This window comes from Ixodes scapularis, unplaced genomic scaffold (genome assembly GCF_016920785.2).
Source record: "Ixodes scapularis isolate PalLabHiFi unplaced genomic scaffold, ASM1692078v2 PGA_scaffold1__304_contigs__length_218370807, whole genome shotgun sequence".
NCBI lineage: Eukaryota > Metazoa > Arthropoda > Arachnida > Ixodida > Ixodidae > Ixodes > Ixodes scapularis.
This window is the reverse complement of record NW_024609846.1, coordinates 128,194,255-128,338,433: the sequence shown is the minus strand read 5'-3', so window position 1 is coordinate 128,338,433 and position 144,179 is coordinate 128,194,255. Positions and strand designations below refer to the sequence as shown.

The 144,179-nt window shown below is 44.2% G+C and overlaps 4 protein-coding genes and 1 long non-coding RNA gene across 5 annotated transcripts; 4 read left to right on the top strand and 1 right to left on the bottom strand.

The window, feature by feature from the left end:
• The first annotated feature begins 66,115 nt into the window (after nucleotides 1–66,115).
• Nucleotides 66,116–70,822, top strand: LOC120836206 (pupal cuticle protein G1A-like). The gene is made up of 3 exons (XM_040208192.1): nucleotides 66,116–66,157; nucleotides 67,455–68,406; nucleotides 70,720–70,822. Coding segments are annotated over exons 1-3 (963 nt in total). The 5' UTR covers nucleotides 66,116–66,148; the 3' UTR covers nucleotides 70,722–70,822.
• A 3,749-nt stretch (nucleotides 70,823–74,571) lies between these two features.
• On the bottom strand, nucleotides 74,572–79,076 carry LOC120838334. The gene is made up of 4 exons (XM_040208194.1): nucleotides 78,928–79,076; nucleotides 78,784–78,842; nucleotides 78,162–78,234; nucleotides 74,572–74,731 (listed from the first exon to the last, which is right to left on the bottom strand). Exons 1-4 carry the CDS (start codon nucleotides 78,993–78,995, stop codon nucleotides 74,572–74,574), a joined length of 360 nt encoding a protein of 119 aa, XP_040064128.1. The 5' UTR covers nucleotides 78,996–79,076.
• Nucleotides 79,077–112,830: 33,754 nt separating this feature from the next.
• Nucleotides 112,831–115,864, top strand: LOC120849589. The gene is made up of 2 exons (XR_005717960.3): nucleotides 112,831–113,174; nucleotides 115,761–115,864. It is a non-coding gene; the product is annotated as an uncharacterized LOC120849589 (long non-coding RNA).
• Nucleotides 115,865–116,156: 292 nt separating this feature from the next.
• On the top strand, nucleotides 116,157–129,515 carry LOC120849591. The gene is made up of 11 exons (XM_040221828.3): nucleotides 116,157–116,186; nucleotides 116,229–116,463; nucleotides 119,231–119,302; nucleotides 119,373–119,435; nucleotides 119,508–119,549; nucleotides 119,622–119,684; nucleotides 120,819–120,866; nucleotides 123,719–123,792; nucleotides 125,033–125,255; nucleotides 128,476–128,598; nucleotides 128,981–129,515. Exons 1-10 carry the CDS (start codon nucleotides 116,157–116,159, stop codon nucleotides 128,592–128,594), a joined length of 969 nt encoding a protein of 322 aa, XP_040077762.2. The 3' UTR covers nucleotides 128,595–128,598; nucleotides 128,981–129,515.
• Nucleotides 129,516–131,036: 1,521 nt separating this feature from the next.
• LOC115315805 lies at nucleotides 131,037–133,802 on the top strand. The gene is made up of 2 exons (XM_040221823.3): nucleotides 131,037–131,332; nucleotides 132,524–133,802. The coding sequence occupies exons 1-2, from the start codon at nucleotides 131,324–131,326 to the stop codon at nucleotides 133,763–133,765; spliced, it is 1,251 nt and encodes a 416-aa protein (XP_040077757.1). The 5' UTR covers nucleotides 131,037–131,323; the 3' UTR covers nucleotides 133,766–133,802.
• Nucleotides 133,803–144,179: the final 10,377 nt, after the last annotated feature.

Here is a 144,179-nt window from a genome sequence, read left to right as displayed (position 1 = left end):
CAGGTTATCCCGTATCAGCACAGAATTTCCCACAACCTGAAAAAGGTGGCGGGGAGGTTTGATGTCCCTGTCGTGTTTTCGGCGCCTCGTAAGCTGGCACACCTTTGTTCTAAAGTAGCCGAGAGGAGGGGGGGTGGGAACCAATGCACTGTAAACCACAGAAAGAAGTACGTGGATTGTGCGATCGGAGTGGTGTACAGGATCCCGTTAAGCTGTGGAAGAGTTTACATCGGGCAAACGGGCCGTTGCATAAATGAAAGGGCACGCGAACATGACTGGTCGCTTAGTTCAACAGCAGGAGGGCATTTGCCCCTGCACTGCGGAACATGCAAATGTCATCCTGATTTCAATATTTTCAAATGTCATCCTGATTTCAATAAGATCACAATCATGGGGAGGGGAGCAGATAAAACAGGCAGGGAAATTTTAGAAGCGTATGGAATAAAGAAGGAGGGGGAACAGAACTGCGTGAGTCAAACTTCTGTGTACTTACATAAGAAGGAGATTACTTTCATGGACACGTGTTGATGCGAGTGTGTTTTTTGTGGGTGTTTTCTTCGTTGGGTCCTTTTCAATAAATATTCAGTTGTCAGTTCAGCGCTCGTCCTGTGTACTCCTTTTCCTCCCGTCCTTGTCGTTTGCGCGCTGTTTCCATTATTTCTAAGCATGAACCAACTCGCCCACATCGCTACTCTGATTCAGTTCATCTCTTCTACGGTGGGCCCTTTTACTTGTTTCAACGGAGACTACAGCCACATCAGCATTTGTGTCAACCTCATCGCTACGTCGACGTGCCGAGCCCGCTACCTCTCGTTCTGCATCAAGAATGGAATGCTGCCAGCTGAGGTGGAGGGCATTTTCGGGTGTCTTCAACCTTCCAGCGGTCATGCCAAACGCGTCCTCAGGGTTCTGAGGTCCGAGAACTGGAGGCAGGTACGGCTTCTGCACGACTACTTGAAGGTTTTGTGTTTGCGCGATGGTGCTTCACCATCGGGACTCCGTAAACATCGAGAGCATCTGCAGCTGGTTAACCAGGTGACAGAATTTGTGTGGCAAAGAGATAGATATGGCATGCCAAAGAAGACCCGAGCGCCAGTCCCACGCCAGGGCGGCTTGACGGTTTTGGGAGATGTTCAGCTTCCCGAGGATGTGTCCAGAATTCTCGAAAAGGGACCGAAGTACAGTGTGGAACCGCGTTTGAAACCGCATGAACAGTTAGCTGTCGTGCGTAGAATATCAGAAAAGGCTGATATTGAAGAAAGGGAAAGATGTGTTTTGGAGGGTGTTGACTGTTTGTTACGTTGTGCCAGAAACACGTCGCCAGTGCCAGGTGGGAGGACTTTGAAAAATGTTGTTTCGTTTTTCCAAGAAAACAAGCTTGGTTTGCTTCAGGCGGACAAGGAGGGGGGTTTGTTGTGCTCCCACAGGACATGTTAACGTCCAAGTCGAGCGCTGCAATTCAAAAACACTTTAAACTGACCTCCCTTGATCCCAAGAAAGTCAAGAGTGCTGCGCTGAAGTTGTGTAATAGTCTCGAGTTGTCTACTTTAGAGAAAGGCATTGGGAAAAGCAAGGCAGGGCACCTGGAAGTTTTCTTTTCTGTGAAAACTCACAAGTTGGGGCTGCCCTTCAGAACCATTGTTACGGAGAGGGGTGCTTGGCAGAAACTGGTAAGCCAGTACCTTCAGAAACACTTAGGTGCCCTGGAACTGTTTGACGCATTTTTAGTGCGCAATTCACAGGCGGTTGTGGAGTATCTTAGCAATGGCGTACGCGCAGATGCAGCGGCGTTTTCCATTGATGTCGAGGATTTGTTTTATTCCGTACCCCATGAGCGCCTCTTTGCTTCGGTGCGTGAGTGTATCGATAGAAACGGGGTGATTCCATTTCAGAACGCAAGTGGGGTGGGGGTTGATGGCTTTCTGGAACTGTTGGAGTTTTATTTACAATCGACGTTTGTCCTGTTTGACGGTGGTTACTATTTGCAGAACGAAGGAATATGTATAGGCTCAAGTGTAGCGCCCATTCTCTGCGACATTTATTTGGCCATGTGCGATCGAGCTATTGTAGAAAATTTGGACGGAAACAGCGTTGGGAAAGTGTTCAGATATGTGGACGATTACCTCGTGCTCACTAAATCGTCGGGGGGGGGGGGGGGGGGGGTCCTCGAGGATCAGGTTGTCAAAAAGGTGATGGAAGTTTTTGCAAAAAACTCTGGGGGACTGAGGCTTACTCATGAACTCCAAGATGGGTTCTGCCTCCAGTATTTAGATTTAAAACTACAGTTCACAGGAAGTCACGTATGTTGGGCCTACCATCCTCGTACGAAAAAGGGACTTCTGCCCTTCGACTCCGCCCACTCAAAGCTCGTCAAACGAAGCATAGCGTCTTCGTGTATGCAGGCTGCCCTTGATAAGTCCTGTCCCCATTCTATGGCAGAGAGCTTTGAACAGCAGACAGTGCGGCTTGCAGCAGGGGGATACCCTTCTTGTGTTTTGCTGGCGGTAGCGGAAACGCTGTTAAAGAAGATTAAGGGGGGACCTCATCAGCGGCTGGATAGACCTAGCAAGAGGCCTCAGGTTATCCCGTATCAGCACAGAATTTCCCACAACCTGAAAAAGGTGGCGGGGAGGTTTGATGTCCCTGTCGTGTTTTCGGCGCCTCGTAAGCTGGCACACCTTTGTTCTAAAGTAGCCCAGAGGAGGGGGGGTGGGAACCAATGCACTGTAAACCACAGAAAGAAGTACGTGGATTGTGCGATCGGAGTGGTGTACAGGATCCCGTTAAGCTGTGGAAGAGTTTACATCGGGCAAACGGGCCGTTGCATAAATGAAAGGGCACGCGAACATGACTGGTCGCTTAGTTCAACAGCAGGAGGGCATTTGCCCCTGCACTGCGGAACAAGCAAATGTCATCCTGATTTCAATAAGATCACAATCATGGGGAGGGGAGCAGATAAAACAGGCAGGGAAATTTTAGAAGCGTATGGAATAAAGAAGGAGGGGGAACAGAACTGCGTGAGTCAAACTTCTGTGTATTTACATAAGAAGGAGATTACTTTCATGGACACGTGTTGATGCGAGTGTGTTTTTTGTGGGTGTTTTCTTCGTTGGGTCCTTTTCAATAAATATTCAGTTGTCAGTTCAGTGCTCGTCCTGTGTACTCCTTTTCCTCCCGTCCTTGTCGTTTGCGCGCTGTTTCCATTATTTCTAGGCTATATACGGAATTTTGTTTACTGGCAGTTTTGAAAGTAGGCTGTAAGATAACACTGTTTTTAGTAACTAAATAGGTCCCTCTAAATGCCCAAATAGTTACTTGCATGTAATTTCAACCTTTTCTTGTAATTCCGGGGCACTAAAAATAGCCTAAAATGCCGATATTCACATTTTTTTTCCTCGTAAAAGGGCAAAAGTATCAGGCATAAATTTCACTTGTATTCATAGCACTTAGATTGAAGTTCATTATAAAAATATTTTTCGTATAATATTTGTTGCGGTGTTTCGACCAAAAAATCGCCAATCTTGAAAATAGCGCAAAAAGAGCAACTTTCACTTAAGAATAACGGTGTGAGGTGGTCGGTCTAAAAATATATTGTCAACGGCAATGCGTCATTTAGAACCCAGACATCAAATAAGCAATGTTAGAAAAAAGTGTTATCTCTTAAACGCGAAAAAATAATTTTTCAATGTCGGTCGCCGCACCGGTCGCGTGCCTGTCCATAGACGTCGAACAGCGGCGTACTGCAGCGGCGACGCCGCCGGGCAACAGAGCAGACGGGTTCGCTACGCGAGCGCGCAAAGCAGACGGGTTCGCTACTCAAGCGCGCAAAGCAGACGGGTTCGCTACGCAAGCGCGCAAAGCAGACGGGTTCGCTACGCGAGCGCGCAGAGCAGACGGGTTCGCTAAATAGGCGCGCAAAGCAGACAGCAGAGTTTAAAAAGTGGTTTTGACATCGTCTGCTAATCGCCCAGCGGCGTGCGTTCACATGTAATGGGTGTAAATTGAACAAACCTTTTCCATGGAGCCTAATAACGCCGGTAATCTGGCTTCCACGGATCATGCCAGGGAATCTGAAGGTGGGTTTTTGGGCAATATTTTTAGTAGTTATTGCTTTTAAGCGTTCTAAAAGCGAGGTTTTATCCTCGTACTTGTTACAGTAATTAAAAAAAAAAAAAAAACAGGTGAAATTCAGCTATTTGGGTGCACTGAGCAAACAATGCATCTTTTTTCAGAAGACCATCTTGTGCCGTGTTCATTGGGGCCAAAAGGGTGCCATAAAACGACGCAAGTCAACAGGAAGTTTCTCGTTAGAATTTCAACTGTGACAAAAAGAGAACAACGCCTTTTGGCTCTGCGTGCAAACAAAGACGAAGACGCGCTCAACACAATATGCGCTCATCATTATCATACTTACGTAAAGAAGTATTCCACACTTCTGGCTTCCAAGTTCTGTATGGACCCGTTCCTTGAACACACCAGGAGCCGGCGTGGGACATCAGTTATATCACTAGAGCTTGCGATAGCTCTACCGTCATTGAAGCTTGTTCCTGGAGAAAGGTTGTGTCCCGGGTGCAAAGTTCGCTGCTTCCAAATGGGCGTGAGGTTCAAGCAGACTACTGACACGCTTACTGAAGAGATGACCTCCTCTGAAATTAGCGACCAGGAAGAAGCAATTCCCTCATCGTTGAGTCTCAATTTTTCACCAGTTGGGGAAATTCCCCTGTCCACGGGGCAGAAGTGCGGACAAACAAATACGGATATGCAAACGACGCTGGACAGTCGAAGCCGGAATGTCTGTAACCTGACCAACACTGCGGACGTTAACGTCTCGTCGACATCTAGACCAAGACCTAGTTATGACTTCCGGACAGACGACTACAGACGGCTCATGGAAGACGTCAAGAAGCGCTTTGGCGAAGAAAAAGACCGATCAAATAAGATTTCGCTTTTGACCCTGGCCCCGAGCTCGTGGTCGCGAAAACGGATCGCGCAGTATTTTGGTGCCTCTGAAAGACAGGTTCGCCTTGCCATGTCAATGAAAAAAGAGAAGGGCATCTTGAGTTGCTCAACCAAAAGGGTGAACAGACCACTAGACGAATCCACTAAAAGCTCTGTCAGAAACTTTTATGAAGACGAACTTGTTTCCATCTGCCTTCCAGGCAAAAAAGACGTCGTACGTGGGAACCAAAAAAGATTGCTTTTAATGAACCTGAAGGAAGCATATGAGGAATGGAAGAAGTGCAACAACGGAGTGAAATGCGGATTCTCAAAGTTCGCTGCTCTACGGCCCAAGCACTGTCTGCTTGCTGGAGCTTCAGGAACGCACTCAGTCTGCGTTTGCCTTTATCACCAGAACCTGAAGTTACTTCTTCACACATCTGGTCTGGAACACACAGTTGATTCTTTGGTAGGAATGACAGTGCGTGACTTAAACAATGAAGACTGCATCCTTGGCAGGTGTAAGCAATGCCCAGGCACTACGCACGTCGCAGCTTTGCTTATGAACTCCGCAGCCCTTGACCCCGACTTAGTGAGCAACGTTACTGTGTGTCAATGGGTCGGTGGAGCACGGTGCAAACTCGAAACGATAGTTATCACACCAGAAGAATTGTCTGAGCGGTTGCTAGAGATGCTGAAAGAACTAAAGACGCATCACTTCGTGAGCAAGGTTCAGGCGCGTCATCTACACGACTTAAAAATGCGTCTTACGCCAACAGAAGCAATTGTGCTGCTAGATTTTTGCTGAAAACTACAGCTTTCTTGTTCAGGACGCTCCACAATCATATCATTGGGACAATACCCAAGCTACAGTTCATCCTGTCGTCGTATATTTTCGTCCACCAGATCGTCAAGACGAGCTCCACGTCATATCATACGCAATGATATCGGACTGTTTGGACCATACCACTGCAACGGTGTCGACTTTCCGGAAAATGTTCCTGGATGACTTGAAAGCCCAACTGCCTCACGTAGAACACATTCATTACTTCTCGGACGGTGCGGCGTCTCAATACAAAAGCAAAAAGAACTTTGTAAACCTCTGTCATCACGTGGAAGACTACAACCTCAGTGCAACATGGAACTTTTTTGCTACATCGCATGGAAAAAGTGCCTGCGATGGAGTGGGCGGAACTGTGAAAAGACTGGCTGCGAAGTCAAGCCTACAAAGACCATTCAGCGGACAAATTTTAACACTACTAAATCTCTTCAACTGGGCACGCGACAACCTGACACAAATTCGAGCGATCTGGGTGCCGGACAGTGATGTTCAGGTGCGGCGAGAGATGTTACTATCCCGGTTCAATGCCGCCCTACCTATCCGCTGGACTAGAGGACTCCATTACTTCGAGCCAACCTCATTGACCGAAATGAACGTCGGCTTCACTTCTCTTTCAAGAACAGTGAACGTCACGACGGCGTCGCGTCCTCAAATTGACTTCGTCCGAGAAGGTTAGATAGAGCAAGTATTCCGAAGACTCCCTACCCATCATCAGCTTGAGCGCCCGCCTTGGGGCCGACGAGCTGAGTTGGCCCGGATTTCAAAAATTATTTTTTTCGCGTTTAAGAAATAACACTTTTTTCTAACATTGCTTATTTGATGTCTGGGTTCTAAATGATGTATTGCCGTTCTCAATATATTTTTAGACCGACCACCTCACACCATTATTCTTAAGTGGAAGTTGCTCTTTTTGCGCTATTTTCAAGATTGGCGATTTTTTGGTCGAAACACCGCAACGAATATTATACGAAAAATATTTTCATAATGAACTTCAATCTAAGTGCTATGAATACGAGTGAAATTTATGCCTGATACTTTTGCCCTTTTACGAGGAAAAAAATGTGAATATCGACATTTTAGGCTATTGTTACTGCCACGAAATTGCCAGAAAAGGTTGAAATTACATGCGAGTAACTATTTGGGCATTCAGAGGGACCTATTTAGTTACTAAAAACAGTGTTATTTTACAGCCTACTTTCAAAACTGCCAGGAAAAAAAATGCCGTATATAGCCCTTGAAGCCAGTTTTTGGGGGTAATGAAGGGGTCGCCAAAGGAGCAAAAAATATTTTACTGCAAAAATATATTGGGAGGATTACTTTTACGTCGATTTAAGTGCCTACAATTTTTTAAAACCAAATCCGTGATGGTCGATTTAGGGGCTGGATCGTTTGGCGTGGAATGACCCCATAATCTGTGGAGGCCAGCAATAACTTAGTAGTTAGAGTGTTCGAATACTCTTTCGCGTCACTCACATCCATAGTGTGTTTAGTGGTTTCGAAACAGTCCATCACCTCACTCCAATCAACGCTCCCATGCATTACACACGGATGACTCATACTTTTTAAATGTCTAAAAACATGATCAGCTGTACCGTAGCTAACGACGTTTCGATAGGTTCTTAAAAAAGTGCCACCAGGTAGTTGCTGACTCCCTAACTTTGTACATAAAGGCGGAAAGCAGGCGTTGTCCATCGCGCTATCTTCGCATTCGTCGTCGATGATCCCAATGGCTGTGGACTCACTGGCGATGATCTCTTTGGTTTCTGCAGCACTTAAGGTGGAGCTGTTGCATCCACCAAGCACCCCATCATGGACATTGTTGACAGGGTTATTTCTAACGGGCGTCCTCTCACACGCGACGCTGTCGTCGGATTTATCCCTGTCGGCCTGCGTGTCTGGCATCAGGGTTTCAGCGAAGGTCGTCATCAGTCTGCCGAATTCTTGGACCACCTATTCTTGTAGTCCTTGATCGCAGGAACAAATGTCGTACGTTATCTCTCGCGCTAGCGCAGTCTCCTCTGAGATGATGGCATCCCGACCTGAGTGTAAATAAATATTTATAATTTAGACACGTGCGAACAAATAATACTACAAAGCAGTAAGATAAATGGATACGTAGCCCCCATCATGGCTTGTTCTCGAGTCACATTGGCGAAGAGCTCAGCAAAAAGTTTGGACTCGTTGAAGCTGGAAACGTCATCTGCCATCACATCAGAGGAGACTGTCATATTCAAGATTTCACTTCCATTTATATTAAAAGGAAGCGCGAGAGAAAGAAAGGGTCTCAATATCTTGTAATTATAAATTATAGGCCAATATCTGTTTTACCCATATTTTCCAAAGGGCTAGAAAAAATTATTTTGCGTCGTTTAGATAACTTTTTTGATAAACATTCAGTGCTGACTGACTTCCAGTTTGGCTTCCGTAAGGGAAAGTCTACGGAATGCGCCTTGTTAACGCAGAAGGAACTAATATTAAAAAAATATAGAGCAACGACAGATGACACTGGGACTTTTTATTGACTTTAGCAAAGCTTTCGACTCTCTTAAACATGCAACGCTTCTTGATAAACTTTCCTGTTATGGCACTCATTCAGTCATATCTACAACATCGCAAACAGTGTGTCTCAATAATTCGTTATACCTCATCTTTGCAACTATTGAAGTCTCGTGTTCCGCAGGGCAGCATACTTGGCCCACTTCTGTTCAATGAGTACATAAATGACATCGTCAACATTTGTCAACACTCACGTTTTATAATGTATGCAGATGATTCTAGTATTTTTATTTCTGCGACGAATATCGATGAACTGATTATTAAAGGTAATGTTAGAAAAGTTTCTCTTATGGTCAGAAAAAAATGGCCTCGAAATAAATACTACCAAAACAAAAGCGATTGTTTTTAGACCTGTAAATAAACATATTGATGCTAGTTATGCTCTTAAGATTGGAAACAAGGAAATTTAAATAGTAAGTCATCATAAAACGCTAGGCATAATTTTTTCAGAGTTTATGCAATGGGATCATCATATAGAATTTCTAACTCACAAACTGGCAAAGGTAGCTGGCATCATCGGTCACTGTCGCTCTCTTTTGCCTACAAAAGTTAAGATTCAAATTTATCATGCTCTTTTTCGGCTCACAAATCAACTACTGCCATTTAGTTTGGGGCACAACGACCAAAAGTAACGTCAACAAACTAATAACTCTTCAGAAAAAAATTATTCGTTTCATTGCTAATGTTCCGTACGACACACATGCTGAACCATTATACTTGAGCTACAATATCATGAAAGTTTCTTGTATTTATGACTATCGTTTGCTATTTTCTTACGCCTTTTCAACTTTGGAGTTTATTGCTTATTTGTCACAGCTAGCAAACCTGACTGAGCGTGAATCAGTCTTCGATGTTCGACGTAGAGAATTCTGGAAGGTTCCCCATTTCCGTACAAATTATGCACTGCAGTCTCTTGCTCATAATCTACCTACATTGCTTAACAATATTGTAATGAACCGCATCGATATTCATTGTATAACTAAGAAAACATTGCGTACTTTTTTGTGTTGTTAAATTAAGAAAAAAAATGTTCTCTAATGTCGGTGATTTTAAAATTTTTATTGGAACATTTTATATTGTTTGATTTGAATATTGTAAGAAATATTTAGGATTGTTTAAATATGATTGTGTTCCCTGTACATGCAAGGGCACCGGACCCAGTCAAGCTAGCTTCTGTTAGCTTTTTGTCCGGTGTCCTCGGCATAATGTTGCTGAAATAAAGTTCAAAGTTCAAAGTTCAAAGTTAAGATTTAAGCATCCTTGCTGTTGTAATAGCATCCTGTTAAAGAAGGAAGTTCAATTAACTGTCTGGTGCTGCACTGATACTACTTCTTCCGCCGGAATCGGATGCAAGTAATCATCAGACTGACACACATCCTTCGGCCGACATTGTGAGCGGGGGAGGGGGGGTTTCGGCACTCAAATGGAGGCTGTGGCACATCCATGAACTTAAGTGTCTATGGTGAAATTCATATCCAAAATCGGAAGCTGCTACAGTTAATCTTTGAATGCATACATCCTTCGACGGATATCCTACATTTTAGAATAACATCCTGCCTTTTTATAAAAATATATATATATGAATACGTTTTCCGGTAATAAATTTTGAAACTGCAACAACGCCCACTCCAAAAAAATATTGAAATTGAATATTCAGTTCTAAACAGAAACATTACTTTTAGAAGAACATCTTGTGATCGAAGGGAGGGTGTGTCACAGTAGTGAAGTTAGAGCAACGCTGCTACTTTCACATCTTCCTTAGAAATGGGATGCAAATAATCTTATAAGATAATAATCACTTTACGGATATCCTGCCTTTTTTTTAGAATAAACATCACTGATCTCTATATCTATTTGCTGGATCGCGTTTCGACCAACTCCGCATATGGACGGGAAAGTGGCCAGGGTCAGCCATATGTTTAGTAGAGTTATATCTATCCATTATATATAATATTGTTATATATATTTTTTTTATGACAGCCGGCTGTCATAAAAAATAGGCGTAGATCTATCGCGATATTTCGTGCTGCACTACGTTGGACACTATCCAGACAAAACAGTTAATATTTTCGATCCACTAATGGTAAAGAAACGATAGAGGCTTGGGCATATTGAACGTGTTAGAACGGCGTCTGATAATAGGGGTAACTATGAGCTTGTATTTTTTTATTTTTGTCATTCGGCAAAAATACTGTTCATCATCATCATCATCATCGTCTATTTTCTTTGAGGGCCCGTGGGGCATTATACAAGGGGTGGCACTAGAACGAAAACAAATAAACACTAGAAAAAACAAATGTTGGCCTGGTTGCAGCGGCGAAGGTATGACGCCTACTTAGATCGTCCTTTTTTGCGTTCAGCTCCTGCCTCTGACGCGCATGTCGGGGATGGCTGTGCCAGATATCAACGCACCCCCGGAACTACGATCCGAGGTCTGGCTCCCTTCACTGAATCCAGCTGCGAATCGCCTTTCTCATCAGCAATCGACGGGCGATGCGGGGACCAATGAAAGGTGCCATCGGCTGTGATGTCACCGGATCCCAGCGGTATAAAACGGATCTATCCCAACGATCACTTCAGCTGGCCTGGCTGCCGCGGCGAAGATATGACGCCTAATCAGATCGTACTTTTGTGTTACTTTAAATGTGTTATGAGTCTTCTGTAGTTCTGAAAGAGTGTCCGCTATTAAGTGGTGATGTGGAATCGAATCCCGGCCCTGATATTGAGGTACTGCTTGAACAGGCTTCTAAAGATATCGGTGAAATAAAACATCCAATCTAGAAACCCAGCAGAAGATTACGCAAATTGAGGGAAGACTAACTACAATGGAATCTAAATTGAGTAGGCTCCAGACTCTGGAAGATGGACCAACAACACTGAAACGCAAGTTGTTGAACTACAAAAAAAAACCGTAGTAGAGTTAACCGTTACCATTGACAACACTGAGAACAGGAGCCGATCTAACAATCTTATTATTCATAGATTAGACGAGGCAGATTCGGAGAGAGAAGATATCCTAGCTAGGCGTGTTACGGAGGAAATCTTCCTGAAACAACTAGGTGTAGAGATCAAGAGCATCAAAGGTTGCACAAGAAAAAACAAGACCCATTATTATTAAAGTCATCGACTACAGAGAAAACATCGCAATATTAAGGAACTGCTCAAAGTTAAGGGGAACGGCTTTACTAATTTCTGAGGATTATTCTAAACTTGTCAGGACGGCACGGAAATGTCTTTGGGAAAGTTCTCAGCAGGTAAGGGATAACGGCGTTCAAATTAAGTTGAGATTTGATAAAATGATTGTGGGGAGTGAAACTTACGGTTGGAATCACGTTAGCGGTGCGAGATATAAATGTAATAGCCAGAGTAATAAATGACACACCCTACAAAGGATCCAAGAAAAGTTACAGACGTTGAAAGTTATAAATCTAATTGGAGGAAATATTATAAACAAAGTGTCGGAGCCGGAACACGTTTTGTTGACGTACGATCAAAATATAATCTTAATAACTAAAACCTGTCTTAACGGAAATATAGCGAACAACGAAATCGTGCCTCCAGGGTATGAAATAGTTTGAAAAGATGGGCAAACTTTGGGCGGAGGTGTTGCTTTAAATCAGGAATTTCTTTTCTTGAAATAGAAGAACAAAAACAGGCCGAAGCACTTTGGTGTAAGGTAAAAATACATGACTCCTCTCTATTACTGGGAGCGCTATACAGGCCTCCTAACGCACCTCTTTCGGTCTTAGAAGAGCCGAAGTCATATCTTTTAAAGCAATGTAGAAGTGACAGTAAAGTTCTGCTAGCAGGTGACTTCAATCTGCCATCGATAAGTTGGGACTCCTTATCGGCCGGTTCTAAAGAAAGTGACAGCACGCAATGCCTTTTAGGTATCGCGTTCACGTTTGACCTGGTCCAGATTGTGCAATCTTATGCTAGAATTCAGGGAAATGCAATGTCTATACTTGATTATATTCTGCTTAGTAGCGAATACAAAGAGTTTAGCGTTGAAGTACTAGACGAAATCTCTGATCATAAACTGGCGTTGCTAGAGCTGCCCCTACGTTTCCACAGGCCTCAAGCGATGAAGAGTAAGGTGCTCGATTTCAATATTGCAGATGACGTCAGTATTATAGATACATTGAATTGGTCCCTTGAGAAGTTCACTGATGATTTAGAGCATTGTAACGCGAATATAGATGAGCTTTGGCACAATTTTAAAACTATTGTGGAGGAGTGTCTAACTAAATTTGTCCCATACAAAATGAAGATTATTAAGCGCGAGCGGCCGTGGATTAATCGGGAAATAATACATTTGAAACGTAGGATTGCCCGTGCTCGTAAAAGGGTCAGGGTCACTGGACGCAGATAAGAAATCAAGCACTAACAACTCTGCCCCGGGAACTAAAACGTATGTTATCTGAGGCAAGGTTTCGCTATCATAATACAAATCGAGAAAGATTCCTTAAATCGTCTCTAGCGAAGTTTTGGAAATATCTATCAGCCAAACAAGAGACCGGCACTGCATTTAAAATAAACGATGATATAATTCAAGAGCCCAAAATGATAGCCGCCAGTTTTAAGTAACCTTTTAAATCTGTTTTTACTAGCGATGATGGACGGCTGCCAAATTACACTGCTGATCAGGCCCTGCCAGAGTTGTATGACCTTACGTTAACTGATGAAGGCATCCTTAATTTGCTTCTTAACGTCGATCCTAAAAAGTCAAAGGGGCCAGATTTAATTCCCAATGCTTTTCTGGTACGTTACTCTGAGTGGATGGCAAAGTACGTGTTGATAATATTCCGGAAATCATTAGAATGAAGTACTGTTCCTAACGAATGAAAAATAGCTAAAATTATACCTGTTTTTAAATCGGGCGACAAAAAAAATGTTGCAAACTAAAGGCCCATTTTCATAACGAGTCAGTGTTGTAAACTGTTAGAACATGTAATTTCTAGGCACATTTTCGATTACGTTGAAAAGGTAAATATCATAGCGGCGAGTCAGTGTGGATTTAGAAGAGGCTTGTCTATACAGTAACCCAGTTGATAGAAATAACGCATGATCTTGGTAAGGTAATGAATAGCAGATGTTGTATTTCTGGATTTTAATAAAGCTTTCGATAAAGTTCCTCACAGGAAGCTTCATCCAAAACTGAATACCATTTAACTCAAATAAATCAGTGAAATTGTTAACCTCCTACCTAGAAGGAAGAGAATAGTACGTTTGTTTTAAAGGTTATGAATCTGATTCCCTTCCCGTTGACTCCGCGTACCCCAGGGCTGTCTTGGGGTTCTTACTTCTACTATTATATATCAACGATATCACTAAGACATAGATGTCAACGTAAGATTATTCGCCGACGACTGCGTTTTATATAAAAAGTTAAGTCCTATCAAGACCAAATAGCTTTAAATAATTGCTTAGAGAGGATACAGTTTTGGTGTCGAGAATGGCAAATGACGTTAAACACCTCAAAAACTGTTTCAATGTCCATTACGCAAAAATGTGTTCTGGAATCTTCCTATTGCATTGATGGTCAACCTATTCAACGTGTCGAAGAATATAAGTACTTAGGTGTATATTTTAGTAACAAACTATTATGGGACAAACACATTGATTACATTAAAACAAAAGCGACCCAGCGGCTTTGGGCATTGAAACGTCTCTTGAAGCACTCTTCCCCCAGCAGAAAACTTACAGTCTATAAAACGATATTAAAGGGGCACTGACACATCAAAATCATATTTTTTTTATTATCCGAAACGATTGAAAACGATGCCGGGACATTACCCTCAAAATTTGAAATTTGGGAATTCAGTATTTGTGAAGTCAAAAAACAATTTCCAAATGCCGAATTCGAAGTTCCCGCGCGATCGGCGCCGGTGCCTTGACGTCAAAAATTGTGGAGACCTGAAAGTCCACTTTCTTTCACCACTCCCTGCTGTTGCCATGGCGACCCAAAGCGAGGAGGAAAGGAGCGAGCGCCGGCGTTGCGGCGGACCGGTTTTGAGCGGTGTCGCCTGTTTGCCGTTGAAGGATACAAATCCAGGAGACGGCACCACAAGGAACTCCCGATTTTTGGTATTTCAAAAAGAAGGGCCGTAGTGCGTTCGGAATTGCGTTAAAAAACATGTTTTAGGATTGCCGTAATTAAATGTTATAGAGATGTCGCCTACAAAGCTTCTAAATTTCATGATTCTTGACGTCACCGATAAAAAGAAGCGAGGAGGCGAGAGGCGGGAAAATCAAACGCCAAAAATAAAAAGGCGCGCGCGGGAAAATTTTTTTTCGCGATGCGGTTTTTTTTTGCCTGTTTATGACTGCAAATTGCATCGTTTTAGACAATAAAAATAAATACGACCTTTGGGGTGTCAGTGCCCCTTTAAGGCCAATCTTAGAATATTCAAATGTTGTCGACGACTCGTTCACTAAAATTAATATTAATAACCTAGAAGGTGTACAAAGGAAAGCAATATGGTTTGTTTACAACAAATATGAAACGCGAAACTCCCCTTCAGAAATGTTGCAACAAGCTAACCTGTAACATTAAGCGAAGAGCGCGGATAGATAGATTAAAGAAGCTATATTTAATGATTCAGGGTAAATAAATATTGACACTTCCAGATATATTACATTTTCAGGCAGGTTAAACACCAGATCATCTCATGGACGTTCAATACTGGACTATCAAGTGCGATTGGACACCTTCAAATACTCCTTTTTCCCTAGGACCATTGTTGAATGGAACAATCTGCCCGCTGATGTTGCCAATTCAGACTCTGTTGACTATTTTATCGATAAAGCAACTGTCTTCTTTTCAAAATAGATTGAAATTAATTTTTCTCATGTTTAGATGAATTGTTAATAATTACTGTTTTGTATGTTAAGTGCTATATATATTGCATAATGTGTTAGGCCTCATATCTGAACGCTGATGTGGCCCCTTCAGATTCTTTCTTATTACTATTTATTCTTTTGTATGCTTGGTGCTATCTATATTTATATTGTATAACGTTTTGGGCCACAGTATCCCTGGTGTTCAATTGTAGTCTTCTTATTATTTGTATTTTTGTGCCTCTTCTACCACGGCCCTTTTGGCCAGGTAGTGTTGATAAATAAAAATAGAATAGTAAACACAATTATGACACTACAAGCTAGCTAGGCAGGTCAGATAAAGACAGGGTAAGGGCTTCAACAAATTTAGCAGTATCACTAATAAAAAAAATGTAATGAGGTAGTGAATTCCGATCCTCGATGGCCAACGCTAGTGTGGAAGTCTGATGAGAAACAGCTGATGATCGATTGGACGTAATTTACATCGGTGATCTAGACGCGGGAAAATACGATGGGGAGGTGATAGCAGTGATTCTTTGAGGTGGCTATTGTGATAAAAAAAATTCGATGGAGGAGAGAAAGGCGTGATACTCGGTAGCGAAGTAAACGCGAACGAAGATTAAGCGATTGGCGTAATCCTGATATGCTGGTATATGGTGAGTAGTTGTTATAAATAAAACAAAGGGGTCTGGTTTGGACAGGTTCTAGATTATTTTCAAGGTACAGCTGCCATGGGAACCATATAGATGAGGCGTATTCTAACTTCAATCTTATAAGAGTAGTATTCGCTAGTCGTTTTATAGAGGGTGTAGCAAGTTCGAGGTTGCGGCACAAATATCCGAGAGAACGGTTAGTATCAGAAATAACAGAAGTTATGTGAGTAGTTCATGATACGTCAGAGGTGAGATGAACACCTAGGTTTTTAAAAGATGAGCATGCTATTCCTTGAGTGTTAGTGAGGTAATACGAAAATAGTATCGGCCCGCGAACTGCGGGAAAATGATAGGGATCTACATTTATTGAAGTTTAGCGTCTTCTGCCATTTTCACACGAATGGATTACAGACTCAAGATCTTCCTGGAGAGTATGGTGATCATGCCATGAAGGAATGAGTCGGTAAATGACAAAATCGTTGGCGAACAGGTGCAGAGAAGCTGTATTAAGGTGGAGATCATTAATGTAGATTAGGAACAGAAGGGGGCCAATTACGATTCCCTAGGGGACACCTGACGTTACGGTAGAAGTGGGAGATTTTACGTTGTTAACGGAGGAATATTGCTTACGGCTATTTAGGAATTCATAAATCCACTTAACAACAGAAGGGTGAATATTAATATTGTTAAGCTTTGATAAAAGACGTCGGTGTGGTACTTCGTCGATTGCTTTGGAGACGTCAATAAAACTGGTGTCGGCCTGAATATTCGAATCGAAGCTTGAGTAAATATCAGTAAGGAAGGTGGTTAGCTGGGTTTCACAAGAGTAAGACTTACGAAATCCGTGCTGATGTTCAAAAAGAAGGTTATGAGAGTCAAGAAAGTTTATATTTGAGTAAAGTGCATGCTCCATGAGCTTAGATGGAACACTGGTGAGAGAGATGGGACGGTAATTACTTATTAGCTGACGATCACCAGTCCTGTGAACAGGTATTACGTTAGCTATTTTCCATACTTAACGTAGATATTTAATTTTTTCTAACGAAAAAAATGTTTTTTTTTTAACTTAAATACAACATGTAGTGCCTATGGACACAGTTATTACTAAATAAGGTGATATTCTGTAAGATAATTGTATCGGTGTCGCTTTTGTTTGTTTACTTGTAATTTTAGTGTCTGCTTCCAGAAGGTGGCGTGGCAACGAGGATGGGTAGTAGCCGGCGCAGTCACGAATCACGCTACCAGAATTTTGATTTTGAGACTTCATCAGCGCACGCCTGCGAGTGTGTTTACATTGTTAAAATAAAGGCAATCACTGCGTTCTCACTTTCTCTGGGAGTCGCCGTTTCGTGCGCAAAACGATTGCTGATACTTCACCAGAAAAGAGAACAATATTGTAAATATGCAGGTTTTTCGATTTGAGTCACTTGACGTCAGCTTTGCATGAAAGTGTGCGTTCCATACTCGCAACGTGCCGTTTTTAACCTTTAAATTTCGGGTTTCTGGTGTTAGGACCCACACGGACGTTTAGGAAGTTGGGGAGAGTTATGAATGTCGGATATGCAACGTCGAGGCATCATAGATAGTTATGTGTTTAGTTTAATGCAGATGCATGAAAATTGCGAAATAACGCGATCTAAAACGCAATAATATTCTGTTTTGGCACAAAAGGATTGCTATATAAATAATAATAATAATAATTTTATTTGCACAAACTGGAAGGGGCCCATGTGATGGTGTGCCACCCGGGCTAGGCAGATCGGTTAAGAAAGCCCTTACGGGGAGCGCCTGCCAGCCGGCCATCAGATGTGAAAAAACAAAACCGAAATATAAATGTACAGAATACACACACTACAGAAAGTGCGTAAGAAGGAAAGCAAAGAAGGGGAAAAACATGTATCACATTCATACATGGGTAAATTACTTTCAATATGTAATTTAATTACAATTACCATCACTTTGCTTCAAAAGTAGTTTAATTACAATTACTACTGCGCGATAGTAATTCATTAATCTCACAAATTACTTTCAATAAGTAATGCAATTACTTTAGAATTACTTATTTCTGCGAGCTACCCACCTTGGGCCATATAACTTTAAACGAGTTATATGGCCGCTGTATAAATGTCACGTATTTTACTTTTATGAAAGGGTTAGGGGTTAGAGAAAACAGTAAAACATGAAAATTTATGCAAAAAGGTAGGCGAGGTTTGGGAGAGGGAAGAGCACTGTAGCAATTGGGTAGCAACAACGATTGGAAGTAAGGCAGAGTGAGTCGTGTTAAAGAGACCTGCTGCCTCTTCGCCTCGATGTTAGGGTAGCACAATTACTGTTAGTGGTACCAACAGACGAGCTAGAGAAGAGGGACGTGAAGAACCATAAAGATGAGAGAATAACTTAATGGACAATAAAAGTCTCCAACGTTGACTGAAATATGTAAGCGAATATGCTAGCGACGAAGACACGTAAGGAGAACCTCGAAGCTCCTCGCCTCGATCGGACGATGTGATCGGAGCCCAACCGGCCCAACCAGCTCGACTTCGAACCCCGATGCCCCCTGATGGGAGTGAGAAATAAGAGAGACCTCTAGGAACACGAGCAACAGGAAGCGAACGAGACGAAGAGACAAATTTCAACTACGACAGGAACGAAAACGGACGTGAATATAGCACTCATTTATGAAATTATTTCTCACATTTTTCATTAAATCGTTTTACAGTATACAAAAACGTTCATTCCGCTCCTTTCCCTCCTTTTGAGCAGGCTGGGATGCACTCTTTCCCCTGTCGCTTTGGCTGTACTGTCGTCCCCGTGGTCAGACGGGGAAAAGCGCCGCCGCCGCAAAATCTTGCAAAAGGAATTGTAATTTCACCTGAAATATTGTGATTACTGACGCCAGAAAGTAATTAAATTACAATTCCCTTTGGCCGAAATTAATTCATTATAATTACAAATTACAAGTAAAAGTGAATAAATTGTAGTAATTCAATTATTTTATTCTATTTACTACCCAAGTATGATCACATTATGACGGGGATGCCAGCTGCATCTTCGTCATAATGAAAAAATGCAGCCCATTCTTGCCCGTTTTTTGTTTATGGTGCCATAGAGCCCCATGTGTTTGAATACTCCGTCGGCCGCCATTTTCCCATGGAAATTTTCAGAAAATTACTTATAACTTTTGATTAAGTTATCGGATCGGGCTGAAACTTTGGCCTCTGGTTGTGACCTCTAGTGACCTCCGCTACCTTTGGGCAAAGAATTAGCGTTCGGCGATGCCTAGTTTATTTCTGCGGTAAAAAAGACCGTGTAAATTTTCTTTTGTGACACCCTGTACTAAACTGTACGATGGTGGCCGCGTGACTGTGCGGCGTCCATTTGTGATCCATGGCCCCGTGGCGTTCGTACGCGTGCGCAGACATTTGCCGATTTTTTGCCGAATCTTTACCGAACTTTCCTTCTGAATTTCGGCATTGCTGAGTCGACAACATTTTTTTTCAGTATTAATTGTAAAAAAGAAATTTTGTAAAAATCGCCAAATGTCTCGAGAAAACAAAATGTTCGAGGAAAAAAAAAAAAGAAGCACACACCGTAGATTAAATTCGGGTCTGCTACGTATGAGGCACACATCTTACAACTTACAAGTTACGCTACCGCTTTGGAAACTCGCATTGTAACCACTGCCTATGTTGACGGCGGCAGCGCCTGTCTCCACAAACCAGCCAATCCGGCGTGAGCGCCGTTGCAAGGGTTTGTATCACCTGCGCGTTAAAAATATGCCCCCGCGGGTCAGGAAGCGAGGCCCTTGGTATTTCTTGGGCGCCGCCGGCCAGTGTTTGCCCTGCCCAGTGGCGGCTGTATCAGGGGGTCAAAATACACGCCTTCCACCCTTCCCCCCGAAACTCGGGGAACTGGGGGGGGGGGGGGGGGGGGGGGGGGACAAGCGCCCCCCTTGCCCCCCCCCCCCCCCCCCCCCCCCCCCCCGGCTGGTACGCCCATGTCAACCGCCGTACCGTGTTTCCTTAAAAGGGAGGGAAGTGATGCATCCAGGAACAGGTACGAGAATTGCTCAATGACGACGTCATCCATACTTTAAACAGTCCATAAGCTGCCCCTCTGTTACAAGTCAAGAAACAAGGACAGGACCAAAAAGGGTTCGAGTCTTGTTTCTTCACGTGGCAACCGCGTGCGCTTTCAACTCCGCCACAGACATGGCAGTATCATGTCGATTACCAGAACATTTCGTGGAAGTATGAACTTCCAAAGAAAAACATATGCTCAACACTGTAGTTTAATCCCCTCATGCCAAATTTGTGCAGCACCTTGAACACATCATATGCAAGAAACTGCAGCTATATGGTGCATTAAAAACAATGATATTAACCTTTTGGTCAGCCTCGGGCAACAAGCCGAATCGGTGACTAAGCGCGTTGAAGCACTGTGGTCCCTCCAGTGAAGGGTCGCACTGCATAGACAAAGAGCCCAGTCTTGTTGTTTTTATATAGATGAGTGTTACACAAGTATGCGTTTGTGTAATGCACGTGAAATATATGAGGTGAGTCGTTGAGTTGCACTGGCCAAGATGCTTCCCTAAAACAGTAAAAGAATGTCATTTCAATGAATACTGATTTCCGGCTGTCTAGAAACTTGTCACACGACTCTGCAGTTTTTCGACTCGTCTACGCAGTAAATGCACCTTTGATATTTGCAGCCTCTTGTGACACATCCTCGCTCATTCCACCTTCTGCGTGACCGAACTGAATTCTGATCTGCCTTGAGGATTTTCTGGCTTTTGGAAATAGCACTCTACGACTAAATGCCTGACACGGGTCGAACATGAATTACTTGAGATATAATATTCAATTGGAAAACTCTGTGCTAAAACCTAACCGTAATAATTTGGTTAGTACTAGATCGATGTCAAATTATAAACCTTTAAAACGTAAGCACCGGCCGCCGCTGATTTAGCGCAATCGACAGCAATCTGAGAATCTACAACAAAGGAAAGCCAGCGACCACACATTGATCACCGTCCTCAGCAAAGGAGTGCAGATGGGAACCAGAGGGAACCACGACACGTGCTTCTGCACTCGACCAAGCATGTCAGTGAGAATGCAATTACAGTCGATTTTATGTCGCTTGTCTTCCAAGGGCAATCATAATTTGCCGACATCAATTATATCTCTGTCCACTCCACGATTAACACTGTGCACACGATTCCCAACTTTGGAGGTGAATGCCGCTGGGTGGCTTGAAATGATATAATGATTGCTTGTTCTCAAAATCTTGAAAATAAGCATCACCCAATTTCAACTTTGACACTTAATTTACACATTTGCAGTGGTCAGAGCATGCAGAAGAAATCGCCAATGCGGTCTGGAAGTGCCATTGCGGCTTGAACTGCAAGAAAACATACTGTCACCAACAATCAAGCCAACGGTATACAGCAAAAGGCATATCCACAAAACTCATATGCCCCAACTTGCTACATTGGCGCAGAAACCTATCTGCAAAATTTGCAGATTACAATTTGAAGGGATTTGAGGGGAGCTAATTTTTCTAACTTTGGCATTCTAGTTCGCCCTGCAGCTTCAGCGCATTGCATTTTAGTGGCGGCACATGACGTATGTTCTCAAGTCCTCTGGTGCGTGCCATCAAGACCACGGCGTCGGTCAAAGTCGCCCCTCGACCAAATTGATCGCCGATGTGAACGGAGCTGGAGCCTTATCTGGCAACAAAGAGCACAGGCGCGATAACTGAACACCTGACGAGAGACTGTCGCCGAAAGTACTTGTTATGGGACAAACCAGACTGTCGGTGTATGCAGATTTGTTGCATGGCAGCTGCACTCCTTTTCCTTACTCTGAACATCTGGCGTATACTAAAATAAACTCGGGTGATGCGATATGTTATTTATTTATCTATTTCCTCCAATGCCCTTGAAGGCATTAAATATAGGATATTTAAAACTATGCATACAGATGTCTAACATCATAGCACATTGAAATTAATGAGCAAAAAACAGGCCGAGCTACTGAAAACAAATATTAGACAAATAAGAAATTATTCTTCCTGTAACATTTCCATTACAAATAAGAGCACACTTCTGAGCACCTATTTTGAACTCTTTAATAGTACGTGATGCTGGGTGTTAGCATTACCATATAGCAGGTCGATCATTTTATATACATATATCTCTGCGGAGAGCAAGTCGTCTGCTTCTTGCGCAGGAGTTGCGGTGAATCAGAACGACGCCGAGCTCTGGTTGGCTTCGATTTAAAGGATAGGGGGTAGTCCTCAAAGCAAGCTGCCTTGAGGGCTACCCACTATCCTTCATCGGGAACCAATCAGAGCTCGACGTTCTGACGTCACCACAACCACCTACTAAAGAAGCAGAGGAACTTGTGCTCCGCATATACCCTCTGCAAAACCCCATCAAGCATCAGTGGCGGTCACCCTATTTTTTCAGTGTAAAGCACATGACTAAACTCCAGTACACATCGAACGCTAATGCAGCACCCGAGTCCAACACTGTGCTAAGGCAGTGCCGAGTTCAGTAGGCAGTGATTGCTGACCTAACACCTTTGTCGAATACATTCCCAGAGTGCCTGCCTAACGCATCAAGGCATCGCGTAATTTGCGCAGGAGCCACTATATATACTCCGTTTCACCACAATTTGGCGAACGGCGATGGCTATAGTCCCAATGAGCCAATATGCTGGTTGGAGAGAGGAACGTGACAACATATCATTAGAGTGCTCTACTTTTGTGGAGTGTTCTCACATACCTTCAATCCGTCTCTCCGGTGTCCGAGGGGGATTAGCGTTTGCCCTTCTATGTTAAGGTGAAACGAATTACGGGCGGCACACACTTTTGAAACAAGTCTTAAAAGATTAAAGAGAGGAAAACCTCGTGACAATGTCCGCATTGAAAAAGCACGGGAATGGCTTGCATCTGAGGTCTGCAAAGCTAGAGACTTTTATCTTTCGAAAACGCTATCCAGTTTTATAAGAAGTGAACCCCAAAAGATTTTTCAATACCTTTCCAATACTTAAAGATCGGTTCAGAAACTTAAGATAGATGACGCTTTAATCGTGAACGATACCGACGTTACGCAATCTTTTAATCAGTATTTCCAGTTAGTGTTTTGCCGGTTTGATAAAATATCGGTTTCTACTGATTTTCGTGGTTTTCTAGACGAAGATTTTATGTCCATTCAGGGTGTTTTTAACGTGGTACTGAATCTGACAGCAAAATCATCCAGTGGTCTTGATAAAATACCAAATGCCTTCCTTGTCCGCTCTGCTGAGTCATTATCACGGTTTTTGATTTTAATATTTTGAAAATCGTTTTCTCACTGTTGCCTTCAAACAAACTGGCCTTCAGCGCGTGTGGTCCCAATCTTTAAGAAGGGGGATCGGTTGTGTGTTTCAACTGATTCTCCTATATATTGCTCACATCCGTCTCATGTAAAGTAATGGAGCATGTCGTTGCAAGTTATATTAACCAATTTTTGAAAGATCATCACGTTATCACAGAATTTTAGCATGGTTTTAGAAGAAGGTTATCAACCGTAACTCAGTTGGTAACCACTATTCACACTGTTAGTTCAATTATTGACAGGGCACGGCAGGTTGACGTTGTATTTCTGGATATCAGTAAGGCGTTCGATAGGGTACCTTGTCATAAATTGATTTTCAAACTAGAACAAATCGGCCTTCCTTCAAAACTGGTTCAATGGATTAGAGCTTACTTATCCAACCGGACGCAGTACGTTGATGTAAATGGTACACACTCAGAGGCCCTGCCTGTTGACTCCGGGGTACCGCAGGGAAGCGTTCTCGGTCCACTTTTGTTTTAATATATGTAAATGACGTCACAGCTGTAGTAAAGGAGCCCGTCAATATACGGTTATTTGCGGATGATTGTGCTCTTTTTCAGGAAATTTCGTCGCAGAAAGATCAGGAGGCTCTGAACGCATGTCTGGCCGGAATTTTAAACTGGTGCAGTATTTGGGACATGAAGCTAAACTCAAACAAGACGGTGTTTCTCCGAGTAACAAATAAAAAGAAGCCTTTCCAGTGTACTCATACCATTGACACTACAACTATCCTAAAACTAGACGAGTTCAAATACTTCAGAGAAACAATTACAAAAAATTTAAAATGGATAATTCACACACAAAACTTTTGTTCAAAGGCATAACAAAAGTTTGACTTCCTTCGCCGCAAACTTAGGAGTGCCCCCCTGATTTCAGATTATTGGTATACAATTCACTAGTCAGACCTAAGCTAGAATAGGAGAGCATAATCTGAGACCCGCGCACAGCCACTGACGTTAACATCTTAGAAAATTTACAAAGAAAGTGTATGTGTTTTATTTTTAAGAAGTATGACAGATTTGACTCGCCCATGTCATTTATGAGGGCGAACAATATCCAACTATTAGCGGATCGCAGAAAGGTTGAAGTTTTTATTTCTTGTTTTGCACAAAGAGCTGGGTCTGTCTCTTTTCCCTTTCCTAAAATACTCTGATTGCAGACCTACTCGACATCGTCACAAGTTTTCTTTAACTCCCATTTTTGCCTGGACTAACACCTTCGAATTTTTTTTTTCTTTTTTTTTTGCGTTCTGTATCATACTTGAACAATCTTTCGAGTGATGTCTTGTTGAAAGCAACTTTCCAGCCGCGCTAGATAGTTATCCTTGATAACTGATGTGAGTGTGTGACGTACAGTGTTCATGCAAAATGTAAATGTGTCTGTTTATCGTGCCAAGTGCGCTCATACGCGTAATGTGTCTAAATCATATGTCGTGATCACTTATAGCAGCTTTTGTGTTTATAATAAGTGTGTTTTCACCTGTGTGTTACCCTTCCTGCTTGGGCCATTTCTGGCCTGCAGTATGTATATGTCACAGAAGTAGTGGCATCCTGTAATTGATTTTTATTACGTAATTTAAACATAACGCGTTTGTGTTTCTGTAAACATATTTTATCCTTGTAGCCTGCATGTTTGTCTGTCGCTGGTTCGGTTGCTGCAAAAGCACGTGTACTTGCGCGTTGTTTTGTTCTGTTAGTTTCTTCCTAGTTAGCTCAACCTCTCGCGGTTCGCGGGTGGGGGTGTACGTGATTCATGTTTTGTGTCCATCTTACTTTTTCCAACCTCAAGGTCACCCGCACTGCGCCCAAAGTCTTCAGCTTGATTTGTGTATTGGTAAACTTTTCTCGCCTGCAAGGTCACTCTTAGCAGGACAGAAGTTGTTAACGTAGGGGCACTCCTGTTTTAGCTATGTCTTACTTTTTTTTAACTTCAAAATGGCGGCCATGCAGTGTCAAAGGTGCCGTGTCTACGTGGTCCTCCCTTTTTGTGTGAACTACTTTGTGTGCTTTTGGTTTGTGCTGCTTCGACTCCGACCCCGTGCGTGAACAAGCGTCCGCGAGTGCCTCGGCCGTGAGCGCCCGACGCCGCTAAAAAGAAGCCGACTGGGCCCCAGCACCAGTCCGCTCTTCGGGGGGAAAGCCGCCGCCGCGCACTCCCGGGAACCCGAGCCTCCGCATCGCATCTCCCGAGACCGACCACCCGCTGCCCCGGAAGGACCGCCGCTTCGAGGGCCGCTTTACGTGCGTCGTCTCTGTGAATGGACTGCGGCCGTGCTCCCCGGTCAACTCTATGTTGCTTAAATTTTGAACTTTCCTTTCGACCGTCGCTAATTGGACTCTTACTTTCGTCTTGCAATGTGTACACGCGTACTTAACTGGATGTGCAACGTATTTCTCTGTGCTAAACTCGACACGTTTGTCGCTCGTAGCATCACTGTCTTGTAAAATGTACGTTCTGCTCCTTTAAATTCCATTTATATGTTCATTTCGAGCCTATAAACACTGTTTTTTTGTTGTTAACTTATAACACGCCTCCGTCTCATTCTCTGCGTTTGCTTACCGGCTACGCCGTGCATCGAACGACCACCCCCTTATTGTCAGGTCTCGGTGATGACCTTCGGTCGTCGCCTGGCTCGTGACAATTAACTGGCGTCCGCGACAGGACGTTCGATGCGAAGAAAACGTGGTGACCGGAGAGCGAGACGAGTTCTGAAAACGTGCCGCGTTATTTGAGGCGTATGGTGCATGAACGGGATTTCCTTTTGTGAGCGCCTGTTTGGGTTGTTGAAAGTGTTTCGAAAATAGAAGCATGGAAATGGAAAAGTTGTTAGCGATGGGTAGTCAGCTTGGCCTGGCGGGCGCTGAGCTCAGAAAATTGGTAGAAGATAAGTAGCCAGAGGATCGAGCGTTTGCACGGCAGACAGCAGAGGATGAGCGCACAGCGGCGAAGGCGGCTGCCGAGCGTCAGATTCAGCTTATGCGCTGAAAATAGAGTGTCAGCAGCTGAAGAAGGAGACCAGAGAAAAGGAAGGGAGCCGGGGAACTGACGCGGAGCCAAGCTTGAAACTGAACACAAGCAAGCTCCTATCCCGTTCGATGACAGGAAGGATGGCCTAGACGCGTATATCAGACAGAAGTGGCCAGAGAGCCAGTGGTCTACAGCTCTAGCAACATGTCTGAGCGGGGAAGCACTCAGTGTTTACGGGCGGTTGCCGCCGGGTGATGCAGCGGATTACTCCAAGGTAAAGACAGCCCTTTTGAAGCGGTTTCGTTTCACGGCGGACGGCTTTCGGGACAAATTCGATTCAGGCAAACCGGTAGATGGTGAGACCGCAGATCAGTTCTCGGCGCGTCTCAGTCACTATTTTGATCGCTGGATCGAGCTGTTCGGTACGAAACACGAGTTTAAGGACCTCCGAGATTTCCTGATTAAGTAAAGGTTTTTACATGGGTGTCATTCCAACATGGCGCTCTATCTGAAGGAAAGGAAGGCGAAATCGTTGGGAGAGATGCTGGATCTAGCTGACCAGTTTTTAGAAGCGCAGGGAAGCCTTAACCTCGCCAAAGTAAAGAAGGATAACCGAGATGATATCGGGAGGCCCAAAACTGACGAGAAAAGAAGCAGTCAACGAACAGCGCCTCGTTGTTATCTTTGCAACCACGTTGGGCATCAGGCTTCACACTGCCGGGCCCACACAACTAACAACCACAGCCTTACCTGCTTCAAGTGCGGGCGACAGGGGCCACAAGGCGGACGGATGCTTGTCAGGAATAAACGATAGGTCTCAGGCATCGTGCGTTTACTCCCCCGTCAGGGTGACGAATCGGGAGGGCATTCGCGACGGCTACCTAGAGCTGAAGAATGGGGAAAGAATCCCCGTCGTGAATGCAGTCATGATAACACAGCCAAAGTTCTAGTCCAAGGACTGTCTGTGGTCGCCGGAACGTATGAGGGCAAATCGATTTCGGTATTGCGAGACACCGGGTGCAATACGGCGATTATAAGAAGAGAGCTCATCCACGACGATCAGCTCACAGGTGAGACCCGGCCCGCTTATGTAGTCGATGGAACAGCCAGGATGCTGCCCGAAGCGCGGGTCGAGATCGACACCCCGTACTATTCAGGGGCCATCACGGCGCTTTGCATGGCGGAGCCGCTCTATGACCTAATCCTTGGAAATATAGAAGGCGCGAGGGCACCCGATGACCCGAAGGAGGCACTTGAACAACTCATCAGCAAAGAGCCCGCTGAGGAGGAAGCTGTAGCAGCAGTTGTAACGCGCTCGCAGGTGAGGAACCAACCTCGAAAGTTCCAAACCCTCAAAGCCCCCGACGTCGCAGTACAGCCGCTAAACAGGGATTACGCGGCTGACCAGGAAGAGGACGAGTCGCTCAAGCCGTGCTTCTCTCAGATTGGCAAGAAACTGATGTGCTGGGATTCCGAAAGAAAGATTGAATTCCACCGCGAGGGTGGGCTACTGTACCGAAGCTACACCGAGAAAACCGGACACGTGGTACGTCAGCTGGTCGTCCCGAGGTGCCATCGAGAAGTGGTATTGAAAACTGGACATGTCGGAATAATGGCTAGTCGTTTGGGCGTGCAAAAGACGAAGGACCGAATTTTGGAGGAATTTTTCTGGCCGGGCATCACCGCAGACGTGAAGAGATTTGTCGCATCATGTGACATCTGCCAGAGAACAATCCCAAAGGGCAGAGTAACCCGCGTGCCGCTGGGGAATTCGCCGCTCATTGAAACTCTATTCAAAAGAGTGGCCATAGACATCGTGGGCCCAATCCAGCCCCCTTCCAAGCATGGAAATCGGTATATCCTGACCCTAATGGATTACGCGACCCGATACCCGGAGGCCGTGGCGCTGCCGAGTGTGGAGACGGAGAGGGTCGCTGAAGCCCTGGTAGAAATATTTTCTCGATTTGGAGTCCCGAACGAAGTCTTAAGTGACCGCGGCACCAATTTTATTTCCGACTTGATGAAGGAGCTTGCCCGACTTCTCTCCATACGCCAGCTGCATACAACGCCGTACCACCCTATGGCAAATGGGTTGGTCGAGAAATTCAATGGCACCCTGAAACTGATGTTAATGAGAATGTGCGCCGAAAAACCGAGAGACTGGGAAGGCTACCTGGCGCCGTTGCTCTTCGCGTACAGCGAGATCCCCCAGGCAAGTTTGGCTTTCTCGCCCTTTGAGCTCTTGTATGGGCGGCATGTGAGGGGATCCCTGGCCATTTTGAAGGAGCTGTGGACGAACCACCACCTCGAAGAGGAGGAGAAGACAACCTATCACCACGTTTTCGACCTCCGAAATCGGCTGGAAGAGACATGCAAGCTAGCGCACGACGAGCTCGCAAAGGCCGGAGTACGCTACGCAAAGATGTACAACCGGAAATCTAAAGAAAGGTTCTTCCAACCAGGACACAAAGTGCTGATTCTGCTGCTTACTGATAACAAGCTACTGCTTCAGTGGAAAGGGCCTTTTGAGGTCAAGGAGAAGGGAGAGGCCGACTACATCATCGAGACAGCAGGGGGGAGAAAGATTTTTCATGCTAATATGCTGAAAAAATACGAAGAGCGGGAAAGCCAACCGGTGGAAAGGGTGTGCCAGGCGATCTGCGGCGTCACAGACTCGGACAGCGATGGAGCCATTGCTCTTCCAGTGTTTCGGCAATCCGAGGACGATCGAGATGTAAGGCTTTCTGGTTGTTTGGGGGCTGGATCAGCAGAAACAGCTCCGAGATGTGATTTCAGAACACTCGTGCATTTTCTCCGACGTCCCGGGCAAGACGGACTGGGCCGAGTGCCGGTTAGAGCTCACTACACTCTAAGCCCGGTCCCACTTAGTAAGAGGGACATTTCTTCGATTTTTTCCCACTTAACTTTAAGGGGGGCGACAGACCTCTTAATATTACATGGAGATGCTCCCTCTTAATTAAGTGAGACACCACCCCTCTTAAAGTAAGCGAGGCGGCGTCTCCCTTAAATTTGAGGTCAGAGTCCCTTAATTAAGAGGGACAGTTTTTAGATATTTTCTTCCTTAAATTCGGAGGGACGGTGGCCCGCTTAAAATGCAGGGGCATAGTCCCCCTTAAGTCGGGGTCACGCTGCTTATACTTCATACAAAATACATTCTGCAGACATGTTCCGAAACGAGTCGCCTCGACATCCGCGCTTCGTACGCCACGAGGTAACCAATCAAGAGGTTACTTTGTCACGTGGCATACAAAGCACGGATGTCGCGGTGACTCGTATTGGAACATGTCTGCAGAATGTATTTTGTATGATGTATAAGCAGCGTGACCCCGGCTTTAAGTTACCTCTGTTATTGTATCGTACAATTTCTGCTCCTTCGTGTTTTGAGTGTAAGCTGACATGCTGCACTGCACTTCTCGCACTTTTGCGGATATGGTTTATCTAAAGTTATTTTGTGCTGCGTAGCAGAATTGAAATTTGATCTGTATATCTTGTTTGATAAACGGAATCAATGTGTTAAAGAAAACAGTAACAATCTTTAAGAGTAAACACTGTTTTATTTGCCATGACACAAGAAAATATTTTGATATGTCTTCATCAAAATAATAATTCTATAACGATGTTCTGGTAGCTTTTACGAATAAAAAAAGACTTAGAACGACGCCAGAAATCGGCGTTTCTTGGAAGCTATGACACAAAAAATTTCGTGCTGCAGAGTGACTCATTTTGCCTATCATAAACAACAACAATACAATCGTGCTGGAAAAAAAAAACTTTTTTTAGCGGATAACACAAAAAGAAAAGTACATTCTAAAAAAAAGCCCGTGCGTCTACTTTCCCGCACAACACTTGGAAAGACAATCACCATAACTCTCGGAGGCAGCTCAGCGAATGTAGATGCCAAAACATATGATTATACCAAAAAAATGAGTTGCGACATTAAGCACAACAAGCGTGATGTTTTGCATTGGTTAATGTCACAACTCGGACTGGCTTTTTTGGTCTAATCTTATGTTTCGGCATCGTGATTCGCTGAGCTGCTTCCGTGAGTTACGGTGATTGACTTTCCAAGTGCTGGCTCGGGAAAGTAGATTCCTGTGCTTTTTTTTTAGAGCGTAGTTACCTACTTCATAGCATTAAAAACTAATTATTCGGCGTTTCTTGCCATCAGCAGAAGCTCAGAATTTCTGTTGTTTTTGAACGGCCATAAGCGATTTTATGAGCTTCTCCGACATAAACTGAATCGAAACACTTTATTTTCAACGAGCAGACCCTAGAGGAGTCCAAGGGTTTGTCCACATGCCACGGGGTAGGAAAGTCCCGTTATGTAATACACCCATAAGCACATGACTAGTGCCCCCTCCATAGTCGTGCTAGCGGTGAGTTTCACTGACCAGTTCCCAGAAACGATCCCTTTCTCCGAACCGAAAAAAGTCTTGGGTCTTGGAACTTTTTCGTCAGGGGTAAAATCGTCCTGCAAGCAGCAATTCTTAAAAAAAAAAAAAAAAAAAATTGCGTCAGCGTCAAACTTAGATTTCTATTTTTGCATTCGCTTTTTCACATACCATAGGTGATGAAAGAACTTCTGGCCAATCGAGACCGGAGGATGGTCTTAATGTTGAAGAATGTTGTTGGATTGTCTCCGCAGAAGGCCCCTTTTACCTCCTCCAGGTTTCCCAGCATGGTGACGATCGTGTTATGGAACCGAAGTTGTGCATCCACCTTTAGCTGAATGAAAGACCATATTGTTTTCTTTAGATACAGAGGGTGGGAATTAGAATAAAGGTAATGAAGCGCTTTCACCTGTTATCAAGCAGGCGATAGGAAACAAATGCGAAAATAAAGTGCAAACAGTTCAAAGATTCGGAACCCAATCTGTATGCGATGAAATAGCGAGTGACATTAGCTTATGACGCAACTTCTGCTACTATTAATTTTTGGTACGAGAATAGACTGCAGTTTTAATTAATTTACGAGAATCAATTGTTTCTGTATTACCAAGACAAAACGAAAACGCATTTAGTAGTAGATGAACTTTAGAAGCCCCATGTGCTTTGGAAAGCATGGATTGCATTTGCGGCTCGAAGCTGCAGAAGTGATCTAGCGCATGTTTTAGAAAGCAACATAATCAAATAAAAAATTACATTTCTGTAAATATTTCGCCGCAAGCCATTAATTTTTTTTTTTTTTTCAGAAGCAGTGCATATGCCAACAGAACGTAAATAGAGCTTACCTACATACCGGAATACAAAAAGTTAATAATTACCGAGTTCGTTGTGAACCGTGTGCGGGTGGCCGCAGTATAGGCTCACCACTCAGGGTGGTGCGTTCCACCGTGCAGAGGGTCCCGGTAGAGCTCTTTACACGAGCATTCCGAGCGGAACCCCCGCCTGATTCCCTTCATGTCAACGTTCGTTGCCATTGCCTCACTCTGAAAACAAGATTGTTAATAACGGTCAGTCATTTAACGCCCACAGTCAACGCACTAGCCCTAAAGCGCATAAGAAAGAAAAGAAAAAAAAAAGCAAACTTCTGTTTATATATTTTTCGCGGATGCACGACACAGAAAAAAAAAATATTCAGCCAACTACAGAAAACAAAGAGCATAATAAACATCATAAATAAAATCTCCAAAAACAAAAACGTGGTCGGCGCCAAAAAAAAAAAAAAAAAAAAAAAGCCGGTAGTTGTGCCGGCACGACCGTCAAAATATAACGAACAAAACAGTACGCCAAAGAAATACAAAAAAAAAAAAAAAATGTACTCCCTGGCCGCCGCTACACCCTCCCCCCAGACGCCGCGACGCCGACGCAACGCGAACACGCGAAGAAAAAAAAAACCTTTATTTCTTCTTTTTGTTTTGTGCTCGTCCAATCCCCCTGCCCTTTTCACAAACATACACACACATTATGGGTTTTTACTCGCCGCCCACTTGAGAAAAATATGTTCATAATCACTGCAACGCTAACGATGTCTACAACATAACGTTGCAGTGTAAATTGCTGTAATGAATTGTGAAGGCAAACAAACGCAAAATCGCCAACATTGTTTCTGTCAATCAACGCTCTCGGGCGGTCAACCTCAAGCATTTAGAGTGCACACCGAGAAAGAAATCGGCGAGCCAAGCTTACAAACACTGACTGCCCCAGCTAGGGTGCCTTTATGTTGGCTTTGCCTTAGGGAGGGTGATGCCATCCTTTGTAGTACTCGATGCCGACAGTGTACGCTCACGGATAAAATACCAGGAAATTGCCGGTAATAAAATGCCGGCGTAGCACTGCCAAAGTTAGCAGCTCGAGCTGGGAGAAGAACGATCGCGCGGTCGAAATTGAAAAGTAGACAAAAGCGTCGGACAGAAAATGGTCTGATATCACCAGCTTAAGACAGACGCGTACACATTGGGACACCCTAACCCGCTAAAAGTGTTTTGTGCGAAAGACAGCCTTGCGGCTCACGGCAGGGCAAACGATTAGCGACGCTTTGTCCTAGCTGAACGAGCAGATCCAGGAAGCGACCGCGTCCGCGGACTACAGCTGAACACTTTCACACTACATGCAAAGCTCGTGCATCTCACAGCCAGCGTGAAAATATTGATGGCTCGTTATTCCCACCCGCAATGCACCCAAAACAAAAGCGCCAATATGACGGGATTACTCACCCGAAGGAAGTCGAACGAGCAGCATGACGCTTGCAACTCTCCGGCAACGACCGTTTCCAGCTCTCCGTGAATTGGCGCGAAGCCTTAGCACCGTCCGAACTCTTTGCCGTGGACTAGTGCGCCTGCCCCCCTCCTCCTGACCGAACTACATTGGTCCAGTTAAGAGGGACCGGTCCCCTCTTAATATGAAGGGACACGCGTGAATCTTTTTGTCTGTCTTTCCTGTTCAGAGGGACTAACGAAACGGTTTCCTTGGTCTCTCTTAATATGTTGGTGTCCCTCTAGATGTTGCTATTTTATTTTTCAATTTCCCTCTTAAAAAGGGCTGTCCCCCTGAAAGCATTGTTGTCCCCTCTAAAATCAGAGGGACAGCGTTTTTTATGAGGGACCGGTTTTAGAGTGTACCGACACTCCGGTCCACGTAAAGCAGTATCCTCTTCCATTTGCGACGAGAGAGGGCGTTGAAAGAGAAGTGCAGGAGATGGAGCGACTCAGAATAATTGAGAAATCTCAGTCGCCCTACAACGCTTCAGTCCTTTTGGTCAAGAAACCGGACGGCACGAACCGCCTGTGCATTGATTTCCGGCGCCTGAACGACGTGTTGGTTGCCGATTCGGAGCCCATGCCCCGAGCTGACGCGGTCTTCGCTGCGGCTGGAGAGAAGAAATACTTCTCGAAAGTGGACTTCGTCAAAGGCTAATGGCAAATTCCATTGAGCGAAGAGTCCAAGCCCAAGACCGCATTTTCAACCACGTCGGGACTCTTCCAATTCCGCTTCATGCCGTTCGGCATAAAGACAGCCCCCGCCGTATTTTCGAAAGTGATGAACCGAGTTGTGGAGGGAATTCCGGGAGTGCAGCACTACTACGATGATGTCCTAGTTGCCAGTGCTACGTGGGAGGAGCCTCTCACTTCTATGAGGCAACTGTTTGCAAGAATCGAGACAGCCGGACTAACAGTGCGACCAGGCAAATGTGAATTTGTAAGGGAAAACATCGAGTTCTTGGGGCATCGCATTGGCGGCGGTGAACTGGCACCACTCGGGAAAACACTCGACAGGATCCAAAAGGCGCCAGCCCCTCGAACAAAGCGACAGGTACGAGCATTTCTCGGCTTGACTGGGTATCACCGCGCCTTCATTCCCGACTACGCCAGAATCAGCGAGCCACTCACCCAGCTCGCGAGAAAGGGTGGCAGCAACGTGGTTAGGTGGACGTCGGCCCATCAAGAAGCCTTCGGAGAGCTCAAACGCCGCGTCTCAAGCCCTCCAATGCTGCGACTCCCAGACTTCTCCAATCAGTTCGTGCTGCGCATGGATGCCTCAGATACCCGCCTTGGCGCGGTACTAATGCAGCGGCCTGACGGCACGCTCCAAGACCCAGTGGCATACGCTAGCAGAAAGTTGCTCCCCAGGGAAGCAGCATACAGCACAATCGAGAGAGAGAGTGCTTAGCACTAGTTTGGGGGGTACAAAAGTTGTGCCTTTCTTAGTGCAGACGGACCACTAACCGCTGAACTACATCCAAAAAGCGAGGCAGCTAAACAGCCGAGTCCTGCGTTGGAGCTTGCTGCTCCAAGAGTATCAGTTTAGCGTCGAGCGTATCAAGGGCAAGGAAAACATGGGAGCTGATTATCTCAGCAGGTTGTAGACTGGTCGCGTTTTATTTGCCTGCGCTGTTTTGACATCTAGATATTTTATTACATGTGTACTTTGAGTTGACTTGTGTGCTCGTCTAGGCAAGGGTTATGTGGTGCATTCTTATCAGTACACAGGCCTGCGCGCCGACTTCTGTGGGTCTAGAATATTATGTGATAATATTCCGGAAGTGGGGGGTCGTGTCACAGAAGTAGTGGCATCCTGTAATTGGTTTTTATTACGTTATTTAAACATAACGCGTTTGTGTTTCCGTAAACAAATTTTATCCTTGTAGCCTGCATGTTTCTCTGTCGCTGGTTCGGTTGCTGCAAAAGCACATGTACGTGCGCGTTGTTTTGTTCTGTTAGTTTCTTCCCAGTTAGCTCAACCTCTCGCGGTTCACGAGCGGGGGTGTACGTGATTCATGTTTTGTGTCCATCTTACTTTTTCCAACCTCAAGGTCACCCGCACTGCGCCCAAAGTCTTAAGCTCCATTTGTGTATTGGTAAACTTTTCTCGCCTGCAAGGTCACCTTTAGCAGGACAGAAGTTGTTGACGTAGGGGCACTCCTGTTTTAGCTATGTCTTACTTTTTCTAACTTTAACATGGTGGCCATGTAGTGTCAAAGGTGCCGTGTCTACGTGGTCCTCCCTTTTTGTGTGGACTACTTTGTGTGGTTTTGGTTCGTGCTGCTTCGACTCCGACCCCGTGCGTGAACAAGCGTCCGCGAGTGCCTCGGCCGTGAGCGCCCGACGCCGTTAAAAAGAAGCCGACTGGACCCCAGCACCAGTCCGCTCTTCGGGGGGAAAGCCGCCACCGCGTACTCCCGGGAACCCGAGCCTCCGCACCGCATCTCCGAGACCGACCAGGGAGGCACTCACTTGATCGAATGACGCTTTAGCGAACGCCCACGTTTCACCGAATGACACTTTAGCGAATAGTCGGCGTTTTCGGGTGGGCCAAATGGGTTCACATTTTTGTAATGAGCCGCCGCAGACTCTCGCCGCGAAGCGGCGTAAGCGCAGCACGGCGGATGGGTTACCGCGCCCCCGTTATTCGCTAAAACGTCGATTCGCTCAAATTTCGCTGTTCGCTAAAATGTCATTCGCTCATGTGATATGGACCCGCCGCCGTGCTCCCCGGTCAACTGTATGTTGCTTCAATTTTGAACTTTCCTTTCGACCTTCGCTAACTGGACTCTTACCTTCGTCTTGCTCTTTGTACACGCGTACTTAACTGGATGTGGAACGTATTTCTCTGCGCTAAACTCGACACGTTTGTCGCTCGTAGCATCACTGTCTTGTAAAATGTACGTTCTGCTCGTTTAAATTCCCTTTATATGTTCATTTCGAGCCTATAAACACTGTTTTGTTGTTGTTAACTTATAACACGCCTCCGTCTCATTCTCTGCGTTTGCTTACCGGCTACGCCGGGCATCGAACAACCACCCCCTTATTGTCGGGTCTCGCTGATGACCTTCCGTCGTCGCCGGGCTCGTGACAGCATAAATAAATAAAAAAATTGATAAGTCTATTGAAGAGATTGAAATGAATGGTGTGAACATTTTTTTACAAGACTGCTCTTTCGGGCAAAGGACGAACAGAAATGCAAGTTCTTTTGTCCGGGTAATTAGGACACGTACCTAATCGACCGACGGATTCAATGGATTATTCATGAAAAATATTTTGGCTGCAATAAATCCTATGAAAGTGAAAAATCTGCAGGTCATTTTTGTTTATATGTGTGGCGCTATTTCTGGACCTCTAAACATCATGGCTGCATTTTTATATCCTCTAGAATATGCTAGAATGATGGACGAAACATTCATGTAGGAGGAGTCTCTCTGGAGGTTAGTGCGGACTGTTGATACCGATCGCCAAGGTCATAGGCCTGCTAATACGAATATCTAAGGGACTTCGGATGCAGTAATTTGTGCCCTGACCAATAAACATTTTGAATGCTTGGTAACTGTCTTGTGAGTTTCAAGGGGATAAATGAACTGTTTTAGGAACGTTAGTAATTACTTGTTTTCATATTGATTAGTTGGAAATTCGAACCCTTTGACTATGTTCGCGTGTCACCTAAGAAAGCACCAAATCTTCACTCATAAAAACAAAACAAAAACAACAACACTGAGATCGAATGCTATTGCAGTGAAAGGATGTTTCTATAAAAATCTTGAGAACTGCCAATACGTCAAATTCTTGACCTCCTCGCTAAACGTTGCTGTGATTATACGGTGACCTAGGGATGAGACAACTTCTTCTAGGTCTCACACGTGACGCATCGCTTCTACTTCGACTCTCAGACATTCCAACTTCCTAACAAAGCTGGGGAATTGCAGAAATGTCATGCTAAATGTTCTATCAATCGGAAATTTGAGCACACTACGGCGATACTACTACTGCTTTCTCACCGGTGCTAACATCCAGAGCGATCTTGCGCAAAAGGCGTATAAGGTTTAATTTCTTCAGAACCACACGTTATACCTGCGTCAGAGAGCCCGAATAACTAAAAAATCGTCTCCACGCTGCGGCACATCACCTCTATTGAGCACTTAACCAACTCGCATCAACCAGCTCTAGGCGCTGCAATTTTACCGGTGACGTCAAGGCTTTCGTGAGCTCACTTGACGAGTGGTCCCTTTTGCGTATAACATGGCGGCCACCCGGGCGGAGGGGGAGGGGGACTTTCGAACTTCCGGTCTATCATTCTGGGCACCTCTACCTTTGTGTGCGTTCCAGTCGGTGTTTGAAGACAAATGCGCCATCTATGTCCGAAATCAAACGAGGAGATATGCCGTAACCCACTGGGACACATTTGATGTGCATTAACGAACTTCGCATGGAACCTCTCAAAAACCAATTTAAAACTTTTATATTACTATATACTTTGTAATTACTCTTCAAACTACGTGGTATGCCTAAGTTACAGTGTTTTTACCGCAAAAAAATAAAACATGTCAGCTTTATTTTTTACAAACAATACGCGATTTCGCTTTATAATTCTACGTATTATCCAATAAACCAGCGATATAATGAATTTTAAGGTTGGGACACTGTAGATTGAGAAAATAAATGCTCCCACCTAAACACTGAGGACGTCTACTAATATTTGTACATTTAGTAATTGTAAATCAGCGAAGGCACCCTAGTTTGATATCTGCTTTACAACTAAGTTACAAGGCTGAGATCGTAACATATGAATAGACTGCTACATAACAAAGGCAAAGCGGCATTATTATATTGTCCTGACACAATGGTGTGATCAACATTTTGACCTTGTTCTTTTTTTTAATTTGTAATGGCCATAATAAGACACTGGGGATAAGTGGGACAGAAAGGAGCAGAGTGATTTTCAATAAACAAAAATCAAAGCTTGAGGAGCCTTCAAGCAGCGACGCTGCCGGTTTACCCAGGGTTTGGGCAATAAACACTCAATACCGTCTCACTCTCTCCGGGCTCCACAGCGCCACAAACCACAAACGGTAACTTTCTTCAGGCAAATGGTTTGTAAGGTAAGTTGGGACTAAAAACCAAGTCCTCCCGAGAAAGAAATGTTTTTTTTTCTTTTTTTTTTTCAGAAAAAAATGTTTATTGTGTCTGCTGGTTGGCGCGATAACCCAGCATCCAGGCGACTTCTCGGGCTTAACTTCAAATAAGGATTTCTGAAGAAAAAAAAAAAATACGCGGTTTACAGCGCAATTGTAAAAAGGGAGGAGCTAATAACATTTTGGATATACCGGGATTTAAAGGGGCAGTAAAACGATCTTAAAACCTTTTTCGTTCTTACCTTTTGTCCTCCACCTACAAATCGCGTACCGTACCAAACATTTCAAAAAGAGGGAAAGGAGGAACCCCCCGCTTGCTCGGACCCTCGTTTATGTACCCGGACGCCACCATTCTCCACCCAGGAGATTAGCCCGTCGCTCAAAATTCAGACAAAGGTTGCTTTCCCACCCCGTTGACCCTTAAGGTGACAGTGCTGTGAAAGCTGCGTCCTAGTTGGGCAAGCCACACTTTTGCCACGTTGTCACGCTCCCCCGCGCATACCCACGCGCAGAGAATGGGGTCAGGTGATGAAAAGGGGGCGGCTGATCGGTCCTCCAAGCACGTAGCTCCCACCGCGCTCTCAGCTATAGGGTGAAGAGAATACGTGAGGTCGGGTGCCGTGTGGCGCCGTTGGGGCCACGAATGTAAACATTGAAAAGCAAAGAGCTTTCGAAGGGAAGGAGGTACGAAATAGTCCGGTACGTTTTAAAATCTTTGTACCGAAAATCAGCCTTTTGACTGTCTACTTTTTTTTCTTTTGGCGTAGTAAACGATGTGCTATTATTAAGATCTAAATCTAACTTTATTTATCCAAGCCCAAACTTCGTTCTGTGGCCCCTTGATGCTGTTTGCCTTGACAGAATTTGAAAACAATAACCCGACGAGCATGTACTTACACTTCTTGCAGAGGAGGGTGCTGTAGTCGCCATATATATGCTGAGGACGCGGCTGCCATGGCAGCCACGTCATGTCGCTGGTAGCACGGAGCGGTGAACGGTCCGGCGTTCACCTTCATATCGCGATAAGATAGCGAATCGTCACGGCAGCCGCGTCCTCGCGCTGATAGCACGAAGCGATCGACGGTCCGGCGTTCACCTTCATATTGCGATAAGAAAGAGAGGCGTCACGGCAGGCGCGTCATCGCGCTGATAGCACGGAGCGGTCGACGGTCCGCCGTTCACCTTCATATTGCGATAAGAAAGCGAGGTGTCACGGCAGGCGCGTCATCGCGCTGATAGCACAGAGCGGTCGACGGTCCGCCGTTCACCTTCATATTGCGATAAGAAAGCGAGGCGTCACGGCAGGCGCGTCATCGCGCTGATAGCACGGAGCGGTGAACGGTCCGGCGTTCACCTTAATATCGCGATAAGAAAGCAAGACGTCACGGCAGGCGCGTTATCGCGCTGATAGCACGGAGCGGTCAACGGTCCGGCGTTCACCTTCATATTGCGATAAGAAAGCGACGCGTCACAGCAGGTGCGTCATCGCGCTGATAGCACGGAGCGGTCGACGGTCCGCCGTTCACCTTCATATTGCGATAAGAAAGCGAGGCGTCACGGCAGGCGCGTCATCGCGCTGATAACACGGAGCGGTGAACGATCCGGCGTTCACCTTCATATCGCGATAAGAAAGCGAGGCGTCACGGCAGGCGCGTCATCGCGCTGACAGCACGGGGCGGTCGACGGTCCGCCGTTCACCTTCATATTGCGATAAGAAAGCGAGGTGTCACGGCAGGCGCGTCATCGCGCTGATAGCACGGAGCGGTCGACGGTCCGCCGTTCACCTTCATATTACGATAAGAAAGCGAGGCGTCACGGCAGCCGCGTCATGGCGCTTAAAGCACGGGGCGGTGAACTGTCCGGCGTTCACCTTCATATCGCGATAAGAAAGCAAGGCGTCACGACAGGCGCGTTATCGCGTTGATAGCACGGAGCCGTCAGAGGTCCGGCGTTCACCTTCATATTGCGATAAGAAAGCGAGGCGTCACGGTAGCCGCGCCATCGCGCTGGTAGCACGGAGCGGTTAACGGTCCGGCGTTCACATTGCCGGCGGGCGTACGTTCCGGCGTCTGCAGCAGTAACTGTTCTAAAGCAAAAGCCTAAAAAAGCCTAAAACAAATTGCATCTTGCACGCACGTTCCTCAACGCTTTATTTTGGTTAGTTACTTCAAATCTTTTTACGCGTGCGCCGTGTGCGGTGGTGCGAGCGTAGAGTCTTGAATCACTGCACACGAAAAATCCAGGGAACCCTAGCCATAAACAGCTTCGCTGTAATATAAACACGAGTATAACTAAACTGAAAAAGAAGTACTGCATGGAAGACGTCATTTATAATTTCCTGTTTCCCTTTCTTCCGGAGGGACGCATTTAAGAGGTGTTCGGCGTTTTGAGCATGAAATCAATCAACGTAGCTTTGTGACTTCAATAAATAAGGCAGGTTAATTACCATACCTAAGACATTGTGAAAAGCTGATGGCTATCTGTCACAAACAAATTTGTAGTCATAATCCCAAAAGAAAGAAAAATTAATAATATTAATCTTCCCACATTCGGTTCCTTTGTCCATAAGGTGCCCCTATTAATATTAAAGCATGAAAAGCTTTTTAACGCCTACCCAGCAATAGCAAAACTGGTCCGTCCGTCCGTAGGTTCGTGCATTTGCCGTTAAATTTAGCTGGGGAATTGATATCACGAGACCTATACACGAATTCAGTTTCTCAGCTAAATTTATCGACAAGATTGACGTCACGTAACCCATACGCCAATTTAGTTTCCCCGCAGTATTTGGCGGGGAAATCGGGTAACGTGACGTCACGTATACATCTTGGGAAAATTGGCGGTACCTGACCGTGAATTCTCCACTACATTTAGCGGAAAAGTTCACGTCTTGTGGCCAGTACGTCAGTTCAGTTTCCCTGCTAAATTTAGGAGAAATTGGCGACACGTGCCCTATACACCAATTCAGTTACTCACTAAATTTAGCGGGAAATTTGAAGTGTTGTGACCTAGACACCAAACGAGTTTTCCCGCGAAATTTAACGGGGGAAATATACCACGTGACCCGACGTCACGTGACCTATACAGCTATTTAGTTTCTCCGCTAAACTTGGAGGGCAAAGTGTAAGTCACGTGACACACCAATTTCCTCTAACGCATTTTATGCACTATAGTCCTTTAAAAGTAAAGGTCGCAGCCAATTTTGTTTTATTCAGTTCGACATGATATGAATTTTAGCGATAGGAGACGTTAGATATACTTTATTCTGAAGGAGTGTTTCTGATCTTATATATAAATTATTAAACGAATGTGCCATGTTTTAATTCTTCTACAGGTATTAAATTTTAAGGACAGAAGGGAACCTGTCGTTCGACAAATGCTTATCAAGACACTTCCGATAATTATTTTAGTTTCCAACTTCAATTGTTCCGACAGAAATAACTACTCCTATTAATATTAACTTTGTTAATCTAGAACTTGAAAGGAATTTGTGTGTACTGATATGTAATACATAATCTTTAAATAAAAGAAGTTTTCTAATAAGTTATATCATAGGTAAAGATATCTGAAGTTATGATTAATTCTGAAGGGCACGGAATATCTATTTGTAATTAAAATAAAGCGCAGCTTCAAATAGGGGCAATCAAACATTTTTTCGACCGTAAGTTTCCATTCTATTCCCAATCTTAAATCTTAGGACTCATTTCACCAATTTCACAAGGATACTTGAGTCGTAGTAACTTAACGTTGCAGTTAGCCAGAGCACTCAATTATGGTGTGCACCAAACGTTGTAGACAAGATAAACACCCAAAATAATTACCTGATTTTTAATTAAAATTGTTATTGCATCTTGATTTATACCCCCCCTCCCCTCCTTGGAAGGGTGAAATTTTCTAATGCAAACGTTTAACGAAACGTGGTCTGACTAAGGATTAGCCTTTACTCTAGAGCAGGGGTGGCCAGAGTGACATGGAGTTAGAGACGCAGACAAATCTACAAAAGTCCAGAGAGCCATAGGAAGAAAGACAAAGAGGGGGGGAGGGTACTTATAACAAGAAACAATACGAAGGGAACACTTTTTTAAATAGGCGACACGTATAATTGGCGACTAAAACCGATAACACCAGACAGCAGAACGTTTCTTCAACTGCTAAGCACAAATGAATGCATGATTCGCTAGCCAAAAACTGTCCCTGACACCGGTTATGCGTTCAAATTTCAAAATATTTCTAGAACAATAAAGAAAACAGGGTCACTTGAAAGAGGTATGTCTCAAAAAACAGCCCAGATGTATGTACGTAGCGTAGCACAAAGCTGCAAGACTGCGAACCTTTTTTAAAATTCTAGAACTCTTTTTATCTTAGGGATGCAGGAGGGGAAAGAATGCACGCGTACCAGAGAGCATCGAGCCACACTTGGACCAGCGAAAAGCCGCATGCGGCGCACGAGTCGCAGTTTGGCCACCCCTAATCTACAGCGTTCTTGAAAGGTGTAGTTTCCTGGCAGTCTGATTTTGTTTGAAAAAAATTATTATATATAGCTGTAAGGAAATAATTAATATGCTGCGGTGTGTCCAAAAGTGCCAGCGCCAGCGCCGCGTTGCTCTGCGTGTGCCAGGAAAGCACCTTGGCGGCTTTAGGCAGACCTGTGGCCGTCATCGGGCGCCCACAGTACATACCTATTTCGGGATTATGGAACCATCTTTTGATAAAAAACCGAACTATTTCAAGTTACTGCTCTCTATTGTTTTCTGTGCAGGGTCTTCGCGGGGTCTTTGTGTAGGGAATTTGCAGGGTCGTTGCGGCTTCATGAAATTTGCATGGGAGTGATTTCGGGCGATGTTTTCATATCTCTGCGCGCATAGCCCAGCAAGCAACGCTTTGTCACGGACTTTTAGAAGATTCATGGTTATTCCTGCTCGGGACGTGTCTTAAGACTTCCAGTTTGAAACGGGACTTTCGCCACTTCTGCTCCTGTAATTTGTGACATTTCTAGTGGAGGTGCGGGGTACAGCAGCCCATGAGCTGTAGCTTGTGATATTGTTGAAGAAACATCCATTTCAAGCTGATACAGCCAACATTTCCTTTGTGAGATGGTACCGATGTTTCAAAGATATCAAATAACTTTAACTGCTGCTTTGAATCTTGCATATGAATGACATATTCTGCAATTTTATGTTACTTATTTATTGAAACAACTGGGGTACAGATTTGTACCATTGATCTTTCATAGGGTTCATGAAGTTGGTGCATATGCAAGTAAGTGGTACACTACATAATGCAAGTTCAGTGGTGTCATAAATAAGAAGAGTTATGTTGAATGCACAGAAACGAAAGCTTGACTGTCATCGTAGAGCAGCACTATAAATCGCCCTGCCAAGCAGAAAAATGAGCGCTAGGAGTAAGAAAAACCAACAAAAACGAGCACCAGCGATAAATCTGTCATCTGTCAAAACCGTATACAAATATTCTGAATGCTCGCCACAACATTCACGAGATGGCACCACACTTCAAAGTGGTACAACCTTCTACCATTGCCGCGATATGGTCGTTTAAAAACAGGTTTGCAAGTAGTAGATATATGTGCTGCTTTCCCAGAAGGGTAAAAAAACTGAAACTTTGTAAAACTGAGCTTCATTTGTCTAGCGATACTGCATAGCGGTATGCTAATCTGACTTGGATCACTTCTTGGTTCCGGGGCGTACAGACTAAAGAAAAGGGCTACACATTTTATAGATTACAATTATACGGATATCATTAATGCATTCAATACATTTCAATGTACCTAAATAACTCTTTCAGTATATGAACGTGTGAACATCTGGACGTTAGCATTATTATAAGATCGCCCTAAAGCAGTAATCTAGTCGACGTGTTTTCTAAACATCCATTTCATGGTCCCAATACACGTGTTATAGTTTATAGCACATTCATTTCTACTGTTCTAGCAATGCATTTCCAAGACGACTAACATCACCTCTTTATATCTTTCTTTTAGTACGTGCAAGGTTTAGATAACTAGCAAGTAATTACCATACTCGACTGGTACACCTCTAACGACAAAACTTGCCCTGGCGCAACTGCCCTTGACTATGCGAACCTTACAACTCGTGATATGAATTTTCGCTTGGAACCTGCCACACGTTTAAAAAAGTAAAAGTTCATGACGCGACGTACCTAGCTGAAAATAAAATTGAAACTAAGCTTCGCGAATCATCGACATCCTGCTGCTCCAGTTCATTCCCGTGACCGTGACTGGTTTTACTATGGGTCTCCTGTTTTACGCACGTTCACCGACATATCTTGAATAAAGCTGCGAAAACTTCATTTTTACACCCGATACGAGACCTCTTTCCCCTTTATGTTTTTTAAGCTTTGCTCCCCTCTTCGTATTCATAATGGGACAAGCGCCGTCTACGAGTCGGTATATAAGCGGCATCAAGACGGATCCTACTCAGGAGTCGCACCTTCGTAGGCTCGCATCCTTCACCATGACCGCAGTAAGTTAAAGTTTAGCGCTATCAGGAAGCAAGGTTTGCGGCCTTTAGTTTTGGAATAAAATTTACTTAAAAAAAATTAGCTTGACTTCAAGCGGAACATCCAACTTCCTTGAAATTGCAGCGTTATGATGAAGGCTTTGCAGACATTAACATAGATGTGGTTAGAACTTTTTGTATTTCTACTAAACGATCGCAAGCAACAAAAAGGGAAGACACGTGCATTTATTCGCTTGCAAAGAGCTTATACTAAACTACTCACTCATATCTTCGATCAATGTGTCCTTGTTCGTACTAACCGATATTTAGTACATTTCTGACAGGGCGCTGGAAAAAAAGTTGCAGGCCTGCAGCTTGACGAGTCCCAGAGCCCCGCTGGGACTCGTCAAGCTTTCTCTGCTGAATAGTACATATATGCGCGTGTGCTGTGCATGTGCTGGACGGTTCTCGCCCTTTCTTTATTTTATATTGCTCATTTTATATTCCGTGTTTGTATGGAGTATTTTAGTAGTGGTAAAGACACGCAATCACCAGGATCAACTACATAACCACCTTCTCTAGCTTTGGACATTACCTTTACATCATTTTTCTCTTTTCCCGTCACTACTGAACAAGTTATTTAGGAGTGATTAGTTTTTACAGATAATTTAAATCCCTTATTTAATTTAAACAACCATTCGGATTAACTTTTTTTATTACCCATTTATAATCTACACATTATTTTAGAGGATCTAAAAGTGCTTAAGCGACTCTCACGGGGCTCACGAAAAAAATATCGCGGTTGCTTAGCTCGGCTATGCCAGGATATACGTAGAGTGAGCTTATGCGCCCAAAATGAGAGGCGCTATCAAGCGGCTCCGGTGCAGAGTCAGACTTGGCTACTGCGTCCCGGAGGCGCACAGCTGAGCACGCGGCGGCGCCAGTGCGTCTGCCGCGGCTATGATGTGACTCCTCTGGAGTGCGCAGACCGGCGAGGCGGGCGCGGCGGCGGCGAAGCGCACGGCGGCGGCGAAGCGTGGCTCTCATAATGGCCGTGCTCATTATGCAAAGCGCGCTGCGCGGTGCGCCGCGCGCTCCGCATAATCACCACGGCTCGCATAATGAGCGCGGCTCGCATATTGAGCACGGCTAATTATGAGAGTCCCGCGAAACTGCTCAAGCTCGGCCAGTGTAGCTAACGCTACAAAATTAAGTACTTCTTTTAAACTGCTTAATAAATTATTGAAAAAAATATCTGCCAAGTTTTAGCCGCTCCAAGCAAACAAATGTTTCGAATTCAGAAAGCCTGATCTTGAATAATTAGAAAGGCGCGCAACCAAATCCTATCTAACTGTATAGACATTTTATAGAAAAGACAGAAAAACCTTTTCCTTAGATGCCGCAAACGAACTGCCTGAAAATTCATCATGTTGCCGCTAAAAAGGCAAATCGAAAGTGTTTTCTCCATCCGGGCTATAAATCTCTGAATTATCCCTGCGACAAATGCAATTCCTTTATTGGTACTTGGCACATTAAGTATTTTCGTATTTCGAGCTCATATTATCTTGCACTCATCTGCCTATTTAATAATTCCCTGTTCCCAAAAAGTTTTTTTTCTTCTTTTGTGTGAACACTTAATGTACTTTTTAAAGTAAATATTAAATGAACACGCTAATTAAAATTGTATTAATAAAGAGTACGAGGTAATTAGTGGTTTAAATTTTCGACCTTCGTGCATGCCTTCTTCTAGCCCTGGCCAGCAGTGCCATCCTTAGCCACGGCGCCGGCCTTTCCGGTGAGGGCTATTCCGGCCTTGGCTACTCTGGACTGGGCTGTGGTTCCTTTGGCTACGGTTATGATCTCGGCTATGGCCAAGCCGTGGGTTTGGGTAACGGCTTTGGCTACTGGGGTCTGACCGGATGCACCGTGTCCACCTACCACGCTGCTCCGGCCGTTACCACCTGCCACGCTGCTCCAGTTGTCGCCACCTGCCAAGCAGCTCCAGTTGTCACCCATCACGCTGCGCCAGCCGTGACTAGGCTGCTTACGATTTGGGCTATCCGGCTGTCGCTACTTACGCCGCTGCCCCAGTCGCCACCTACGCCGCTGCCCCAGCTGTCACCAGGGTCACTAACTACCAGCCAGTTGTCGCCTGCGTCGTTACCTACCAGGCTGCTCCAGCTGTCGCTACCTATGCCGCTGCTCCAGTTGCCACCTATCAGGGTGTCCACCATCCAGGCTGCTCCAGCTGTGACCAGCTACCAGACATATCATATCCCAGCTGACGCCAGCGTTGCCCAGGCTCCAGCTGTGCCCAGCGACCAGACCATCCCCGCTGCCCCAGCCGTCACCAGTTACGCCCACGCTGCTCCAGTGTATGGATACGGCGTTGGATCTCTTGACTACGGTGTCGGCAACTACGGCTACGGACACGATCTTAGAAAATACGGACTAAACTACGTTACGGCCTCAGCATATATATGGCGACTACAGCACACTCCTCCGCAAGAAGTGTAAGTACATGCTTGTCCGGATATTGTTTCGAATTCTGTCAGGACAAACAGCTTCAAGGGGCCACAAAACGAAGTTTGTGTTTGGAAAAATAAATTTCGATTGGGATTTTACTAATAGCATATCGTCTAGTAGGCCAAAAGAAAGGAGATAGAAAGTCAAAAGGCTGATTTTTGGCACGAAAATCTGAAAACATACCGAACTATTTCTTACCTCCTTTCCTTCAAAAGCTCTCTGTCTTTTCGATCTGTACATTCGCGGCCCCAACGACGTCACACGACACCCGACCTCACTTATTCCCTTGACCCCATAGCTGACAGTGCGGTGGGAGCTACGTGCTTGGCGCACCAATCAGCCGCCTCGTTTTCATCACATGACCCCATTCTCTGCGTGTGGGTATGCGCGGAGGAGCGTGGCAACGTGGCAAAAGTGTGGCTTGCCCGACTAGCACCTAGCCTCCACAGCACTGTCAACTTAGGGGTCAACGGGGTGGGAAAGCAACCTTTGTCTGAATTTTGAGCGACGGGCTAATCTTCTGGGTGGAGAATGGCGGCGTCCGGGTACATAAAGAAGGGTCCGAGCAAGCGAGGAGTTCCTCCTTTCCCTCTTCTTTAACTGTTTGGTGCGCTACGCGATTTGTAGGTGGAGGAGAAAAGCTCAGAAAGAAACAGTTTTAAAATCGTTTCATTGGCCCGTTCAATCCCAGTATATGCAACATGTTATCTGCTCATCCATTTTTACAGTTGTGCTTTACGCCGCTGAATTTCTTTTTTTTTTTCAGAAATCCTTATTCGAAGTTAAGCACAAGAAGTCGCCTGGATGCTGGGTTATCCTGCCAACCAGCAGACACAATAAACATTTTTCGAAAAAAAAAGAAAAAAAAAACATTTCTTTCTCGGGAGGACTTGGTTTTTAGTCCCAACTTACCTTACAAACCATTTGCCTGAAGAAAGTCTACGTTTGTGGTTTGTGGCGCTGTGGAGCCCGGAGACAGTGAGACGGTAATGAGTGTTTATTGCCCAAACCCTGGGCAAACCGGCAGCGCCGCTGCTTGAAGGCTCTTCAAGCTTTGATATTTGTGTATTGAAAATCGCTCTGCTTCTTTCTGTCCCAGTTATCTCCAATGTCTTGTTATTGGCATTACAAATTTATGCAATGAACAAGGTCAAAATGTTGATCACACCATTGTGTCAGAACAACGCAATAGTGCCGTTTTGCCTTTGTTATATAGTAGCCTATTCATATGTTACAATATCAGCCTTGTAACTTAGTTGTAAAGCAGCTTTCAAACTAGGGTGCCCTTCGCTGATTTACAATTACTAAATTTACAAATATTAATAGAACTCCTCAGTGTTTATGTGGGAGCATTTATTTTCTCAATCTACAGTGTCTCAACCTTACCAATTTATTATTTGCCTGGTTCATTGGATAATACGTACAATTATAAAGCAAAATGACGCATTGTTTGTAAGAAAAGTAAAGCTGACTTTATTTTCATTTGTTTTTTTTGTTTGCTGTAAAAACACTGTAACTTAGGCATAGCACGTAGCAAAGTATATAGTAATATAAAAGTTGTAAATGAGTCTTCGAGAGGTTCCATGCGAAGTTCTTTAATACACATCAAATGTTTCCCAGTGAGTTACGGCATATCACCTCGTTCGATTCCGGATATACATGGCGCATTTCTCTTCAAGCACCGACTGGAACGCACACCAAGGTAGAGGTGCCCAGAATGATAGACCGGAAGTTCGAAAGTAGGGCTCTCTGACGCAGGTATAACGTGTGATTCTGAAGAAATTAAACCTTATACGCCTTTTCCGCAAGATCGCTCTGGATATTAGCACCGCTGAGAAAGCAGTAGTAGTATCGCCGCAGTGTGCTCCAATTCCCGTATGTGTTCGGGATCGATGGAACTTTTAGCATGACATCTTTGGAATTCCCTAGCTTTGTTAGGAAGTTGGAATGTCTGAGAGTCGAAGCAAAAGCGATGCGTCGCGTGTGGGACCTAGGGGAATTTGTCTCATCCCTAGGTCACCGTATAATCACAGCAACATTTAGCGAGAAGGTCAAATATTTGACGTATTGGCAGTTCTCAAGATTTTTATATAAATATCCTTTCGCTGCTATAGCATTCGATCTCAGTGTTTTTGTTTTTTTTTGCTTTTTGTTTTTGTTTTTATGAGTAAAAAGTTGTTGCTTTCTTGTGACCTGCACGCAAACATAGACAAAGGGTTCGAATTTCCAACCAATCAATATGAAAGAAAGTAATTACTGACGTTCCTAAAACAGTTCATTTATCCCCTTGAAACTCATAAGACCGTTACCAAGCATTCAAAATGTTTACTGGTCAGGGCACAAATTACTGCATCCAATGTCCCTTAGAAAATAGTATTAGTAGGCTTATGACCTTGACGATCGGTATCAACAGTCCGCACTAACCTTTAGAGAAACTCCTTCTAGATGAGTGTCTCGTCCATCATTCTAACATATTCTAGAGCATATATAAAATGCAGCCATGATCTTTAGAAGTCCAGAAATAGCACCACACATATCAGCAAAAATGAACAGCAGATTTTTCACTTTCATAGGATTTATTGCAGCCAAAATATTTTTCATCAATAATCCATTGAATCCATCGGTCGATTATCGACCTGTCCTAGTTACCCGGACTCAGGAACTTGCATTTATGTTCGTCCTTTGCCCGAATTCGGAGCAGTCTTGTAGCAAAAAGTTCACTAACATTCATTTCAGTCTCTTCAATAGACTTTTTTTATTTATTTCTACATACTGCTGGCCAGAAATGGCCCAAGCAGGAAGGACATCACACAGGTGAAAATACACTCATTATAAACACAAAAGCTGCTATAACTGATCACGCCATATGATTCAGACACTTTCCGCGCATGAGCGCACTTGGCACTATAAACACACACATTTACATTTTACATGAACACTGCACGTAACACACGTACATCAGTTATCGGAGATAACTATCTAGCGCGGCTGGAAAGTTGCTTTCAAAAAGACATCACCCGGATTGATGAAAATAATCCCTAGAGAAGGGGAACAAGGGGGACAAAGGACAGACATAAATCTCCAAACACAGCTAGGTGACTGGTGAGCGACCGAAAAAATCCGCCTGGTCCGGGTATCGAACCCGGGACCTCTCCATTACAGGTGGAGCGCTCTACCAACTGAGCTAACCAGGGGTTAGACGTCAGTAGAGGAAACGGGTTTTATCAGTTGCCACCAGTCTAACACCAACAAGGGTGAAGCTTGCAAGTTAAGGTTGTAATTATAATGCAATTAAATGCAAAAGTGCAAGCGAGCTGGACAAGATTTATGAAAATAATCCCTGGAGAAGGGGAACAAGGGGGACAAAGGACAAACATAAATCTCCAAACACAGCTAAGTGACTGGTGAGCGACCGAAAAAATCCGCCTGGTCCGGGTATCGAACCCGGAACCTCTCCATTACAGGTGGAGCGCTCTAGCAACTGAGCTTTTTACGACCTTAACTTGCAAGCTTCACCCTTGTTGGTGTTAGACTGGTGGCAACTGATAAAACCTGTTTGCTCTACTGACGTCTAACCCCTGGTTAGCTCAGTTGGTAGAGCGCTCCACCTGTAATGAAGAGGTCCCGGGTTCGATACCCCGACCAGGCGGATTTTTTCGGTCGCTCACCAGTCACCTAGCTGTGTTTGGAGATTTATGTTTGTCCTTTGTCCCCCTTGTTCCTCTTCTCCAGGGATTATTTTCATAAATCTTGTGCAGCTCGCTTGCACCTTTGCATTTAATTGCATTATAATTACACTCGGATGATTGTTCAAGTGTAATATAGAACACACACAAAAAAAAAGAATTTTCGAAGGTGTTAGTCCGGGCAAATATGGGAGTTAAAGAAAACTTATGACGGTGTTGGTTAGGTCTGCAATCACAATATTTTAGGAAGGGGAAGAGACAGACCCAGCTTTTAGTTCAAAATAAGAAATAAAAACTTCAATCTCACTACCGTTCTGCGAGCCGCTAATAGTTGGATATTGTTCACCCGCATAAGTGACGTGGGCGAGTCAAATCTGTCATAATCTTAAAAATGAAAAGCACATACTTCCTTTGTAAATTTTCTTAGATGTTAACGCCAGTGGTTGTGTGCGGGTCTCAGATTATGCTCTCCTATTCTACCTGAGGACTGACTAGTGAATTGTATGCCAATAATCTGACATCATGGAGGGCACTCCTATGTTTGCGGCGACGGAAGCTAAACTTTCGTTATGCCTTTGAACAAATGTTTTGAATATGACTTGTCCATTTCAAATTTTTTTGTAATTGTCTCTCCTAGGCACTTGAACTCGTCTACTTTTAGGATATCTGTATTGTCAATAGTATGAGTAAACTGGAAAGGCCTCTTTTTGTTCGTTACTCGGAGAAATACCGTCTTGTCTGAGTTTAGCTTCATGTCCCAAATACTGCACCAGTTTAAAATTCCAGCTAAACATGCGTTCAGAGCCTCCTGATCTTTGTAGGACGAAAATTCCTGAAAAAGAGCACAATCATCCGCAAATAACCGTATGTTGGCTGGCTCCTGTACTTCAGCTGGGACGCCGGTGATACCTATTAAAAACAAAAGTGGACCGAGAACGCTTCCCTGTGGTACCCCGGACTCAAATGGTAGGGCTTCTGAGTATGTACCATTTATGTCAACGTACTGCATCCGGTTGGATAAGTAAGCTCTAATCCACTGAACCAGTTTTGAAGGAAGGCCGATTTGTTCTAGTTTGAAGATCAATTTATGATGAGGTACCCTTCCGAACACCTTACTAGAATCCAGAAATCGAACGTCGACCTGTCCTACCCTGTCAACAATTGAACAGTGTGAATAGTGGTTACCAACTAAGTCACGATTGATAACCCCCTCCTAAAACCATGGTGAAATTCTGTGATAATGTTGTGATTTTTTTAAAAATTCGTTAATATAACTTGCAACGACATGCTCCATTACTTACATGAGACGGATGTGAGCAATATATAGGAGAATCATTTGAAACACACAATCGATCCCCCTTCTTAAAGATTCGGACCACACGCGCTGAACGCAAGTCTAAGGGAAGGCAATTGTTAGAAAGCAAATTTCGTAATATTAAAATGAAAAACCGTGATAATGACTCAGCATAGCGGATAAGGAAGGCATTTGGTATTTTATCAAGACCACTGGATGATTTTGGCTTTAGATTCAGTACCACGTTAAAAACACCCTAAGTGTATATAAAATCTTCGTCTAGAAAACCACGAAAATCAGTAGAAACCGATATTTTATCAAACTGGGAAAACACTAACTGCAAATACTGATTGACAGGTTGCGTAATGTCGGTATCGTTCACCATTAAAGCGTCATCTATCTTAAGTTGCTGAACCGATCTTTTAGTGTTGGAAAGGTATCGAAAAAACTTTTGAGGTTCACTTCTTATAAATCTCTATAGTGTATTCGAAAAATAAAAGTCACTAGCTTTGCAGACCTCACATGCAAGCCTTTCCCGTGCTTTTTCAGTGCGGACATCGTCACGAGATTTCCCTCTTTTTAATCTTTTAAAACTTGTTTCAAAAGTGTACCGCCCGTTCTTCGTTTCACCATAACTTAGAAGGGCAAACGCTAATGCCCCTCGAGCCAACCGGAGAGACGGAGTGACTTAAGGTATGTGAGAACACTCCACAAAAGTAGAGCACTCTAATGATATGTTGTCACGTGCCTCTCTCCAACGAGCATATTGGCTCATTGGGACTATAGCCGTCGCCGTTCGCCAAATTGTGGTGAAACGGAGTATATATAGTGGCTACTGCGCAAATTACGCGATGCCTTCGTGCTTTAGGCAGGCACTCTGGGAATGTATTCGAAAAGGGTGTTAGGTCGGCAATCACTGCCTATTAGACTCGGCACTGCCTTAGCACAGTGTCTATTCGACTCGGGTGCTGCCTTAGCGTTCGATGTGTACTGGAGTTTATTCATGCGCTTTACGCTGAAAAAATAGGGTGACCGCCACTGATGCTGAATGGGGTTTTGCAGACGGTCTATGTGGAGCGCAAGTTCCTCTGCTTCTTTACTATGGGGTTGTGGTGACGCCAGAACATCGGGCTCTGATTGGTTCTGAATGAAGGATAGTGGGTAGGCCTCAAAGCAGCTTGCTTTGAGGTCTACCCACTATCCTTTAAACCACAGCCAATCAGAGCTCGGCGTCGTTCTGATTCACTGCAACTCCTGCGCAAGAAGCAGACGACTTGCTCTCCGCAGAGAGACATGTATGTAAAATGATCGACCTGCTATATGAGAATGCTAACACCCAGCATCACATATTGTTAAACAGTTTAAACTAGATGCTCAGAGGTGTGCTCTTATATGTAATGAAAATATTACAGGAAGAATAATTTTTTATGAGTATAATATTTGTTTTCAGTAGCCGCGCCTGTTTTATGCTCATTATGTTCAGTGTGCTATAATGTTATTCATCTGTATGCATAGTTTTAAATATCCTCCCTCTAATGCCTTCAAGGGCCCTGGAGGAAATAGATAAATAAATAACGTTATCACATCACGCGAGTTTATTTTAGTATACACCAGATGTTCAGAGTAAGGAGAAGGAGTGGAGCTGCCATGCAACAAGTCTGCATACTCCGAGAGTCTGGTTTGTCCCATTTATCCATATTGGGGGGACAGAGATGCGATAGTCCTCAAAAGCTCCCCCTCACGCAGTGAACACGATTCTTGGTGGTGTTGACTTCGAAGGATAAAAGGTTGGAGTGTACATATGATTATTTGGTTAGTACATCGAATAAGCTTATTTTCACTTAATTGCATGAATATTGATTTTTCATCAAGCGGTTCCATAACAAGTACTTTTGGCGACAGTCTCGTGTCAGGCGTTCAGTTATCGCGCGTGTGCTCTTTGTTATCAGATAAGGCTCCAGCTCCGTTCACATCGGCGACCAATTTGGTCGAGGGGCGACTTTGACCGACCCCGTGGTCTTTATGGCACCCACCAGCCGACTTGAGAACATACGTCATGTGCCGCCACTAAAGTACGATGCGCTGAAGCTGCCGGGCGGACTAAAATGCCAGAGTTAGAAAAAATAGCTTCCCTCAAATCACTTCACATTGTAATCTGCGAATATTGCTGATAGGTTTCTGCGCCATTGTAGCAAGTTAGGGCATATCGTGTTTATGTGTTTATGTGGCTGTGCCTTTTGCTGTACCGTTGGCTTGATTAATGGTGACAATATGTTTTTTTGCAGTTCAAGCCACGATGACACTTCCAGTTCGCAATGGCGACTTTTTATGCTTGATGTGACTACTGCAAATGTGTAAATTCAGTGTCAAATTTTAATTGGGAGATGCTTATTGTCAAGATTTTGAGAACAAGCAATCATTATAGGGTGATTTCAGATAAGATCGACCAAAGGATGGCTAGTCGACATTTTCAAATCAACTGATGTTTTTATATGTTATTGTCTAGTGTCTGGTATGAACGAATCCAAACTTAGTTTTGACTAGAAAAAATACTTGGGGACAGGAAAAATCGTAAGGCATGAGGTGGTGGACAGTTGCATTAACGCGCACTGATGGAGGGGGCCCGTTTGAGAGTGAATAACTAAAGCGATAACATTAGGAGAACTCTAATACGTTTTAGGCGCAAACTATGGGTATAGCTTGCTTGTAATATAAAGTAATCATATTTATTTAAAATTTATTTATTTTTCTAAAAATTGACAAACATGCCTGCTCGAACGACAAATAACAAACTTTGGAGGTCTGTATCTCATCAAATAATTTAATCATTATGATATAATTTGCAGATATTATTCTACTAATATATAGCTAATATTTAAAAAATAACTAAGGTATCTGTGTGATACAATAGTTAGGATATATTTAGTCAAACATGGAAACAAAATCAAACAAAGAAAAATTCCGATGCGAATAAAAAAAAACACCACCCTCGATTTTTTTTAAATTTAGGTAACCTATTATACTCTATTTCGGCATTCATTTCCATTAAAAACATGTTGCATCATTTTATTGAGAAAGAAGATACAACTCCCCAAAGTAGGGTCCTTTTTCAAAGCCTACACTTAGCAGTGTTTTATACAAGAACTGACTCTGAGTTCCAGTTTCATGAAACCAACACATCTTTTATATATTTTTATTCAGATGAGGCCAATGATAACTAAAGAAATCGTTCACACACTTAAATTAAGGAGAAACTACTGTGTACAAAGAGGTATCATATTACGGACTAGTGATCCGAGAAAAGATCATGCAGCCATCGGCCACTAGGAACTTTGTTTACTTTATTCTCCTGCGACACTATATGCTATTCCCTCTTCCGCTCTACCTTCATCTCTCTCTCTCTCTCTCTCTCATATATATCCCTGATATATATCCAGAACAAAAACATGTTCAAGCATTCCCTTTCTGCGTGGTAGTGTTCTGTGGCTAGCAAAAATCATTTCCTCGCTAAGCTCACGATTATGGCAAAATAGTTGCCGGAAACCGCAGACGACACTCGTCGCTAGTTCTGGCAAAACGGCCGATACAATCTTTTTTTCGCATTTCCCCACTCGCTGTCAAGGACAAGGGGGTTCGCTTCAACCAGCAAAACATGGCCGCCGACGCCTGTTTACTGAGCAGTCATGCCTGTCGCCATCTCACTCGCTGGCGTCACGGGCGATAATATCAGGCACAAAGGGGCACACCAACCGGCAGCATTATCCCCAAATAGTCGAGCCTCGCGTAAATACATAGAGTGTAAACGCTGTCGCCATGTTATCGTAGTAAGACCGCCCCCCCCCCCCCCCCCCCTCCGCCAACGGGGGACTGCAGTACGCGACGGCGTACTAACACAACGGCGACGATATCGACATCGCGGGCTCCGAATTTTCCCATAGTTCTACTCCACGGGCATTTCTCGAAACGCTTGATATTGTGTACGCCCGCCTGGAAGGATTTCAGGCGCGTAGTTAAGATAAGGTGGTTTTCCGCGGCAAAAGAAAGCAATTTCACAAAAGCTTAAAAGCGGCGGCGACGCGTGTGCGGTGAACGCTTGTAGTTTTGGTGTAGACAGGGTGTGTGTGTTCTCGTTGTTGACACCAGCCGGCGATAAGGCACTGCAGGCGGTAGCTCAGTACAGCAAGGGCTAATGCGAGTGACCATCAACGTAACCCCACCGCCAACCCCTCGCGAACCGGTCGCCGACATGGCTCAGGCTGTGTCATGAACCACGTGGTAGAAGCTCGGGTGCTTTCATATCAGCGCGTGGAGGGACGACAGTGCGATTCCGGAAAGTCTTTTTCGAAGGCCGCTGACCACAATTTTTTGTCTGGAGACTTTCCCTCTTTCTTCCTTTGACATGGATCAAGCTTTGCCGACAGCCTCAGTTGTGACCTCTCTTTTCAAATGTACGTTTGCAGTGAGTGAGCTCCTCAGCCTCGGACTTGTCACTTGTGCACCCAGTAGTTCTTTCACTTGGCAATTATATGCCATCAGTTGCGGTTTAATTTCTATTATTTATGTATACATTATGAAGACGTCCTGGAGCTCCGAACGAGTGTTTTGTGCAGATTACTTTTGCAAACACAAAAAGACTATACCAAAGCAGCGGAATTTTCGAAGTGTTGGCGAGTTGGACCTAAACTCGTTGAAGCAAATTCTTCCGCCTGACTGTTCCACCAAAGTGAGTGCGACGGACTACCTGTGCTACCATTGCTTCATGCATATCACTAAGGAGATCTCGATGCGAAGCTCAGAGCAGTGCCCTGACATATTTGTGCCAGCTGAAGAAGCAATTGAAGATCTAAATCGCAGCATACTACTTACAGATGTGTCGCCGCTGAGACAACCAAGCGTCGTAAGAAGTCGGGACAGGCCTGCCTATGTCAAGAGAAAGCAGACAGAACTGGAGCAGGTTGCTGTCAAGAATATACGCTCAAGGCTACGTATTGCGTACGACAGGGACGCAGCATCGGGGTCGTCCGAACCAACATGCTCCACATGCACTGAGTGGGTGGACAACTTTCGGCAGGCCTTTGAAACCGCCACCTCTCTCCGGGAACGTTGTCAACTGCTTACACTCCTGCCGTCAACACTGACGAAGAATGAGGTTCAAAAGATGATTCCACAGGCCTCAATGTACCTCATCAGTAAATCCCGAAAACTCAAGGAAAAGCATGGCGTGAGGTATGAGCCGGATCCTTACACGAGGTGCAAGGTGAGCCCTGAGAACCTGTCTGCTGCCCTAGAGTACTTCACGAAAGACGAGCTACAATGTTCGCGCCAAAGTCCCAACCAGAAGGACGTCATCTCTGTCGTGCTCAACGGAGAGAAAACGTTCGTGCCAAAGCGCTTCATGACACGCTCAATACGAGAGGCCTTCCGTATATACAAAGACAAGCATCCCGATTCCGGCGTTGGGCTAACGAAATTTTATTCGTTGCGCCCTAGATGGGTCCAATGTATTCCACACCAGGAAGTGTGCGTTTGTGTGCGCTGCGCCAATTATTATCTCTGTATTGCCGCTCTAGAGAACGTTACAGGCTCAACATTCAACACTGGTGAAATGAACTCGGCATTTCTGTGCGACCCAGCAACAGAACTGTGCCTTCAAGGAGACTGTGATCACTGCCCAAAAGACCAGTTTCTTACACTCCAGGAACTTGATATCCCGGAGGATTAAGTGATTGTGCTTGCAACATGGGAGTCCGGCGACCTTGTGAAAAAAACTTTGGAACCTGAGAATTTCCTAAAAGTCATCCAAGTGACGGTTGGAAGTTGGGTACTTCACAACCATATCCGGCAAACGCAAGGTAAACCGATCTACGATGAAAAACAGTGCATGCAACGCGGGAGCATTGTCTTTCATTTTGACTTTGCTGAAAACTGGACCATCGTGCTTCCTGACGAAGTGCAAGCATATCACTGGAAAAAAAAACAAGTTTCGATATTTACATGTGTAGTGACGACAAGAAAATCTACAAACAGCTTTGCCATCATCAGTGAGGACCTGTGTCACGACGCCGCTCACGCTTGCTTGGCTCTAGAAAAAGTGAAGGAGTGGGTTGAAGACAACGTTGCGGTATACTCGTACGTGACGTACGTAAGTGACGGCGCCGCCAGTCATTTCAAGAATCGCTACCAGCTTCACCAATTTGCAAAGGACGATTGACCACAAGCCCAGTGGTTATTTTCTGCATCTGGACATGGGAAAAATGCATGTGACGGAGTTGGCGGACTCGTGAAGCACCAGGCCACGCTGAACAACCTGAGAGAACGTTCAGTAAGCGCAATTCAGACGGCCAGGACAATGGTGAGCGTTCTATCAAAGAAACTGAAAGGCGTGCATTTTGTATATCTGGACGAAAATGAGGTTGTTCGGTATCGTGAACAAAAAAAAGAAGAGTGGCTGACGGTGCGCGCCTTCCCTGGCATTCAGTCTTGGCACGCGTGGCGGCTCAGCAAGTCATCAACAGAAAGGACCTGTGACGTATATGTAGCACGGACAGTCGGATCTGCTTGGAAGCAACTTTATTAAATGGGTACAGCGAGGAAAACCTTAGCGTAAAGTGCCGAATTTGATTTCCCAAGGACTGCTCATTTTGAATGCAGGGACATCTTATTTATCACATTTTTCTTCACGGGGTATTTAACCTACTGTTTTTGTTGGTGGTTACTAATAATTTTTATCTGATCACTATAAAAAAAAATCCCAAAATGTTATCCTCGAGCAGGATAAAATATATCGGCTTGCCACGATTCATTCATACACCGAGAGCATCGAAGCTGCTCCAGTTAGGCACTATGGCATCCGTCACCTGAAATTGTTTGTAATCGTAAATACACAGCCAACCTAAATATCTTACTATTATATCTTTGTTTTTGTGTGTGGAAGTAAAGTTATTTATTTTACTCTAGATGTAAAATATACCGGAAGGTACAACTTCACACTGCATCATCTTTTCTCAAATCATTAGTCTCTAATATGATACCACTTTGTACGCTTATGTAAAATGCTGTATATAGTTTCTCCTCCCTTTTACTGTGTGACCGATCGCTCTTTTTATCAATGACCTCATCTGAATAAATGTATATAAAAGATTTGTGCAAGTTTCATGAAACTGGAACTCAGAGTCACTTCTTGTATAGGACACTGCTAAGTGTAGGCTTTGAAAAAGGACCCTACTTTGGGGAGTTGTTTCTTCTTTCACAGTGCAATGATGCAACATGTTTTTAATAGAAATGAATGCCGAAACAAAGTATAACAGGGTACCCAAATTTAAAAAAAAATCGAAGGTGGTGTTTTTTTTTTATTCGCATTGGAATTTTTCTTTGTTTGATTTTTTTCCCATGTTTGCCTAAATATATTGTAACTATTGTGTCACTCAGGTACCTTATTTATTTTTTCAATAATAGCCATATATTAGTAAAATAATGTCTGCAAGTTATGTAATAATGATTAAATTATTTCATGAGATACAGATTTCCAAAGTTTGCCATTTGTCGTTCGAGCAGGCATGTTTGGCAATTTTTAGAAAACTAAATGAATTTTTAATAAATATGATTACTTTATATTACAAGCAAGTTGTACCCATAGTTTGTTTGTAAAAAGTTTTAAAATTCTCCTAATTTTATTGTTTTAAATATTCACTTTCAAACTTGCCCCCTCCATCAGTGCGCGTTATTGCAACTGTCCACCTCTCCCTGCCTTACGATTTTTCTTGTCTCCAAATTTTTTTTCTGGTCAAAACTAAGTGTGGATTCGTTTATACCAGACACTAGACAATGTCATATAAAAACATCAGTTGATTTAAAAATGTCGACCAGCCACCCTTTGGTCGATCTTATCTGAAATCACCCTATATTACTTCAAGCCACCCAGCGGCATTCTCCTCCAAAGTTGGGAATAGTGTGCAAAGTGTTAATCGTGGAGTGGACAGAGATATAATTGGTGTCGGCAAATTATGATTTCCCTTAGAATACAAGCGACATAAAATCGACTGTCATTGCATTGTCACTGACATGCTTTGTCGTGTTTGGTGCAGAAGCACGTGTCGTGGTTCCCTCTGGTTCCCATCTGCACTCCTTTGCTGCGCACCGTGATCAATGTGTGGTCGCTGGCTTTCCTTTGTTGTAGATTCTCAGATTCCTGTCGATTGCGCTAAGTCAGCGGCGGCCGGTGCTTACGTTTTAAAGGTTTATAATTTGACACCGATCTAGTACGAACCAATTTATTATGTTTACGCATTAGCTTAGAGTTTTCGAATTGAATATTATATCTCAGGTGATTCATGTTCGACCCGTGTCACGCATTCAGTCGTAGAGTGTTATTTCCGAAAGGCAGAAAACCTTTAAGGCAGATCAGAGTTCAGTTCGGTCAGGCAGAAAGTGGAATGAGCGACGATGTGTCACGAGATTCTGTAAATATCAAATTAGCATCTACTGTGTAGACGAGTCGCGAAACCTGCAGAAATCATGAGACAAGTTTCTAGACAGTCGATAATCAGTATTCATTGAAATGGAATTCTTTAGACTGTTCTAGGGAAGCATCTTAGCCAGTGCATTATACAACGGCTCACCTCATATCTTTCACGTGCGTTACACAAACGCATACTTCTGTAACACCCATTCATATAAAAACAACAAGAGTGAACTCTCTGTCTCTGCAGTGCAACCATTCACTGGAGGGACCACAGAGCTTCAACGCCTTCGGTCAGCGATTAGGCTTGTTCCCCGAGGCGGATCAAAAGGTTATTTTCATTGTTTTTAATGCACCATATAGCTGCAGTTTCTTGCTTCTGATGTGTTCAAGGTGCCGCACAAGTTTGGCATGAGGGAATTAAAATACAGTGATGAGCATATATTTTTCATTGGGAGTTCATACATCCACGAAATGTTCTGGTAATCGACATGATATTACCACGTGTGTCGCGGAATTGACAACGCACGCGGTTGCGAAATGGATAAACGAGACTCGAACCCTTTTGGTGCTGACCTTGCTTCTTGACTTGTACCAGAGGGGAAGCTCATGAACTATTCAAAGTATAGATGACGTCATCATTGAGCATTTCTCGTACCTGTTCCTGGATGCATCACTTCACTTTCTTTTAAGGAAACACGGTTTGGCAGTTCACGAAGTGGGTTCGCGGCATCGTCATTGGTAATCCCGTGCACGGTGATGGTCGTCTAGCGAACCCCAGATGACATGGCGAAGCAGTCGTGAAACTCTTCGAGTAGCTCGAGCAGTTATTGTTTCTTCTGTGATGACAGATTCGTATCGACGTCGAGCTCTGGTGGTTTGGTCTTTCTATGTCCGGGTAGGTCAGATGCCTCTGCAACTGCAAATTCCTCGATCAAGTCGATGAAATCTTTGGTGGGTTGTAGCGGTGCGCTTGGTTAGATGATGGGGCTCGTTCCGGAAGCGTGTAACGAGAACTACGATACGCACGTCCTGATGCGTCAAAAAGCTCCTGACAACGCCGATTCCTTTTTCTATTAGCAAGGAGATGCTGCCTTCGAAAAGCGCTCCTCCTCAAGTGTCCTCGTTGGTCCGGACAACTACAAGGACTCTTGGCCGAGGTGGCAGGCTCACACGACCGGCAAAACATTCGGACCGCGCCTGGCAATGATTTTGAATCTTCAGGTGACGGAAAGGGCATTGTAATCTTCCGCTTGTTTTCACCGAGGTTAATGACAGCGCTGTATTCGCACAAAAAAGTGCATTCCCAATATAATGTACCTCAAGTAGTCCTGCAACGCAATGAACATCACCGTACAGGTTTCACATAGGTTCTCGATGCGGCAATTAACGCAGCTATGCGAGTTCAATAAATCAGGCATCTTAATTTTTATGCTTAACAGATTGTGAAAAGTTGCCGGCTTTTTGTCACAGACAATTTTTGTAATCAAAAGCGTAGAAAAGACACAAATTTATAATTTTAATTTTCTTCTCCTCCGGTCGCTTTATCCATAAAGGGACTTTATGAATATTAAATCATGATATGCTTTTTAACGCTAACCCCAATACCAAAATTGTGACTGCGTCCGTCCGTCCGCCTGTGCGTTTGCCGCTAAAGTTAGTGGGGGAATTGATATCATGAGACCTATATGCGAATTCAATTTCTCAGCTAAATTTAACGCGAAAATCGTTGCCACTTGACATGACATCACGTAACATACAGACCAATTGTTTCCCCGCTAAATTTACAGGAAAAACTGACGTCACGTGATATATATGCACCGATCCCGTTTCCCCGTTAAATTTTAAGAAAAATGGCGTCACGTGACCTAAAATTGATCGCACCTGACTTATACGTCACTTTCCTCGCTAAATTTAGCGGGAAAGTTTCCCTCTTGTGGCCGAAACATTATTTCAGTTTCCCCGCTAAATTTAGCGGGAAAATGACGCCTGGTATATCTACCAATTCAGTTACCCGCTAAATTTAGAGAGAAATTTCACGTCTTGTGACCTAGACACCAATCGAATTTCCCTGCTAATTTTAGCGGGAGAAATTGACGTCACGTGACGTGATGTAACGTAACCTTATACACCCATTAAGTTTCCCCGCTACATTTACCGGCAAAAATATACGTCAGCTGACACACCAATTTAGTGAGACGTGGATCCTGTCCCCATTCTTTCCGTTCGTCTCCGGTCTTAGCGATGTGCAATCCTTCATCAGTTCCCTGTGATGCATTTCTTGCAGTGTACGACTTTGAAAGTAAAAGTAAAGTAAAAGTAAAAGTCCAGCCATTTTTTTTTGTTTACTTCGACTTGACAAACACCTGAGCCATAGTTAACGTTAGTATGTTGCTTTATCTTGAAGAAGCGTTTCTGATTTGAAATTAAACGACTCTCTGACGTTTCATTTGTACAAATATTAGATTCCAAGGACAGAAGGGAACCTGTCGTTCAACAAATGCATATCTAGACACTTGCAATAATTATTTTAGTTTGTAGCTTCGATCGCGTTTCGACAGTAATGTGTACAAGCGTTATTATTAACGTTGTCAATCTATAACGTAAGATGAATTTGTGTGGACTGGTATGTAATATAGAATGTTTAAATTAGACACCAATTCTTATAAGTTATATTGTAGGTACGGACATCTGAAGATAAGATTAGTTTTTGAACCTTACGAAATATTTACTTGTAATCATAACAAAGAGCAGCTTAAAAGAGTGGCAATCGAACCCGCTTTTCGACTGTAAGTTGCCATTTTATCTCCCCTTTTAAATTTTTCAAGGACTCGCTTTAGTAATTTCACAAGGATGCTTGATTTGTAGTGGCTTTACGTTGCAGTGAGCCAGAAAGTTGAGTAATTGAGTGCCCCTAAATGGTTGTAAACAGGATAAACACCCAAATTCATTGCCTGAATATATAATTGAAATGTATATTGTATTTACATTCATAAACTCCCTCCATCTTTGAAGCATGAAATTTGCTAATGCAAACGTTTGTCGATAAGTGGTCTGAATTAGGACAAGTCTTTAATCTAAAGCCATCTTTACAGGTGCAGTTTCCAGACAGTCTTATTTCGTTGCAACATTTCTCCCTAATGCGGTAAGGAAATAATTAAAATGCTGCGTTGGGCTGCACTTGCCAGAAAAGTTCTTTGGCGGCTAAGAGCAGACATGTGTCGCCATCGGGCGCTCACACTACGCACCTATTCCGGAATTATGGAGCCATCTTTTGACGGAGCACCGAACTATTGAAATGACGGCTCTCTTTTCTTTTCTGTGCGGACGTCACAAAGTACCAGCGGTATTTGCACGACCTTTGCGATCTCTGAAGCTTTTATGGGAGCTTCTTCGAGGCGATATCCTACATAAATCTAATCTGACAATAACTGAGACTAATAAATAAAAGAGGCACCTCGTTATAGCTTTCACGCATTCAAGGTGTTCCTATTTCAAGCTACCGTTTTTCACCGCCTATTGTCAAGACATACACAAATTTCTTAAATTATTATTTTTAAAGATATTAATGAAATATTAATGTTTAACAAGATCAAATGAAAGGCCAATGCTGAAATAAAAAATAATCATAAGCAAACTTGAAAGTTATAACTTTGTTGTCTCTGGGAAACACAAGGCAAAAATCCGAAAGTGGCCTTATTCCGTAACCTCTATGGATTACTATAAGGAATCAATAATATCTGCCTCAAGTAAAACGGTCACCAATCGCAAGATATTAGTGGCAAGAGAAGAACACTTTCCCATATTTTTCGTCGTTCAGCCGTTCCCGGTCGCCATGTTCTTGACGACAAACTTCTTTTTTTTCTTTTTCAGCTCTTTGCATATCTTTTGATTAGAGGGAGCTGTATTATCTATCTTGAAGACTGTTGCCAAAGTACTAGATTTTAAGCAAAAACATTATAAAACAGTAAAAGCTATTAAACGACCAAAAAGTATTGCAAGGCGGTTTGCATTTAGGTTGCATTCGTCAACAAAGGTTTAAATTTACCAAGTGGTTTAAAAACAAATTTATTTGCTTGAAACTGAAATAACGCAGAAAACTTATGACGGTTCCAATTAAAACGCCCCTGGCACAAAAGGTTCAATAAATCGAGCTCTAAAAGAAGCTGTAGTTGTTGATAGGGTCGCACACACATTCATTTTGAGCTGACACAGACAGCAGTTTCTTCGTAAGGCGCGACCAGTTTTTCAAAAATATCCGGCCAGACTATTGCTGCTTTGAATCCAGTATAAAACAAAAGAAACCAAATGACATATTTTTCAGTGTTATGTTACCTATTTATTGATAAAAAAGTGGTACATATTTGTACCACTAACTATTTATGCGATTCATGAAAGTGGTGCACATTCGGGAAAGTGGTACATATTGCAAGTTCAACATTGTCATAAATGAAAAAAGTAATGTTGAATGTATAATCGCATAAAAAGAAAAACTCGCATTGCAGAGCACAAAAAAAAATTGTCCTGTCTAGCAGAACATTTCGCGCTAGTCGTCAGTAGAATCATCAAAAACAAACATTGCGATATATCTGCCGCGTGTCGAAATCGTATACAAATATTGTGGAAGATCGTCACAACTTCAACGATATGGCACCACATTTCAAAATGGTACAATATTATACCATTGCCGCGACACACTTGCCTGAAGATAGATTCAGAAGTACAACACATATGCATCCCTGCCCCGCGAAAGGTTAAAAAAACTGAAACTTTGTAAAACTAAGTTATATTTATCTACCGATACTTCTTATGCTAATCTTACTAGGCTTACATCTTTCTTCCAGCGAGTACAAACTATAGAAAAGGACTACACAATTTAGAGATTACTCATCTTAACTTGTACAAAAATCAATGATGCATTCAATACATTTTAATGTACATAAATCACGCGTTAACTATATCAACCTGTGACCATCTGAACTTGAGTAAAACTATAGAATTGCACTGAAGCAGAAATCTAGTCGACGAGTTTTTTGCAGATTTACTTGATGGTCGCAATACTACGTGCTATAGGCCATTCATTGGTAACGTTCTAGCAATGCAAATCAAGGACGACCAATCTTTTTCTTTTAGTGCAGGCGAGATTTATACGAGTAATGACCATATTCGAAGGTTACACCTTCGAGTATGGTGTAACCCTCGAGGCTACACCATACTCGACGTTGCCATTGTACAACTGCCCTTGATAATACGAAGCTTATAGCTCGTGATCTGAATTTTCACTTGGAACCTGACGCACGTTTATGGAAATAAAAAAATAACAGGTCATCGCGCGACGTACCTAGATAAAACTAAAATTAAAACTCGTTTCGGCAAATCAAAGACAGCCTGTTGCTCCAGTTCATTGCAATGACTGTGACGTTTTCTTTGCTATTGGTTTTATGAATATATTAATTAGCCGCACGTTCACGGGCATGCCCTGTATAAGGCTGCGTTAACTTCATTGTTAAGCGCGATGCGAAAACTCGTTCTTTTTTTTTTTTTTACTTTGCTCCCTTCGTAGTACTGGTGATGGGACCAGCGCCGTCTACGAGTCGGGACATTTACATATATAAGGGCTTCAGGACAGATCCTTCTCAGCAGTCTCACCTTCGCAGGCTCGTATACTTCGCCATGACCGGAGTAAGTTAAAGTTTAGCGCTCTCAGAAAGCAATATTTGCAGCTTTAAGCTTGAAATGTAATTTGCTCAAGAAAAACGGATAATTTCAACTTCACTGGAAACATAGAACTGGCTTAAACTTGCAGCAATACGATGAAGGCTTCGCGGTTACTAAAATAGCTGGGGTTAGAACTCAAAGTATTTTTACTAAACGATAACAAGAATCAAATAGGGACGGCCACTTACACGTATCTTTTATTCGATTGCAAATACCTCATTTCCCAAATGACTCTCTAACATCTTAAATCAATGTGTACATGTTTGTATTAACAGATATTTATGTATGGCCTTTGAAAGGGTCGATATAAAATTTTTATCAACTTAAGAGTACATGTACGCGAGTGTTTTACATATGCTGGGAAGCTCTCACCATTCATTTTGTATTCCTACTTTTAAGTTTTGCGTTTCTAAGGAGTAATTTAGTGGTAGTAAAGATACGCAATCACCTGGGTGAAATACATACCTAACTTTTTTAGCTTCGGGCATTACCGTTGCATCCTTCTTATCTTTTTTCCCGTCACTACTGATCCATTCAGGAGTAATCAGATTTTGCTGAGCATTTAGATCACGCCTTTAATTGAAACAAAAATTTTGATTATTTTTTTTACGCACTTATAATTCCCCCTTTGTTTCAAAGGAAGTAAAAGTGCAGTGGTAGGGGTCTTCCTTGCTTACAGCTGTCTTGAGATACATGGCATGCTTGCTTTTCTAACCGCGTTTCTTGGTCGGGGGTCTGAGGGTGCTTGCAGGCATTAAACGATTTTCAAGGGACTCGAGAAAAATTAAATACTTATTTTCAAGTATTTAATTGGTCATTGAGAAACCTATCCACCAAATTTTAGCCGCTCCGAGCAAGCAGCTCCAAGGAAGCGCTAATCTTGAATAATTTAATTGGAGTGCAACCAAAAGTGTACAAACTAGAAAAATATTTTAAAGAACAGAAAGAAAACCTTTTCCTTAGATGCCGCAAAACGAACAGCCACAAAACTCATTATGTTGTCACTTAAAACGCAAAGAGAAAGTGCTTTCACATCCGGAGATTAAATTTCACTTGCAACAAATGCGATTCCTTTATTGCTACGAGGCATTTGGAGTATTTTTGTGTTTCGAGTTCACTTCACTTTGATCTGATTTGTCTATTTAATCATCATTTATTGACAAAAACGCTTCTATTTCGGAAGACCATGTTCTTTGAGAAGAAGGATTAAATTAAGGCGCTAATGAAGAATAAGATGTAATCTATGGTTTACATTTTCCAGCTTCGTGCATGCCTTCTTCTAGCCCTGGCCAGCAGCGCCATTGCTGGTCAAATCCATGGCGGCCTTAGCCACGGCCTCGGCCTTTCCGGTGTCGGCTATTCCGGCCTTGGCTACTCTGGACTGGGCTACGGTTCCCTCGGCTACGGTTATGGTCTCGGCTATGGCCAAGCCGTGGGTTTCGGCAACGGCTTTGGCTACTCGGGTCTGACCGGATACACCGTCGCTGCCCCAGCCGTGAGCCGCACCGTGTCCACCTACCACGCTGCTCCGGCCGTCGCCACTTACCACGCTGCTCCAGCTGTCGCCACCTACCAAGCTGCTCCAGTGGCTACCTACCACGCTGCTCCAGCCGTGACTAGGGTGTCTACTATTCAGGCTGCTCCGGCTGTCGCTACTTACGCCGCTGCCCCAGTCGCCACCTACGCCGCTGCCCCAGCTGTCACCAGGGTCACTAGCTACCAGCCAGCTGTCGCCCGCGTCGCTACCTACCAGGCAGCTCCAGCTGTCACCCGTGTCGCTACCTACCAGGCTGCTCCAGCCGTCGCTACCTATGCCGCTGCTCCAGTTGCCACCTACGCCGCTGCTCCAGCTGTGACTAGAGTGTCCACCATCCACGCTGCTCCGGCTGTGGCCAGCTACCAAACCTACCATGCACCAGCTGTTGCCACCGTCGCCCACGCTCCAGCTGTGGCAAGCTACCAGACCTACCATGCTCCCGCTGTTGCCACTGTGGCTCACGCTCCAGCTGTCGCCAGCTACCAGACCATCCACGCTGCCCCAGCCGTTGCCACTTACGCCCACGCTGCTCCAGTGTACGGATACGGCGTTGGATCCCTCGGCTACGGTGTCGGCAACTACGGCTACGGACACGGTCTTGGAAGCTACGGCCTGAACTACGGTTACGGCCTTGGCACCTATGGCGACTACAGCACCCTCCTCCGCAAGAAGAAATGTAAGTACATACTCATCTGTATAATGATTTCAAATGCTGTCGGAACAACCAGCTTAATTCTCATTGCATCCAAAGTGTTACTAGCCGGAGGCATGCTGTTTAGAGAAGCTTGTTTTAGAGAACGCTGTTTCACCGACCCCAGTTTATGGAATTATTTCATAGAGAAACCCAGGTTAGAGAAAAAATGGCTATGACCCTCCTTTTAGAAAATTCAGCCGGCTCGAAGTGGCGTGTGCTGATGAGTCAGGTGGGTTGACATTTTCGTAATGAGCCGCCACAGACTGTCGCCTCGAAGTGGTGTAAACGCGCGAGCTGAGGGGGGGGGGGGGGGGGGAGAGGGGGGGGGCTTGGGGCCAGCACATCCATCCTGCCATTACATCCATCGAGCAAATCCGTCCAATCTCGTGCCATTACATCCATCGTGCCAGTACATCCATAGTGCCAGTACATCCTAGTGCCAGTAGATCTATTTCGGGCCAGTTCATCCAGCGTGTAACTAAATCCAACGTGCCATTGGATCCATCGTACCATTACATCCACTGCGCCATCACATCCATCGAGCAACTTCATCCAAAGCGTGTCATTACATCCATCGTGTTATCATATCCATCAAGCAGCTTCATCCAAAAACGTTCCATTGCATGCATCAAATACGCAAATTTTCTCCGCTACACATTTCGTTTCTTTCTTTCTTGAAAGCTACTTCAGACATTTGCGTTTGCTTATGAACGACTCTTTGCGACCGCTTGTGCCGGTGCGAGCAGCAATTGCGAAAGGGTTAGTGTAATTCTCTTAAGGATGGTTGAGACATTTGCTTTGACTGCGTTGACTCCCCATTGGCTCGTCGTGAGGATCGCCATTGGTTGTAACCAGGCGTAACGCAGTCAAACGCAAATGTCTGAACCGACTCTTTTGTACATGTTCTGCGCGTCACACAATATTCGCAAACAAGCATTTTCGTTTTATAGATAAACTGTCTTAAGCGCTGTTCAGACACTTGCAACCGAGTACGACCGAGAGAGAAAAGACGGCGTAAAACCTGCTCCGCGGCGGACTGGGGAAGCCGCACGAGCCTCCCCCAGTCCTGATGAATTTACCGGATTTAACGGAGCTCGAACTTCAAATTATCAAGAGGGAGTATGGGTGTCATGCCATATGAAAACACTCCGCGAACCCGTCTCGAAAGTGTTTGGGCCCGACGTGGCCGTCGTATGCCCGCTTTGCGCATGCGCCACCACTTCCGCCGTTGGGAGCCGATCCTAATGACAAGGCGTTATTTTCCTTGTTTGTTGTTTCCACATGTATGAAACATTAGTTACTGCTCTTTAACTCTCATAATTAACTCAATAGAAACGAGTTTAATTTCGCGGGCTCGACATTTCGCGAAGTGCCGGTTTCGGAAATTTCGCGGGCAGAACATTTCGTGAAAGGGAGATATACGCAATGTATTCGTATTCATGGGGTGACTTATTCGCGTGACCAATTTTTTGCGAATTTGATCAAATCGTGAAATTCAGGTCCTCGCAAATATTAGGTCATCGCGAAAATTAAATCTACAGTAAACTACTTTAATAGGGGATTAGGACGGTACACATAATCTTACTTTTGGTTTCGCTTTTCGACAAGAAAAAAATAAGTTTGAATGCCCCGTTGAGTTCAGTTGTGATTCACTAATGTTCTGTGGCTTACCCCTTGTTTGCTGTGGCTCCGAACCAATGAGAATATGAATACCGCAAACAAAGTAATCAGCTTAAATATAATTGCGGCCCCACGGCGGCCATCTTGGCTTCTATGGATGTACTAGCGCGATGGATGTAATGGCACGCTAGGCATGATAACAGGAACGGCGAGCAATTACATCTACCGAGCCACTTCATCCAGCGAGCAACTACATCCAACGAACAACTACATCCATCGAGCAGCTACATCCATACGCATATCAATACATCCATTGAGCCCGTACATCCACCGAGTCATTACATCCATTGATGGATGTAATGGCTCGATGGATGTACTGGCTCGATGGATGTGCTGACACGTAATCGGGGATGGGGGGGGGGGGGGGGGAGTTAGCACGCGTTCTACTGTACACACGCAAAGCAGGGGAGCCTTTTTTAAAAAAAGTTCCTTTTCTATAAACGGCATTTCTCTAAACCGAGGCTCCGCTTTCTCCATAAGCTTTGATAAAACGTGCTCATTTTCTAAGACGTGCTTTGATGAAATGGCGTGCGGTCAACCACTGTAAACCCGTTACTAGCTTATCCTTTTATGCATTTGTGCTGTACGCTACTGTATTTCTTTTTTCATTTTCAGAAACTCTTATCCGGAGTTAAGCACAAGAAGTCGCCTGGATGCTGTCTTCTCCTGCCAACCGCCAAACACAATAAACATTTTGAAACAAAACAAACTAAAAAAACGACATTTCTTTATTGGATGGCCTTGATTTTGTGTTTAATCCACTTTATAAACGATTTGTTTGAAGAAAGTCACTTTTTGTTGTTTGGGGGTGCTGTGAGTCGGTATTGAGTGTTTCTTGCCCAAACCGTACAAACAGGTCAGCGTCGCTGCTTGAAAAACAAGGGACTAATTAAACCTTCATTTCGAAGTGTTTTTTTCTTTTTTTTTTGCATTTTGAAAATTACTCTGCTTCTTTCTTTCCCCCTAATCCCCAATGTCTTCGTATCTCGATTAAAAATAAAAAAATAAAAAGATAAAAAGTTACGATAACGTTATTGTGTCAGGAAAATTCGATTGTGCCGTTTTGCTTTTTATCTTGTAACGTATTTGTATGTTACAATATCCGCCTTGTGACACAGTTATAAAGCCTATATCAAACTGGATCTCTTTCGCTGATTTGCAATTGAATGTACAAATATTAGTAGACCACAGTGCAAATCTTGGAGTATTTATTTTCTAGACTTCGCCCGGAAATCCTTAGCGCGACCCTCTGTCAAGGGATGCCCCACCAGTCGCCGCGGAGCATGTTCCGACGGGCCAGCCGATGTTTTCATCTCGCACGGGGCCCTCACCCGGACATGAAGATTTTGACTCCTGGTAACACCCGGCCTTAGTAACTTTACGTGACACCTGCTTCGACGGATGGCTACATAAGCCCATCACGCAGGACGGCCAGTTGGGGCATTGCATGGCTCGAAATTCAACGATGCAAAACCTATTTATGGTTCAGGTGTTGCTGACCGATAACGTTGCACAACGACTTCGCCCGAAACTCTCATGCACGGCCCTCTGCCAAGAGATCACGAGTCGCCGCGAAGCGTGTCCCGACAGGGTCCATATCACATGAGCGAATGACATTTTAGCGAACAGCGACATTTGAGCGAATCGACGTTTTAGCGAACAGCGACATTTTAGAGAATCGACGTTTTAGCGAATAACGGGGGCGCGCGTTAACCCATCCGCCGCGCTGCGCTTTACGCCGCTTCGCGGCGACAGTCTGCGGAGGCTCATTACAAAAATGTGAACCCATTTGGCTTACCCGAAAACGCCGCTTCGCGGCGTCCGACTATTCGCTAAAGTGTCATTCGATGAAACATGGGCGTTCGCTAAAACGTCTTTCGATCAAGTGGGTGCCTCCCGTCCCGACACGCCCGAATATGCTTTCGCCGCCCAGGCGGCCCTACCCGGACATGTAAGATTTCGACCCCTGGCAACACCCGGCCTCAGGAACGTAACATGACCCCGCTTCGATGGACGGCTACATAAGCCCACCGGGCAGGACGGCAGTTGGGGCACGGCATGGATCGACACAAAACGATGCAACACCTGTTTATGGTTCATGTTAGTTCTCTCTCAAATGTCAACTGATATCGTAGCAATGAATTGCGTTTGGTAGTGGTGTCGTGCCCCTATGACCTCTATAACTATAATGCATGTTGTCGCGTTTTTTGCTTAAGAGAAATAGTTTATTTTACAACCAGCAACATGGTTTTCGTAGGGGATTGCCTTGTGAGACTGGGCTCGTAGAAGTCACCCACGAGTCACACACTAATTTTGAATTCAACCACCAAACCAATGCCTTAATTTTGGACTTATCAAATGCCTTCGATCGCGTTCCTCGCTCTCACCTGCTTGCGAAACCTTCAGGTCTCAAAATCGACCCTCTCGTACTCTCCTTTATCTGTGGTTTTTATTTCTATCGCACTCAGTCCACTACAGTTAACAGTTGCTCATCCACCCACGCAGAGGTTACCTTGGGAGTCCCCCAAAAGTCAATTCTTGGTCCCCTGTTGTTTTTTTGTTTCGTTTTTTTTTTAAGTTGCATTAATGATCTTTTAGATAAACTTTTCTCAAACATCCGCTTCTTTGCTGAACACTGCGTGATATACAGTAAATTGTTTCGTTGCAAGACCATCTCCAACTGCAAAGTGCCCCGGAAAACGTCCAGGCATAGTGTACTAGGTAGTTAATGACATTAAATAAGTCAAAATATAAGTCAGTCCACTTCTCCCGGAAACGACAAGAATCTCACTTCTTGTACAAATTAGAAAATTACTTAGTCCAGGGCGCCCCATCTAATAATACCTCGGCGTGACCCTAACAAACGATCTTACCTGGAACGCTCATATCAGGCTATTCTCTGCTGAGACGTGTTGTTGCGTCGGCTACATAAGACGAAACCTAGAATCGGCTTCCCTGTTCGTGCGTAAAATGGCATATGAGACGTACATTCGACCCAAATTAGAATATGCTGAGGCCATTTGGAGCCCTCACCAAATTTATTTATCAGACCATCTTGAGGCAGTCTACCCTATCGAAAAGACCATCAGGAAAATCCTGATGGCCTGATGGTCTGATGGAGTCGTATTTTGGGACGTCTGATGGTTTGATGGTCTGATGGCCTGATGGTCTATTGGCCTGATGGTTTGATGGTCTGTTGGCCTGATGGTTTGATGGTCTGTTGGCCTGATGGTTTGATGGCCTGATGGTTTGATGGTCTGTTGGTTTGGTCTGATGGTCGTATGACCTGTCGTATTTTGAGACGCCTATTTTTTTACGGTTTGAATATGGTGGTTTCATGGCTAATTTGAAACAGTTCGAGTTGGCCACAACTTAAAAAACACAACAATATGTGAATGCATAATCTGGAAACTTAATTATGCCATGCCTGGAGCATGACGAGGTGCATATCCCACTTAGAATTTAATTATATTGTCCACTGCACACTGGTAATCGCCAGCCCGACATTTGAGTACGGCGAATGCAGCTACTAATAAGAATAAAGTCAAACAAGCTGCATTGCTTTGATATTTTTATTATGAAGTTATGAAATCATACATTGTTTCGCTGGGCGGAATAGCTAGGTGGTACAGAAAAACCATAAACATTTGAGGAAGTACTATTGTGACCAATATTGAAGCGCCATGACGCATGGCGTGTGGTACTATCAGAGCCACCTGTCGGATTTTCAGTGAACCTCTGCGTTTGCTGAGGTTTAGGCAGGTTGCTTCTTCGACTCATTGTGCCACTATGAGCTGAAAATTGACACGGAACGGCATAGTGGTGCAACGAGCACAAGAAGTGATTTGTTTCTACCTCAACGCATACCAAGGTTTGCTGAACAATCTGAGAGACAATTCTCATCGCGTGCCACGTGCAGTGGCGTTTCAGCTCATATTGGCTGCGATAGTACATTTGTTCCATTTCAATAGTATTGGCAAGATATAAATTAAGCTAAATTAATATGAAGAAAAGGGTAAAAATGCTACAACATGGGGTGCAAGCGATGGCAGACCTGCAACAGCATGGGCAGTCCGTGGTGGGACCACGCATCGGAGGAGGGCAGGCAGCAAAGGGACGAGCCTGGACATATCAAGGGCAATTGAGAGATCAGCAATGAGTCCAAACACAGGACGACCATTGACATACGTAAACAGCAGAGTGGGCCTAGAGACGACTAAGGGGCAGTAAGAGTGACGTGCTTCATTGCAATTGTGTGACCATGCAACTTTTTGGAGAGTGAGCGAGCACGGCCTGATGGGATGGCGGTAGCGACCAAGCAACCCACAGCCTTTTTCAAGTGGTCAGCTGATCAACAGACTATTTAAAGTTGTTTGCATAAACATTTAGATGTATTAACCTCTAAATAATTTATCTATACCATAATTTAAAATAATTGCTTGTAAACTTGAGACCCAAAATAGTATATTACTTATTTAAGGAAGTTAGAGTATAGATGCACATACCTTTGTAGTGATTTCTCTTGAGATTGGACAGCTTTTCTGACAGGTACCGCCGTATCTTCTGGTGCCGGGCTGCCCTTTCAGCCTGGCGGTACCTTTCTCCCTCAGGTGTAGTCAAAAGCAGCCTGGAATATTGAAATTCCAGGGTAATTATTTTTTGCAGTGCTCAGACTTAAAACAATATAGAATGTCATAAATGCAGGCTGGAGGGTCATAGTTTCAGAAGACCAAGGGTAAATTAGTCTCAAATAAAAGCAATTAAGTGGCAGCTGGCACCTAACAAACCTTCAACGTTTCTTAGTATTTACAGTGTTCAGAGATCACCATGAAAGAAGAGTACTGCAGTATCCTGATTTATGTTCCACTCCTAATAGACAGCTCACCCTGGCTTCTGTTAGAATCTTTTAAGCACAAAACAGGTAGCCCATGTCTATAAATCTCACTGCTAGGCTAGTGACCTTGTAAGAAATAGGAGCTACAACTGTAGATAAGTAGACAATGTACGTTGGAAACTGCTTATACTTGGTTATCATCCCTCGTTGTGCTAACAGCTTAGACACCACAGAATTAAAAGAAATAGCATCATGAGCACCAGAAAGAACAATGCAGTTCTATATAAAAACAATCTTTCACATTCCTTGAAAGATCTTCCATTCATGGCCTGGCTCTAAATTTAATGGTAATTAAACAGTCTTTCAATGTGCTCCTGGTGGAGGCCTCTGAAGCTTCGTTGGGAGGTAATCTAGCAATGTTGGGGATCTTGGACGTAGTCGTGACATGGCGAAAACCGCTATGTAGCTGCACTACACATAGGAGCAGCGCCGCTGTTTGGAGGTATACTCAACTGTTGGAGTAATCTCGCCCTGAACGCGATGACCTTGACATTACTTATCTCACACATAGGCGCTTAGACGGCTTAAGCGCGAAACACATGTACGACGAAACCGTCCGATCCGACGTCCGACCGCGCAATACGACGGTCGGAGGCGAGGGTTTTGAACGCTCTCCGATGCTACGAAAACCCTCTCCCCCCAAGGTCATTCCGGCAGTCTGCACGTCGGATCGGAAGGTTTCGTCGTACATGTGTTTCGCGCTTTAGTCCGCTTTGGTCCACGTAAAGCCCACAGGTGTTTCAAATGGCTAGGCTGTAACACGTCTACACCACCACTATGCACCCGAACGGCACAGCTCGTAGCCACGCCAGCTTTGCCGGATAGCCCACGACGCATCGAACTCTCCGTTGACTTCTCTTCGAGCACTTGCTCGAGTTTGTTGCTTAGAACGAAAAATAAAATTATCTGTTCAAAATACAAATGTGCGATTATTTACGGTTATTATCTGTTATGATTGACTCATTCTTGGCGAAGTACCCCTATCACATGCCCAGGTGTTAGCAGACAACCTACTAGAGTAAAATCTCGGTGATACTAACTGGTACGAATTTCGGAATAAAATAAATTAACAAATTCCCCGGCCGAAGTGCATTGTATACCACGTGAAAATTTTTGGGTGTTCCGAATTCCTCTACGCGCTGCGACGGCTGATGCGAATGCGTGCTCCACAACTGATAGTGGCAAGGAGGCTACGATCGGCGACTGTAAGCTTTCAAGGCTCCGGGCGGCTGATTGCCTGCTGCTGCTAGGGATCAGCCGCACTTTACCCAAAAACTGGAGCTCAAAATTACATGCATGTTACAATCGGACCCAAAAACCAAAACTAAACAAAATGCTAAAAAAAACTGTGCAAAGTGGCCAGCCCCATCACCATCAACACATGTTTCAAATCCGATCCAATCTGAATTTAAAATCGCTTTTTTGTTTTTGCGATCTTGTGGAATGGTGTTTCAGCCTTGGAAAAGCAAAACCGATTTTACTATAAGGTTACCTCTAAAAAACAAAGTAACTGCGTTGGCAAAAACAGAAAACCGAGTGATGTTGGTGGTGTCTTCAGTGTGGTCCACGGTGACATGCGAGCTTGGTTGGAAAGACAAAGAAACCGAATTTTTGCTTGCAAGTTTTTGATGTAGGGCTTCAACAGCACATAGTGTGGGCACTTTCCGAGTATGTGCATTTGATCAAATGTTTTCCACAAAGTGTATGTTGTTCAGCCGTTATTATTTTATCTGCGAAGTAGAATCGACACTTATCTCCGCAGTAGAATCGACATTAATTCATTTTTTCAACATTCGTAGGTTGATTATAACCGTGTGTTACTATCGGGGGCGTGTTAGAATCGTGTAACTTGCATACAAGATATTTTCTGCCATAAATAAATGCACATTCATGCATTCCTTGTGTCTCAAAATATAATTTTTTTTTTCGCTTTCGTTGATACGAATTTAGCATGAAATATTTTACGCGACTCCGCAAGATTCATATCAAGATTTTAAAAATGTTTGCTTAATGAGAGAGCCTGCACCTTGCGCTGAGTGAGCGGGGCAGACGCCTTCTCTTGCCTCGCTGCCTTTGCCTTGTTCGAGAGGGTGCCGGTCACCGACCTCTCCAAAAGCACTTCCACTCACCCTATGGAAGCAGCAGTGATCTCGCAAAACATGGAGTCGCACTCTGCTTTTCGCATGTTGCCCGCATTCCTGGTTGACGTGCACATCTTGCCCGACATGGATCTGTTATAAACAAAAGCAAGAAACAGCTTCACATATACCAGTCGTTGACGTAGAGTGGTACTGTATACTCCAAGATGCATTGAAAATGCACTAAAATAATTACATTAATGAAATTTAGGCCTTTAAATTTAAGACAGCACCACACATGAATTCCTATCTTCATGGGCGTCTGCGAAGCTGATGGGCCTACAAAGCTTCATGGCATCTACATGAAACAGCTACATAATCCCTTAGTTGCATCAGGTGAGCATGACAACAGAATGTTTTCCAGGCACTGGCTGTAACTACAATTAAGAGCCTGGCTACAATAATGTTTTAATGACTTCTTGTTGCAATCGATTCAATCTACTGTGCTTACATTATCTCAGGAGTGGCCAAAGTGAGGCTCGAGAGCCGCACGCGGCTCTTTGAGGGTCCAAGTGCAGCTCGCGGCTCCCTGGAAAACGTGTCCCCTAGACGAAAAAAGTTCTAGAATTTAGAAAGAGCTACAAGTCTTGGCAGCCTGGCAACACATTACATATATACACCTGGAATGCTTTTTGCCACATAGATGCGTGGAGTGAGCCTGTTTCCTTTATTGTTCTAGAAAGACTTTCAACCGTATACGCATAACAGTTGTCAGGGGCAGTGACTGGCTAGTGAATCGTGTATTAATTTTTGCTTAGCAGTGGAAAGGACCTTCTGATGCATAGTGTCATTTGTTGTTATCGCCCATTATACTTGTCCTCTATGGAAATAACTGTTCCCTCCATATTGTTCCTTGTTAAAAGTAGCCCCCCCCCCCACACTTTCTTTTTTCCAGCGACTCTAAACTTTCGTAGTTTTGTCTGAGGCTCTAACTGCATGTCACTCTGGCCACCCCTGCACTATCCTAAACTCTTTTAATGTATATTATACACTGAATGAAAGTGAAAAGTTTTTTTTTATTTTACCATTCCTTCCTTTTCTGGAAGCCGATGCTAGGATCCACGATCTCATTCTTTGCAAGGATGTCCTCGTCAGCAACTGAAAAAAACAATTTCACATTAAAGAGGTACAGAAACCAAATTCCAGCGCTCATTTTATCGCTTTAATGAGTTGCAGGTTGTAACATAACCTCAAAAATACCAGTCCTTTGCTGAAGGGCACAAGCAAACTAATTTTGAAGCTAATCAAACAATCTTTCAATGTGCACCTGGTGGATGCATGTGGAGCCTATTTGGGAGGTAATCTGGCAACATTGGGGAACTTGCTACGTAGTCATGACGTAGGAAGGACATTCCTCGGTCATTCTGCTCAGCAACAGAGCGCAGCCACAACAGTAGAGTAGAGAGCTCTTTGCCGTTTATGCCTTCTTTCTCAGCATTATTGTTTCCACCCTTTATGAATGAATATCCTCTATGCAAGATATAAGCCATGTGTTGCATATGACATGTTCGGCTCTATCACCACGCAGCAAACTTCTTTTATATACTGCAGGTTCATTAAGAAAGTTACCTTTGTAATGCTAAAGCATGGGTTCTGTTAGTACGGTAAACATACGAGTACCCAGAGCTCAGGCCATAAATGACTTACGTGTTAGGCAGTAGGGCCCTACAGCACCTCCCGCATCAACAGCCGAGCCGCAGGTAGTCCTGCAATTGATAGAGCAGGGTAAGTCAGAGAAAGGTGTTTCTAGCAGCTCTGTCGGTGTGCCCCCTAGCAGCATTACTCACACACATTGGGGTGTAGGCAGAAAGCATGGCATCCCTCATCAACAAATCATGACAACACATTGTTGCCGGCATCAAACTGGATCCCTGTGCTATTTTTCTTCTTTTTTTTGTGATTTAGTTGATTCTTTGTCTTCCTTGTCACTCCCGACTGCTTTACTGGCCTTTGTGAAATAAAGAAGCCTTGGTAAACCGCAAAGCCTTGACTGAGTGGTGAAACAGAGCAATCCCAAGGAAGTATAAATGTTAAGGACTCGACATGACATTACGCAGTGTTGGGATTCCCAAGCTGCTTTCCACACTCACATTTTGTGCACGACCAGCTCTCTTTCTGCATCAGTTGGATTGGTCAGTTGTGTGCCCGTTTTGGTCGCTGCTAGCCATATGTGGCTGGCGCTGCTTTTGAGAGCCTTGCAACATCGTCACTTTCAGCTTTTGTCCTGACATAAACCGCATCTAAAAATTTAATTAGCGCTAAGATTTAGCTTTTGGACACTCCCAGAAAAAATAGGCTGTACCACATTACATAGACAGGTAATGATATTCTGGTGACAAAATTTCCACAAAAACTGCTTTGCGTTAGAGGGTACAAGGGCTGACGTTCCTGGGAGGAGCAGCTTTGTGTGAACTTGCAGATGCTTCAGCTGCCTGTTTGCGCCTGGCCAGTTCAGTTGCCATTTCCTCTTGGGTTTCTTGTAGGTACAGTCGGGGACAAAAGCCTCCGGGACACGCAAGCTGCGACTGAAACGCATTCCTCTGCCATCTGCCGGCGGGTCGCCTGGTTTCGAGATCACAGAAGGGCGCACGTGCGTCCTACTGTACCTGCCAACGTGTGCGCTTTCTCGCTCTGCTGCGGCGCGGCACCTAACTCGGAATCGGGCGCGTGGTACCACTTCGGAGATAGTGCTTACTGACATGGCACCTATAAAGCAAGAAGTCACAGCAGCTCAATTAAGCGATAAGCTGAACTGGTTATAAAGCAAGGTGCGCTGAAACGACGAAATGCGGCGCAATGCCCCAGGCGGTATCTCGAGTTTTGGAATGTATAGCAGACGCTCGTCAGCCGCCAGCGCTATCTCCGAGGCGGTACCATGTGCCCGATTCCTAGTTAGGTGCTGTGCCGCAGAAGAGCAGGAAACGCACATGTTTGCAGGCAGAGTAGGACGTGCATGCGCTTTTGTGTGATCTCGAAACCAGGCGACCCGCCGGCAGGTGGCAGAGCAATGGGTTTCAGCCGCAGCTAGCACGTCCTGGGGACTTTTGTCCCCGACTGTACATTTGTGATCATGAATAAATAAATTGGTCAGGAAGCAATGGCAGCTGATGCAACATCAATGCAAGCCATGTATTATATGACTCGCATGAATTGATATTGAATCAGCCACGATTGTGCGCCTAAGTTTGTGCTGCGGAGCGCAAGAGTTTGGCGCTCTGTTCATTAAATGGACAGAAGCGCCACCAAAGGACTGACACTCAAGCGTGCTCTTTTTGCACCGCGTATTTCTCGAAGTGCAAGTCATTTCTTTGCGCTGACAGAAACGTCGCCGAGACGAGGAGTGCAGTGGATCGCTGCCTCACTTCAGTTGAAGAATGCTTAACCCAGCGAGTAAAATGATTTGATTTCAAAGCCAGGACCATTACGGAAAAGGTTTGTTCCCGAATCTCACCTGAAAACGAATTACCCATCGAACAGTAGCGTTATGGTGGTACAGCGACAGAAAAGTTGTCGAGATGTGAGGACAGTCCGATTGTTGCCCTTTGTAGAATGCACAGCCCTGCGAATAAAGATACTTCGATCGGAAAGCGAAAACGTAGCGGTAAAAGTTTGTCCATGCATCTCGCCTGAAAACTAATTAATGTGCTATTTATTGAACGGTGGTGTGCCAGTATTGGAGTAGCACATCGACAGGTTCCGTCTCGCGCTGGAAGACGAAAACCCAAGATATCTGACAAGTTTGAGAGTTTCTTGTTTTGACAAGCGAGTTCAAGAATGTTGTCTTTCATTTGAATCTAAACAGCACGCATGGTCAATAAATAGATCGGTCAAAGTAACATTCAGCATATCTGGTCGAAGCGAGTCTTCAAACCTTTCACAAATATTAAAACATTCGTAAAAATTTCCTAGCGTCGCCGCGCATTTCTTTTCTTTTTTTTTTCGGGGGGGGGGGGGGGGGGGGGGGCTTTTACTTCACCATTTTACAGAGCCCTTAATTAATTTATCTTCAAAATAATTTTGGCATCCGCGAGATGCTGGGTTCGTCATAAAACTGAGGTCGGAAGTGGCTCATACAGCTCGCCGACAGCTTCGGTGTGTTGCGCTACTGTACGCTAGGCTTCGTTTAGTTGCTGCGCTCGGAGTGTGAAACTCGGAACGGTGGAGTACGAGTAAATTAGCGCGGACTTAAGGCACAGGAGCAATGGCGGCTTGTAGGGTGCCATATGATGTCACGTGCAAGGCAGTTCAGTCCACACGCTCAACTGAAGTATTAGCCCATGCATTCATCTGCCTAGCTTGGTGCCCCATATAAGCAGTCTACAATATTCACTTTTAATTACAGTCGCAATAAAAAAGAAAGAAAACGGCGATTGCTTGTGGCTACGTCGCACTTTGGGATGGTAAAAAATACACACTCACCCGTCAGTTCGAGGATCTCGGCGTCGTAATAGCCTCCTCGAGTGTTCGCGTCGCCGTCCCAAGACACCTTGTACGCCGTCCTACGCTCGAAGTCGACCACATTCGAAGGATTGCAGTTTTTAAATAAAGCCCTGTGGACGTCGCTTATTTCTCTGTTCTCGCAAAATCGAGTGAAACCTACCGAAATATCTAAAACCTCGAAAACACTCCACGAGGAAGGGTGAGGCTTCCGAGGCAACAAAGCGCACGAAACAACTGGATTTGGATTTGGATTCGAAGCTTTTGGAGACGCAGTTGCTCGAACGGATATAAGCGGTGAAAGTTTTTCAAGATATAAAGTATACATTAAAATTAACGGATTGTCGAGTGTCGAACACTGTGTATGAACTTGAATGAGAACATTTTTGAGAGAAATCTGTCAAGTGTCAACACTGCGTGTAAAGAAATTGGCGCCGCAAGTAGCCGATGCGTCGGCAGTAGCCGATACATTAAAGACTAATTCATAATTTACGCGACCCTCGACAGTCCTCCGCCCGTGGCGCAGGAAGAAGAAGAAGTACTCGCCATTGAACGCCCGAATTTTCGCCTTCCGATTTTAAGTCACTTACTGGGGCCCTTGTGGCCCTGGGACCCGCTGCAAAGAAGGCAGCGATTTAGCAAGACGCAAGATGAGCTCCAAGGAGAGCAGCATGACGGTCCTCGTTGACCGGGTAAACGAACAGGCAGTGGAATGCTCCAAGCTGTCCAAGGATTATCGTATCATTCTTCCACGTCTACCGACAGGTATGCTAGTTACAAACTCCCTCTTTCTGCATGCGGACATGTCCGGAAGGCCCTGCAAGGCAACAGACTTCAAGGAAGTTCTGTTTTCGATGATTGAACGAACTGATCTAATAGCTTTGGGCCCATATCAAATGAGCCATGTCTGGATGGCTGTCTTCGCCAACGGAGCCGCAAAATGCAAAATCAAGGCATGCGAAGAGCTTGAGATCAAGCAAAAAAGGTGCCTCGTGATTGATCCAACCAAGGACGAAATTTATTTATTTATTTATTTATTTATTGTACATACCCTCAAGCGCCGAAGCATTGTAGAGGGGAGGGGCAAAGCAAAATAAAACAAACTGACAAAACAATAAAAAACAAACAACAAGAAATTGAAATATCAAAAACACACAGCCATTGGCAAAAGCGGCAAGCAATATATTTTACGGAAAAAAATAAACAAAATAAAATGACTCATGTTGGCTCACCAAACAGAAATGTAGACAAAGATTGGCGAAAAAGAGAATAATCAGGTATAGTTGCGATATCTGCTGGAAGGTGGTTCCAGTCGTTTGATGTATGCGGGATAAATGAATAAAAAAAAGTGTTTGTTTGGCAACGTGTTAATCCAACTTTATTCCGATGGTCCAGACGGGAAGAGTAATAGCTAGGCAATGTAAAGAAATGGTCTCGCAGCGACTGATGATGATACACTTTATGAAACAGGCAAAGTCGAAAAAACTTTCTGCGCAATGACAAAGAGGGTAACAATAAACTGGATTTCATTGATGATATGCTAGCTGTTCGATTATAATTAGACAGAATGAAACGAACGGCGTTATTTTGAACTAGTTCGAGAGCTTTATGCAGAAACGTGTGGTTAGGATCCCAAATAGAGGCTGCGTATTGCAATTTTGACCGTACAAGAGTGTTATAAAGAAGAAGTTTTAAGTTAGCTGGGGCCGTTCTGAAGTTTCGTCGTAAGTATCCTAACATGCGGTTAGCGTTGGCGATTATTATATCAATATGAGGCTTCCAGGTTAATGTCGACGATATAGTAACACCCAGATAACGGTATGAGTTTACAGATTCAAGTTGAATGTCGGTTAGTGTATATTTTGAAGGGCGTGCGCCTTGCCGGGAAACGCGCATTAGTTTGCATTTGTTAGGGTTTAATTCCATACGCCATTTTTTGCACCAAAGAGTAATATTATTTAAATCAGATTGCAAAATGCGTACGTCATCATCATCATGAACTTCGCGATAAATTACACAGTCATCTGCATATAAATGCATGGAGGAAGAAACACAACTTGGTAAATCATTAATGAATATTAGAAAAAGAAGCGGGCCTAAAACTGAACCTTGGGGTACGCCCGATACAACATCAGTCAGGGATGAATGAACGCCATTTAGAGTTACATATTGTGAGCGGTTGGTTAGAAAGCATTCCAGCCAGGTTAACGAGTTAGGATCTAGGCTTAATGAAGAAAGTTTAAGCATTAGTAACTTATGATTAACCTTGTCGAATGCTTTAGAAAAATCGAGAAAAATACAGTCAGCCTGATGGTTTTTGTCCAGTATAGCATGCAAGCAATGGGTGAAATGAAGCAGCTGCGTTTCACAAGAAAATGAGCGACGGAAACCATGTTGAGCAGGAGCGAAAAATGAATTGGATTCTTAGTAATTGAAAATATGAGAGTACAAAATGTGCTCCATTATTTTACAAGGAATACTTGTTAGTGAAAGGGGTCGATAATTTAATGGAGAATGCTTGTTACCGGACTTATGCAGTGGAACCACCTTCGCAGTTTTCCATTCTATTGGGAGCGTTCCACACTCAAGAGATTGCTGGAAAATTTTGGCCAAAAAAAAGGATGAGTACATTTTAGTTTGTCTTAGAAATTTTGAGTTAATATTATCGCTTCCACATGACGATGATACTTTCAAAGAATCAATTAACTTTACAATTCCAGTAGGTTCCATGGAAATTGGAAACATAGGGCTAAACTCACAACGTGGAACGTCATACGATACATTTCCATCAGCTACAGAAAAACTATTTGAAAAAACATTATTAAACACTGATGGATATTCTGCTGGAGGGATTAACGCCCCAGACTCATCGCTAAGAGAAATTAAGCCGTCGTCATTTATATTAACAGTCTTCCAGAACCTTTTGGGGTCATTCAACAATAGACCCGGTAAAGTGTTCTTAAAAAAATTCTCTTTGACGTCAGATACAGCTCGGGAATATTCGACCTCAGCTGCAAAGTATGCTTCCCATCTATCAATCGTGTTACGTTGTTTAGCTGAACGAAAAAGTCGCTGTTTTTATTGGAAAGACGTTTTAGGGTGTTAGTATACCAAGGTGCTTTAGCATCAGATTGAATACGCCTGACGGGTACATGCGCATCAATCAGTTCGTTTACTTTTAAACAAAATAATCTCCAATTTTCCTGCACGCTTCGCTGATCAAATTCTGGCAGATATGTGTCCAGATAGCTGCACAGTTTTTCATTAATAAGATCAAAATTGGCTTTATTGTAATCAGAAATAAGCTTTACTTTTTTACTATTGATTGGGGGAGCAACTTTGAGATCAAAATTTAACAACGAGTGATCACTTAAGCCTGGAAGATACGTAAGGGAGGATAGAAGGTCAGGGTGTGTGGACAGAATTAAATCAAGTGTGTTCGCTGTATCATTGACATACCTTGTTGGTTTCATTACCAGCTGTGTCAAATTAAAACACGCACACAGATCCAAAAAAAGTTGACTCTGAGTTGAAACACGTTGAAAAGAAGGTGGGTCAGACCACATGATATCAGGAAAATTAAAATCTCCTAATAAAAAAATAGGAGAACTGGGATACTGACAAACAATAGAATTCATAACGTCATGTAAATCATCAATAAATGTCACTGCGCTGTTTGGGGGGCGGTAGCAGACGCCCAATAAAATTCTTGTGTTATTTAAAGTGATACAAGCCCAAACAATTTCTAGATTGGAAGGAACATCTACGCAAAATGAAGGTATGCTCTGTGATACGGCTATGAGTGTGCCACCCCCATGTCTACCATCTCTGTCAAAACGATATACATTATATGTTTTATCTCCTTGGAAAATTTCAGAGCTGCAGACATGTTTACTAAGCCATGTTTCCGTAAGAAAGATTAGGTCTGCGTTCGTTGAGCTGACAACAGAGTTAAGCTGATCTCGTTTATTCATAACACTTCTTATGTTAGTAAACGTAACTGAAACAGATGGAAAGAAAGTAACATGTTCGCCACCACTTCCTGCACGTAGCTATGACGCTTCTGACAGTGTCTGCGAATTCGAAGATGTCGCTGCCTGATTTTTACGAGCACGGGTGGAATACGCTTGTTCATTTGAACGTACTCGGTCACGGTCGCCCGGAATAGATTTGGCCACTCTTTCGCGTGTGTGTTCGCGCAGCCTGTCACCGTCCCTACCTCTTCCGGACTGGGGAGTGCTAGCAAGATGATCTTGTGCGTCGTTCACGTCATCAATCCCAGAGCCCGTTAGCTTACATCTTCGACAATTTACGTCATCCCACACATACACATCCTGATTAATAACCAACTTATCATACTTAAGATATACTTTATCTTCGGGTTTCTTTTATCTTTAACTGTAGCCCATAACTGTTTCCGGATGTTCTGAATTTTAAGCGAAAACTCTTCCGAGACTGAAATTTTCGTTCCCTTAAATTTCCTTGAGTTTCTTAGCAGCTCCATTTTTTCGTTAAAGTCAAACAAACGCAAAATTATAGGGCGAGTTTTGTTTGGTGTCTTTTTACCCAAGCGATGGATACGTTCGAGGCTGCTGACCTTAATGCCCAGCTTTTCCTCAAATATTCCCGACAAGACAAATTCCCGGAGAGAATTTGGCGTTTCAGTTTCACGTTCATTTACCCCGTATACAATCAAATTATTCCGTCGACTGCGGTTTTCGAGATCATCTATTTTGCTCATTATCGTTGCAACCTGATGATTTAGATTGTTCACTGCATGCTCACAGTCCTCCATTCTTTCTACTGTACGCGAAAATGACTCCAGCTTTCCCTCTATAGAAGTCAATCTTTTATCTGTTTCCGATATGTGCGAGTCTAATTTTCCTTGAATTGACTTTAGTTCTTTCGAGTTTTCTTTTTGACTTTCAATGATTTGTGCCAACTGCTCGTTGATAGTTGGACCAGGGTTCATTTCAACATCCCCGCTCAAAAGAAGAATAAGAAAACAAAACGAGTCAAAACAACCCGCTATACAATCGCACAACACGCCTGGGCAAGGCAGCACAATCAAACATAAACAATCACTTTTCAATTCTTTAGTAGAAAGCTTTCTACTAACCTGGACGAAAAAAGCGAAGAAATTGAGCCGTGGCTGCATCGTTCGGCTGCCGCCTTGCCCACTCAACTTATCATACTCAACTTATCACTCAACTTATCAAGATGAAGCTTCTGTGGCTACCACCTCAGCTTCCAGACAGTGAAATCAAGAAGGTGTTGGAACCGTTTGGAACGGTCAAAGATATAACAAGAGAGAAGTGGAGATTTTCATATCTCGAAGAAACGGACACCCTGACCCGAATAGTGACCCTCGCCCTCAAAGACCACCTCACGGTTGACAAGGTCCCACACACGCTGAACATCTACGGAGTGAACACCCTGGTGGTCATTCCCGGACGACCTCCGCTCTGCCTGCGCTGCAAAGCGATTGGCCACATCCGCAGGCAGTGCTCGACCCCACGCCGCACGGAGTGCTGGCGATTTGGCCATTCGACCGAGGAATGCATTGTTACCTATGCATCTAAGCTACAAGGTAACGCCTCTCCAGTGGCTGATGTGAGCGAACACATTATGGACGTCGATGAGATGTTCACGAAAGACTTGGAACCACAGGGCGAGTCTCAGGGATCCCACGAAAATACCTCCAGTTCAGGTGAAGGGCCCTCGGGTCAACATGAAGAAGCACCCAAGCCTAGTCAGGAAGAGGTCTTAACGCAAGAAACGCCAACTAGAACCAAGGACAACACCTCAACCAACAAAGCCAAGGAGGCAAGAGAGTTGTCCATCCAATCAACTTCGCCTACTTCGAATGAGGGAAAAGACGAGAGGACGACCAAGAAGGCGAAGGTGGACACAAGTGAAGCCCTTCTGATTGAGGAACCTTGCTGCTCTAAAGATGCCCTCGTCGTTAGGGAAGATGAACGAGGGTGTGTGGACTTACAAGAAAAGCGAGGAAAGTCGAAGTTTAAGGAACGGAAAAAGACAACCTAACCCGATCAGAAGCCAACGTGTAAATGACCACAGTCAACCTTGGCACCACCCAGACCAGTACTTTCACCATATGTTCTCTTAACGTTCGAGGTATAAATTCGCGCAAAAAACAATATCAGCTGTTTCGGTTTTTAGAACCGCACAACATCGACATAGTAGCACTCCCAGAGACAAAAGTTTCTGAGGGAAATGTTCTGTTCTCGGCAAACACCCTATGGGCAAGCTCATACGACATCTACCACTGCCCAGCAATTGATTATTCTGCTGGATGTGCGCTCTTGTTTCGAAAAGGTTTTGACTATCGAATGTGCAGTTTAATCGAAGGTGCGGATGCAGGAAGGCTCCTAGTTGCTAGTGCCCTTATACAAGGAAACCCCTGCCGCATAGTCGTTGTTTACGCGTACAATGACCAAGCGCAAATAGAAAACTTATTTAATCAAGTAAGGATACATGCTGATACCAGATTCGATGTTATTATGCTCGGAGATTTTAACTGCGTTTTGCATGTCAAGGACAGAATTCCGAACAAGAAAATTATGGACCCAAGTGTAGACGTTCTCCAAGCTCTGGTTAGGGATTGCGACCTTATAGATGTTTGCACAACACAGAACGTTCTTCAATACACACTTTCAGGGTTCATCACATGCGCGTTTGGACCGAATCTACGTACCTGGTTCGGCTAGTAGAGCACTTAGTAACTACAATGTGATCCCTACATATTTTTCAGATCATTGCCTGGTCATTGTCAGTGTAGGTTCGGATCGAAAAAGAAGAAAGGAAAGACCGCAGTCATGGGAATGTTGGAAAATGAATGAAACATTGTTAGGAGACAATGAATTTCAAAATGCAGTAGAAGGTCTCATACATGACCTTGAACAAGTCAGAACCGGGTGGTGCCAAAGTTGGGATCTGTTTAAAATGAGGATACGGGAACAAGCAATTGAGAGGTCATCGATAATTAGGTATTATGAAAAAAAAGAAGAGAAGCGCTTAAATGGAGACCTCTTATACCTATACAATCTTGAATGCCAGCAGCCAGGGATGTATAAAAATGAAATCAAAAACATTAAGAAACAAATCGAAGATTACGACAAGAAGCGCTATGAAGGAGCTGCTGTGAGGACTCGCACCCTACAACTAATTGAAGGTGAACAGCCCACGAAGAGAAACATTCATGCTGAACGAGAGTACGTTCGAAAAAAGTCAGTGTCAGTGATAAAACTAAATGGTCAAGAAATGACAAACGAAAACGATATTCAGAATGCATTCGTCTCTCATTACGCCGAACTTTTTGCAACAAGTAATAAGACTCCCCATCCACGGCTGCGTGAAATAATAGCAAAATTGCCCAGCTTAGACAACGAAACGAAGGAAAAACTAAATTCTCTCCTTGATATACAGGAGATTACGCAAAACATCACCGAAATGAAAAGCAAAAAAGCTCCCGGTCCTGATGGATTGCCCGCAAGCTTTTATAAAAAATGGAAGGAAAGACTAACACCAATTCTTTGCAACGTTTTCAAAGAATCTTACGCCGAGGATACCTTGCCACTGTCGTTTCGGAAGGCACATACCATACTTATTCCTAAATTCAAGGACCCAATCAAGCTGCAAAGGGTTCAAGGCTACCGACCTATCAGTCTCCTGAACTGTGACTACAAGATTTTTGCTCGAGTGCTGGCTGGAAGACTTCAAACAGTAATAAGTCGAGTCGTCGGCGATCATCAGACATGTTCCATCAAGGGAAGAAATATACAAACTAATCTTCACACCGTACGATCAATGTTGGAGATATGCCAACGTACACAAGACTCTGCAGCTATATTGCAACTTGACCTCGCAAAAGCGTTCGACAGAGTGGACCACTATTTTATTTTTGCGCTCTTAAAGCACATAAATATTGGCGAAATTATTGAAAAAGGCGTAAAGCTTTGTTACAAGGACGTATCGACAAGATTACTTCTAAACGGATCTCTGACAAAATCTATACTAGTTCGAAGGTCGGTACGCCAAGGTGGTCCACTGTCGCCGCTACTCTTCAATGTCTACCTGGAGCCTCTCTGCAGAAACATCATCAATGACAATGACATACAAGGGTTTCGCCTTCATGCGTGCGAAGTCAAACTCCTGGCTTACGCGGACGACTTGGTCCTGATTTGCTCCAACAAACCAAGCATCGTAACAGCGATGTCACATGTCGACGACTACTGCCCTGCGTCTGGTGCTTTGGTGAATAAGGATAAAAGTAGTGGTTCGTGGTGCGGGGAGCGGGGTACAACACCTGCCAAGTTCGTCGACATCGAGTGGACAACGAGCAAGCCGCAGCTTTTAGGTGTGCCACTGAATGTCATGGACAATCCGAAACCCATGTGGGATTCTTTAGAAACCAAAGTCAAGTCAGCCGTTCGTATATGGAAGCTAAGATACCTTTCCACGTTTGGCAAAGTTGCCGTTTGCAATATATTTCTTTTGTCAAAATTAACATACATTCTTCAGGTCATGCACTGCTCTAGACTTACAGTTAACAGGTTTAACAGGATTTTTGCAATGTTTATTTGGAATTCAACGTACGAGCCCATGCGGAGATCAAACCTCTTCCGACGAACGGAGGACGGCGGCCTAGGTCTTGGGCATATCTTTGTTACGCAGCTAATGGCGAGATGGAAATTTTATCGAACACCACAGCACCCGTTTCTAGAAACGTGTAAAACATATTTCTTATCAAAGTACACAGGAACAGCAGTAAGTACAGAGTCATCGAGCAAAACGATCACTTTACGCGGCTTCTACAAAGAGGTAGCAGACACCATTGATTTCCTGAGAGCACGGTTTACCGGTGACTTCTTAGAGACATGTTCCAAGAAAAAGTTACTTAAATGTCTTCTAACTTCTTTGTTTCCAGATCCACTGTACCGATTGGGTGTATTTGCTGCTCCCCCTAACTGCAAAACTGAAGTTTTAAAAAGAGTCAAACGCTTGCCCATTCCACCGAAGTGCAAGTCGTTCTTTTTTCGCTTTCACTCGCGGACAATACCTGTAAAGGAGTGCGAGAGTCACGGGGTTTTGACGTATTTTGGAGCACAAACTGCAGGCTCTGCAAAACAACTGAGACATTCACTCATGCATTTGTGCTCTGTGTTGATGCAGTCTTCTTCTGGGACGTTTTCAAGAGGACAGTGAAAAAAGGCTTTGAAGTCGAAGAAAGTAATTTCCGTTACCTACATTTCGGAGACCAGTTAGATACGGTTCTCGACACATTAGTTGTGATAGGTTTATATAGCCTGTGGAAGACACAGAAAGTTGATACGGACGGAGGGGTTGCCAAACCGTCTTGGGTGAACTTTAAGAATATTGCCACATTCGTTTGTCAGAGCATGCTGTCGTGCTGCGAAGATAATGAAGAATGGAAACAAGCCATAGAAAGCATCAGTCGTTCACCTGACGTCATATGAGTCTGTGTCACTAGACCAGGATTTTAACAGTTTAGGGCCCTCTTTGCCAACTCCCTGTAGAGGAAAACTGAAGTGTGCTGTACATCCTTTGTTTCCAACTATTTCCGAGCTTTCTATTATTTTTTAGTAACACTCTCCTTGTAGAGGTTGACAACCGTTCAATTCTTTCGTGTCGTTGACGCTTTGTACATAATTTAAATTGTACATAGTGCTCTCGTGTATATAGCCATGTAAATAAACACTTTTGGTAAAAAAAAAAAAAAAAAAAAACTTTTGTAGCGCGTCGGCATACGGAACGAGAGGTCGCTGGTTCGACTCCCCACGGGAAAATGAAGAAAACTTTTTTGTGTGTGTGTGTGTTTTTTGTGTTTTTTTATTTTTATTATATCTATGATGGTGGCGGTGGTGTTCAAAACTTTAATTCAGTCAAAAACCCTTGCGAAGCTGCTTCGTTAACGACCGCCCTGGTCCAAAAGGGTTCTAGTGCAGCTGACTACTGAATAATGCAGGTTTTTCTACCTTTCGTGTCGCCGGTTTTAGCACCTTTCGTGACTCGACGTGTTTCCGCTCAAGAACTTTTAAGGTCGTCTGAACGACGAGACATATAAGGCTTTTCCTTAATAAAAAAAATCACATCAACCCATTGACCACGCGGCTGCGGCCCATCATATATCATACGCGAGATTCAACGACAGCTTTTTTTATCGCGACATAGCCTCAAATCGCTCATTTTGTAGCGTGCGAAGTTGCGGAGCCTCCTCGACTTTGGGCCGCTCATTCAGCGAGGCGGTGGCGCATTCCCCCGACTATTTAACCTTCCAGCAAAGTAAAGCAAAGCAATGGCCGCGCGGTCTGTTTGGAAGCTGAACTTCATTGCCGCCGCGACCGTCCGATGCGCACAACGGTTGCGGGGCTCTGGGGGTGCCGTGTCTATAAAAATTAATGTGTCGACGAAAAGTCTGTCCACCTTCCTTTGGTAATGAAAGGCGTAGATGAAGCATATGCGAAACGATGAACCCTACCGTGAGTACGGGTTTCCACGGTGCGTGATCGCAGACGAACGCACAGTTGCCGGTGAATCGGGGACTCAGTGAGTAAAGACAAATCGCGTGACATAGTTGTGTCAGCACCTCGCGAGCCCGCGACTCATCACATGCTGGCAGATATGTCGCGACCCATATATCAATTGTTATTAAACGCCTCTGACGGCGCCGTCAGAATACCGCGAGCAACAATTAATCAAGCACTTTTGATAAATATTGTGCGCAAAGAAAGTCCCGACGGCCGGGAAATAAGGCGCTTTTGATGGAACCGAAGTGAAACATAAAACTTCTGACGACCATTAGACCACCTATGACAGCCATTCAAGAGTGTCCAACAGACCATTAGGCGCCGTCAGGAACTTCTGACGGACCATCTAAACGCATCTGATGGTCCATCAGGACAGTCGGATGGTGCGTCAAGAATGGGCTGACGGTCCATCAGACTTTCTTGATGGTCCATCAGACCTTCTTGATGGTCCATCAGACCTTCTTGATGGTCCATCAGGAAGCCTGATGGGCCATCAAAGAAGTCTAATGGTCCATCAGGAAAGTCAGATGGTCCGTCAGGAATGGGCTGATGGTCCATCAGACTTCTTTGATGGCCCATCAGGAAACCTGATGGACCATCAGAAAAGTCTGATGGACCATGAAAAAACTCTGATGGTCCATCAGGAAAACCTGGTGGTCTTTTCGATCGGGCAGAATCGCGCTGCTAGTCTAAAAGACTTTAAAGCCCAAAAAACATGGACGAAGAAGAGACACATACACACAGACTGGTGCTAACTTTCAACTGATTTAATCTAAACAAACCAGCCAGCAGACGTGCGTGAACACTTTTTTCCATCTTGCCAACCCCATGTGATAAAAGCAACCCATAAACACAAACAACAGATGACAATGATTTAAACATTCGTATCAGTTGAACGTGACAACACAAAACCATCTGGAAAAGAAACGCCATTGCCATTTAGTATAATTAAAAGCGTGCTGACGCAGTTCTCACCTGAGGTCTTTATAAAATACGCTTCAACTATTTCCCTCTCAGTCTTGTTATTTCCTTTTTTATTAAATTTTGTTTATTTCAACAGGGGATCACACCCGCACACATGCACTGTACTGCAAGGTGTACCCCCGATTTGTTACGAACCGCTCTACGATGTTCACGCGTCCTTGAGTTAAAACACCGCCCAGTCTGTCCACCCTTAGCGAAAAGTCGTTCAACATCAGTACACTCGAAGTGTACTGAAGTATACTAAAAGTATACTTTCACTGCGGTCTTTGTACTGATTGTATACTTTAAGTGTACTTAAGTATACTTCCAGTAAAAATGGCGGTGGACTGAAAGTATACTCGTCCGTACAAAACTAGTACTTGTAGTAGAATCGTAGTGCCCGCGGTAAAAAGTAGTTCAAAATCAGTATACAGAAAGTGCACTTAAGTATGCTATAGCTCTACTTTCAGTGCTTGCAATCGGTGTACTCAAATTATAATAACGGGTATATAAAGGGTATATATATATATATATATATATATATATATATATATATATATATATATATATATATATATATATATATATATATATATATATATATATATATGTATATATATATATATATATACTGCGATTTTTAACATCAGCACTCTAAAAACGTGATAGATAGGCCGATGCCGTTTTCACAGAATATTTGTGGGGCCCGGCGGACTTAAGATGAGTAAATAAACGTCACAGTACGTTGTCTAATTAGCTTTTTTAATTGACAGTATAATTGACCATGTGGAATTTTAAATTTTAAAGGGGCTATGAATAAATTCTTGCCCAACTGAAACAATTTGGGAAAAAGTGACGAGTTTTGGGTTAGTCATAGCTAAAACTCTGCCTTTCGTCGCCTGATTAAAAACAGCACGCTGGACAGAGCCCAGGAAGCTATTCTTACGTATTCCCTTCAGTCGAACCGTTGGAAGTATAATGCTGGAGCATCCACCAAAGGCACGCTGTGAAAAGTGTGCAACTTCGTTCATGCTGAATGCGACAGCACTTTATGAGGGTTGTAACTTCACTAGAAAATTAAATAATGCATAGAACTCCAGTATGAGAAGTTCTCGCTAACACAAACAAACATGCCATCACCGATATGCCATGTCAAAACCGCTAAGTCACTCTCCACTTTGCCCGCCCCTGCCGCGCGTGGTTCTTGAATCGAGGGGAAAAAGTGTGAAATTTGATAAATACATATCTGAAAGCCCCTTGGCTGATCCGTGAATAGTTTTGATTGTGTTAGGCTCTAATAACGACTGCCTCTAAAACAGCAACCATAAAAAAGTAACTTTATGGATTTTAATTACTTTAAAAAAAGGTTGCCACGGTTATTCACCCATATGATGTCCGCCGAGTCGCACGACACAGATGACGAGTGCACCAACATAACAGTGAACCCCCAATTTTCCTGAAACCAGTTGATTAAAAAATATCACCGGGTATGGCTGATATAATGTGACCAAAGGGAAGCTTCATTTCTCATTTCACTGCAGACTATGTGGTCCAAAAGTTTCCCGGGGAAACGACCGCCACTGTCATAGCATACTCACGTCGCAAATGCAACATGGACTTACGCCTAAAAAAAAGCACAAATAGAAAAATCAGCTTTATTGTACGCCACGAAAAGTAGCGTTATCTAACTTGTCGATAATTATCTTAGCTAGTCATTTCTATAAATTTTGCAATTGAAAACTTTACTTTTATTTCAAAGATAGCTTTTATTTTCCCTGAGCTCTATTTCTTACCTTTATTGAAGAATAAAAGTTTACTGTAAAAAAAAAAAACTGTTAGCACTATTTGGAAGCTAGGCGATCGAGAGAAATCGCACCAAGTGTTTAATGCTGCTGATGAAAAAGCATGCACGTGATTTTGTTTTCAAAGTGCACCGCCACTTGCGTGCTGCCTCATAGGCTAGTAGACAAATTACGTTTGCAGGATAATCCGGTGATTTTGTAATGCAGGTCTCAGCGCAATATATGCTGTTTTAGATATCTGCATCCACACAAATCAAAAGGACAGGAGGCAAAAGAAACCACGGCTAATAATGGGGACATACGATGCTCCACCTTGCATAGTCGCATGCAGCGCAAATCAACTTCTGAACCGCGTAAGCGAAGTGGTGTTATGAATGGAAGATCGCTCTGAAATTGGCTGGAGAAATCGGCGCCTTCATGTAAAAACCTCAAGCTTTCACCGAAAGTGTTTCATGGTGTAGATTTATCTTGCAAAACTCTAAAACATCTCGATTCACGTGAAAAGAGATTGACAATAGAAACAACGAACAACACCGTCGATCGAGAGTTCCACACTGTAAGAAATCGACGTAAATTTAACGTGTCTTTCCCTCGTCAAAAAGACGGGCACGCTCATTGTTTCAAAACACGAGGTTGCCCTCATTATTTATGTGCCGCGAGAGCCGATCCTTCCAGAAAAGCCGAAATTCCAGCATGCGCTGATGAATCAAAATAACCTTGACGACAAGGGAGAAATTGCTTGAGACAGTTTCGGTTTTACACTGAAAATGAAAACCGAAAGTTTAGATAAAACCTAAGATAGAGTAAACGTTTTGTTAATTTTTAACGAATATAATAAAGTGGCATTATTATTATTAATATATTGATTTGCTTAGTTTTGTCTTAAAAAAAAAAGAACAAAAAGCAGAGACTTTTGAAAATCTGCGCAAGACCATCGCTATTGCAATCAGCTTCCGTTCGGCCGCCGTTGGAGTTCCACAGGGTTCAAGCCAGGGGGGGGGAAGGTGCCGCCGCTTCCAATGCACCCTCCTCAGAATTTACGGCGCTCCGTGGGGGCCGCCATGTTAAAACTTGAGACCAGTGTTGCTGCATCTGTAGGTCGTCTTTAAGTTAGAGCTGACGGAGAAAATCTGGCCACGGCGCAACGCCGATGTACGCTGGAAGCTAGAGCCGGTTTGCTTTCGTTGTTTTTGTTTGGTCGGAGAAAATCTAGCAACAACGCACGTTCAAGTTTCAACATGGCGCCGGTATTGCTTCGGCGCTTCGGTTTGACCACGGTTGACGCGGTTTGCCAGCACATGTAGCGAAGACGTGACCGGAGAAGTGCCCCTGTGATGGTCCCGGAAGACGGAAAGTATCATTCGTAATCGTCGTGCGTGCTTAGAAAGCGAAGGGAGTCACAGGGTCCACGAGTGCGCAACCACAAGCCAAGGTTCACGACGGCGCTCCGTTGACTTCGGCGATCTTGTTCTGTTTGGTGCATAGAGATAGGTTTGGTGCAACACGGCGATGCGACAAAGAGTTGGAACGTTCGTGGTGTGTCGTGCGGTGCTTGGAGGTAGAATCCCATACTAACACGAAGCGCAAATTGGTTATTGTGGCGTTAAAATTCAACGGGTTCAGTTCCGTCGTCGTCGTCGTCAGCTGATCCGGTCCAACTGGTCCGGGGGGTCGCAGCGAGCGCTTTTAAAAGTAAATCTTCCTTCGTTCCGTTTCCAAATGTAGAAGATTCTCGACGCATACCGTGAGTAAAAAGCTGCGGGCGTTTTCAATAAAATTACGTCGTTTTAATTGAACAATGGACTACGGATTCTTGACCTAGACCTGCCGTTGTTATGCTTCGTGTTGTTGGCGTTTGCACAGCGACGCACACCGCCCGAGTAGATGATTCGCTCCTGCAAACGACCGGTCATACAGAATTTCAGAGAAACATAAGTCACCACTGATATTTTCTTGTAAATCTCGTGTGAATTTGTTGCGCTCGTCATGCGGTGTGAATAAATTAGGGCAACGTTTTCTACCTGCCTACGGATGCATGAACTGAGACCATTTTTTACGTAGTGAACGTAGCGTTTTTTCTTTATTTTGGAAAAAGGTGTTGGTGAATTTATTATGGTGCAATCACTTGTGAGTTCAGAAATTGGAGAGAGCGAGCATGCTTTCTCAACTTCGTCACTTTTCTCTCTGGCATTGCCCCTAGTTTCAAGTTGCAGTTTCACTAGACATACCTACTAGCAGGTACAAACTACTCCAAAGCAAATAAAAGACTGGTAAGTCAGGGCGGTGCGGACTCCGTGTTTCGCGCTTTTCGCAAGGTTACTGGGTAAGTGCTTTTGCGAGGTATGCGGAATACGCAAACGATTTTGTTATGCCCGTCGGTTGCGTCTCTCCAGCAAAACGAATAAGATGATCTACAAAGGCGCAATCACAAGCCAATATTTACGATAACAGTGCATTTGATTCGGTGGTACGTGTAGTTGTATTTTACCCTGCTTTCTGCAACAGCGTGTCATGACGAAGAGCTGGAACGTTCACGCGGTTTGTGCTGGGCTACCGGTTGACCCAGGGGCGGATCCAGAACTCCGTTTTTTTTTCTTTTTTTGGAGGGGGGGGGGGGGCGAGGGGGGAGGAAAAATCTAAACTCTAAAGCAAGATAAACAGGACTCCGGTTGCGCCTTTTGTTTTAACCGCCGCAGAACCACACTGTGCCGACGGCCCCTAGATGTGCGCCGCTGCGCCGACTTTTGGTTCTAACTTCTGCCGGAGTGGTTCTCCAAGTGTGTGCGCCTGCTAGGGTGCGGCCTACCCTATTTCGAACTCTCGTCCTTGAGTACCGAGCTTCCTACCACCTGGCAGGACGGGAGTTGGTTTTATTTCGGGGAATCCACCCATGTCAAATCGCCCTCCAAGAAGGGGGCGGGGGTTGACTGTTTGGAGGGTAGGCGGCCGCCCCCGTCGCCTCCCGCCTCCCGCCTCCCCCTTGGGTCTGCCCCTGGATTGACAGAAGCCCGCGTCGCCCGCATCGTGAGTGCACTTGGGCTGTTGTAGTGGCTCTAGGCTGTTGATGCTGAAGCCTTTCATCCGCGGCTTGCCGTCAGCTGATCCGGCTGCTCGACGGTGAGGAAGCGGCGAAAGTGACCTCTGAAGCAAATCTAAATCCTTGTTCATCTTGTGGGATGCTGCGTCGTGGTGATGAGCGAATCCCAACATAGAAAAGGAACGGCGGTTTTATTGCCTCGGCGCCGTCGGTCGACGGACGTTCCTCTGTCCCGCGTGACTGTGTAACAAGCGGCCGTGCTTCCCTGAAGCAGACGACGACGAGGTTTTATAGCGCCAAAATGCTGGTGATTGTGCGTCGCCACAATCTAGTTATCCGGTGTCAAAGTGTGGAAGGTGTCCAAGTGTACTGAGGGCGGGAACTACGAGCATTTTGCCTTGCTTTCGTAACCGAAACTAGAACAGCGAGATAACTGCCTCGCGTACTCCAAAATGATGGAAGCAATAAGTTGCTAAAACCTGTTTTTAGGGTTTCAAGCCGAGTAAACAAGACAAATATAATTAAACTTCGTTGTTTGTATGCAGGAGGACTTATATAACACAACAATACATTCTTTCCAAAACGAAAAAGAAAGTAAAACTTCGTCCGCCGTATATGGCAGCAACTTCTCCACTGCGAAACCTATGCTGGCAACGTAAGCGGTTTTAATATGGCAGCCTCCGCTTTGCGCCGCGTTCCCTTTCCCTCCTTCCCCCCCCTGGTTCAAGCATCGCTTCTTTTTTTCGTTTTAGCCGTTTTAGCGGATATTTTAGATAGCTTACTTACGAATACCGTGTTCCATAATAGCAAGCGATTACTGAGAGCTGTGAGACGCAGGGATGCAAGTGGCGGACAGTCATGGCCGACTGGTGCAAGCGAAGGTGAGGAAGTTTCTTTTTTTTTTTCTGCGAAGTGCGCCGCTGTTTCAAACTTTTTCTTGTACCGTGTGCTTGCTAAGCTATGCTTGACTCTCACTATGGTCTACCCGGTTTTATTTCGTTATTTGAGAAGAGCGTATTTTCAAAATGTATGGCTCTCTCCGCAGAGTGAGAAAGATTCGCGTGCGGCGGAACCGAGAGCCAGCCGAGGGCCTGTCCTGGGCGCCGTCCCTACGACGGTCGCCCGACGACGCTTTTCCGGAGCGTTCAAGTACAGTCTGACAGCAGTTCAAGCAATCACAGGTCATGCTAGTTCTGACGTGTGGTCCCAACAGTCCCTCGCCAACGATTTGTTTCATAAAGCGGGAGCTGAACTTGCCAGAAAAGCCCCGTGGCGGCTAAAAGCAGACATGTGTCGCCATCGGGCGCTCACACTACACACATATTTCGGAATTATGGAGCCATCTCTTGACGGAGCACCGAACTATAGCAAATGACGGGTCTCTTTTCTTTTCTGTGCAGACGTCACAAAGTACCCGCGGTATTTGCATGACCTTTGCGGTCTCTGAAGTTTTTATGGGAGCTTCTTCGAGGCGATATCCTACATAAATCTAATCTGACAATAACTGAGACTCTCTAATAAATAAAAAAGGCGCCTTGTTATAACTTTCACGCATCCAAAGTCTTCCTATTTCAAGCTATAATTTCTTACCGCCTTATTGACAAGACATACACAAATTGCTTTAACTATTATTTCTAAAGATATTAATGAGATATCAATGTTTAACAATATAAAATGAAAGACCAATGCTGAATAAAAAAAAAATAATCGTAAGAAAACTTGCAAATTATAGCTTTGATGTCTCTGGGCAACACCAGGCGAAAATTCGAAAGTGACCTTATTCCTTGACCTCTATGGATTACTATAAGGAATCAATAATATCTGCCTCAAGTAAAACGGTCACAAATCGTAAGATATTAGTGGCAAGAGAAAAACACTTTCCCATATTTGTTGTCGTTCAGCCGTTCCCGGTCGCCGCGTTCTTGACGACAAACTTCTTTTTTTCTTTTTCAGCTCTATGCATATCTTTTGATTAGATGGAGCTGTATTATCTATCTTGAAGACTGTTGCCAGAGTACTAGATTTTAAACAAAAACATTATAAAACAGTAAAAGCTATTAAACAACCGAAAAGTATTGTTAGGCGGTTTGCATTTAGGTTGCATTCGTCAACAAAGGTTTAAATTTACCGAGTGGTTTGAAAACAAATTTATTTGCTTGAAACTGAAATAACGCAGAAAACTTATGACGGTTCCAATCAAAACGCCCCTGGCACAAAAGGTTCAATAGATCGAGCTCTAAAAGAAGCTGTAGTTGTTGATAGGGTCGCACACACATTCATTTCGAGCATACACAGAAAGCAGTTTCTTCGTAAGGCGCGACCAGTTTTTCAAAAATATCCGGCCAGACTATTGCTGCTTTGAATCCAGTATAAAACAAAAGAAACCACATGCATATTTTTCACAGTTTTATGTTACCGATTTATTGATGAAAACGTGGAACATATTTGTACCACTAACTATTTATGTGATTCATGAAAGTGGTGCGCATTCGGGAAAGTGGAACATATCCCGATCGAAAAGACCATCAGGCTTTCCTGATGGACCATCAGAGTTTCTTGATGGTCCATCAGACTTTTCTGATGGTCCATCAGGCTTCCTGATGGACCATCAAGAAAGTCTGATGGACCATCAGCCCATTCCTGACGGACCATTCGACTTTCCTGATGGACCATTAGACTTCTTTGATGGCCCATCAGGCTTCCTGATGGACCATCAAGAAAGTCTGATGGACCATCAGCCCATTCCTGACGGACCATTCGACTTTCCTGATGGACCATTAGACTTCTCTGATGGCCCATCAGGCTTCCTGATGGACCATCAAGAAAGTCTGATGGACCATCAGCCCATTCCTGACGGACCATTCGACTTTCCTGATGGACCGTCAGACTTCTTTGATGGCCCATCAGGCTTCCTGATGGACCATCAAGAAGGTCTAATGGACTATCAAAAAAGTCTGATGGACCGTCAGATGCGTTTAGGTGGTCCGTCAGAAGTTCCTGACGGCGCCTAATGGTCTGTTGGACATTCTTGGTGGGCCATCAGAGGTGGTCCGATAGTCCATCAGAAGTTTTATGTTTCACTTCGGGTCCATCGAAAGCGTCTTATTGCCCGGCCGTCGGGACTTTCTTTGCACACAATGTTTATCAGTTTGGTTAATTGTTGCTCGCGGTATTCTGACGGCGCCGTCAGAGGCGTTTAATATAGCATTTGATATAATATGGGTCGTGACATATTTGCCAGCATCTGATGAGTCGCGGGTTCGCGTGCTGACACAACTAATATGTCACGCGCGATTTCTCTTTACACACGTACGTGCCCCCGATTCACCGGCAACTGTACGTTCGTCTGCAATCAATCATACGCACCGTGGAAACCCGTACTTACGGCAGGGTTCATCGTTTCGCATATGCTTCATCACGCCTTTTATTACCAACGAAAAGTCGGTAGACTTTCCGCCGACACTTTGTTTTATCGACACCGCATCCCCGAGCCCCGCGACCGTTGTAGTGCGCATCGGACGGTCGCGGCGGCAATTAAGTTCGGCTTCCAAACAGACCGCGCGGCCATTGCTTTGCTTTACTTCGCTCGAAGGTTAAATAATCGGGGGAATGCGCCACCGCCTCGCTGAATAAGCAGCCCGAAGTCCAGGAGGCTGCGCATCTTGGCATATGCTACAAAATAGGCGATTTCAGGCTATGTCGCGAAAAAGAAGCTGTCGATGAATCTCGCGCCGACGAAACGGTAGGCCGATAAAGCGTGGAAGTGTCAGTCTATGAAGCGACGTTCGAACTTACTTCCGGGCTTAGGGCACTACTTTAAAATGTGACGAGCATGCCGTTTACGATGTGATATGTACATTTCGTCCTTGGGGTCTCTTTTATTTTTAACAACTCCACGCATGTTCACCAACATTTATCTTAATTCTCCGTTTGTGATATACGAGCCGTATGCATTAAAGCTATGGAAAAGAATCACTCGGAATTTAGTTAGCATACATATGAAATTAATTTGTTGTAATGCAAACTCGCAGGGAAATAAAGCACATGCAATCATATATATGTAATCGCGTTTAGTGTTTAAACCGAAAAAAAAAAGTGTTTTGTCCCCTTTTTTTTTTTTTCTCATGCCCCGTTTTGGGTTGAAAGAAGACGCGTCTAAGTATTTTCATAGAAGTATGCTGAAATCATTATTCAAAACTCAGCAGTAACCGGAAAAGGTGAGTGTTTTTTAGACCGGTGGGATCAGCACTTTGAGAACGGTGACTCGATTCGAGCTTTACAGCCGAGTTTAGCGAATACTCAAGATACACAGTGCTTGAAAATGTGGCGTCAGTTGTCTTTCAGCACTCCCATGAGATTGACTGGCCGATGTTAGCTACTGCAGCCCTGTGTCTCCTCAACTTACCAGCCTAAAGTATGAACATCGAGAGGGTGTCTTTTTCTTTAAAATCAGGGTGATAAACAGAGAATGAACGCACATTTCCGAAGGAAACTTGTGCAAGTATGTGTGTATCAATTATAATTAGACAAAGTGATTGCCCCATCAGTGAGACATAAGATGCTACCCGATAGGATATCTCACTCGTCTGGGCTTGTAGGTGCATTGTTTTTTCTACCATGTTTTGTAGAAAAAACATTCAAGAGTTTGTATGTGTTCTTTTATTTAACAGTATTTACAGTATTTTTGCCATTGTATTTATATTCGTGAGCATGTGTTTTATTTTGTGTTTCCCTGCTATAATGCTTCGATGCTGCAGGTTGTTTCTGCAAATAAAATAAATAAATAAAAAAAGTAAATAAATACTAGTAGACACATGTCTAACAAAAATATCTCATTTTTATTTACATCTGTTGTAATGTTTGAGCCCAATCAATTAGTAGTCACCCACAGCACACAAAAGAACAATCAAGATGAATACAATATAGTGTTGAAATAAATGGAGATAGCGACATATTCGAAGACAAAGCTATTAGGCAAGCAAGCTGGTTGTTCGGCAGACTAAAACCTTAGACGGGGCAAGAAAGGAGGACAACAGAATAACAAGATCTGTCAGTCCTCTTTTGCCTCCCTCTTGGGTTTTATGATGCCGGGCGACATTCACGAAAAACAAAATGATAAGCTTATATGTTCCCAAATGCTCACAAAAAAAAAAAAAAAGCAGACACGAAAACTTGTTTAGAACAGAAACTGAAAACGGTATGCCGACTTTGAAAAATATAAAAGTTGAAAGCAGCATGCTGAAAATTCAAACAACCCGACTTTGGGCAATCTAATAGTCATTTCATCATAAAGTGGCCTTCAGGTTTGCAGTCGTTTCCCTAGTTGAGCATCAACTATAGCAAAATCATGCAATAAAAAGTAATGAATAAAAAGATTGCCTGTATCATTGAAGCAGATAGGTACTCAATGTAAGCTAGATTACCAGTAGTATGGTAACAAGTCTATTCACATTTCTGGTGACAATTACAAGGCAGCATCTGTATGATCCAAAGTACTGCACAGTCCCTATGTGTAAATTGTGAGCATACATAATAAAATAAATGTCAAAACTATATTACCCGTCAATGCCGTTTCATTTACCACACTATGTACAAAAACAAAGTGCCATGACTCATTCATATAGCTAGAAAATTTGCAAATCAGTTATGAACAGACATTTTTAATTTTAAAAAAAACTTAAACTTGTGGGCTTCACAGTTGAAAGCATGCTTAAATATATCAGAGCGACCCATAGTGCACAGCCAATGGCTTCATAGTTGAAAAGGAAAAACCAGATATGCAATGCCACATGATAAAAAGAATCAACAAAAATGAGAAAACAAACCACATGTCAGCATCAAGTGAAACCACCCTATCAAGATGCAAGCAAGTTAGGACAACTACAGAACTGAAATGTATCAGACACTATACTAATTTTCACCTCAAGAAGAATATTACAAGAAATTATGGCTTTATGTAGTGAATTAAGATACTCGTACAAAGGTGAATCGTAAAGACTTTGCCCGTTTTTTTTTTAGCCAAATTACGGCTATAAATGCGAAGTCAACATATTCATTCCCAGCGGTGGACCTTTCATGGACCGTCCCGGCCTTCCCTGTTGGTAGCTCTGCAGCACAGCGCTGCTGTCAGTTGTTGAAGATGGCAGTTGTGCTTCACACATCCACGGCGTACGAGCAACAAAGTGTGATTCGTTTTCTATGGAGCGAGGGATGAACACCCATCGAAATCCACAGGCAAATGCAGCCCACGTGTAGGAAAAGGTGTCGCTTTGAGAAGTGTGAGGTGGTGGTGGTGTGACTCCACAATAGGCCGTGAAGTCTTGTATGACAATGAGCATTCGGGGAGCCGGACGAATTCTACCACAGTGGCATCTCGAATTTAGTGCTGCGATGGGACAAATGTCTAGACCGGTGCGGGGACTTTGTGATAAAATAGTGTAAGGTATGTAGAATAGTATGTATATTTGTAATTACCTGTATGTACCTTATTTTGGCTAATAAAAATAGGGGCAGAGACTTTATAATTCGTCCTCGTATGTGCATTTAAGATCAGTCGTTATATCAATACATGCATCTTTGAAATTAAAATAACTGTCTCTTTGGCACAGGTATTTCGTTTCAGGCTCTTAAGCACAAGGGGTTCAAACCCTAGGTAATTCCTTCTCAAAGCCGCCGTTAGGATATTGCTCAAGGTCTTAGTTCCTTTGCAACATAAATAATCAATGCTTTCAAATTCAAAGCAGTATTTTTCTCTACAACCAAATATTCTACACACTTTTACTTGTTTTTTAGATAAACAGTATGAATGAAATCATAATGCAGAGCAAAACCATGTCAATTGCAGCATTCCCTACTTTATAAAAAAAACAATATTGCACTAGTCTTGATGTTATTGCCCTGCATTACAAAAAGGAATTCAGTCATTTTCCCTCTTAAAGGGCAACTCCGCTTCATTTTTTATATTTAGAAAACTATGTAGCCCTCTTCAGTATCATATAGGAAGACCCCATGTCAAATATTACGATCTAATTCCGTATATATATTTAATAAACTGGCCAGCAAACCTTCAAGCGAGCCAAGTCGCCGAAATCTGCCAACTCTAGCGTGCGGCGCGAGGCGCAATCACCAGCGCAGTCAATGCCACAAAGATGGAGCGGCCAACGTTGAGCCACTACGTCAGAGCCATGCATACGTCATTTTCACGTTTTGCTTGTTTTTACTTCTCAGAGCGAAATTGGACGACGACGTCATGAGTTTCTCCTCCCGGTGTTGGCTGACCGGGCGTTCACGTGATCACCGTAACACGGATGCGCCTGGGATGCGCTGCCCTGCGCGCTTATCGGTCTGTTTCTCTGCTCCTTTTCTCCTCTTTCGTCTTCTCCCCTTGCCCCTCGCCCCCGCGTCCAAAAAAAAAAAAAGACCTTGCTTGGTTTTTTGCTCCCTCCCGAACGTCACAAGACCACGTGGTTCGACGTGACGTGCCATGACTCTGACGACCCGAGACCAATGTTGCCTGACGCAACCGAAGTTTCGGTTTCGGTATCTGCTGATGTTTAAATTAGGATTACACAAATAATATTCCACATTTCGCGAATCCGAAGACGTAGAGTTGTTTAGTAGTGCTTTGTGAATGTGAATCACATGGAAGCCTAAATTTTTCGGAATTGAGCGGAGTTGCCCTTTAAAAGAAATTTGAATGTTCCTCCTAATCTTTTTTTGCTTCTTTCTGTTTAGTCTAGGCAATGTGGGTTCGGTCTACTGCACAAGTACATTTCACCATCCTGCTGGATGAAAACACACTGATCTACAATGTCAGCAGGATGGTAAGAACACAAATTTGTATCGGGGGGTGGGTGCTCACACTTTTGGGTGTACCTAACTTCCCCAAAACCACAATTTGACATGACTAATTCCTGACAGACTAGCACAATTCTCTTTACTGGAAAAGAAAACGAGAGGATACTTTCTAACACACAATAGTTACCATCCATCATCTTAAGGTATGCTGAACAAGTTTTTTGTGGGCGGGCATAGCTAGCTGTATGAAAAACAACCGTGTCTACAGAGAGGCGGTCATATGCAGATATCTGAGGTAGAGCCCCATACTTTTGGAACAACATTTGCTCCACAGACTCCCTCAACCTAGGTGCTCTGGGGGCACCTAGCAGATGCACACCAAGCTCGGGCTTGTGAAGAATCTGAGTCATTTTCTGGCACCTCTGAGTGAGGGAGTCTGAAAGATGCACCAGACGCTTCGCTACTGTCAAGAATGACTGCATGATGCAGCGCTCTGCAATCTGCTGAGGTACACCCTGCGCAGCAGTGACGTGCCCCAACAGATGTCCATTTCCGTTTTCAAAGGGGAATGTCGAAAATCCCCACAATGGGCCCAGCATCTCTACAGATTTGGAAAGATGAAGAAGCTGGTGTACATTAAATGTGGCTGCAGATTGGCCATACAGTCGAACAATCCGTTCTACAAACCTGAGAAGAAGTTTCTCTGCCTCTGCAACATGAGCATCCGTCACTCTAGTGCCAAGCAATAAAAACATTGCTTGGCACAGCAATGAATAATGATGGAGATACCGAGCTGGCAGGATGTTATTAAGGCAAGGCAGGGAGTAGAATAATAACCAGTATTGCCACTCATTGGCTTTCCAATGAGCTCTCTCACTTATAGGCCGGGGCAACCTACAGAATGAGATGGGAGGCCGTATCTGAAGGATGCGAGAGTTCAATGTATCTATTGCACCTCCAATGTAGTACGGAGCCCCAGTTGCACTCAGCCACAGTTCTGTTAACTGCTTTGTGACGCCCTCCAGGACGCAGTGCATGTAGTCCGGGGGCAGGCACCACACGAGGTCGAATCCCTTCAGAGGAAGGAGCACCGAGGGGCCCTTGATGCCATTGACTGGCTGGCCTTGACGGAAGGCTGCCTTGGTGTCCTTAACAACGCCCGTGTGGGTGCGGTCCTGTGCAGGGCTTCCATGAAGAATATATCGAAGTGTCCCTGAAACAAACAAATATGCATTATAAGACCTGTTATTAGAGTCTTCCATAAGATATATTGGGAAATTCTTTTCGTAGCGTTAGGTTTTGGCTGAGGCACTCGCATACAGCCAAGTTGCTCCACCTACCATAGTATGCCGTGCATCCGCCCATACCACACTAAGTGCCCATACCCAAATTTGTAAGATCTGAGAAAATATGCAAAGTACATTCATATGAAAAATTGATGACCGGACAGGCACCCATCCTCCATTTTTTTGCGATTATCTCTAAACTTTGAGTGGGTGCTCGCCCAGTATTTTATAGTAAGAACATAGGCTTAGGCAGAGCTCACCAATGGCTCTACATGACATTGGATACATCACAATCAAGTAGGCAAGCTACTTGAAGGAGAGCTTGCAAAACGGAGAAATTAGTGTGCCCAACTAATGCTTTCTGAATTATAAAGGTGCCATGTGATTGAATGAGTGAATGTGTGTTAATCTGGCCTGAGCATGCCTGATTCACATGTCATTCTTCTCAATGGCAACAAGACCGAGCTTGAAACGAATATGGCCAATCAGTGAGTGCTAAAGTACACCTCCAGTTGGTTCACACATTGACACTGACTGTGCTGCATTGTGCTCCAGACCACTATGTGTCATAGCGATCCACCCAGCATCTTGTCTTCGGCAATCATAATGCAGTCACTCACTCTCAAAGCACAAATGTGGGAATTAGCCTTTACAACCGTTACTTATATATTGCCGATGAAATGCAATTTCACTTGGGAGCCGTGAATATCACCCCGAAAGTGGAAATAAACCTGTTGCGAGTTGAACGCTGTCCATGTCTCACGTGTGCTTTTGTGAGTGTCCTTTGTGTTGCTTTGCATTTGCAAAACCAAGACAAAATAAATTAACTGTTTGTGGGAATCGAACCTGTAATCGCTATAAAAGATTGAAAATGATGTTAAGACGCTGTCACTTCAGGTACTACTACTCCACAAATTTTTCTTATTTTTTATCTTTTGAGGCACAGGAATCTTGTTGGCTGTTTATTGTGATGTATTTTTCGAGCCGAGTGTGGGGCTGCGTTTGAGCCACGCATAAAAGCTTTTGAGAGTTCCTTTACACAGTAAACCTATTCTAGAGGAGAGATAAAAATTATCAGAAAATGATCAGGAAACATTAAGTAAGACCTTCAAGGGACCATGAAGGCAGTTTCGAAGTTTTATTCGACGATTGAAATGGATGTCAGGCACGCCTCAGATACTGTTGACCAAGTTCTAGCCCGAACAGAAGTTTGGGTGCCGCACCAATCGAGCAAACAGGCGCGGTAATAATAGCGCCGGGAACGATGCCTGAGACCCCACCGAGGCGGCGGCAGAAAGGTGAACTAAAGTGTGCCGAAGCGTGACGACAACAAGCTCCTCGTCTGGCGATTGGTTCAAACGATAGACGCGCTCTTGGTTTCGATTTCGGTGGTCAGATGTGATGAAAAAAGTTTATTTGAACGTTGGATAATATTTTGAAGTTGTAGTTGGGAATTAATAGGTTTCATACCGTGTATAAAAGCATAACCTGAAGCGATCCCTCCGTTTGTCACTGGTTGAACGCATCCCGCACTGCTACCTCGGGCGCGTAACAAGCATCAAGCAACCATGGACAAAAAAAAAAAAAAAGGTACGAGCGCCGGGGGCGGCGGATTTTTGGTTTTGGTTTTGTGCGTCGTCTCGTGTTCGCTTTGCAAACTCTCACCAATCATGCCACGTTTATGTGCAGTAGTAGGTTGTGCGAAAGGTCGGCTAAAGACATGCGGTCGATCGGGCGACGTTAATTTGCATAAACTGCCGACCGATGCAGCAATGCGCAGCATTGCTGCATCGGTCGCCAATCCAGAGTTCTGCGTCCTTAGCAGCATCTCCCGTTCAGTCGGCGTGAGGTCGCTGATTGGGAGCTCAAACTCGTTTGCGAGCGCGGCGTTGTCGTCCATTTCTTCCAGGTTTTCTTCACAGACCGCCGTGCACTAGAGCGAACCACAGGAACCACACTGAGTGGGCACTAAATCCTACCGATGCCGACAGTGCTCCCTGACGTCACTTCTCTTTCCAGAGGCGAAAAAAGGAAGAAATCTGAATGTTTGTTTCGGTTTCGCAAATTTATTTTCAGGTCCAGAAATAAGAGTCACAACGTTCTAGAAAAAATTGTTTGGCATGCCAGGACCCCAATGCTTCCGAAAACACCTTATTTATTAAAAAAATTAAATTGCCTTCATGGTCCCTTTAAGATATGAAATCTGCACTTCACAAAGGATGTTCTTAAGTCATACCCATTAATGAGAAAAATAAAAGCTAACTCTATTCCAAAGAAATTTGTACATACCATTCACGAGTGTCCCCTCCTCCAGACACCAGGAGCAGCCGAAGTAACCATTGAACTGCTTCATGTTGAGCAGCACTGCTCGTGCAGGCGAGTCCACTGAGCAGCAAACTGCGAAGACTCTTGAAATAATGGGATCCCCAGCATGACTCCAGATGATGGATCCAATCTTGACAAACTCTTCTACAAACGTCCTCATGAAGAGATGTGCTGGTGGGTGTACCTTTGCAAACCACAGTCCGCCAACGATCACATTTCGAAACCGCAGATGTATTGGCAGCTCATTTAGTATGACCTGAATCGGCCACACCGATGATTTACTCGATTTGAAAACTGGCGAACCATCTGTGTTGAGCGTCACAGTTACGTCACTCCAAGCCATTTCCATTTGTCTCCTGATGCTCTGATACAATCTCCCATCGAAGATGTCAGTGTAGATGCCAGAGGCATCAGAAAAGGTCCTCTTCAAAGTGTGGCAGAGGGGTTCTGCCAGTGCTGAAAACATACTGTGGAGCTGCCTCTTGATGTCGAATGTCAGGAAGAAGTGGCCCTTTGCAATCAATGTCCGTGGTTGGTAACTCTCCTTGCATGACTCACATGTCACTTTCTCCTCAGGCTTGTTTGATGGCCGAATGCCAAGGTAGGAGAAGCAAATGTGGCAGTAGAAGTGAAACTTTATGGTGCTCATCTTTTGTCTCCACAGCTTCCTGAACATATACTTTGAGTCGGGAACAATGGTGGCTCCAAAGAGTGTGTTGATCAACTTCAGTATGCCGTCAACCTGCGTCCAAGAAAATCCTCCGCTCACTACAAGGCACAAGATTAGAAGCACAGCCTGTGCCTTCGTCATTGTCTGGTTTGGTAGAGCCTCCTTAGATGCCCGTTCAAAGTAGTCTCGAATCTCAGCATCTTCATCATTAGCACAAGCTTCTTGGTCCTCGATGCCATCTGGTGGTGCTGCATCGCTAGTTGGGCTTGCAACCGATTCCTGGCAGTCGAAAAATTCATCGCTGCAGGGCTCCTGGATGCAATCGTGTTCAGTATCAAAACAAACCGAGCTTTCAGCAGATGAGTCCTCCATTGTGCCACCTTGGCCTGACAGCTCGGATGCCATCGGCGTGCAGAGGTCATTCTGTCTGCTTGAACCACTTATCCTGAGAAGTTCTTCCCGCTCGGCCAATCCATTCAACGTCAGATCAGCATTGGTGGAGTCCGCTGAAGATTGATCGTGAATTGGACCACTGTCGTCAAATAGTGCACGGTCGTCGGCTGGGGCAAGTTCGTCAGTTGAACCGGCTGGGGCATGGTCGTCGGCTGGGGCAGGGTCGTCGGCTGGGGCAGGGTCGTCGGCTGGGGCAGGGTCGTCGGCTGGGGCAGGGCCGTCGGCTGGGGCAGGGCCGTCGGCTGGGGCAAGTTCGTCAGATGAACCACGGTCGTCGGCTGGGGCAAGTTCGTCAGTTGAACCACGGTCGTAAACAGAATCATGATCGCCATCTGACACTCTACTGTTTTTGCGGCGGTTGCACAGCGTTTGCCTTGGAATGGGCGATTGTTCCCCAGGTGCCATATAATCCCGATAGTGCCGTTTTCTCCCGGGAGGCATACCGAAGGGTGAAATAATATCGAGATATCACAAAGAGTAAACAACTGCCATTAAAGCTTAAAACAAAAAAGGCTTACGATGAGGAAGTCAGTAAGGAGACGAGGCGTCAGAGTACGGCGTGTAGAGCCAGAGCATCACGTTGCAGAGTACCAGCAATCCCAGCCAGAAACGAAAGCCTACGACCAGCAGCCCTAATTATGAGTTTTAGTGGCGACAAGTCTCGCACAGCATTCACAGCACCTCGAAAGTCTTGGCTTACCAACATCCAAATAGACGGTCGGCTCGGATTGGATTGGATTGAATTTTGGAATAGTTTGGAGACATGGCTTCAGCAATTAGAAATGAAGCAACGACTTGCAATTTCACCGCAAAACTATTATACACTTCAGATAAACATTTTAATTCATACATTTCACCTCGAGAACCACTTCAAATCCACGAGCGGAACTCACCCTTAGCTAATTGCTACCTCTAGGTCTGACGTGCGAATCGTTCAGAGTCTGACGATTGAACAACTCCAGGGACGACTATACGACTTATACGACTTATAGTACTATTACAAATGAGAAGCAGCAGCTTCACTTTGTTAATTGTCTTTTTCCGTTCACTTGCTCATCGACAAGGGTGACCGAGAACGGTAAAAGAGAGAACAATCTCCACAGAAGAAATAAAAGCTGCTGCTCCTTTCCTGTCATTCCGATCTTTTCACAACCACAAAGAACGATTTTGCGCGCTGACTGCCAATTCTCTCCTTCCCTTTCCCCCCCCCCCCCAAAAAAAAAAAAAGAAAAAAAAAAAGAAAAACCTACTAGCAATTTTTTACAGAAAAAAATAAATTCACGGGCACAATACGCAGTTTAAGGTGCTGGCTTTCATGTTCACAAACAAACGCAAATTAAAAAAACAAAACAAAAACGAACCAATGCATATGTGGCCCTCAATAGACCTATTGCTAAATTACCCAAGCATCAAGGTGGATGCAGGGATTGGTGTTCCACGCGCCACACGCGCACGCCTTCCCCGTATAAAATATTTGAAGTAAATAACCAAAATAAAGCGTTGACGAACGCGTGTGCAAGAAGTCATTTGTTTTAGGGGTTTGCCTTAGAAAAGTTACTACTGCTGAGGCCAGCACGTGTGGCGGAGCGTGGAACACCAATCCCTGCATTCTCCTTGATGGTTGGGTAATTTATCAATACGTCTATTCATTCAGCTAATCATCCACAAACCAACTACCTCGTTGCCACAGACGTACACAGCCAACACAGCCGCGTACGCGTGTACTTAGGAAACCGATACGGTTTCGTACGCGCACACCCCTCCGGCCACTTCCACAAAGAATAAAAATATATACGTATAAAACAGCGTGGAAAGAAGGACTGCACTTTCGACGATGGATCTTTCTGGAAGGCATGTGATCTGCACTTGGCCTCTGGAAATTGCGAATTGGAAAAACATGCAGAAAGCAAAAAACAGGACTTTCTCGAACTTAGCTTTAATTTTGTTTCGGGAAAGGGGGGGGGGGGGGGGGGGGGGGCGGGCTCGGCTTTACATTGTTCGGCATTGTCTCGGGCTTTGCCTTAAATGACGTTATACCTTTACCAGCTCGTTTGCACCCTTTAGATTTTTTGAAATATTTTGAAAAAAAGTTTGTTTCGGTTTCGGTCGCTTGACGGCATATAGGCTTGACGGCGTCACGGAAACGATGGAGATGCCACAAATAATTTATGTGTCTTGATTAGTGCAACATTTATTAAGTTATATTATCTATTAGAACGGTCGGGAATACAAAAATAATATTTTTCTCTAGTATCTCATCTACTGAATTCACTTTTTTTTCCCATCTGCCAACACTGCGTTGGCAAGATGCTAACCTCATATCCAAATCCAAATCCAAAAGCAAACACGCGATCCATCGCGGCCATTTTATTCGAGTTTCTTTTGTGTATCGGTTCCTAGTGTATTCCCTCGTATTCGCGTTTTCTACTGTAGTACTGTACCGCGTATTTCTGCATCTTTCCCGTGTGTTTTGTTTTTTGTACGTTTCATTCCTCGCGTCCCTCCCAGTGGGCATGTTCGCCAAAGTGAAATTTCTGCAAGATGGCAAAGTATCAATCGTCCAGACAGCTCTTGTGAAGAACTTTCATCCAGCCAACGTGGCTGACTTTGAAAGGAGGACGACTTACAAAGTATTTTGGGATGGGGACGAAAACACTCGAGGTGGATACTACGATGCAGAGATCATCAAGCTGGCGGGTGAGTGATATATCCACAATGGTGGTTCAACCCTCTAGACACTCGTTTGTATGGCAGTTATGCGAATTGTCACTGCACGTCTTGGGCGAATGCACACACGGCGGAGAGTACCGGGTCGGTCAAAAGGAGAGCAGAAAACAATATTAAGTGCATGTAATTAATTAGCGATACGTTATTTGACGTTTTAAGATGTGTTGAGCAAGTATGTTTATTGGAAGAATAAGGCTATACGCACGACGTCCTGCACCTCGACCAGAAAGGACTCGCGACGCGAAAAGTTTTGGTTCTCGTATAAAACCAGCTGTCAATACGAGATTAGCGAAGTTGCACGGAGAGACACCGTCCGTCTTTTCGCGGTGAGGGCCATTGCGCACTGGCGCTCACTGCCTACTAGCCTCACCCAGTGCTCGCCCACGTCGCGTGAAGAAATGGAACTCTTCGTCGAGAGGTGGCCAGTCATCTCCGCCACTCGCTGTCATAATCCTTGTTGTATATGTGCAGTCGGGGCGGGATGGGGCGGGGGTGGCCGGTCGACGGTTCTCGGGGCGCCGCCGGCGCTGCGCTGGAGCTTGGAGCGCGCCGGACTGGGGTCGAACACATTCGAGTAGGATGTGTTCAGCCCTAGCTCGGCGGGTCCCGGGCTTTGGCATGGCTCTGGGGGCCGTCCGCCTGCTGTTCGCGTTTCTTTCCGTTTCTGACTGTGCATAGTGTTGTTGTCATTAGTGTTTATTGTTTATCTACCCCCCTCCCCCTCTTTTGTTGTTGCTGTTATTTATCTCCCCCCCCCCCTCTTTGTTGTTCCTAGTGTTTATTGTTCATCTACCCCCCCCCTTTTTTTTAAATCTAGTTTGGGTTTTGCAGGCTGTCTGGCTGCCTTTGGCCTTTCTGCCGCACCCCCGTCTCTCCCGAGTAGAAATAAATAAAATGAAATGTAGCATAGCATAGAGGTAATGCGTCTCCCTCAGACACAGCGAACCCTGGTTCAATCCCCATTGTCAACTTACTTTTCTTTTAAATTTTTTTTTTTTTAACATTGTGTTTTGTCGAGGCATTTAGCAATTTCTTTTGTACGATTAACACTGAAAAAACCGAATGTTTTTGACGAAACTTCGCTCAGCTAATTGGTTTGGGACTCCCTTTCCAGAGGTGCATGGGGGACAGCGGGGCTTGGGTTGCCGGCTGGATGCTTCGAAGCGGGGTATACGGGGGGGTTTAATAGTTTTATATTTAGCAGCCAGCAGTTGCATACTGTCCTTGCGAGCGGCGTGGATGCAGGGGGGGAGGGGGGGGTTATCCCACCCCCCCCCCAGCATCCACACTGTTATCCCATCTACCTAAGTCCCTAACCACTCATGTTCATCTGTGCTGCTAAGCACAATTGAAATTGCTCCCGTGCTTGTCTAAGACACGCGCTGAAGTGCAATGAAAACTGATCTCAGCTGCTCCTAGCCTGCTCCAGAACGTAGTTTTAGCTACTCCCGACCTGCTCCAAAACAGCTGTTTCGGCTGCTCCCGTGGCTGCTCCCAAGTACATTTCATGAGTTCCACCCCTGTCTCCGTGTCGTGCGTAAAGCCACTTCCGATCAAGGTGCACGACGTTGTGCGTATAGCCTTAGTCTTATTGCAATTGTTTGTTAGTGTTCACTGAGCAGGGAGTGACGTAGATACAAGCGTTCGTCGGCATTTTTAGTACAGTTCCAATAGGTCAGTGGTCTCAAACTCGTTTGAGGGTGAGGGCCAGATAGCCCATACTGGAAAGTTGGAGGGCCTCCGTAAGACGGGGGGGGGGGGGGGGGGTAGGGGGGGGGGTGAACATTTTAATGAGAAGAGACCTCGTGCCCTATGCTTTTTGTAAACTCTCAGTTTTGCCAGTGACATTTTTAAATTTGATTTGTGTATATGACAACTTTGGGCACTGACCTGATGTGATAACAGAAATTAAAATTACACTGCCCCGCCAACGTGCTGGCATTTTTAGTAGAACAAGAGAGCAAGTAATCTATCGTTCCCAGCTCAACATGTCTTTAAAAAACAATAATTTAATTTGGCAGTTCTTGAATTCCTCACTATTTTTATTATAACACTCTGAACAAATACTCGTCTTTTATTGTGATGTTTTTTTGAAGGTGAGAATCCCGAGCTCATGGCTTTATCTTTAGCACTTGCTCCTGCTAAGCGAGAGTTTGCGCAGCCGAAATGTATCCTTCAACGAATAGCTCGAGGTTGTAGACAGGTAGCGGAATTTTCGTACATTACAGAAAAGCTGGGAAGCAAAGAATAAAGCGAAACAAAGGGCAAATTAACAGAGAAAAGTATAAACCATGTGAAGAGGTGAAAAGAGCGGAGCTACTTTCCGAGCGAAAATGAATCGACGAGATGAGATCACTATGACACATGTCATTTCTAGCGCTCGAGACATGAAAATCGCTGAGGAGCGGGCCTGCGGGCCGCTTCTCAGCGAGTCGCGGACCGCGTGTTTGAGACCCCTGCAATAGGCAGACTGCCAACTGTCAAAAATCAGCAGGAAAGTATATTTAAGATGGCATTTCGAATTTATTTGTTGACTTCTGATCACATGTCCACTAGATACCAAGGAGAAGCTGTCGGAGCCATCAGCCAGGCGGGAACGGGCATCAGAACCAGCAGCCAAGCGGTCCTCCAGCTTAGAAAAGTCAGGAACCCTGACGAAAGTGAGTCATGATACCTATTCAGGGGTCACACTGCGATTTCGAGACTTCAGACATATAGTTGTGGGAGAGTCTCAGTCGCTTCCAGAACGAACAACTATAACCTTTTTTCCTTTCTGCATTTTTTTTTTTTTTTCAACTTTTACTGTCCCGAGCAAGCCTTGCACTGGAGCAAGATTTCGTCCCACTGGTTCTTGAGAATTTTCTTTGTTTTAAGACGATCAATGGTTTTGCCTGAAAATACCTGACCCATTCCGGCAGTAAAATAGAGAATTTTTATTTCAGTGTCCCTTTAATGGAAATCTTGCAAAGGAAACAAAGTACTGCAAGTATGTGCTTGTTTAGTAAATCACCCTTTCCGTTTCAGAAAAAAAAAAAAAATCTGAGGTGCGGTGTAAAAAGCCAAGTTGAAAAGGAGCTGGTGGAGTATCTGGGTGACTCGGAGGAGGAAAAGGAGGAGGAGAACCCAGAGGTGCTGAGGTTGAGGGCCAAGCTCGACAAGCGGGCAGCAAAGATTCGCCGCCTGAAGGCCGAGAACGAGGGCCTGCTTAAACTAAACCACGAGCTGCAGCTTGCTCTTTGCGCAAAAGTGCTTGGAAAAGGTAAATGCTGTTTACTTAGTTCACAATATGTAGATAGTGATCCTGCATCCATTTCGATTGTACTGGTGTTTTGATGGAAAAGGTAAAAGGATACTCAAATCTAAAAGAAATGCATAAACATTGCCAGGTGTCGAAAGCGCGGCCACATTGGTTAAAAAGAGAAACATGAAAAATATGGAGTGGGCAAGCTCACAAGGCATGAAAGCTTAAAAAAAGAAAGATATGTGCAATCCCCACTTTAGGGGTGTGGTGAAACTTGCTACCATCTCATGCAGCAGATTGCCGACAACTCATGATCATCTTGTACAGTGCTTTTTCTTGACTTTAACACGGCTTTAAGAATGTTGTCAAGAACAATTCCAATTACACCAGCAGCCAGTGGGTGCGACAGCATTATTTGATTGAATGGGCGCGAATGAGCACCTTTGTATTTTAGACGGCAGCTTGTGCCGCCTGGTCGGTGGTAGCAAAATGCATGAGTGTCGACTACGTATGCAGCCATCTGCTATGTGGCACAAGCTGCTGTGTGGTACAGCTGTGTATACTATTGCAACAATACCGAATGGTTTGTAAAGTTTGTGTATGCTGTCCTTCTCGATGCCAAACTTCATATCATGCTTATTTGGTAATTCTCGAAATTTATGGACAATCAGGTCTAAACAATGTCTGGGACTCTAGGTTTATTCAGTGTTTGAGTTATACCGCTGTCACACGGGAAAAATAATGTCATTACCAGCAAATGACATTCGGCCTGAAGTGTCTTTCGTTTGCTGCCATACGGCAGTATTTAATGACATTTACTGGAAATGGCATTCACTACTGATTGAGTTATGCCGAACTCATTCGCAGTCACTTTCATGCAAACTGTGTTATCTCGACAGCAGAGACACTGTAGGGCGCAGTAATCTGAGATAATAATAACAAAAGCTTTTAGCCTTTCCACTTTGGTGAAGAAGGAAGACCAGCGGAGTTGTACTATGGTGGGAATGAAGTAATGGCCGGCCACAAGTCAGCAAGCCAGAGTGGAAAGGCTCGAAAGGTTGCATCAACTATGAGTGACGGCGGCAAGCAGACAACCGACAAACACAACACTCTGGACAGCTACGCCATCTATGAGTGACGGCGGCAACCAGAGTTTTGTGTTAACATTTCTTTTGCGGTGGACACGATCCTGGGGAAACTAGCCCTATAACAGCTCCGCTGTAAAAGGTACAAATTACGAGTTATTCAGACATATGTTAGTAGATATGCATTTCTTTTTTCTTTTTTTAACTAAAAGACAGTAGAGTGCAGAATGTAAAATAATTACTCGTGTTCTCATCCACCAAATTTGGCGCCTGATGGTCGGCCATGTTAGTTTTAAGTCGACAACGGCGGTTTCGGCGTTTTGATCACGTTTTGGCTATGGATCTCCCCGCTTCAATGTGAGCTGCTTCTGAGGCAGAAAAACCAAATCAGAAAGCCCACTGGTCTGCAGCTGAGACGTTTGCCCTCGTAAGAGCAGGGGAAGAACACTTGTAAGACTTGAGCCACCGCAAATGAGCACGCGAGCAAACAGTGCTGAACGTTTTGCAACATGTTTTGCAGCTCCCACTTTTAATTTGTGTCTCTGCAGTTCTGTGCGATCTTTCGCACGTAGACACATAAGTACGGTTGCCAGAAGTCAAGCACATGCAAAATCACCAGGTTCACGCTCTAATAACAGCCGTGGCACCACAGGGGCTATGTTGCTACATCGCAATGTAGCTTCGGCTTCGAATTGCTGCGTTGGTGTCCAATCCGGAACCTACAATAATGCTAATAATATAACAAAGTAATACCATCCAGCGTAAGATCTGCTTATTATTGTGTTTAAATAATCTAGGAGACAGTTCCAAGCTATAGACCAGGGGTTCTCAAACTGGGTTCCGAGAGCTAGTCTCATGGGTTTCGCAAACACCTAAATTTGACCTTCCTGCCCCTCCGTCCCCCACGCCGTGGTCTGCGCGGCAGGATCATGCAAAGCGCCTTCATCTCACTTTGTACTAACATTGCGAATGATATGGTGGCAATATATGAGAAGCAAGCGAAATTGCCTACGATTGTGCTTCTGTTGCTTCTTGGTCGGCAAAAATTTGAGGCAGTTTTTTTTGGTTTCCTGGGGTTCCGTGGGACCAAAAGGTTAGAGAACCCTGCTAAATGTTTAAGAACCCTGCTACAGGCAGTGCTTTTTTTCTAAAATATAATAATGTAATAGTTTGCTACAATGACTGGTGTTCAATCATCATCATGGAGTCTAATGACGTTAAACATGTATGTGCAGCACGGTCTGCAAGAATAATGACATTCGCTGAAAATGACATTGATTTCCCTGTGTGCCAGGGGTATTGTTGACATACCGAAAGGTTACAACAATTGTGAGGATGGCTGTTGTTGAAGAAACATGTACCTAGTGTCGTCATTTGTATTGTTTGCAGATGTACAGTTCATGCCCAGGTAGCCGTTATAATTAAGGGAAGTCAGCCTAATGGCTGACTTCCCTTAATTTGCCATCCACTGCTGGTTTATTGTATGTGGGACAGACCTCTTTTACTATTGATTCAGCTAGGTGACATTATTTGGTCCCAGAAACAGAGTGCATTTATTGAAGATGGGTGAAACTGTTTCGGCATAGCATTATATTGAGCCTTTTAAGCGGGAAGTTTGATCCATGAAAGAGGTCATTAGATGGAACTGATACATATTTCTAGTGTGCTAGGCATGATATTGGATGTTGGATTATTCTTAGCCCTTCCTGAACAAGTGCCAGGGGTCGCTGTAACAGCGGCTGTTCAAGCGGGGATCTCCGTGCCCATTGGAGGTAAGAAACATTTAGTAGTGCTTGTCACCAGCATTGTACTGAGCTTTATGAACAACTGGATTATTTTCAGCCTCACCTAGGCGAGTCCCAGCTCCACCTAGGCCAGTCCCAGTGGCAGACGCGGCCAAAGATGGTAAGAAACATTTAGTAGCGCTTATCACCAGCATTGTGCTGTGAGTTTTATGAACAACTGGATTATTTTCAGCCCCACTTAGGTCAGCCCTAGTAGCAGCTGCGGCCAATGGAGGTAAGAAACATTTAGTAGCACTAATCACCAGCATTGTACTGCAAGTTTTATTAACAACTGGATTATTTTCAGCTCCACCTAGGCCAGTCCCAGCCCCACCTAGCCCAGCCCCAGTGGCAGCTGTGGCCAGTGGAGGTAAGAAACATTTAGCAGCTATTATTTTATCAGGATTGTGCCTTGTGTTTCTAAAAATGAGTTGTTCTCAGCTCTGTGAGTGACGCATGTGATCTTGCTGTTGGCGATCTTGCCTGACGCACGCATTACTTGGGTTTGGGTGCATCTGGCGGGAGCTTGCTACAGACTTGTAAATTTTTAGATAATTAGTCAAACTTTTGGACAAGTGGCAAAGTGAATCGTGTTGAATCAGCTTTATATGGTGACGAAATCACTATGAATATGCATCACAGTGTTCATGAAAAGTTCATGCAGTGATGGTTATCTGCATAGTGACGACAAAATTAAGCACATTTTGACATAAAGACTGACAATATCTTTGTGCTTGGTACTGCAGCTTTAGTATGAATGATTTAGTAAGAATCAAGGTTGCTTACTGCTTGAGACCATTTATCACTAAGACAAGCTTTGCGATCGTAGTGTTCATTTGGAAAGCCAGTCTTTAGGTAATTTCAGTCACACGGCCAAAGTTGTTTTCTACGACACAGATTGGCAGAAAGTTACGAACATAAACTTTTTTATTTTTTGCATATTGTTTCATGTCACGATTTGAAATGTGACCATGTGCTTATGCCAGATATGGCTAGCAGCGACCAAAACGAGTCGCAACTAACTGGTCCACCTGACGCAGAAAGAGAGCCGATTGTGCAGAAAATGCGAGTGTGGAAAGCAGCTTCCGAATGCCAACACTCAGCATAATGTCATGCTGAGTTCATAGCGTTTATTCTTCCTTGGGGTTGCTCTGTTTCACCATTCACGCAACGCTTTACGGTTTACCGAGCCTTCTCCATTTCACAAAGGCCACTAGAACAGTCGGGCGTTACAAGGAAGACAAAGAAAACTAAATCGCCTAAAAATAGCATGAGGACCCAAACTGGCGCCTGCGACAATATATCCTCATGATTTGTTGATGTGGAATGCCGCGCTTTCTGCCTACACCCCGATGCGCATGAGTAATGCTGCTAGGGGGCACACCGGATGGCTTGTAGAATTGTTGTATATGGTCCTTTCTAGTGCCAAAATTCATGACTTTATATGAAGTTACTAGCCAGGGCTGCTGGAAACACCTTTCTCTGACCCGACCTTTTTGATCAGTTGCAGGACTACCTGCGGGAGATGCTGGAGGGCCCGACTGCCCACCACGTAAGTTATTTATGGCCCGACCTTTGGGTACTCGGATGTTTATCGTACTAACAGAACCCATACTTTAGTCAACCGGCGGAATCTTCCTGTACCTCCCATTGGGACTCCAATTGCAGACGGCAGCGCCAAATCTCCCCTAACGGGCGTTGGGTTTCTCCAAAAGGAATAAGAAAAAGACAAAACAATACGCGTGCTGTCGTCATGGCAACCGCTTGGTTATGGGGGAGGGTGTGAGAAGTGTTGTCCCTCCTCTACCTCTCTTTCACCCTCGGCGACAAAAGGATGCAAGTTCGTTCGGAGTTCGAAGCAGCCTCCGAACTCCAAACGAATTTGCATCCTATCTTGTTCTTCTACAAAACAATGTAATCTTTTGTAGAAAAAAAAAAAAAAAGTGTGCGTTTTTTGCGAATGTCTAACGCTTCCGAAACGATTGCACTTGACTTTGCGTCGTTCGATTGAGATCGGCTTGGCAGCAGTGCATGTTCAGTGACAGCCACTTCTCATTAAATCGTCAATCAATGGATGCAGAGTGCGCCCAGCCGGTGCTGTTTCGCGGCTTAAGATGTGCGCACATCGCCATTCTGAGCACAAGTCCAAACTTCTTTTGCAAGTTCTTTTTTTATTAGGCACGCTTTTTATACAGAAAAAAATTTTTACTGCACGGCACAACAAAGTAACAAAATCTACACAAAACTACTATTCAAGTATTCACAGACTTGCAATCACCCATTTAACTTTGCAGTAGTTAGCGACTGTGATTCGATCGCCACGGTCTCTCGCAGGTTCCTTCTGCAGCGCCAGCTGCTCCACGCACATGCTAGCGAGCTGCGGTGCTCTAACACCGATATTGCCTACACCGCTCATTTTAAGATAAATGCCCTGTCCCTTCTGACCTTCTACAATAACTCTACCATAATGAAACATGCAGCAGCAAGTTTTCGGCAATCCGAAACTGTATAATCAAAAGTATAGCAGCCCGTCTTTACCTTTCGTCATTCGGGAACCCAAAGGACTTGGCAGAGCTGTTGCCACTGGAATTAGAGCACCACTGAGTCGAGCAATAGACAAGGTTCCGTTTGCTCGGTGTACTGGTAGAAGAAATAGACCGATAACCAACAGGTCTATTTTAGACCTGTTGTATGCCTTCACCATCCTCGCCTTGTTCTTAAGAATGGTTATAAAGCGTGTGCATCTCAAAACGGCCCAAACTACTGTGGCGCAACGACAAGAACCCCTCCTGATCAGTGACGCAGATCAGGAACTCTACGCGAGATGACAGTGGCGCCTTTGGTAAGCGTGCCAAAGCTAAAAAAACAAAGTGCACAGACTAGAAAAAAAGGAAACAAAACAACAGACGTGTGCCATGTTCGTTTTTGCTGCTGGATAAGGATGCCAACTTGTGCCGCCTAGCAACTAAAAAGTAAACCTGGAAGACCAAATCGGCCGGGCAGGCAAGCGCGAGCGCTCTTATTATCGGATTATATTTTACAGCGGCGCTGTTAAGGGCTTGGTTCCCGAGGATCGTGTCCGGTACAAAACACTTGTCGACAAAAACGCCTCTGGACAGCTACTGCCATCTATAAGCGACGGCGGCAAGCACACAACCAGTCTGGTGGCCGCCGTCGCTGGTAGATGGCGGCAACCTTTCCAGCTATCATAGAAGAATGGATTGTTGGGCGGCGCGTTGGTGGGAATTCATCGTAGAAAACAGTGCGAAAACAGACGACGACAAAGAAGAAGCACACGTAACGAGCGCAGCGCTCGTCACATGTGTTTCTTTGTCCTCGTCTGTTTAGCACACTGTTTCCTACGCTCTTGTCAGTTTCGGTTTGGACTTACGATGGGTCAGCCGCGTGCCCTTTTGGGGAAAGAAGACTGGCTGCGGAAAGAGCGGCGACGTACGCAGCAGTGCGAATGGGTCCGTAACCACCGCAAAGCCGCTGTCGCCTCGACTTCACTACGTCGAGCGCTTCAGATTCCCTTGCCAAAGAAGAGCACATCGCTTGCCTGGAAAGCCGCCGCCGAGAACAAAACCAGCGATGTAAAGGGCGTGGGCAGGCCAACACCACGGATGACGATCGTGCCACGGAGGCCAAACGCAAGTGCGAGGCCCGGCGACGACTGCACTCCACGCCGGCAAAACAGTTGCCGGGCGCGACGGTGATGTTCCAGAGGGAGTCCGTGGATTACCCGTCTGGCGTCTCGTGCACCGTGTGCGACCTAAAGCTCCTTCATGTTTCGAAAGTAGCGCAAGGTGCATCGATACACGAGGCACGTGCAGCCCTTGGGAAGATCATGGTGGCACAGCGCAGCACTGAGTTAGATTTCAAACGCCATGAATTTCTCAGAAGTGGGTGCGGCACATGCCTCGAGCATTTCTGCAACAATGAATGGCGCCACTTTTCCCAGGATAGACAGGCTTTAGTGCAATCGACTCTGGGTCAACGGAGACGTATCCACGATCGGCGGCGTGTCGGACAAGAAGAATCGGGAAACGGGCGCGTGCGCGTTGCAGCAGTGTATCGAGTGCAGCTCCGCTGGTCTTCCCTCTTCACAAGAATGGAAAGGCTGAACGTTTTTCATGAAAAGTTACGGAACCATGGAAATATTGCAAATTATACATATATATGTATATAATTATACAAATTTCAAACCAACCAAGATGAATTATCGGGGTTCTACTAGATGTTTTACTGCGTGTTCCACTAGTGAAGCTCTTGCAAAGAGTTTCTTCAAGCTCCTAGAGTATAGAAAAATCTGAATATTAACATGATCCTGTTTGCATTTGTATTAATGTAAATTCAAAAGCTTTACACTGTCATAACTTTAGTTAATGTGAAATTGTTTTTCAGTTGCTGAGGTGGACGGCCTTGCTAAGAACGAGATCGTGGATCACACCATCGGCCTCCAAAATGAGGATGAAATGGTAAAATAAAATTTTTTTCGCAGTTCCATGCAATGTATGGTATACCGTATAATCGCGTGTCAGGGCCGCACCCCCATATTTAGAACAAAGCATTGCAAAAAAAAAAAAAAATTACTGAAATTATTTGCGTATGCACCGCACCCCCTTGTTTTTGAGGCGTGCCGACTGTAATGCCACGTTTTCTATGAATTTGTATCGCTAGGTGGCACTAGCCTCTGCCGGAGCACATAGCAGCACGTGTCCGCATCTCTGATATCTGCTCTCCACTCATCCGTATCACCGTATGGCATAATGGCTGTCGACCTCGATCATGGTCGGCGGCACAAATGGGATGCGTTTGTGTTGCAGCAAGGCGTTGAGAAAAGATAAAGGATATGTCAGGTTCCGTGGCAAGCGCGAGGAATGGGGATTTAGCGGGCTCGGCTCGCGCGTGCACTAAGTTTTCGAACACCACTGTACGCTTTGCGGAGGTTTCCTTTTGTTTTTCGATTTGTGTCAAAGTGTCGCAATTTGTCTGCCTTTTCGCGCAATCTGAGAGCTATGGGCAAGTACCACTTCAACAGTCATACGGGATTGAAGTCAAAAGTTGCCGCGCATGCTATCAAGTACGGGAAAAAAAAAAAAAAAAAGATGCGTATTGCGCAGTATGTAAACTAATTAAATCCGACTGACGATTGAGTTTGAATTCCGGAGTGAAGGCGTTTCTGACCAGTGCAGCCGAGTGTGCTCATGTACGTTCATTTCGGAATGTGGATACAGATATTTTTTTTATTTTTTTTAATCCGTGTATGGGGCTGCACATAGAAAATTTGCCCTCAAACCGGGAAAAAATAGTGCGGCCCTTACACGAGTTAATGCGGTACATTAAAAGAACAGGGTGGTGTACGCACAGTAGATTGAATTGATTGCTACCATAAGCCTTTAAAACATTATTGTAGCCAGGCTCTTAATTGTAGTTATAGCCAGGGCCTGCAAATGTTTTATTGTCACGCTCACATGATGCAACTAGGGGTTACATACCTGTTTGATGCAAGTGACATGAAGCTTTGTGGGCTCATCAACTTTGCAGATGCCCATGTGGATGAGAATTTAAAGGTAGTACTGTTTTAAATTTAAAGGCCTAAATTTTATACCTGTAATTATTTAGTGCTTTTTAGATGCACCTTCTTGGAGAATACAGGACTACTTTGTGTCAACTCGACTGGTATGTGTAAAACTTTCTCGGTTTTGTTTATTGCAGATCCATGCTGGGCAAGGAGTCTACATCAATCAAGAATCCTGGATGGAGATGCAGAAAGCGGAGAGCGACTCTATGTTTTGTAAAATCACGGCCTCTTCCATTTGGCCAGTGGAAGTGCTTTTAGAGAAGTCAGTGACCGGCACCCTCTCAAACAAAGCAAAAGCAGCGGGGCAAGAAAAAGCATTTGCCCCACTTACTCCGCACAAGGTGCAGGCTCTCTCAGGTAAGCAAGCATTTTGTTTAAAATCTTGATACAATCCTCGCGGGGTCGCGTAAAATATTTCATGCTAAATTCGTATCAACAAAAGCGAAATGAAATTTATATTTTGAAGCACAAGGAATGCATTACCATGGATTTATTTATGGCAGAAAATATCTTGTATGTAATTTGCACGATTCTAACATGCCCCCGATAGTAACACACAGTTATATTCAACCCATGAATATTAAAAAAATTGGTGCCGATTCTACTGCGCAGATAAAATATGACGGCTGAACAACATACACCTCATAGAAAGCATGTTATCAAACTCACATACTCGAAAGTGCCCACACTGGGTGCTATTGAAGCCCTACATCGAACACTCTCGATATTCGGTTCCTTTGTCTTTCCAACCAAGCTCGCATGTCACCGTGGACCACACCGAAGACACGACCAACACCACTCGGTTTTCTCTTTTTGCCAGTGCGATCACTTTTTTTAAAGGTAACCTTAAAGTAAAATTGGTTTTGCTTTTCCAAGGTTGAACCACGATTCCACAAGATCGCAAAAACAAAACAGCGAATTTGGATTCAGATTGGATTTGATTTGAAGCATGTGTTGATGGTGATGGGGCTGGCCACTTTGCACAGTTCTTTTAGCATTTTGTTTAGTTTTAGTTTTTGTGTCCGATTGTAAAACGCATTTAATTTTGAGCTCACGTCTTTGAGTAAACAAAGTGCGGCTGATCCCTGGCAGCAGCCGGCAATCAGCTGCCCGGAGCCTTGGGAGCTTACAGTCACCGATTGTGGCCTCCTTACCATTATCAGATGCGGGGCATGCATTCATATCAGTGGTTGCAGCATGTCGAGGTATTTGGAATACCAGAAAATTTTCACGTTGTATGCATTGCGCTTTGACCGTGGAATTTGTGAATTCATTTCATTCTGAAATTCATACCAATTAGTATCACCGAGATTTTACTCTAGTAGGTTGTCCGCTAACACCCGGACGTGTGACCTGCCAAGAATGAAAGTCAAGCATAACAGATAATAACCGTAAATAATAATTGCACATTTTTATTTTGAAAAGATGGTTTTATTTTTCGTTCTAAGCCGCAAACTCGAGCAAGCGCTCGAAGAGAAGTCAACGGAGTGTGCGATGCGTCGTGGGTTATCCGGCAAAGTTGCGGTTCGGTTGCATGGTGGTGTAAACATGCTACAGCCTAGCCATTTGAAACACCTGTGGGCTTTGCATGGACCAACGTGGACTAAGCCAACTAAGCGCCCACGTGTGAGATAAGTCATGTCAAGGTCATCGTGTTCAGGGCGAGATTACTCCAACAGTTGAGTTACCTCCAAAGAGCGGCGCTGCTCCGATGTGTAGTGCAGCTACGTAGCGGTTTCTGTTATGTCACCACTATGTCACAAGATCTCTAACCTTGCTAGATTACTTCCCAACGAAGCTTTGGGGGCATCCACCAGGTGCACATTGAAAGACTGTTTAACTAGCTTTAAATTTAGTTTTCTCGTGCCTTTCAACGAAAGATTGTTGTTTTCGAGGTGATACTGCAACTTAGCCCATATCCAAGCTAGCAAATGAGCTCTGGAATTCCGTTTCCGTGCCCCTTTAAGATTTACTCTAAGCTACATTCTGGACTTTGTGTAACTTCTTGTGCAAGCACATTTTTTCGAAAAGCACCAATTAATTCCTAGAGGAATTTAACTTCGGCATTATGAAAACTTGTTTGTTTTGCTTTATCTACTTATTTTTCTTAGTGGGGACACATGCATCAGATTAAAATTCAAAGCAGCATGTTGAACTAAAAGAGAAATGTGCAAAAATGCAGGAACAAACATTCCCTTGTTTTTAATAGCCTACGCTACGAAAGGTATTCACTTATATTGGCTATTAGTTTCAGGGAAGAAAAGCAACATAAACTGTTCCTCTTAGCATTTGCATTTAATTTTCTTATGGTCATAATCGACTTGCTGACATGTATATTCGTGGTGTGAAATGCACTTTTTATGATGTATGCCAACTGTAGGGGGTAAATGTTCTGAACTCATTTAAACCATCAGTTTCTCTTTTTTGTTCAAGTGACTCCGAACCTAAGGATTGCTTTGTTATGGAGATCTCAGATTGTTATATTGGTTAAGTAAAGAAATAATGATTTGGAGTCTTTTAGAAGGTTAAGCAAAAACAAGCAGCTATAATATCCTGAGGGTAACCTAACTTAAAATTTAAAGTTAGGTGAACATATAAGGTAGACTACCTCATAGAGTGCTACCAAAAAGGGTTATAAATATTGTAGCCAGGCCATGAATGGACGATCTTTTAAGGAATGTGAAAGATTGTTTTTATATAGAACTGCACTGGTTGTTTCTGCTGTTCATAATTCTATTTTTAAATTCTGTGGCCTGTCTAAGCTGTTACCACAGCGAGAGATGAGGACCAAATGTAAGCAGTTTTCAGTGTTCATTGTCTACTTATCTCCAGTTGCAGCTCCTGTTTCTTACAAAGTCACTGGCCTAGCAGTGAGATTTATAGACATGGGTTACCTGTTTTGTGCTTAAAAGAATCTAACGAAAGCCAGGGTGGGAGTGGAACATGCATCAGGATGCTGCGGTACTTTTGCTTTTATGGTAATCTCTGAACTGTCTAAATTCTAAGGTGCCAGCTGCCAGTTAACTGCTTCCATTAAGACTAATTTACACTTGGTCTTCTTAAACTATGACCCTCCAGCCTGTGTGTATGGTGTTCTACAATGTTTTAAAGGGATGCTGAACAAAAATCTGGATTCCGCAAAACACGGCGGCAAAAGCGTGCAACAGGATGCTACGAACACCAAAACATCACTCAGACAGAGATATCTCGAATGGATGACCGTATTTAAAAAAAAAAAGAGGCGCATTTGACAGATATGTTTACGTCTTGTTTTTCCAAGAAAGAGAGGGAATGGCCTCGCGTCTTCTCCGCCTCGCCGCTTTGAGGGGGCAAAGCGAAGAAAGGAGGAAACGAGATATCTTCACATCACGTGCCTCGTCGGCCTCATTCAATCTCAACCTCTTTTTCTAAAAATACGGCCATCCATTCGAAATGTTGCCTTACTAGTAGTGTTGTAGGGATTGTAGCGTCCCGCCTACAGCTCCTGCTCTGTATTCTGAAGTCCAAATTTTGGTTCAAAATTCCTTTAGGTCTGAGCACTGCAAAGAATTATTACCCTGGATTTTCCATATTCCAGGCTGCTTTTGGCTATACCTAAGGGAGAGGGGGTACCGCCAGGCTGAAAGGGCAGCCCGGCACCAGAAGATGCGCCGGTACCTGTCCGAAAAGCTGTCGGATCTGAGGAGAAATCGCTAAAAAGGTATGTGCTTGTATAGTATAACTTTCTTAATTAAGTAACATACTATTTTGGGTCTCAAGTTTACAAGCAATTATTTTAAATTATGGTATAGATAAATTATTTAGAGGTTAATATATCTCTAAATATTTATGCAAACAACTTTAAAGTAGTGTGTTGATCAGCTGACCACTTGAAAAGGCTGTGGGTTGCTTGATTGCTATTGCTACTCCGTCAGGCTGTGCTCAATAAATCCCCAAAACGTTGCATGGTAACACAATTACAATGAAGCATGTCACTCTTACTGTCCCTCTGTCGTCTCTCGGCCCACTCTTTTGTTGACGTATGTCAATAATCTTCCTGTGTTTGGTCTCATTGGTCACTAAATTGCCCTTGATATGTCCAGGCTCATCCCTTTGCCCTGTCCTGCCCCAACGTATGGTCCCGCCACGGACTGCTCATGCTGCTGCAGGTCTGCCATCGCTTGCACTCGATGCAGCCTTTTCACCGTTTTTTTTATATTAATTTAGCTTAAGTTATATATTGGAAATACTGTTGAAATGGAACAAATGTATTATTGCAGCCAATACGAGCTGAAATGCCACTACGCGTGGCGCACGATACTATGAGAGTTGTCTCTCGGATTGTTCAGTAAACCTCAGCATGCGCTGAGGTGGAGACAAATCGCTTGCGCTCATTGCACCACTATGCCGTTCCGTGTCAAAATCTAGCTCATAGTGGTGCAATGAGTGCAATCAGCAATCTGCCTAAACCTCAGCAAACACTGAGGTTCGCTGAAAAATCTGACAGGTGGTGCTGATAGTACCCCATGCCACGCGTCATGACATTTCAACTCATATTAGTCACGATGTTACTTCCTCAAATGTTGTGGTTTTTCTGTACCATATGCTCCCAGCAAAGCAATGTATAATGTCATAATTTCATAATAAACATATCAAAGCAACGCAGCTTGTTTGACTTTATTCTTATTAGTAGCTGCATTTGCCGTACTCATACATCAGGCTGGTGATTACTAGTGTGCAGTGGACAATATAATTCAATTCTAAGTGGGACATGCATTTCGTCACGCTCCAAACATGGCGTAATTAAATTTCCACATTATGCATTCACATATTGTCGTGCTTTGCACTCAACCATTTGTTTAAGTGGTGGCCAACTCGAACTTCAATGTTTCAAATTAGCCATCAAACCACCATAATCCAATTATTAAAAATGGACGTCCCAAAATACGACAGGTTATTCGACCATCAGACCATCAGACCATCAAACCATCACACCATCAAACCATCAAACCATCAAACCATCAAACCATCACACCATCAAACCATCAAACCATCAAACCATCAAACCATCAGACCATCAGACCATCAAACCATCAAACCATCAGACCATTAGCCGTCCCAAAATACGACTCCATCAGACCATCAGACCATCAGGATTTTCCTGATGGTCTTTTCGATAGGGATTGCAAGTTCAACATTGTGATAAATGAAAAAAGTAATGTTGAATGTATAATCGCGTAAAAACAAAAACTCGCATTGCAGAGCACAAAAAAAATTGTCCTGTCTAGCAGAACATTTTGCGCTAGTCGTCTGTAGAATCATCAAAAACAAACATTGCGATAAATCTGCCGCGTGTCGAAATCGTATACAAATATTCTGAAAGATCGTCACAACTTCAACGATATGGCACCACATTTTAAAATGGTACAATATTACACCATTGCCGCGACACAGTTGCCTGAAGATAGTTTCTGAAGTACCACACACATGCATCCCTGCCCCGCGAAGGGTATAAAAAATTCAAACTTTGTAAAACTAAGTTATATTTATCTACCGATACTTCTTATGCTCATCTTACTAAACTTACATCTTTCTTCCAAGGAGTACAAACTATAGAAAAGGACTACACAATTTAGAGATTACCCATCTTAACTTCTACAGAAACCAATGATGCATTCAATACATCTTAATGTACATAAATCACGCGTTAACTATATGAACGTGTGACCATCTTAACTTGAATAAAACTATAGAATTGCACTGAAGCAGAAATCTAGTCGACGAGTTTTTTGCAGATTTACCTGATGGTCGCAATACTACGTGCTATAGGCCATTCATTGGTAACGTTCCAGCAATGCAAATCAAGGACGACCAATATCACGTCTTTATTTTCTTTTTCTTTTAGTGCAGGCGAGATTTATACGAGTAATGACCATATTCGGAGGTTACACCTTCGAGTATGGTGTAACCTTCGAGGCTACACCATACTCGACGTTGCCATGTACAACTGCCCTTGATAATACGAAGCTTGTAGCTCGTGATCTGAATTTTCACTTGGAACCTGACGCCCGTTTATGGAAATAAAAAAATAACAGGTCATCGCGCGACGTACCTAGATAAAACTAAAATTAAAACTCGACTCGGCAAATCAAAAACAGCCTTTTGCTCCAGTTCATTGCAATGACTGTGACGTTTTCTTTACTATTGGTTTTATGAATATATTAATTAGCCGCACGTTCACGGGCATGTCCTGTATAAGGCTGCGTTAACTTCATTGTTAAGCGCGATGCGAAAACTCGTTCCCTTTTTTTTTTTTTACTTTACTCCCTTCGTAGTACTGGTGATGGGACCAGCGCCGTCTACGAGTCGGGACATTTACATATATAAGGGGCTTCACGACAGATCCTACTCAGCAGTCGCACCTTCGCAGGCTCGTATACTTCACCATGACCGGAGTAAGTTAAAGTTTACCGCTCGCAGGAAGTAAGATTTGCAGATTTAATCTTGAAATGCAATTTGCTTAAGTAAAACGGATCATTTCAACTTCACGGGAAACATAGAACTGGCTTAAACTTGCAGCAATACGATTAAGGCTTCGCGGGTACTAACATAGCTGGGGTTAGAACTCAATGTATTTTTACTAAACGATAGCAAGAATTAAATAGGGACGGCCACTTACGCGTATCTTTTATTCGATTGCAAATACCTCATACCCAAATGACTCTCTAACATCCTCAATCAATGTGTACATGTTTGTATTAACAGATATTTATGTATGGCCTTTGAAAGGGTCGATATAAAATTTTTCTCAACTTAAGAGTACATGTACGCGAGTGTTGTACATGTGCTGGGAAGCTCTCATCATTCATTTTGTATTCCTACTTTTAAATTTTGCGTTTCTAAGGAGTAATTTAGTGGTAGTAAAGATACGCAGTCACCTGGGTGAAATACATATCCAACTTCTTTAGCTTCGGGTATTACCGTTGCATCCTTCTTATCTTTTTTCCCGTCACTACTGATCCATTTAGGAGTAATCAGATTTTGCTGAGCATTTAGATCACGCCTTTAATTGAAACAAAAAATTTGATTCTTTTTACTACGCATTTATAATTCCCCCTTTGTTTCAAAGAAAGTAAAAGTGCTTAAACGATTTTCAAGGGACTCGAGAAAAATTAAATACGTATTTTCAAGTATATCATTGGTCATTGAGAAACCTATCCGCCAAATTTTAGCCGCTCCGAGCAAGCAGCTCCAAGGAAGCGCTAATCTTGAATAATTTAATTGGAGTGCAACCAAAAGTGTACAAACTAGAAAAATATTTTAAAGAAGAGAAAGAAAACCTTTTTCTTAGATGCCGCAAAACGAATAACCTCAAAATTCATTATGTTGCCACTTAAAACGCAAAGAGAAAGTGCTTTCACCATCCGGAGATTAAATTTCACTTGCAAGAAATGTGATTCCTTTATTGCTACGAGGCATTTGGAGTATTTTTGTGTTTCGAGTTCACTTTACTTTGATCTGATTTGTCTAATCATCACTTATTGACAAAAACGCTTTTATTTCTGATGACCATGGTCTTTGAGAAGAAGGATTAAATTAAGGCGCTAATGAAGAATAAGATGTAATTTATGGTTTACATTTTCCAGCTTCGTGCATGCCTTCTTCTAGCCCTGGCCAGCAGCGCCATTGCTGGTCAAATCCATGGGGGCCTTAGCCACGGCATCGGCCTTTCCGGTGTCGGCTATTCCGGCCTTGGCTACTCTGGACTGGGCTACGGTTCCCTAGGCTACGGTTATGGTCTCGGCTATGGCCAAGCCGTGGGTTTCGGCAACGGCTTTGGCTACTCGGGTCTGACCGGATACACCGTCGCTGCCCCAGCCGTGAGCCGCACCGTGTCCACCTACCACGCTGCTCCGGCCGTCGCCACCTACCACGCTGCTCCAGCTGTCGCCACCTACCAAGCTGCTCCAGTGGCTACCTACCACGCTGCTCCAGTCGTGACTAGGGTGTCTACTATTCAGGCTGCTCCGGCTGTCGCTACTTACGCCGCTGCCCCAGTCGCCACCTACGCCGCTGCCCCAGCTGTCACCAGGGTCACTAGCTACCAGCCAGCTGTCGCCCGTGTCGCTACCTACCAGGCAGCTCCAGCTGTCACCCGTGTCGCTACCTACCAGGCCGCTCCAGCTGTCGCTACCTATGCCGCTGCTCCAGTTGCCACCTACGCCGCTGCTCCAGTTGCCACCTACGCCGCTGCTCCAGCTGTGACTAGAGTGTCCACCATCCACGCTGCTCCGGCTGTGGCCAGCTACCAAACCTACCATGCCCCAGCTGTTGCCACCATCGCTCACGCTCCAGCTGTGACAAGCTACCAGACCTACCATGCTCCCGCTGTTGCCACTGTGGCTCACGCCCCAGCTGTCGCCAGCTACCAGACCATCCACGCTGCCCCAGCCGTCGCCACTTACGCCCACGCTGCTCCAGTGTACGGATACGGCGTTGGATCGCTCGGCTACGGTGTCGGCAACTACGGCTACGGACACGGCCTTGGAAGCTATGGCCTGAACTATGGTTACGGCCTTGGCACCTATGGCGACTACAGCACCCTCCTCCGCAAGAAGAAGTGTAAGTACATACTCATCGGTATAATGACTTCAAATGCTGTCAGAACAATCAGCTTAATTCCCATTGCATCCAAAGTGTTACTAGCCGGAGGCATGCTGTTTAGAGAAGCTTGTTTTAGAGAACGCCGTTTCACCGACCCCAGTTTATGGAATTATTTCATAGAGAAACCCAGTTTAGAGAAAAATGGCTATGACCCACCTTTTAGAAAATTCAGCCGGCTCGAAGTGGCGTGTGCTGATGAGTCAGGTGGGTTGACATTTTCGTAATGAGCCGCCACAGACTGTCGCCTCGAAGTGGTGTAAACGCGCGAGCTGAGGGGGGGGGGGGGGGGGGGGGGGGAGGGGGGAAAGTTAGCACGCGTTCTACTGTACACACGCAAAGCAGGGGAGCCTTTTTTTTTAAAAAAAAAAAACCTTCCTTTTCTATAAACGGCATTTCTCTAAACCGAGGCTCCGCTTTCTCCATAAGCTTCGATAAAACGTGCTCATTCTCTAAGACGTGCTTCGATGAAATGGCGTGCGGTCAACCGCTGTAAATCCCTTACTAGATTATCCTTTTATGCATTTGTGCTCTACGCTACTGTATTTCTTTTTTTTTTTCTTTTTTTCAGAAACTCTTATCCAGAGTTAAGCACAAGAAGTCGCCTGGATGCTGTCTTCTCCTGCCAACCACCAAACACAATAAACATTTTGAAACAAAACAAACTAAAAAAACGACATTTCTTTATTGGATGGCCTTGATTTTGTGTTTAATCCACTTTATAAACGATTTGTTTGAAGAAAGTCACTTTTTGTTGTATGGGGTGCTGTGAGTCGGTATTGAGTGTTTCTTGCCCAAACCGTACAAACAGGTCAGCGTCGCTGCTTGAAAAACAAGGGACTATTCAAACCTTCATTTCAGGTTTGTTTGTTTTTTTTTTCTTTTTTTTTGAATTTTGAAAATTACTCTGCTTTTTTCTTTCCCCCTAATCCCCAATGTCTTCGTATCTCGATAAAAAAAAAAAACACAAGATAAAAAGTTACGATAACGTTATTGTGTCAGGAAAATTCGATTGTGCCGTTTTGCTTTTTATCTTGTAACGTATTTGTATGTTACAATATCAGCCTTGTGACACAGTTATAAAGGCTATATCAAACTGGATCTCTTTCGCTGATTTACAATTGAATGTACAAATATTAGTAGACCACAGTACAAATCTTGAAGCATTTATTTTCTAGACTTCGCCCGGAAATCCTTAGCGCGGCCCTCTGTCAAGGGATGCCCCACTAGTCGCCGCAGAGCATGTTCCGACGGGCCCGCCGATGTTTTCATCTCGCGCGGGGCCCTACCCGGACATGTAAGATTTCGACTCCTGGCAACACCCGGCCTTAGGAAATTTAAGTGACACCTGCTTCGACGGATGGCTATATAAGCCCACCACGCAGGACGGCCAGGTTGGGCATTGCATGGCTCGAAATACAACGATGCAAAACCTATTTATGGTTCAGGTGTTGATGACCGATAACGTTGCGGGTCCATATCACATGAGCGAATGACATTTTAGCGAACAGCGACATTTTAGCGAACAGCGACATTTTAGCGAACAGCGACATTTTAGTGAACAGCGACATTTGAGCGAATCGACGTTTTAGCGAATAACGGGGGCGCGCGTTAACCCATCCGCCGCGCTGCGCTTTACGCCGCTTCGCGGCGACAGTCTGCGGAGGCTCATTACAAAAATGTGAACCCATTTGGCCCACCCGAAAAGGCCGCTTCGCGGCGTCCGCCTATTCGCTAAAGTGTTATTCGATGAAACATGGGCGTTCGCTAAAACGTCTTTCGATCAAGTGAGTGCCTCCCGTCCCGACACGCCCGAATATGCTTTCGCCGCCCCGGCGGCCCTACCCGGACATGTAAGATTTCGACCCCTGGCAACACCCGGCCTCAGGAACGTAACATGACCCCGCTTCGATGGATGGCTACATAAGCCCACCGGGCAGGACGGCAGTTGGGGCACGGCATGGCTCGAAACAAAACGATGCAACACCTGTTTATGGTTCATGTTAGTTCTCTCTCAAATCTCAACTGATATCGTAGCAATGAATTGCGTTTGGTAGTGGTGTCGTGCCCCTATGACTTCTCTAACTATAATGCATGTTGTCGCGTTTTTTGCTTAAGAGAAATAGTATATTTTACAACCAGCAACATGGTTTTCGCAGGGGATTGGCTTGTGAGACTGGGCTCGTAGAAGTCACCCACGAGTCATACACTAATTTTGAATTCAACCACCAAACCAATGAGTTAATTTTGGACTTATCAAATGCCTTCGATCGCGTTCCTCGCTCTCACCTGCTTGCGAAACATTCAGGTCTCAAAATCGACCCTCTCGTACTCTCCTTTATCTGTGGTTTTTTTATTTCTCTCGCACTCAGTCCACTACAGTTAACAGTTGCTCATCCACCCACGCATAGGTTACCTTGGGAGTCCCCCAAAAGTCAGTTCTTGGTCCCCTGTTGTTGTTTTTTTGTGTTTTTTTTTTTAAATTTGCAATAATGATCTTTCAGAGAAGCGTTTCTCAAACATCCGCTTCTTCGCTGAACACTGCGTGATGTACAGGAAGATTGTTTCATTGCAAGACCATCTCCAACTGCAAAGTGCCCCGGAAAACGTCGAGGCATAGTGTACTAGGTAGTTAATGACATTAATTAAGTCAAAATATCAGTCAGTCCACTTCTCCCGGAAACGACAAGAATCTCAGTTCTCGTACAAATTAGAAAATTACTTAGTCCAGGGCGCCCCATCTAATAATACCTCGGCGTGGCCCTAACAAACGATCTTACCTGGAACGCTCATATCAGGCTATTCTCTGCTGAGGCGTGTTATTGCGTCGGCTACATAAGACGAAACCTAGAATCGGCTTCCCTGTTCGTGCGTAAAATGGCATATGAGACGTACATTCGACCCAAATTAGAATATACTAAGGCCATATGGAGCCCTCACCAAATTTACTTATCAAACCATCTTGAGGCAGTCCAGAATCGCGCTGCTAGTCTAAAAGACTTTAAAGCCCAAAAAACACGGACGAAAAAGAGACACATACACACAGACGGGTGCTAACTTTCAACTGATTTAATCGAAACAAACCAGCCAGCACACGTGCGTGAACACTTTTTTTCCATCTTGCCAACCTCATGTGATAAAAGCAACCCATAAACACAAACAACAGATGACAATGATTTAAACATTCATATCAGTTGAACGTGACAACACAAAACCATCTGAAAAAGAAACGTGATTGCCATTTAGTATAATTAAAAGCGTGCTGACGCAGTTGTCATCTGAGGTCTTTAAAAAATACGCTTCAACTATTTCCCTCTCAGTCTTGTTATTTCCTCTTTTAATAAATTTTGTTTATTTCAACAGGGGATTACACCCGCACACATGCACTGTACTGCAAGCTGTACCCCCGCTTTGTTACGAACCGCTCTACGATGTTCACGCGTCCTTGAGTTAAAACACCGCCCAGTCTATCCAATATACACGCTCCCGCTCGTTAGTGGAATCTCATAAAAAACAACATTAGAGGCACAAGCGGTGTACTGAGTGAGGTTCTTCTATAACACGTTTCTGTCTAGTCATCAAAGGGCAAGCTTTTGCCAGCTTGAATGAGGCGGAGAAAACAACATTGACATCATACTTAGTTGATATTTTCTTAAAGTTATACGACACCTTGTTTAAGTAATCCCTCACTTGATTTTTTAACCTTTTCTCGTTGGCCATTCCTTGTGTTGCCTTTACTTTTTATCTCTTGTAGAAGGTCTTCGCACACGCTGGTAATCAAGCAGGTGGGGTAGCCCCGTTCTACCCGAAGTGCAAAGCTAATTGTCAAAGCGTGATGGCAGTTTCTTGTCAGAGTAGCTTTAAGAAAGTTGAGAGCAATTCATCATTTTATAAGCTTAGAATGAGCGCTATCAAAAGACAAGAGGCTCTTTTTTTTGTTAACGCGGTTTGCAAAACCAGCACACGTGTTCATCTGTAAAAGTAAGCTGTAGGTCTAAAAACTGAATGCACTTGTCCATAGAAAGCTCCCAGGTGAAATTCAATCCGTACAACTTGGTCTCACACAATTGGACACCCTTTGTAACAACATCATTAAAACACAACCCCGAGGGGTCATCCACAATAACCAGAAAGTTGTCTAAATATCTTAAGCACATGCGTCTCTTTAAGGCACTCCAATATGCGCTTATCCGTTTATGCTAAGAAAGTATCACACAAAACTGGGGCTACCGAGGAACCAATACTAATCCCCGCATTTTGCACATAAAATTTATCATTAAAGTTGACAACCGTCGACCACAGATAGAATCCCGCAGCAACACTAAAAAGCGGTCACTGCTGACACCTGTAGAACTTTGAAACTCATTTTTTTCTGGTTTATCGATCTTGTCCCGAACAGCATTAAAGAGCCCTGCGTGTGTTTCTTAATCAAACAAATCCTCAGATCCGCGCCGCTAGGTTTGTTTGGAAGGTATACGATTGGTCAAGTAGTGTATTCGTCCTCAAAAACGAACTGAACCTTGCTTCAGTAAACGTCCGCAGCAAGATAGCGCGCCTTTGCCTTTTCGCACATATAAGATAGCGCAAGAAGACAAGAAGTTAACAGGACATGCGCTAACTTTCAACAAGTTTTACTCAGGAAAAGCAAAGAATATATAAATACCATACGTGAAGCAGCAACACATAAAATTTATCAATTCAGTATCCGATCATTAAAAAATAAACGGATACTAACGAAGGAAGGCAGTGGTAAATCATTCAAGATCTAACACTACCTTCCTTCCTTCCATTCCGAGACTGTTCCTCTTTCTGTCCAGGCGATCCTCCTCGCGGCTAAATCACCCGTGTCACGTTTCCCGCATCATAAGCAGCAAACTTCTTTTGACTCCTCCTTTTCCCCCTTTCTATACACCTTTTCACCCTCCGCCGCACGGGCGCTGCCATCTTGGAATCACGTGATGCGGCCGCCATTAGGTTGCTTCAACTTGTTGCTCCGCTCTCCCGTCCGCGCCTTGGCGGATGCGTTGAATTCGTGTTTTTCGTCGCGTTTCACCGCGTCCCTTGCCTTACTCCGTAAAGTGTCGTTCCATACTTATACTTACCATGCAATTCCATTACATCATTATGCGCAAATCTTCTGTAGTTAATTTTGTAACACGTTTTTAATATGTTTTTTACCGTCGGCGTGTGGGATACGGGTGAAAAGGCTTTATGGGAACAAAAATCAGCGTTAGCAGTTGCGCACATTGAATACATATATGACTTGAAGTGAGCCTCGGGGGCTCAAATACCAATAACTTATGAGAACTGAGGTTTGGTTACTAATAAGGGCGGAACATTTGCAATAGGAAGCCCAATGTTATTATATATATATATGAGTGCGCATTGGTGTCAAGGAAGGAAACAAAAACACTCAGCGTAATTAGCCACGTGTTTTTCCTGAAAGCATGATGTTTTGTAGTTACAACAGATCGAAAACAGTTTTTTTTTATTACACTAGAGAACTTGTGGACAAGACGCGGAAACAAACGTTTAGTTTGAATTGTTTTTTATGCTGAAAATAACGGTACCTTAACATTAGGCAACTTGTTTGTTCGCAATATCACACCTATATCTGTTTTACGCTCTTAATCGCGTGTGCGATATAAGCATTCACTTTATCGGTTCATTTATGAATTCCACTGAATTGTATTTCGTGCATGGTCCCATGTCCATAGTCTTTGAGTTGCTTAAGTAATTTTTTATTGTAACCATGCAGATTCAATTAATTTATTTCAACACAAATATTTGGACTCCCCGCGTAAGAAGCTGTCACAGACAGATTGATTGTGCCTATGATTCACAAAATGTGACGCCAAAAAGAAACCTTCAGCATGAAAATCACCCGAGTGCAGCCGATTGTCGACGGCGGATAGGGAGTTACTTTCAGTAGCTGGCGACATCAAAATGTGCAAAACGCATCGCTTCAAATCAGTGAGCAGTTTTCTACTCAGATCCATTGGGTGGCGCCTGGCATTCGACTTCAGCCAAACTTATCGGAGATCATTTTTTTTGCGCTCTTCTATTTCATTCGTCAAATTTTATGGAAGATGAATATTAGACTTTATTTGAAGTCTGGCATTCACTTATCTCACCATTCATATACCTTGAGAACGTCGTAGGCAAATGTCCATGTAACGAATGTTTATTTCATAAGGCCAATATTTTGAAATGCTGTTAATGAGTACTTAATTTAGTTAAAGCAATTTTCTAGTCAGCCGAAACTGGTCTATCAAAATATCTCTCGAGCGCTTAATTTCTGTAAATAAAACCGGCGGAGACAATATCACTGTTTATATTATCTACGTGATTATATGAAACTTTTCTAGCCATTATAAAAGACGTTTCCAGTCTCACAGTTAGAAAAGGTTGGTGTACGGAAACCAAACACCGAACAGTAAACTTGTCAGTTCATCTGTTCTTGGTGATTCAGCAGATTGTTAATCATGTTGTCGGCCTTCTTTTTCACTAAGCACTCATGCAACATAGTCTGTTGGAATATAAGGTTGGCAGTAGCAGCTCTGACTTGAGCGCGAGCTATCTACCTTCCGTACCGCTCGGTGCACGCACAGCCAAAGCACGGCGGCAGGCAACTAGCGCACGCTGCAGGTGGAGCCTGTCGTGCACTTTATTTTTTTTTTTTACTTCTGGAAATTAGTGTCCGCGGGTACGGCCGTGGACAATGGCACTCCTCTCTGTGCATCAGCGCAGTTGTTTCACCGCCGAACCTGGCCGAAATTAACGATGGACGAAATCAGACGCATATAGTGTTCGTAAAAAAAAAAAAAAAAAATCGCAATTTAGGCTTGAAATTACTTCGTGGTTTGCCAAGTGGCTCAGTACCATTGTTTCATTCGCTGTGTGCTACAAGAAAGAAATTTATATCGCAAAATAATCGAAAGTGGCATCAAACAGCATCACAATCGCGTGCACGTTGAAATCGAAACCGACCAAATTGAAGCAACATAATGGCGGCGAGTGCGCCAGCGCCCTCTACCCGCCGGTCAGGCAACTACTGAAATGAAAAGGTCTATAGAATAGACTGGAACGTCCTCCGCTCACATATTGTAACCGAGGCGGATTCAACCGTTTTTCGCACCGCCTTTTCCTCTCACCTGTAATTTTTTATTGTTGCGTTTTTCCTGTCTCGTGCTTACTGGTTTATGGTATCTACTGTAACGTTTCACCCCCTTGTCACTGTGCTCCGCATGTGCCCAAGCTAATGCGTGTAAGTACCTTCTGCCCATGGCGTTGGCCACGTTGTCTTCCAGCACCTCATATATTCGCTTAAGAGGGTGTTACTGTTTTATGTTCTCGTGTATTGTACACGAAAACATAGGAGGGTGGGGGGCGGGGCTTTTATGTACTTTACTCAAATTAGGGTACTTAAGGAAATTTAAAGAAAGAAAGAAATAATTACGCATGGTTCATTGGGTAATACGCAGAAGTTTCAAGTGAAACGGCGTAATGTTTATAAAAAAGCTAAATGTGACTTAATTGTTTTTTGCTATAAAAATATGTAACTTAGGGAATGCACGTAATATCAATAGTAATTGCAAAGTATGTATTCATATAAAAGTTGTAAATTGTTTATCGAGAGGTTGCATGCGAACTTTGTTAATATAGGTCAAACCTTTCCCAGTGAGTTACGGCATGTCTCCTCGTTGATTCCGGATATAGATGGCGCATTTGTCGTCAAGCACCGACTGGAACTCACACCGAGGCAGAGGGGTTTAGAGTGATAAACCGGAACTTCGAAAGTGCCCCCCTCCCCTTCCCGGGTTGCCACCATATTGTACACCAAAGTGACTACTCGTCACGTGAGCTCACAAAAGCCGTGACGTCAGCGGTAAAATGGAAGCGCCCAGAGCTGGTTCATGCGAGTTGGTGAGATACGCTAGCGTTAATGTATATGCTCCCGTAGGGAGCAGAGTAGCGTCATCGATTGATGTTCGAATTCGCCGAAGATCCGCGCTTTCTATTGGCTCATGGCGATCACGTGGGCAAACGTTTCCTGCGCTTTCGCAAAAGCTCTTAGTCTTCGCGGCGGGAGCATTGGCGGCGTATCAGCAGTCGTTGTTTTTGCAACATTTCAAGCGTTAGAAGGGGACCCAGAGATGCAAGGGTTCTGCGCTTTTGAGTGTAATCACGGGCATGAGGCTGGAAAACATATTTTTCGTATCACGAAGGGCGAAAAACGCCGCAAACGACTACTTTGGAGCGGCAGCGGATCAGTAGAAAGGGTTTCACTCCCATCTCTTGTACTCGGCTGTGCGAGCTAAGTTTTATTAGTGCGATAACTGATGTAAACTTTTGAATAACTAAATGAACACAAACTGCGATGTTCATTTTGACGAAGATCAGAAGGTCTCTCGACACCGGAACGACGGCGAACGGAAGCTAGCGCAAAATGCAGTGCCTGCGGTCTTCGCCCCCAAGCCACAAAGAGCTCCTCTTTTCCGAGGAACGGAACAAACAGCTATATTATATCCGTAGCATTTAAAAACTACGCGATAATCGACTGCTACTGGACAGACCTGCCACTAGCTCGCCGTGAAATTCTCTCGCATTATTGTTGTATCACATCTCCTACGTGCTCGTACGACACCGCATTTTTTGTAACGCATTGAATATCCTTTGATATTCTTTCATTGAATATCCTTTGATTTTTTGCGTCTTAGCTTCGAGCACACGGAACGAAAGGTACCGCTGCAGAAGCTAGAGATCATAGGCTATATCCCCACACCTTCCGTTTCGATCTGGATGAGCATCGTACCGGCACGCTTGTTGCAAATGGAAGGTGAAGAAGACGAGCGGGATCGAGAGCGCGAGTCTTTGTGGACGAGATGGAGCCGAACAGTAAAAGAGTAAGGTCATCCCGACCGAATTGTCTATCTTTCTGCCTCTGTTTTTATTAGTTCCGTAAAATTTGGTGCCGGAACCCTGGACGCTTCTGCATCACAAGGCCGTCAGCTACACGCCAAAAAAATACCAAGCCTACAGTTGCGACGGACTTCGGCGAGTCATAGGCAAAAGCAGACCACTGGGCAAAGAAAAGAAACGGAACCTCGGAAGGACACTACATTGCATCGTAACTACTGATTGGCAATAGAAAAGTTGAAGGCTAGGCGCTCGGCTCGACGGGCACAGAACACCAGGATTGTAAACGAAGGACATCGAGTTCTATAGGATCCCAGCCCGGACATTGCTAAAGTCCGTTCGATCAAGGAAAGGCTCACTACCAACAACGCAGAGCTTCTGCAAATTGACGGTGAGCTTGAGCCACTCATTCCGATGAAGTAGTTGGAACAGGAGTGTATCGCTACTGCTGAATATCAAGGCGATGCAGTCATGATACTCAGCGAACTGCAAAGCAAAATTGAAGCCCTAGAACCTCGGAGAATAGAAAATTCAGTGGCGAATACGGCAGTGCAACAACTTCAAGACAACTCAGCCAGTCGAGGACCAAAGCTCCCAAAGCTTAAACTGTCCACTTTTGAGGGAGAGCTAAGCAACTGGCTAGCATTCTGGGAGCAGTTTGATGGTGCAATTCACAAGAATTTAACATTGACATCCACAGATAAGTTTCACTACCTTCGTCGGTGTCTTACTGAAGATGCGGCAGCAGCAATAGCCGGTCTACCAACGACGGAAACATGCTATGCTGAAACAATCACCATTTTACAGCAGCGGTTTGGAGACCAGAGTCGAATGGAAAGACTACTACGAAGCCTTTTTCGACAGGCTTCAGGTCACGGCTCCCTCATCTACTATCAACTCACTCGGACCAACAACAACGAACATATCCGACAAGCTCCGGCCCTACCGGCGCAAGCACTGCCTGGCCGATGCCATCTTGTCTGACCCAACTCTACGTGACGTGACAGCACACATCCGTTACAACTAACGAAATTACTTCCGATCTCTATTGAAAAAGGCCAATATAAACTCTGTGTATTGGAAATATTGAATCCCAATGTAGTTAATGGAAACCAATAAAAACATGTTATTATTCGATTAACTCAATACGCACGATGGGAATTCATATCGGAGCGCAATACCCCGATATAATATGCGGTTATTGGTATACGACACGATATCGGAGCACAATATACCCCGATATAATGCGCAGTTATTAAAATAGAATACGTCATCGCGTGCATATTGGTGACCAACATGGAAAAATTGTACGGCGCCACGATATATAAATATATCTGGCGTAGAACACGGGCCTAAAAGAGAATAGAATACGATATCGCGTGCATATATCTGAGAACGGATGCCGAGTTACCAACATAAATTACGTCGGCATATACCGCGGACTAAGAGGAAACGGAACACAATATTGATCGTCCCTGAAGCAACATGTGGATATCGGTATGCCCACAAATACGACATCGCGTGAATGATATCGTAAAGCAGCAGGAGTTACCATACGGCAATACGAGAGAGAACGATATTGGAGGTGGATACACACAGAACACAAACGTTCTGCGTTGTGAACACCTTAGCATTGATCGAAAGCGTAAGTACGTACGGCTGATGGTACGGCACACAGTACACACAGCGTCGCGCGCTTGAAATGCTAGACAACCACCAAAC

What these genes read in the sequence shown, in the direction of transcription:
- LOC120849591 (XM_040221828.3), top strand. Translation starts at nt 116,157, where the DNA reads ATGGAAATCTTGCAAAGGAAACAAAGTACT. An exon ending in GGCAGACGCGGCCAAAGATG is followed by an intron (nt 119,436 to 119,507) that starts GTAAGAAACATT and finishes GATTATTTTCAG; the next exon opens with CCCCACTTAGGTCAGCCCTA. An exon ending in AGCAGCTGCGGCCAATGGAG is followed by an intron (nt 119,550 to 119,621) that starts GTAAGAAACATT and finishes GATTATTTTCAG; the next exon opens with CTCCACCTAGGCCAGTCCCA.
- LOC120838334 (XM_040208194.1), bottom strand. Translation starts at nt 78,995, where the DNA reads ATGCCGGCAACAATGTGTTGTCATGATTTGTTGATGAGGGATGCCATG. An exon ending in CTTTCTGCCTACACCCCAAT is followed by an intron (nt 78,843 to 78,927) that starts GTGTGTGAGTAA and finishes TATCAATTGCAG; the next exon opens with GACTACCTGCGGCTCGGCTG. An exon ending in TTCCAGAAAAGGAAGGAATG is followed by an intron (nt 74,732 to 78,161) that starts GTAAAATAAAAA and finishes TCAATATTCCAG; the next exon opens with GCTGCTTTTGACTACACCTG.